The sequence below is a fragment of the Ranitomeya variabilis genome, chromosome 4 (genome assembly GCF_051348905.1).
Source record: "Ranitomeya variabilis isolate aRanVar5 chromosome 4, aRanVar5.hap1, whole genome shotgun sequence".
Taxonomy (NCBI): Eukaryota; Metazoa; Chordata; class Amphibia; order Anura; family Dendrobatidae; genus Ranitomeya; species Ranitomeya variabilis.
In genome coordinates, this window is record NC_135235.1 from 332,826,351 (window position 1) to 332,970,529 (window position 144,179).

Here is a 144,179-nt window from a genome sequence, read left to right on the forward strand (position 1 = left end):
CTGCACTGGCATTAGGATCTGGAATGGATGAAAACACATGTTTATGCACCACATTAAGTCTTTTCTGCAGGGCCTGGACATGGGCTGTCATAGCACTGTGTTGCATTTGTAGCACCTGTGGGAAGTACAGACCAGTCTTTGGCAAACTACTAAACAGGACTTCAAAAGGAGACGAGCCTGTCTTTCTATTTTGATTATGTCTGACTGACAAGAGACAAGCACTCTACCTCGCTCTTTCCTGTGTCTGCCATGGCCTTTGAATTTTCAGTTTAAGTGTCCCATTTAGTCTCTCCACTTTCCCACTACTTTGTTGTCTATATGGTGCATGATATGCTTGCTGTACTCCCAGGGCCTGCATTATTTCTCCCGTGAAGTGTGTCCCTATCCCTCTCTATGGTTTCTGGGACACCATACCTGCAGATCAGTTCTTTCATCAGTTTGTCTGCAGTCGCTTTAGCATTTGCACATTTTACCGGATAGGCTTCCAGCCAACCAGAGAAGAGATCCACACCTACTAGGACATTTTTTTTCTTTTCCACACACTCCTACCTTGGGTAGCTGTATGTAGCCAGTCTGCAATCTCTGAAACAGGTAGAGAGGCCTGGGTGTCGATTTCTTAGGGATTTTTACTGTTTAACCAGGGTTGTGCTATGTACAGATGAGGCATTACTGTACGAGCTTTGCCGCTGCGTAACTGAAACCAGGAGCGATCCAGAAGGCATCTACCATGGACACATGTGACATTTTGAGGTGTGAGTGGGGCCAGGTGTTGCTTGCGCCATAATTAGGAACAGGGACCTTGCTATATACAATTTATCCTTATTCTCCCAAAACTCTTTTTGAGATCAGCTCAGCTCCCATTCTTCCACAGTGTTTCTTCTCTGTTTGCGCAGCTGGAGGGATTTCAGGACATCTAGGCTTTGTATGGCTGGAATACGCCGACTCCTCGCCACTGTCCACTGCTCCCTCGGCCGCCTTGCTGCTACTTTAGCAGCCTCGTCCGCCCTTCTGTTGCCCTCTACCTCCACAGAGTCACTGTTCGTGTGTGTTTTTACCTTGATGATGCCAACCTGGACTGGTAACGTCAATGCCTCCACTAATTGTTTCACCAGCTCTGCATTTTTAATGGGCTTACCGGCTGATGTAAGAAACGTTCTGCTTCTCCAGATAGGGCAATAATCATGGGATATTCCCCATGCACAATTCGAATCTGTGTAAATATTAGCGACTTTACCTGCAGCAGATCTACACGCCTCACTGAGTGCCTTCAACTCTGCCTCCTGCACCGACATGTGAGGAGGGAGTGGTTTAGCTTGGATTACCTCATGTGAGGATACTACTGCATGTCCAGTGTAGAACCGCCCATCCTGGTGGTATCTGGAGTCATCTACAAAAATAAAAACCTCAGAATCTATTATATATATATATAATGCATTTGCCAAATCAGTGATTGTGAAACATTTTGTGACCGTACGGTGTGTGTGTATTAGGGACAATTGAGATCACACTCACTGTAACATCATTAATAGCCTGTAAGTCATGAACTATTCTGTAAGTGTCAGGGGAACCCTTGGGTCCTTTTTCTTCTTAATGTGATACAAAGGGGTGTTGCAGGGGGAAGATCTCTGCACTAGAACCCTTGCCTTAACATACTCTTTAATATCCCTGCTCAGGGCCATTTATTTGACTAGGGTCAAAGGGGTATTGCTTTAACCAAAGAGGAGTGGTTCCTTCTTTTAATTTATCATGACAGGGGGAATGGGCAGCTGACCCACATCAGATTTTCCCCTTACTCAAACGGTGTCTGGTACCTGACTCTTTTCGCTGTCCTCAGACATTCTGGTGTCAGGTGTTACTTTCACTACTCTTGCCATATACACCATTTCTGAAATATTACACAAGTGTTAATATTTGGACATTAGTGTCTGATTTATATAATTTATACCCGTATTTGATTGGGTAGAGTACCTCTTAAGAACTAAATTTGATTCACAAAATATGTTACCAAAAGAAAATTATATATTAAAATATATATTTATGAAAGGTGCTGAGTCATAAAATGGGGGAGCACAATGCCATAGGCCACAGCAAAGCACAAGCTTATTTTAAGAATATAGCAGCCCTATAAAAATCCATAACTAACAGTTCCAAATACAAAAAGATTTGAAAAATACCAAATATCAATACCAGTGCTTGTGATAAGGTATAAAAAGTGGAAGAGACAAATAAACAGTGACTATGGTTTGAGCCAATATAATGAATGTCTAAAAAACTATATATCATATGAAGACAACCTAGAAATACACAGTAACTATACCATTTTGTGTAAGGAAACTACTAAACTGGCAAATGAATGGAATTAAGTGTAACTATAATAGGGCATGATTTACCTATGGTATAATGTGCACGTGGAAGACCCTGGCGTCCCTCTGCCCCAAGTGTTTATATGAAAGGGGACTTGTGACTAATACCCTCAGGAGAGTACTGTATGATGGCCTAGCCAGCACTCAACTCTGCTCCAAGCAAAATCATAGGGGAATTGTCACTAACAATAAGTTTGTAAGCATCTCTTGGCTGTCTCGTGATTCTAGTCTTATTTGTTTAGTCATAGGTAGTGTTGAGCATTCCGATGCTGCAAGTATCGGGTATCGGCCGATACTTGCTGTATCGGAATTCCGATACCGGGATTCCGATACTCTTGTGGTATCGGGTATCGGGTATCGCAACAACATTAATGTTAAAATGTGTAAAAGAGAGAATTAAAATAAAAAATATCGCTATACTCACCTCTCCGACGCAGCCGGGACTTCAGCGAGGGAACCGGCAGCGTTGTTTGTTTAAAATTCGCGCTATTACTTGGTTACGTGAATTCCCGGCTTGTGATTGGTCAGGTCGGCCATGTTGCCGGGACGCGGACCAATCACAGCAAGCCGTGACGAAATTACGTCACGGCTTGCTGTGATTGGTCCGCGTCCCGGCAATATGGCCGCCCTGACCAATCACAAGCCGTGACGTCACGGGAGGCTGGACACGCGCCCATTTTAAAATGAGCGCGTCCAGCCTCCCGGCTTGTGATTGGTTGACCGCGGCGCAACCAATCACAAGCCGTGACGTCACGGGAGGCTGGACACGCGCCCATTTTAAAATGAGCGCGTGTCCAGCCTCCCGTGACGTCACGGCTTGTGATTGGTCAGGGCGGCCATATTGCCAGGACGCGGACCAATCACAGCAAGCCGTGACGTAATTTCGTCACGGCTTGCTGTGATTGGTCCGCGTCCCGGCAACATGGCCGACCTGACCAATCACAAGCCGGGAATTCACGTAACCAAGTAATAGCGCGAATTTTAAACAAACAACGCTGCCGGTTCCCTCGCTGAAGTCCCGGCTGCGTCGGACAGGTGAGTATAGCAATATTTTTTATTTTAATTCTTTCTTTTACACATTTATATGGTTCCCAGGGCCTGAAGGAGAGTTTCCTCTCCTTCAGACCCTGGGAACCATCAGGAATACCGTCCGATACATGAGTCCCATTGACTTGTATTGGTATCGGGTATCGGTATCGGATTGGATCCGATATTTTGCCGGTATCGGCCGATACTTTCCGATACCGATACTTTCAAGTATCGGACGGTATCGCTCAACACTAGTCATAGGGGCTTCAGTCGCTTGTCCCTCTACACTCACGCATTCCAGAGTCTCGTTAGTAATCATGTCTGGCGTTATTAAGTCTTTGTGTACCACAGTTCTGGCTGCCCCAGTGTCAATCAAGAATTCTGTCTCTTTCCCTCCCGGCCTTGGTATGGTGGTCATCAAGGAAGGAGCAGGTCCGGAAGGGACAAGAACAGGGCACACATTTGTTACTGGGTTGTCAGTTTCCTAGTCTGAAGGTGAAGGAGGTGGAAGATTGGTCTGAGTGTCCATTTTTTCCACAATTCCAGCACTTCACCATTTCTAAGTCCTTAGGTCCCGTACTACGTCTCTACTGTTTTCCTTGAACAAACTAGGACAATAAGACGTGTCATGTATGCTGGAGTACAACTCCTTTAGGAACCTTCAGGAGGTCTTTTGAAACTACATTTCTCCATTCAGGTCTGGCTGTCTGTACTGCGTCTCGTAAGCCTTTGGTCATACCATCAATGAATGTATTTACCAATATTTTAACATCAAGTGGGTGTATGGAACTGTACCCCATGTCTGCCCATTTCAGCTGTAACCGTCCAAAGTACATCTCTACACTCTCTCCTTTTGTCACATCTGTAAAAGTCTTAATTTGCATCCTACTACGTCACCTGCTTTTGTGCTCACTAACTCTCTAGGTCTGCTCAGGTGCACTTCACATCCATCATATTGTCTTTGTCTGTAAAATGGAAAAGGTTGGTTCTCAGGGTCAGCCAATTGTTTTAGCGTAGCTAGCTAGTCAGAGGGCCTCCAGGGATAATACTCCTGTATCTGTTTTACCCTACCTGATGTGGTTGGTTCTCTGGTGGTGGGGGTGACTAGATGACCGGTTGGGGGTGACATGACATGCTGGTCTACAGCTCCTTCCCAAAAGGATTACTGTCAGCTTACTCCCAAAAGTTAATGTCCCCACTACCCTGTGTCAGCTTCTTATGTCACTACATGTGATCTTGTCTGGACAGGATTCAGTGCAATTCACTTAGGTCAGGTTGCAGCACAGATCATACAAGCATTTCTCCAGTCTGGGTTTGTCTGACCACAGTCCATCTGTCTTGTCTGGGTCTCTGGTTATACAAAGGTATGACCGTAGCAGTAATGTGTCGGTCATAGTCGGACTTATGAGCATCAAAACATTCATAATACACCTTACTTCCGTCCTGCTGCACTCTCTCAGACGCCATTTATTCTCTTGCTATTTTCCTCCCTTGTCTGTGCCTTTTTGAACATCCAAACATCCACACACTGGCATTTTTGCCTTTTTCAATATTGGTTTCACATCTTTCACTGCTTCCTTTTTCAATCTGTATAGCGGATCCCATTGGGGCACTGACTGCACACACAGAACAAGTTGCCCATGGCTTCAACTTATTTCTCAGACAGCTCACCTTTATTCTGCAAATGCCCTTTTTAGTGTGTCTTACCATCTACGGGTGGCCACACGTAGCAAGTCAGAGCGAGTGTCAAGATTTAGCGGGAAGGCTTTTCTTGCCTCTCACCCGGTAGACCTAAAGGATGTAACGGGAAGGCTACAAACTGCCTCTCACCCGTTAGATCAACTGGCTAGAAAAGGAAGGCCCAGGTGTGTTAGGCCTCTAACCTTTCAGCTCAGCTCCATGGAGCGGGAAGGCTTTTTCTGCCTCTCACCCGCAACAAAAACCAGCTGACTGTAGCAAGAAGGCCCAGATGTGTTAGGCCTCTCACCTACTACATCAGCAGTGCAGTTGGCTACCTCCTCCACTGATCCTCAATTTGCTATATATCAATCACTCAATTTGAAGCATGTGAATCTTTTATCAATCTTTGACTTACAATTTTTTTTCCTTTCTACTTCAATAGATACAGTACTATTGTTTTAACCACAAATCTCTCAGCGTGTACTAAACCAAGGACAGAATATTTGAGCGCAGCTCTATGCCCCCCTTCCTCTGGCACACAGCACAGATAAGGGCTCAGTGTCTTCTACACAGAAACGGAATGCAGCAGTTTTCAGACTTAATCCCTATAAAACATTCATCCTCTCGGAATTAAAAACAGTTTCTCTATAAAGGCAAATCACTGCACAACTTGAATAAGCTGATTCTGACCGCGTCCGGCCAAAACACATATAGACACCTATAGAAACCTATCCAATGTCAAACCATATATAACACGGGTTTCACTGAATCTCAGATGTAATTAAATGTACATTAAAAATATCCACAACTCATTCATCCTGGACCTTCAACAACCGTTAGATAAGTAATGATACTTATGTGATCACTCATTCATACGTGCTCATTCAGGGATTGTTTTTTTTTCTTTTTCCTTTCACTTTTCAGTTGATTTTACAAGTAGAAAATGCCTTATCTCAATCACTCCACCTAATCCAGCTCAAACTGAGTTGAATAATGTCTTCTGTCACATACAGAGGACCACACCTAACAGAACCCCTCATCAATCAGGGATTCATCTATTTATCCCTGATACTCATTTACTCACCTCTTATCTCATTCAGAGGTTCCCATAGACATACATGCATGCATACAAGGTTCATACAGCCTGCCTATTTTGCACTTTGGAATTAACACAACTCTATATAAATAAAACTGCAGCAGTGTCCACTGACACTCTGAAAGCACTTTAAGGCCAAACAACAAAAACCACGGCCTTATACAAAATACAGCTTCACATAATGTACTGCCAATCCAAAATGACCAAAATAACAACACTGCACAGAGCCTATCCCAGCTCTGTATTACACACACACTAAACAAATACACAACCAATTAGGATATTGACAAATAATACAGATAACAATTATCACAGTTATCATCTTATAACTCTATTATTCAACTCTCATACGGACATTAACAGACAAAACACAAAACTCACTGGTGATGTGGATTCTTTGAACCGTGTTGGCAGCCTTTTACCCAGAGGTATGGAGAAATCCGGAAGAGAGATTTGCAAATGCAAAACAGATTGTAAGAATAACATTTTACCTTGCTGCAGCTGTGTTTTGCATGTCCAATCTCTCAGGAAGCCCCCACATACGGATTCCGAGTAGGCTGGTTACACGGCCCCCGTTCGGGCGCCAAAACTGTCCTGTTTTCATTCTGACCAAATGTCAGTACGCCAGATCACCAGTGAGAGCCAAATCAGGTGGTTATGCCCGTCATTTTACAAGCGCGCTTGGAGACAAAAAGACACCTCACACATATCCTGTGAGCAAGTCACTTTTATCTGATATATAAAAAGCCAAAGCAATGTTTTATACCATTTACAACAAATGCATTTCAATGTAACTCATGTAGCCCCCACCATCACCCAGGGTCATACTTTATTTACCATAACCCAGAACATGTTGCTGACTATTAAGAACATACATTGATAAGTATAGTCTCCTTGAAAGGAGACCATCAGACTACTGAGTCAACAGATTCTAGTAATTCTAACACTTAAAGGCAAGAGGCACTTAAAGGCAAACTATTAACCCTTCTATAACAACGTCACCGCTGGTCCCTGACAGTTCTGAGCCTGGACGGTCGCATCTTGGCACAGTCCAGGTTGAAAACGGTTTATCCCTCAGTTCTGGATGACAGCGTGGGACAGAACAACAGACACATGAGGGATATTGTTTTTTAAAATGTTTTATTACAGGAGACGAGGGCTTCAATGGAATGGGCATTAGGTGAGTTTAACTGTTTGTTATTTTTAAATAAAGTAAAAGTGTGTTTAGTTCCATTTCAAATAAAAGACTATTCTTGCTGTGTTTATTTACAATACAACTATAAGATTAGTAATGGATAGGTGTCTTACAGAGAAACAACCACATGAAGGATTTCATCAACCAATGTATCATTTTAATCAGTGTAATGGAACGAACCTGACACTGTAGGTTGCGGTACACAATCCTGCTGACAGGTTCCCTTTAAAAGGAGTCTGTCATTCTTTCAATTAAAAGACTATTCTGGCTGTGTGTTTATTTACAATACAACTATAGGATTAGTAATGGATAGGTGTCTTACAGACGCCTCTCCATTACTAACCCGTGGGCTTGATGTCGATGTCACCTGACAACACAAAGGTGACATTAACCCCACAAATATGAACATCACTTTGCCACCGCTACCGGACAAGTGGGAAGAGCCGGGTAAAGCACCAGAATTGGTGCATCTAATAGATGTGCCGTTTATGGGTTGCTGCGGGCTGCTATTTTTAGGTTGGGGGGGGGGGGGCAATATCCATGGCCCTTTACCAGCCTGAGAATATCAGCCCCCACCTTTGTCTGCTTTAGCTAGGCTGGTTGCCAAAAATCGAAGGGGGAGGGGGGTGGACCCACACCGTTTTTTTTTTCTTTAACCAATAAAAAAAAAAAAAAAAAAAATCGGACTGGGGATCCCTATGTTCTTGATAACCAGCCTTGCTAAAGCTGAGGATTGAAGCCCCCAGCTGAGTTTTGCCTGGCTGGTTATCAAGAATACAGGGGAACCTACGTCTTTTTATTTTTAAATTTATTTAGAGCGCAGTCTGATGAATGCTCCCATCATCCGCTCCTGCTCTCACTGTTATTAAAGCCAGCTGAAGGGAGCAGTAGTCCCATCAGCCAACACTAATGACTGAAGGTAAACTTCATCCCACTGATCATTTGACAGCGTGAAAACCGCAGCTGTCTGGCATTGATGATTTTACCGCTGATCAGAAGTGATGTTTGCCGTGCTGTCATGCACATGATAGGGCAACAAACATCCGGTGTTCAGGGGGCCGAACCTGAGCAGTAAAACGGACTTGCTGGTGAAGTCCGTGTTCGGTGTCTGTGCCCAAACAGTAGATGTTTGATACGGACGCTTAACTTTGCTGTTTGGGTTCTCCCATCTCTACTTACTAGGATGCAGCCCACCTTTCCCCAGCATCGGCAGCAGTATCACATTATCCTTACTAGGATGCAGCTCACCTTTCCCAGTGTCGGCAGCAGTCTCACAGTATCCTTACTAGGATGTAGTCTACTATTCCTAGTGTCGGCAGCAGTCTCTCATTATCCTTACTAGGATGCAGCTCACCTTTCCCCAGCATCAGTATCACATTATCCTTACTAGGATGCAGCTCACCTTTCCCCAGCATCAGCAGCATCATCACATCCTTACTAGGATGCAGCTCACCTTTCCCAGTGTCGGCAGCAGTCTCACATTATCCTTACTAGGATGTAGCCTACTATTCCTAGTGTCGGCAGCAGTCTCACATTATCCTTACTAGGATGCAGCTCACCTTTTCCCAGCATCAGCAGCAGTATCACATCCTTACTAGGATGCAGCTCACCTTTCCCAGTGTCGGCAGCAGTCTCACATTATCCTTACTAGGATGCAGCCTACTATTCCTAGTGTCGGCAGCAGACTCAGAAGTTATCACAGAGCTGTATGCCAACTTTCCCAAAGAGTCAGAATAGTGACAGCTGATAAACTGGGTTACAGCCATGTAGAATGTTATGGGCTGCAGTGATCATGGGGCTCCTATCCATTGTAAAGAGGACATCTTACATTATCCAAATTAATGTAATGTACCTTGGAACAGTGATTTTGCTTCCAAATGCAGGAGCACCCCTAGGTACAGTACAAGGAGTCCGATTAGTAATGTAAGAGCCTCTCAACCTGCGAACACTCGGCCAAGCGATGATGTGTTTTTAATAGGAAAAGAGAACGCTACTCATCCTCACCTGGATAACAAAGATCAGGTGTCTGAATCCAAATTGCCCAAGGCTTATCTGTTCTGAATGTATACCGATATTGGCACCTCACCAAGTTTTGTTTATGTCCTTCCAGCTTCCAAGTGATCATATCACACAGGGTGGAGACTAGATGAGAAGACAAGGCGAGAGGTGACTGCCTGCTAATACTAAAATACATTGAATGTTGAGCTCTATGGATCTATAAACTAACACGATCCCAAAGACAGCAGATCTCAGAAAGCACAAAATTATTCTTAACATGTGGAAGGTCCCAAATGCTCTGCATCTATGTGTTTGAATGAGGATCTGCAGCTTTAATAATGTTCTTCTGAAGCAACATATGACTGTGGCTCTGACCAGGAGCCATTCCTACTCCATTACATGCAGTGATAGAGCTGACAGCCAGGGCACAATGCTGCAGATTGTGGCCAAATACCACAGAAGCTAATGTTAGCACCCTACTCGTGTTTAAAGGGGTTTTCTCGTAATCAAGAGGTAAAAAAAATGCAAACCGCTTGTAAAAAAAAAAAATAATAATAATAATAATTTAAAAAAAAGCAATTTCTTATTTAAACCACCGGTCAATCTCTAGGAATGCACCAAAACTCCAGAAAGCAGTTATCCTACTCTTTAAAAGGAAAAAACAAACAAACAAAAAAAAACACACAAAGCTGTAGAGAATAGAAAGCTGTATAATACAGGTGACATTGTGGCAATATATTATTCAAATTACTGCCAGATTTTGAAAATTCTCCTTTGGTGAAACCAATTGATTTTTTAAAGTAAACTATTGTTTAAATTCTCTAATAAATGCTAACAAACCGTGAAAAACAGGACGACAAAGTACACAAGAAATACCAGACAAAAAAATTTATTTTAAAAATAATTTTTTTCCCCAACTTGTACAGAAAAAAAAAAACTGAAATAAAATAAGAAAAGCTCTTTAGTCAACAGAAGAAAGTCATTAAATAAATAAGTTGTACTTTTTTTTTTTTTTCTTTTAGTATAATCTAAAATCGTTAAAAGAACACAGGCATAAAACACAAACATCAGGATGAGGGAATTCACGGGGGCCCTCAAACGCAAGAATATTTACCTTTGGGTCTTGAATGAATCATCAAGACATATGATAAAAAAACAATTATATTATATATTTATATAAAAGAAAAAAAAAAAAAAGAAAAGAAAACAAAGGCGTATGGTCATGAAACATTCAAGCTTGTAACACTGCGATCACCTGGAGCACGTGTTGGTCATTTCTGAACACTAGCAGCTGCCAAGTTGCCTCTAATTCTTACTGTATCTCGAGGCCATAACGTTGCAACAGCAATTATGCAAAAACCAATCACTCGGTGGGGTTCGGAGAACGTCGTGGAGGAGTGCAGTTACCTTTTTAAGCAGTTTCCACACTGCTTACAGTGCCATTGCTGTGAATAATCATCAGAAGATCCTCAGAGCATAGAAGTGATCATATATACGTTGCCCTAAACAATTAACCGTTACTAAAATGTTAGGAAATTCTGCTTTTGCTGGATTTTCAGAAAGTCAATCTTAGAAGAAAGGTGATGCCCATATTGTAATCACTCCTTATTTAGCCTACCTGCCATTACATGTATAGCCAGCAGATAACGTTACCATCTCCGAAGTGAACGTGTGCAACGTTTGCAAATGCAACAGGACATTGCAAGAAAGGAGAACAGAAAGCCCACGGCATGAGGTAAACACGGATCCAACAAAAAAAAAAACTCTGGAATTAAAAACATTGAGGAAAAATGGAGTTTCACCCCCTAAAATGCTTCTATAACCCTTGGAGACCTTCATTTGCGCTACCAGTTAAAAATTTGGATACTGGGTCAGAAACCCAAAATTTAAAAAAGACCTAAAAGGGTAACACAGACATGGAGGAAGAAGAAAGAGAAAGCACAAAATTATAAAAAAAAACAGGCAACAAAGTTCCATGCGGAAAAGATGTTGTGCAGGGATAAGGAAACTGGCCGCTTCTAGATTACATCTTGATGTCCTCTATGACATCTAAGGGGATGTGCACACAGTGTCTCGCACCCGCTGAGCTTTCAAAGCTGAAGATGCTCCAGGAAAATGCCGGCGGTGTTTTACCTGAGGCGTCTTATTTGGAGTCTTTTTGGTTGTTCTCAGATGATGGAGTCTTTTAATCAGCTTCTGTTTGGAAGCTGTCTGAAGGAAGTGTTCAGGACATTCTTTATGGCAGTTTTGTGGTTTTTGAATCACGTAGGTTAAAAGAATAGCAAAAAGTCTGAATGTACGAACGGCAAATGTTCATTCTTTTTAGGAATTTATTTGCACTCACTTTTTCAGGTGGAATGAGGGGTTGTGTGCATATACCCTAGAGAAAACCAGCCTTCAAAATCTATAGGAACACGATGCTTGTAGTGCCAATTACTTCATGTCCCAAAGTAAGGAGAGATGTGTTGGACGATTTCAAGGGGCAGTCATTTATGTTGGTTCCATTTGGTTTCTCTATATGAATATAACAAAGCGAGCTGTACCTGCTCTCACCCTCCTCCTGCCGTTGTAGCACCAGCTCTCCACTACCGTGCTGCAGTCGTATTAACAAGGACCGACGACAGCAGCTGACCTGGAGCAGGAGGAGAGGGTGGGTTAGTACAGCTGACATTTCCTTTAGACTTGGGGCTACCTCATATTTATCATATTAAACTCATTTTTGCCATTGCTTTTGTTATATACATAGTGGAAAGAGGTGAAAAGATATTTTAGTTTTACCTTCTGCATTTCTCTGGGGACCAACTGGGCCCCATCTTGGGGGAAGGAAAATAAACTGTCTACATGCGATAAAAGCTACATGTGAGAGGACCAGCGAAGTGGTTATGAGAAAGAACGACCATTACTCGGGATCACTGGATATATGTGAAGCTAAGCAGACTGTAGATTTCCATCATTTTCTGATTGCCGCTGGACCACAACAATATGCATCTCAAAATGGAGTTTCTTCAGGTAACTGTACAATTATTTAGATTAAAGCCCAACTGAGTAGTAGAAAATGCATACAATCGATAAATCTGTACGTACCTTGGACATATAGGTGTCTACATATATACACATTTTACATACACATAAATATACTGTATATGTTACATATGTATACAGAGAAATACAGAGCAATGGGCATCATTATACTTCGTAAGGTATTTCCAGCTCACTCGGGAGCGCAGGAGGGCGGAACTCACCCCATCATTTCCTTCCTCCCTGCACAAAATTTCCCCCATTTAACCCATTTCACCCTGAGATAGGCAACATTAATTCACCACTAAAGTTGGGAGCAGAGCCCAATTTCTGGAATAAGCCACGGCCTTTAGTCACAGGATTTAAAAAAAAAAAAAAAAAGAATAAATAAAAAACCATAAAAAAAAAACCAAAATACACAGCAGGTAACAGATCCTCTAGGCCAGGAAATACTGAATATATTCAGGAAATGTTGCCATTTACTGCATGTTAATGAGCCATGTTGATTTTTATCCCAAGGCAACATCATTCAATCAGTGAGGTCCCCCCATTCTGCATCTATACAAGATGCTGGTGAAGTAGATTAAATAACACTGAATTGTTAAAAACAAAACAAAAAAAGTTGGCAATCTATTCGCAAAACACAACATAGGGCCTATAGTGACCGGCAGTCAAATAAAAAAAAAAAGGTTACAGGTGGAGAAAGTGGGTTCAGTGTACACATGATAATCCCCTGAGCCAATCAGAGCTTCCCACGTCTGCCTTGACGGAAAGGATTTCCTTTCAGTCGCCAAAAAGAAAAATTGGGGAAACTGCGCTCGCTAACGCACTGCATTCTGATTGGTTAGGAATCACCTGATTTATAATGCTTATCGGTGGGCAGGCTTGTGCCCGTACCCTGTATGCGTCCAGTTTGGGGCGGAGTATGGACAATTTCCTCTTTATCCATGTACCCCCAGTTGCCCCCCACTGGTCCCATAGCTGCTCCCTTAAGGATCAGAGGTGCACGCATTACTCTTCTCATGACACGGTGTGGGAGTATTTGTGGATCCGACTGCTATGTAGCCACGTGAGGCGCAGATGGTATGGCTACAAACTCGCGGAGGATATTTCGAGCCATTTCAATGTTGTTATGAGCGATGAGCAAGGCTTTATTCACATCCTGCTGAGAATAGCCCTGGCTCAGCAGGCTCTCGATCTCACTGGAGAGTGGCGCGGACCCTCCATCACCAGCCGGGGTGGGGCGGCGCTCAGAGTTCATCCTCCTTGGGTAGGGTTTTGGTGGACGCTCTGGAACAGCTGAAGACTCAAAAGCCCCTGCAAAATGAAAACCCATTAAGGATGTAGAATAAAGCAAGAATATGGACAACCAAACCGGCTGGGGGAGAATGGGGACTTGTGTGTTGGACCCACTGCCATCTAACAAGTATCACACAGTTTTGTAGACTGGAATACTACTTTAAAAAAAAAAAAAGGGCACCCATCAAGTGCCAACAACTGCACAACATGTCTGTGGGTAGGAGAAGCAAGTTGTGTAACCTAGACCCCTACCAAGGGCGATGATTTACCATCATAAGAATATCTCAAAATATAGGGGTTCAGATTGGAAAAAAAAACCCACATCAAAACATATATTTCAATGACCAAACTTAGACAAGGTTGTGTTCATCTATGAAACAAGGATGCATTCTAACGGGACTCCTGGGAATAGAACCTATTTAAACAGTTACCGTCACTCTAATAAATTTTATCATAGCTTATTAGCACTAGTGGTTAACTTTGTAACACAACTTACCAGAGAATTCTGCTCTTTCTCCAACCAAACTGATCAATCAGTCTCAAAATCCTCAATTCACTGGTAAAATCTGGCTTCAATGACTACAGACTTCCCCATTACAGAGCCATGAGGTGACAGTTGGTGCCCATAACATTCTATGGAGAAGTCTCCTCTAACTCCTCCTACTCTGCAGAATTTAAAGGAACCAACTATCCTCTATCTCAGTGATGGGAAAATGATCCAGGCACTGACAGTGAAAGATCAGTCCAGGAGGAGAGAAGCAGATTTGTCAGATGAGATCTAGCATAAAAGTTGCTTATTTTCATGTGCGCTATTGACTTATAAAATAAAATAATGGTTCCCTTTAAGATTTCTTGATAAAAATCTTGATTCCAGGGGATAACTCCTTTCTAAATGAGCACTTAACGGTCTTATCGTGCCTTAGTTTTTTTCCCTTCCTTTCTCCCAAGAGCCATAACTGAGGGCTTTTTTTTTTTTTTTGCAGGACAAATTGTACAGTAAACATGGATTACGTTTTTTGGGTTGTTTTTTTTTTTTATGAAATGAGGGGAAAAAAAAATTCAGCTTGTTAAATTCTTTAGAGACATTTTTTGGTTACTAGAGATGTGAGAAGGCTTTTTTTTGCCCTAAAGCTTTTATTGATACCATTTGGTGTTGATACAAGACTTTAAGTTAAGTTTTCTTATTTTTTGTATTCTTAATGGGTTTGAGTCCACCTATATTTTTTTCAAATTTTTTTTTCTTTATTATAATTTGTAGTCCCCATAGAAAACTGCAGGGTCAATAGTCCCAACTGCTGTGACTATATAATGCAATACAACAGTATTGCTGCGTATGGCAAAAATCACCGTCTCCCATGAAAGCCAGCCACAGCGTTCTTCAGCAGACCCCCAGCCGTCATGGCAAACCATCAGCACTCCAGTGCGTCTCACTGCAGGGGTGCTGAAGGGCTTTTAGAACAGCGTGCCCTTAAGGCCGCACAGTGTAAATGCTGCGGTCACAGATGTATCCAGTTGGATGAAACACGTAAGGTGGGCTGCACTGCTGGAGTAAACCGATGCCTCAACAAAGATTATAGAAGGGTTTTTTATGCACAACACCGAACTAGCATCTTTATCATGTGAAAAAAAATTATGTCACAGTGACAGCGGCATGAGAAGCTCAGCTCTATCCGCAGCTGTAAGAGGCAGATGATGGCTGAATAACTCAGCCATCATCTGCTGGAACAAATGTGGGCTCAGTTCCTGAGCCCACATGGAAGACAGGGGGCCCGACATATGATGAACTGTGCGACATACAACCCTCATGTACCTGCTGCAGGGTCTCTACCAGCAGTGCTGGAACTAAAGGCAGGAACGGCATTAGAGATATCAGAAAGTGTGCGCCGGGCTGGAGCCATTGGCAAGTGGGACTTTGGGATATCATAGCCATCATCTTCATCATCTTCTGACCCATTACTGCATGCAGCACAGCATTCATCTGCATTGGGAAGCAAAGACAACGTCATTAGCACACGGCAGCATCTGTCAAATCACATTGAACAATGCGCAACGTCATATTTCTCCATCTTTCCAGTTTTATAATTGTTGTTAGAGCACATTATTTACTAGATTTCACCATCTGATTAGATCATTAAACAGATCTCAGACCCAGGTACTTTGCAGATACTATGGTGAACTTGAACTGAAAGTTTAAACTCCTCTCCGCCACCTAGTCTGACTGACAGCTCCTCAGTGTTCCTCCTCCCTGCTAAGCTCTCACACTGCTCAGTACAAGCTGCAGCTGTCAGTCAGGCTGAGGGGAACAAACATAACACTCTGATTTGTGAACCTGTTTAATTGGACCCATAAAATTGGCAATTTAAAATCCGGCCATACTGACATTGGTTTTTATAGTTAGCAGACCTCAGTCCTCATGTGCAGGCAAATAATGTATGCAGATTGTACTGTGGAATTTGGAGACAGACCCACTATCAAGTCATTTCAATGTTTTTGTTAAAAAAAAATAAAAATAATAATTCTGCTACAAATAGGAAAGTTGTGGGACGTCCTAAGAAGATTTCTGTACTGCTCCTATGAGCTTTGTCTAATACTGCTGGTATGGCGGCCTCTCCATCCACACCGCTTTCACGTGGATATGGCTGATGAAGAATAGACTTTCCTCTGAGACAATCCTGCACGTAAGAAATAACAAGCTACTAGTGATGAGCGAACGTACTGTGACAGGGTGTTATCCGAGCATTATCGGATCCTAACCGAGTGACTTTGCGGCTCATGTCTCACGGCTGTAAGACAGCCGCAACACATGCATGGATTGCCGAACAAACTGTCGAACAACCGTGAGACATGCAGCCGCGGGGACCCGGACATATTTTTGACACTCAGCACAGGGATAACACCAAGCTCGCACATCACCACAGGCTACTAAAGTACCATGATGACAGTATGAAGCCCCAGAACACAGACACGGCACCATGTCACACTACACATGGGCCGTTTGCCTCCGGTAGTCTTGGAGCGGCATCATTCTGGAGCGGCATGGCTCTGCACAGGAGCAGTCAGTTTGGCGTAATGTCTATGACAAGGCTTACACTATAAGGAGGGGTGGACATCCTTCAGAGCTGTCGACTGGTCATGGCTCGCACTAATACCAGCCCGATACAATGGAGGGGAGATACAGCAGGTGTCTGTGCCATTGTGTGCAGAGATTCTGGAGGCGGGCATGATCCTTCCTCCATTTCACAGAAACAGGGAAGTCAGAGCTAAATGTGACCTCAGGGTTTTCATTTTACAAAGTTCCCTCATTGACCATATAGACATTTTCAGTTCAGGACTAATAACACAAAGAAATGCAAGAGCTTGAAAAAGACGACCAATCGGTTACCAGGAGGACGGAGAACGTCCCCGAATGTTGCTTTTTCAGACTGCACTCTATACGTCCTTCTCACTCACCAGCCATGCATTTCCTTTTGGGAGAAGCGATTTAACTATTCTTCTCAAATTCACTATTGCATCCCAATAACCAGCAAATGAGAGACTCAATTCAGCAAAAAAAAAAAAAAAATGCTCTTAACCCTTCATGCCGTGGCCAATTTCCATTTTTTCCTCCCCTTCTTACCAGAGCCCATAACGCTTATTTTCCTGTCCACATGGCCATGAGGGCTTGTTTCTTGTGGGAGGAATTCCACTTTTGAATGACACCATTCCTTTTACCACAAAATCCAAAGTGCTGTGAAATTGTGACAACCCACACAATCTTGACATTGGTTTTACAAAATAGCTTTTAACCCCTTAGTGACGGAGCCAAATTTTCGAAATCTGACCAGCGTCATTTTATGTGGCAATAACTCTGCAACGCTTCAACAAATCCCAGTGATTTTGAGATTGTTTTTTCGTGACACATTATACGTTATGATAATGGTAAATTTAGGTTAGTATGTTTTGTGTTTATTTATAAAAAATATCAAAAATTTGGGAAAAATGTTAAATTCGCAATTTTCAAAATTTGAATGATTATCACTTTAATCCAGATGGTGATATCACAGCAAACCATTAATAAATAACATTTCCCACATGTCAGCTTTACATCAGCACCATTTGTAAAATGTTATTTGATTTTTTTAGCATTTTAGGACGTTTATAAAAATGTAGCAGCAATTTTTCATTTTTGCAAGGATATTTACAAAATTTATTTTTTAGGGACCTATCCATGTTTGAAGTGACTTTAGGGGTCTCGTATATTGGAAACCCCCAAAGTTATACCATTTTAAAAACGGCACCCCCTGACATATTGAAAACTGCAGACAGGTAGTTTATTAACCCTTCAGCTGCTTTACAGGAATGAATGCAAAGTGGTATGACAGAAATGATTTTTTTTACCACCTAAATGTCGCTAACTTCTGAACAGATTACTACAGCCGGCAGACTCTAAAACCGCTATTTGGTCGTGAATTGCCATGGCAAACATCAGGACCACACAATCATGATCCGAGGGCACCAATTGGGATAAAGAGGGAGCCCCCACACTCTGTTAACCATTTATAATGATGTAGTCACTATTGACAGCAGCATCTAAGGGGTTAAAAAGATATGGATGGTGCAACCACTGATCGTGGCTGATACAGCAAGTTGTCAGCTACAGCAAGTTGTCAGCTATAATGTCCAGCCGACAGCTGCTGGATTGTCACCTGTATGGGGATGCTATTCTCTTATATCTCTGGTCAGTTAAAAGACATATTGTCTGTCATTAAGGGGTTAAAGTGTGCATTTTAATTATAAAAATGACCTTGCAATTTGATTCTCCTCGTGAATACAATTACGGCTATACCCAACATGTCCAGTTTTTCATTATTTATTTTAGTAGTGGGAAAAAAAACAAACAAAAAAAAAACAGAGGTTTGTTACAAAAAAACAAACAAACAACAAAAAAACAAAAAAATTTCTGGGGTTGTGTCACCATTTTTTGAGACCCGTAACATTTTCATTATTTTAGCCGATGGAGCTGTGTGATGGCTTATTTTTTGTGGGGCAAGACAACGTTTTTATTAATATTTTGGAATGGATGTGACTTTTTGATCGCCTCTTGCAGCAGTTTTTGTGGAACTAAGGCGACCAAAAACGAGAAAAAAAAAATCCAAAAACTTCAATTTTGGAGTTCTTGAATTTTTGTTGCTTATGGAGTTTATCATCAAGTTAATTGTTTTTAGATTGGGATAGATTGAAGTTTTCTGAACATGGAGATATGACCTGTACTTTTTTAATCTTTATTTTTAACTAGCTGAAGAGCCCGGCATTGCCCGGGCATAGTAACTAGCTGTAGTTACTGTATATACTCGAGTATGAGCCGAGAATTTCAGCCCATTCATTTTTTTAGACTGAAATTGCCCCTCTCGGCTTATACTCGAGTCATTCCCAGGGGTCGGCAGGGGAGGGGGAGCGGCAGCTGCCTAATCACACTCACCTGCTCCTGCAGCTTATTCCAGCGTTGAGCGGTCACATGGTACCGCTCATTACAGTAATGAATATGGACCCGACTCCACTCCCATAGGGGTGGAGCTGCATACTCATTACTGTAATGAGCGGTATAATGTGACCGCTCAACACAGGAAGAAGCTGCCGGCGCCTGGAGAACCAGGGATGTGCAGGGACCGCGCCAGGAGCAGGTAAGTATGGGGGGTATTGGGGCATTGCGCGATATTCACCTGTCCCTCTTTGCACCGTCGGGTGCCGCTCCGTCTTCCACGTCCTCTGCAGTGACGCTCAGGTCAGAGGGCGCGATGACACGATTAGTGTGCGTGCCACCCTCTGCCTGAACAGTCAGTGCAGAGGACGCGGAAGACATAGCTGCGCCTAGCGGTGGAATGGGGACAGGTGAATATTGCAAGTGGCAGGGGCCTGAGTGACGAGTATGTGATTTTTTTTTTAATCGCAGCAACAGCATATGGGGCAAATGTGTCTATGGAGCATCTTATGGGGCCATAATCACCATTTGTGCAGCATTATATGGGGCAAATATCTCTATGGAGCATCTTATGGGGCCATGTGCAGCATTATATGGGTCAAATATCTCTATGGAGCATCTTATGGGGGCCATAATCAGCATTTGTGGAGCATTATATGGGGCATATTTTAATATGGAGCAGCTCATGGGGCCCATCATAAACTGTATGGAGCATTATATGGGGCGTATTTTGTATGGAGCATCTTATGGGGCCCATCATGAACTGTATGGAACATTATATGGGGCTCCTGATTCAATATGGATATTCAAAAACACTTATCCTACTGATGTCTCAATTTTACTTTTATTGGTATATATTTTTATTTTTGACATTTACCAGTAGCTGCTGCATTTTCCACCCTAGGCTTATACTCGAGTCATTAAGTTTTCCCAGTTTTTTGTGGCAAAATTAGGGGTCTCGGCTTATACTCGAGTATATACGGTAGTTATAGCACCTCACTTCTCTCATTTTCCCATCACGCCTCTCATTTTCCCCCCTCACTCCTCTCATTTTCCCCCTCAACACCTTCAGATCACTCCACTATTTTCACCTCACACCTCCATTTTCACCTCAGTATATCCCTGTATGTCATCTCCCCTGAAGGTCATCTGCTCCTGTATATAGTATATACCTGTGTGCAGGGCCGGTTTTAGGCAAAGTGGGGCCCTAGGCAAAGTTTAAAATGGGGCCCCAAATGCTAACATATTGCACATCATACAGAAGCATTTCGGTTGTATTTACATGCGCTGATCTCAGACCGCTAAACGAGTGTGATCGACAATACTGAAGTCGTTGGACGCTTGTTTCCCGGCCTCCTTCCACCGTCTGAGAAAGAATGAAGGGGACAGAATGATCACTAATAGATCACTAACAGATCACCATACAGTATCATGTTATCAGCAGCACATCTACAGTTTACGCCGGCGATGTGCTGCTGAGAACAATGATTTTTATTCCGGCATAAACAAGCCAATCACCCAATGAATATATAAAAAGGAGAACCAAGAGTTTGCTAAATATAATCATTTATTACTTCAAAAGATTTAATACATAATAAAATTGGATAATATACATCAAATACATATTAGGTGAACTACCCAGGTGAGTACAACTGACCGAAAGTCCACAGAGGGTAACCAAATATACCCAAACAGGCTATTACATAAGTGTGGTAGGTGGTAGCAGCTTAGTGTGATTTTTCTCAAAGTAAACTGTGACACTGCAGCTAAATGCTCATTCTCTAAACCGCCCACCTTGCTCCTATGCCTATATTTGGTATACCAGCCTGTTTACGTGTAAAAAATAACGGTAATAATTACCCATTCGTTGGTATCCAACTCCTGTGAGGACCCCGATCACCCCTTGGCAAACTCTTGGTTCTCCTTTTTATATAGTCTATGCATGAGTGATTCTAAATAGTTGGATATATTAAATCACTGGTATTTTTCTAATCACCCAATGAATATGCAGCATTTTGCTTGTTTAGTATAATACATCCCATAGTCCTCCATATATTATAAATGTGCACCACAGTCCTCCATATTGTAAAATGCACACCCCATAGTCCTCCATATAATATAATGTGCCCCATAGTCCTCCATATAGTATTATACACTTCCCATAGTCCTCCATATAGTATAATACACTCTTCATAGTCCTCCATATATTAAAATATACTCCTCAGTCCTCCATATAGCATAATACACTCCTCACAGTGCTCCATATAGTATAATGCACCACCATAGTCATCCATGTAGTACAATTCACTTCCCATAGTATAATGCACCCCATAGTTCTTCATATAGTATAATGAATTCCCCATAGTCATCGATACAGTATAATTCAGCCCACATAGTATAATGTAGCCACCCCAGAGTATAATTTAACCCCCCCAGAGTATAATGTAACCTCCCCATAGAATATAATGCAGCCCGCCATATAGTATAATGTAGCCCCCTCATAGAGTATGATGCAATCACCCCTCATAGAATATAAATATAATACAGCCCCCCCATAGAATATAATGTAGCCCCATCAAAGGGTATGATGCAATCATCCCTCATAAAATCTAATAAAGCCCCCCACAGAATATAATGCAGCCCCCCATAGTATATAACAGCCTCCTCCATAGAATATAATGTATAATGTACCCCCCAAATATATAACAGCCACATAGTATATAACACAGCCTCCCCCATAGAATATAATATACCCCCATAGTATATAGCACAGCCCACATAGTAGTATATAGCACAGCCCATATAGTAGTATATAGCACAGCCCACACAGTTGGATAAAGCACAGCCCACACAGTTGGATAAAGCACAGCCCACACAGTAGTATACAGCACAGCCCACACAGTAGTATACAGCACAGCCCACATAGTGTATAGCACTGCCCACACAGTAGTATACAGCACTGCCCACATAGTGTATAGCACTGCCCACACAGTAGTATACAGCACTGCCCACACAGTAGTATACAGCACTGCCCACACAGTAGTATACAGCACTGCCCACACAGTAGTATACAGCACTGCCCCACACAGTAGTATACAGCACTGCCCCACACAGTAGTATACAGCACTGCCCCACACAGTAGTATACAGCACTGCCCCACACAGTAGTATACAGCACTGCCCCACACAGTAGTATACAGCACTGCCCCACACAGTAGTATACAGCACTGCCCCCCACAGTAGTATACAGCACTGCCCCCCACAGTAGTATACAGCACTGCCCCCCACAGTAGTATACAGCACTGCCCCCCACAGTAGTATACAGCACTGCCCCCCACAGTAGTATACAGCACTGCCCCCCACAGTAGTATACAGCACTGCCCCCCACAGTAGTATACAGCACTGCCCCCCACAGTAGTATACAGCACTGCCCCCCACAGTAGTATACAGCACTGCCCCCCACAGTAGTATACAGCACTGCCCCCCACAGTAGTATACAGCACTGCCCCCCACAGTAGTATACAGCACTGCCCACACAGTAGTATACAGCACTGCCCACACAGTAGTATACAGCACTGCCCACACAGTAGCATACAGCACAGCCCACATCCCCTTCCCTCTCTCCTCCTGAGAACGGCCGCACAGTCCAGTTTAAAAAAAACAAACAAAAAAAAACACAAGCTCCTCACCTCTCCCCGAGCCCGCGCTGCTCCCTGCTCCTGTGTCGGCGGCTGCCGCCGTACTGCCTGACACACAGCGAGTGCGCGATGATGCGCACCCGCTGTGTCAGAGGCAGAGCGGGGAATGATGGGAGAGGGAGATTCAGGTGACGCTCTCTCCTCCATCATTGCTGTGAACTGTACCGGAAGACGCCGGTATAGTTCAATGCGGCGGGGGAGTCAGCGCTGGCGGCAGGCGGGCCCCCCTGCCTCACAGGGGCCCCATAGCTGACTTGACGCTAGCTGGGGGCCCCTGGAGGAGCGGGGGCCCCAGGCAGCTGCCTGGTCTGCCTGCCCCCAACGCCGGCCCTGCCTGTGTGTCATCTCCTCCTGTATATACCGTACCTGTATGTCATCTCTTCCTGTATACAGTATATACCTGTATGTCATCTACGCTGTATATAATATATAACTGTCATCTCCTCCTGTATTAGACCTCGTTCACACGTTATTTGGTCAGCATTTTTGCCTCAGTATTTGTAAGCTAAAACTTGGAATAAAACAATCAGAGGAAAAGTTTATTAGAAACACGTCACCATTTCTTTATTTTTCTCCCACTTGTGGTTTTGGCTTATAAATACTGAGGTAAAATACTCGCCAAATGCCGAATGTGGCCTTATACACAGCCTCCACCTGCAACGCCTCACTCTTCTCTGTACACAGCCTCATACTGCAGCAGCACCTCACTTCTCTCATTTTCCCGATGACATCTCCCATTTTCCCCCCTCACATCTCTATCCATCATCATAGCTCACAGGAGCAACTCCATTCTAGACACGACAGAGCTAGATGTGGCCTGTGCCTGCTATGCGGAGTGGGCGCGGCTCGATACATACACACTAATATACATACATACACACACACACACACACACACACACACACACACACACATACACACATACATATAGTGGAAAGTGGCAATATAAACTACCGGATTTTATTTTTACTTTTTTTCCCTTTTACTTTTTAACCCCTGGAGCTTTTTTCGATTTTGCGTTTTAGTTTTTCACTCCCCTCCTTCCCAGAGCCATAACTTTTTTTTTTTTCCCCATCGATATGGCCGCGTGAGGGCTTATTGTTTGCGGGATGAGTTGTACATTTGGACAACAAATAAGTGTTTGATTTTATTTTTGTTTTATTTTTAACTTTTGGCATGCTTCAATAGTCTCCATGGGAGACTAGAAGCTGCCATAGTCCGATCGGCTCGGCTACATAGAGGCGATGTTCAGAGTTCAGTGTTTGACAGCAGCATTTAACTTGTTAATAGCCGTGGGTGGATTGCGATTCCACCAGCGGCTATTGCAGGCACATATCAGCTGTTCAAGACAGTAGATATGTGTAAAGAATGTGCCAAAGGGAGGGAGTCTGACATTTGCGTAAATGTACACCCGATGTCGGTAAGGGGTTAATGTTATTGTTAGCCCCTTAGGGGATTTGAAGATGTGATCATCCCATCACTTGTGCTGAACACAGCAATGCCTCTGTATATAGCAGAAACCAGGGTCTCCTAAGCCCAGCCACAGGCAGGGTTTAAAAGGGACTCCTGTAATGACAGGTATGGGGGTCATCAGCTGATTCCCGGCTGTCATGACAACCCACGATCACATCACGGACCCGCTGATGGGCATAGAGAATTAAGCGCATGAACGTCGGTGTTTGCCAAATGCCGATGTCAGAGATTGATTGCGGCATTAAAAAGGTTAACAATCGTGAGTGGAGCACCACTTCACTGGCAATTGTTAGCGGAAGGGCCTGGCTGTAGTACTCAGCCACCGGTGTTGGGTGGGCTCGCTGCAGGAGCCTGCCCCATACACCCACTTCCGACTGGCACAATACATTTATGGCGGATGTCAAGAAGGGGTTAACTACAATAAGGATATAGCAGCTTTTAAAGCGCTAATCATAGTCCTTCACTACGTAGACAAAAGCTTTCCAGGAGAGTCAAGTGTCTTACCCGCTTCTCTCTCCGGCTCCAGGACCACCGGTGCCGATTGGCACTGGATGTTGTACATGGTCTCGTATGAGTCTCTTTCAATCAACAGCTCCCCGGGCCTAAAACAGAAAGAAAGTCTCAGTATTCAGCTCCAACACCACAAATATATAACCCAAGGTAAAAGATCTGCTAACCTCATCCCAGGAGTCATCACTTCCACTGGTCGCTCACATTTAGGTACCATGGTGGGAAGGACCGGTCGGGAGGATGGACACATGTATTCGGAATCATCAGCACTTTCTGAATGATCTCCTAATGGAGGTTTTGGCACTGGGAACGGCCTATAATGGAAGAAGATGGGACAATAATAATAATAACCTGGGAGGTAGAGCCAAGACTGCAGGAGACGCCGTCCGCTCCCCGCATCTCATCTTACCATAAGAGATACTAAGAACACAATCATTTCTAAAACATCTTCTGGTTCTAACTATTTTATAGCATTTTTACTGGGAACTGCATCTGTGATCGCTTGTTTTATATACTGTAATATCTCAGCCTGGACTTAAAACCAGCATTAACAATGAAACCAAGGGGGTTCGCAGCAGTAACCCATTAACACCCCACATTCACATGGCAGGGGAAGAGCAGATACACGGGACAGTGAGCAAAAGCAGAACTGCGCACGTTAAATGGTTAAGTCAGGGACCGATAGTGGCATTTATCTGATTATCAGCAACACGCAATGCCGAACTCCATGACTACTGAGAGGATGACCGCCGTACAGGACATACCACTACATCATGCTTCAGGAAGGGGTTAAGGAGAATGCTTAGTGTGGATACAACCTGTACACATTAGTAAAGAGATCGCAGACCTATTGAGGCTGGTGTACAGACTTTGAAAATTCAAGTCAGGAAGGCTGTACTGCCAAGATATTAAAACGAGCATGTCAGCTGGGCTCAGAAAAAAACTCATCTAAATATCAAGCCAGAAACTTTTGAAAAGGAAAGTAAAGCCATTCTGGATAAGTACATCAGCCTCATCAGATCCAAGGTGTATTTAAAGCCTTTTTATGAAATCCGGAGACCGATCCGCAATATAAAAGTGATTACAAATGCAAAATCTGGCAAGTACCGAAAACCGAGCAATTACAGCAACACCGTAGTCTCGTTATACCTTACAAAATAACATAATATACAGTTTTGTCATCAGCAGATTGTTAAAGCCAGAAATGTTTTATTTCACCAATAGAGTGGTGTGAAGGGTTACTGTTCGCATGGTGAGCTGTAGTGGGCACCATTTTGGGACTCATAACTTTTTACTAGGGAAGGAGAGATTTAAAAAAAAAAAAAAAAAAATTGGATTTGCTTATGTTTTGTTACATACGTGGGGAAACCAAATATGCAGATTTTTCATTTTATCTTTGTTTTTGATAAACTTAAAAAAAAAAACCACATTTCAGTGGCTACCATTAGCTTAATAGAGAAAAAAGAAATCCACCATGGTTAAAAAGAGAAGGGACTTTTTAAATTTTGTGCAAATGTTGATAATCTTTACCAAGAAGGCGTGGATGGTGGGATTCTCTAGAATTATTATAAAATGAGAACTATATAAAAAGACCCTGATCTTTGGAACTGTTCGGCAGAGTTACCAAAAAAATAAAGCAGGGGCAGAGCAGGGGGAACAGAGCAGAAACGGCCCACTTCTAAACATGAAGACCACTTCTCTTTTCCTACTTATGGTTATGAAACAAGAAGTGGTTGATCCGTCTGTGACAGCTCCAGGCTGTTCAACTGCAATTCTAAATCCATTTCCTCCACTGACATTTCCGGCTTCTGAACAGAGTCACGCTGAATGCAGAATTCGTGGTACTGTATTGTGATGTAAGGGCATCATACCAGGAAGGAGAGGGGAACTCAATGACCACAGGATCTTCTAGTAACAAAAAAGGGCACATCACCATTCTCGCAAAATTAGGAGAGATATCCGAGTCTTTAAAAAAAAAAAAAAGCATGTAAGCATCAACAGGCATGTAGTTAGAGGAAACTACCTGCATGTTGTACCTGGCACCAGTCGTTGACTGCTCCTGCCAGAGATTCAGCTGCTTCGTCAGCAGAGCAGTGGTGTCTCTTCCTGTTGACAGGGCAGGACTACTGGTGTCATGCTGATTGACAGTCGGCTTTCCCCAATTAGTAAGTGGACAGCCAGCTATCAATCAGCATGACACCAGTAGCCCCATCCTGTCAACAGGAAAAGAAACAGCCGCTCTTGACAGGCAGCAGCTGAATCTCCAGCAGGAGCGGTCAATGAATGGCACTGGGTACAACAGGCAGGTAGTTGCCTCTGTTAGCAACTACATGCCTGTTGGTGTCTATGTGGAGAATGGCATCAGGCACAACAGGTAGGTAGTAACTACATGCCTGTTAGTGCATTTTTTTTTTTAAGTCCCAGATATCTCCTTTCAGGGGAATGTATCATGTATTTAATCAAAGTTTTATTATATAAATCTAAATTATGTACAAAAGAAATGGTGTGTTGCCATCTTCAATGTAGCCAGTTTTTTAAATAACGCAGAACATTCCACGATTCAGCTACAACGGAGGTATGAATTCCTGCATGGTCTGTGGGAACAGAAGATGGGCTTTACTACCCCAACCTCCGTCAGCTGTGTGTGGTATTGCACCTTACTCCCACACGCCCAGCAGACCTCTCTGAAATCAGAGGTCGGGTATGTGCACAAGACTCCAGACGTCAAAGAATCTGCATCGTGGTGAGGCAGAAGACGCTTGTTTTACCTTGAGAAACATGAAGAGGTTAAAAAGTAAAAAAAAAAAAAAGACGTGACCTTATGCACAGCATCATTTCTACATCGCAGTGCACATAACCTTTCTTTTTACCCCCTTCATCCCCAAACCTTTTTCCGTTTTTTTTTTTTTCGCCCCCTTTCTTCCCAGAGTCATAACTTTTTTAATTTTTTCTGTCAATGTGGCCATGTGAGGGCTTATTTTTTGCAGGACAAGTTGTACTTTTGCACGTCACCATTCATTTTACCATATAATGTACTGTAAGATGGGAAAAAAAAAAATCTAAGTGTGGGGGAATTGCAATAAATGTTTAATTCCACAGTTGTTTTTTTACCATGTTCACTAAATGCTAAAACTGACCTGCCATTATGATTCTCCAGGTCATCATGAGTTCACAGATAATGAACATGTATAAGTTCTTTTTTATTTTTATGTGGTGAAAAAAAATTCCAAAGCTTGATAAAAACAAACAAACAAACAAAAAAAAAAAAACAACGCACGCCATTTACCAAGACCCGTAGCGTCACCATTTTGGGGTAGACATGATATTTTGATCACGTGTTATTGCATTTTTTTGCAATGTTGTGTCGACAAAAAACAACAACGTAGTTTTGATTTATTTTGTTATCACTATGCAGTTTATTGATCAGATTAATTATTTTTATATCTTGATAGATTGGGCGATTCCAAATATGTGATTTATTTTTTTATTTTGAATGGGGAAAAAGGGGGGTGATTTAAACTTTTACATTTTTTTTTTTTCTGGCTTCAATAGTCTTCATAGGAGACTTGAAGCTGCGATCTTCTAAACGCTTGTGCTACACACAGGAGATTCAGCCCTGCTATGGTTAGTAAAAATGCTCATAGCAAATTGGCAATGACAACCACAGGGGTCTCCTGCAGACCCCCCACCTGTTGTCATGCCAATCCATCAACGCCCTGCGATCATGTGACATGGCACAGATGGGAAGGGTTAATGACATGCTTCCGGAGCGAGCATGCTAAATGCCGTTGTCAGAGATTGACAGCAGCATTTAACATGTGAACAGCTGCGGTTGGATTGTAATTCCACCTGCAGCTGTTAGAGGGCACAAGACAGCTGACGAAATCAGCTGTCATGTGCTAGAAAAGATTCAGGCTCAGCAATGGAGCCTGCATCAAAGGGGGATATACTTCATGTGTCGTGAATGTGTTAATGTTTAATGAGCATTTTTTCAGGCAGAATTTGCCGGAGACATTTCGTGTGCACATACCCATAAGGTCAAGCCTTGTAAAAAAAAAAAAAAAGGTGATGGATCTTCTATAGGAGCTTTGTGAAACTCTACATGAATACTAAACTTGGGTTCAGAAAAATCTTTTGGTTTAAAAAAAAAAATAAATAAAAACAATGATTTTACCTGGCGGCCAAAGAGTAGATGGCGTTGGCAGAAGAAGATGGCTTCACTTTGGGTTCATCAATATCAAGCCCTGCCAAAAGCTCCATACATCCACTCTGAAAAATAGATCAAATGATCACATTTGAGTTAAAAAAAAAAAAAAAAATGTTATACTACCTTGTAGATCATACATTGGATTAAAAACTAAGGCAGATACGTTAAGGGCATGAGATAAGTTTACTGCTAGCAGCGCATTACCAGCTCATTACTTGTTTCAGCACTTACTGTAGCAGCGTTGTCCAAGCTCTGTGTGCTTCCATGACGTTCTACCCTTTTATCATCAATATGTGAAGGCAACGTGAAGGGCAGAGAGTGCCTGTTGGTAAGCTCCTTGCCCCCAGTCCACGGGTCACTAGCATTTAAGTTGGGCGTTGGGGCTTTGGGAACAGAACGCCAAGGATCCGGACGATTCGAGGGAAGAGGAAGTGGCTTTTCTGCTGGAGTGGAGGGAAGAGGTCTCCTCTGAGGTCTGTTGTCACCGACCATTGAATGCGGTCTATCTGGGGGTGGAGGTGGTGGGAGGTCTCGAAGTGTTGGAGGGACAGGCAATGGTTTGTCTTTGTGATGTAAACTAGCAGAAGCCTAAAGTGTTACAAACAAAAAAAATGACATTTAAAATGTTACAGACACAATATATAAAAAATAAAATACACTACATATATACACACACTAAAGGGGTTAAAGAAAAAAAACCCTGGGAAACATTTTCTAAATTGCAGCCGTTTTTTTTTCTTCAAAGGCTGATTAATGGTTTGCATCTTGTGGTGAACTCTGTATTTGCTCTCATGAAGATTTCTCTTTACAGTAGACAGATACTGAAATGCCTACTTCCTGGAGCAGGTTCTTCACCGAGGTGGATGTTGTGAAAGGGTTTTCTTCACCATGGAAAGGATTCTGTGATCATCCACCACTGTTGTTTTTTGTGGATGTTCAGGCTTTTTTGAGTTCCTAGCTCACCTGTGTGCTATTTTTGTGCAAAATGTACCAAACTGTTGATTTGGCCACTCTTAAAATTTCTGCTATCTCACGGACGATTTCCTTTTTTCAGCCTAATGATGGTCTCTTCACTTCAATCAAGAGCTCCCTTGACTGCATGTTGTGGGTTCACAGCAACATGGTCCAAATGAAAATGCCATACCTGGAATCAGCTTTAGACCTTCTACATATTAAATTGATGATGGATTAATGAGGGAATACCCCATGTGGCCATTAAATAGCTTTTGAGATAATTGTCCAATTGCATTTGGTCCCTTTAAAAAGAGGAATTGACATATTAAAAAGCTGTAATTCCTAAACCCTTGGGCCATGTTCACAAGTTCAGTATTTCACATCAGCATATGTAAGCCAAAATAAGTAGGAGAATAGTCAGAGGAAAAGAATAATAGAAACACGTCACCACTTCTGTATTTATCACCCACTGCTGGTTTTGGCTTATAAATACGGATGTAAAATACTGACCAAATACTGAACGCGTGAACATGGCCTTACTCCAATTAGGACGTGAACACCCTCAAATTAATGCTGAGACTCTGCACACAATATTGACTATCCAACCATTTTGAATATGTTTTGGAAACAGCTAAAGTGATAAAACCTGTGTCATTGTCCAAATATTTCTAGACCTAACTTGTATACACATATACATGTATGTATGTATGTGTTACACAAACTTATGCAGAAGCAGAGATGTTCGAGATTCACCTTCGAGCTGGTTGAAGGACTACATGCGCCCGGGGGATTTGAAGTTCTTTGCTGGAGCAAGTCTAAACGAGGGGGTACAGGTGGTAGAGCTGTCGGTGTAGCAACTGAAAGCGGAGATGGAGGCCTTTCAATCTAAAAAAGGAAAAAAGACAGGATTTCAATCCATTGCCAGCCACATAACAGAAGATAAGTATCACACAAAGTACCAGTGTGTGTGAACGGTCCTAGAACTTTAAAACCATATTAAATCAAAGAGAAAAAGCCATAAAAAAAGACAAACCTTGGCCCCAGCTAACATGAAGAGGGAATCATTTCCATCGTCATCATCATCTTCATAACAAGGCGATGGAACACCGTCTAGACAGTGGCGTAACATTTCTGCCATACCACCGCCTCTAGGGTCAAAAGGATCCACTACAATAGGTTCTGTTCCTTTTATTTCACAGCGGCAGAAAGGACATCCCTGGCCTTCAGATTCCTAATAGAGGACACAAGGGGTTTTCTCACAAATTCTATTATGGAAGACAACGGCATTCCAAGAAGATGAGATTCTGACCTGCCAGGAAGTGAGGCACAGCGTGCAAATTAAATGGCCACAGGGTTCAATCTTTACATCCTTATCGTTCTCAGCACATATCTTACAGAGCTGGAAGGTGGAGCCCATCTCACAGTACAGCTCATACTGCTCCTGGAGAAGAAAGCAAAGACACAACATATTGGCACAACACTGGTAACAAGGGCATCACGATCCTTGTCTACCATGCCAGCTGACCTGACAGAAGTTACCTGAGTAACTTTGATGTGGTCCTGAGGTGTGGGTTCACATAGGCCTGTTAAATCTGGGTTCTGACTTCGACCATCTGGAAATAGATAGCTGCAAGCACAGAAAAAACAGGGATTTTTGTGTACTCACTGTAAAATCCTTTTCTCTGAGCCACTCATTGGGGGATACAGCATGAACTATGGTCCTGGGTCCCCCGATGAGGCGAAGGAGAAACAGGGATTTTTGTGTACTCACCGTAAAATCCTTTTCTCCGAGGCACTCATTGGGGGACACAGGACCATAGTTCATGCTGTGTCCCCAATGAGGTGAAGGAAAAATAAAAAAATAATACTAATGCTGCTGGGCATCTTAATAACAGCGGGCACACCATCCTGCATACTATCTTCTCTAGAAGGAATTTTCCATCTGAACTTATAAAGGGTACATGGCCATCAAATCCTACCAAGGAAAAGATCTGCAAAGAGTTTGTATGTTCTCCCAGTGTTTGCCATACTGATAGGGAATTTAGATGGTGAGCCTCAATGGGGACAGTAATGATAAGTTCTGTAAAGTGATGCGGAACATGATGGCGCTACAGAAGTGTAACATCTGAAATGTTTTCCGCATTAGCAGAAAAATATTAGAGGGGAAGAAAATCGACTGGCAGAAAATCCAGACATGGCAAAAAACAAAATATGCATAAGCACTGATCAACGATTCATTAAATCTATTCTGGATAGGGAAAAAAAAAAAACACTTGCACTTGCTGAAGAACCTTGGCATTTATGATATCTTCATACATGACAATCTCAGACTAGACTACACCTTGAGGAAGCAGCAAGTACATGACATGAGAACATATGAAGCTAGAAAGAGATTGTGGCCCTTACAATCCTTCCCGGAATCCATCAATCAGAGCCTGGAACAGAGGTTTGTTGTGTGGAATGGTCTGTAAAATGTTGCCATCCGCGGTAACGTATCCAATCGCCCACTGTCCAAGTCTTGTGCAGCTCAGGCGAAAAATGTAACTGCAAGAGAAAATAAGTGTGCAGAGCAATGAATCTATCCAGACCATTTAGGAAGGAGAGACAATGGGGTCCATCTAGCAAAGCTTTATCGCACCCTTCTGTGCGAGGCAGAAGTATTTAGTACAGAAGTTTTAGTGTTCCCAGGTATCCAAAAAAAAAAAAAAAAAGTTATTTGGGGAAATAGGATGACGCCTCCAAGACCTCAAATAAACCAACGTCGCTCTGAAGACAGCCGTTCTAGTCTCACTAGTCCGAAACCTATTCTTGAAGTTTTCGTTGGTCATGTTCTCCCCCACTGTTTAATGTAAGAAGTCCTCACAAAATGCCATGTTCATCACATTGCTACAGATTTGTCACTGGGGGGCATGTACTTGTTCTTCCTGTATGACCAAGTCTAATCATACGCAAACAGTAACATACAGGAGAAAAAGAACACGCCCAGAGCAGCTCAGAACAGGTCACTCCTGTGTGAGATACTATGACACCCTGCTCTGATTTCACTGCAGAGGGATGCATTAACTGAACATAATAGACATAAGTGGGCAACTTTCCTGATAGCATTGTAGAGGGAGTGTCAGCACAGCAGAGCCGACTATGCTGTGAGAGAAGTAAAGTAGATAGAAGGGGTTTGTAATGAGACACAGCTAAACTCACCTGTACAGCACCCTCCCCCCACTCAAACTCAATGTTGTGAAGGGTGTTAATTAACTTGTGCTCTAGTTCCAGCAGTTTCAACCCATGAACAAGATTATACGAGATTAATCAGGGTATTCTGACATTACATTGAGAAACCTGCTATTAGTGGGGAAGCACTCTTCTTTCCTTTGAGTGCTGCTGGCGATTGGTCAACATCACACAGGAGGAAGAAGTACACACCTACAGTGAAAACTATCAGAAAATATTCATTAGGTGCCTAATACTTTGATTATAGCTCTACACTGAAAGAAGGTGAAGAAAAAAACAAAACAAAAAAAAATAATTTTATTGTGCCCTACAGCCACCATTACAAGTGTGTGTCCAGTTCACTGAATCTGTAGTCAAGCCAGGGAGCTGTCAATCAAGAAAAGGACGGTGGCACTACGGGGGATTAAGAGCCAGGAAAGCAGAGGCTTGGAAAATGCTTTTACATACTGGAGCACTTAACCCCTTCGCACCGCGGTCAATTTGTTTTTGTTTTCCTCCACTTCTTCCAAAAGCCATAACTTTTTCTATTTTTTTGACCACATAAACATATGAAGGCTTGTTTTTTGTGACCAGTTGTTCTTTTGAATGGCACCATTCAACATTCAAAATGTTTTTTATTTAACATGCTCAGCACATGGTAAAACTGAATTGGCAATGTGATTCTCAATACCAGTATGATTATGTATACCAAACGTATTGTTTTTTATTATTTAAATTAAAGGAAAAAAATATGGAAATTTGTATAAAAAAAAATATAGATTTTTTTATTTTATTGCTTGTGCAAAATGCTGCTGTCAGAGATCAACAGTGGAATTTAACGGGTTAACAGCCCGAGGGTGGAGCTGATGAAAGCAGACGCCGAAACGCACATCGGGGTGGACGCATCCAAGGGACAACACACAGTGTAGCAGTTAATGTACCATCTATATGAGGATTTAAATGCAATTTTAACAACACCTGTTCCAGCAGGCCACTGCAGCCATGAATTTGCTAGGCAATACTTTGTGTATCACCTTCATTGTCTTTGTGCTCTGATCTATTCCAGACATTATTACTGCTTACCTCCTAGTATATTTTGCCCTACTATTTTATTGCATATGCACTTTATTCCTTCCTCTTCACCTTATCGCTTACCTGCATACAGCTTGTTACATGGTCCTACAGCAAACACTGACCAATGTAGTATACAGAGATTTGCAGGCTTTATGACTGCAACTTTGCACATAGGCACTTTACTATTTATTATATGACATCTGAACTTTGCTGTCACTATTATTTATACAATTTTATTCTGCTTTGTCCATTTTTTCTGGTTATGTGTCCCCTCCCCTCCCGCACAGGTTCACGTTTGTAGCACCAATAAAGCAATTATTTGTGTCACACATTTTGGACTTTTGAAGTTGTTTTTTGACTCTTATTCTTATCATTCATTTGCCGATGTCCTACACTTTGTCCTAAGTACACATGTAGTGGCGACGGTATATATTGTTACATAATATTTATATATAATGTAATATACACACACACAAACACTTGTACAAAACCTACAAGAAACAAAATGAGCAAAAACCCTGCTATAACTAAATAAGTAAAAGCAAAAGTGTGCTTAAATAATAACTTTCATGCTTTTTTTTTTAATCAAAAACAGTATTACTAAGAACCGAGTTATTTAAATGCACTTCTGCTTTTTACTTATTTAGTTACAGCAGGGTTTTTGCTAATTTTGTTTCGTGTACTTTTTGTGCGCTTTATGGCCAATGTGAACATGAGTTTATGTGCTGCGTGTATACCAACTTAATCCAAGCTCAATTTTTGTGTTTTTATGTCTATATATTTGAGATTATACTTACCAATGTCTACACGTGTACATTGCCTTTGAAGCAATTTTCCCAATTCACTTCTTATACCGGAACAAGCGGACATGCTACATTTTTTTCATCCAAGAAAGACATTAAACACATATCCTACTCACAGCCTGACAACAGGTACATTACCCGAATACTAATTTTCGGAGGAAGGAGTAAGTGGCCTGCTGCATTAGAATAAGCACCACTCTCGTCCTTGGAGGTGGATCAGCCCACCTTTTGTCTAATGCATCAGTAAGGTATGGATGACATTATCTTTCAAAGAGCCACATGGCCATACAAACAATTGATTGTGGTGACAGATTCCCCTTTAAGGAAGTTTCCATAAAAACCATAGCCTGACGAGAACCTTCCATAATGGAGTTTCACGTACTCACCTCCCAGGCTTGTGGATAAATTTCTGAAGTCGTGCCTTGACTTCATCGTACGTCAGGAAAGCCATGTAACCCGGATGCGTCACCGCCAGGCTATTCCAGTTCCTGAGAAGGGAAGACCATGGCTGTTGGCGTAAGAAAAAGAAAGAAGGAATGATTTGACAGGATCGGTCATAAGGGTAACGTGCAACAAGAACAAAAAAAAAACAAACACTGTACCTGAAAAAGTCGAGTGAAGATGTCAAACTCAAAAACAGAGATATAGTCATTGCACGTGAGGTCGATGGTGGATTTCAGCGCCATGGCTTCCAGACCAGAAGAAATAGGGTGGACGTCATGCAGGGCATGTCGGAATATTTTCCAAGGAACAACGGTTCTTTAAGAAAAAGGGAAGACATTTTTGTTGAGTTAAGCACATTTCATTGTTTTCCTTATTTTTAGGCATTTCCGCTATAAGTTCTCAGAAAGCGAAGTAATGTTGAACAGGAAGTAGGGCAGGGGTCTATAAGAAGGTTAGGTGTGCACGTTGCGCTCTTCCATCGAAAATCTGAATTTTACTGTCCCATTTCTGAAGTCTCATGCACACACTGCTAATGTTTTCCTTGCAGATTTGAAGCAGTTCTGAATGAACTGAAACTTCAGAACGAAAGTGTGATCTGTCCACGTGACAAGAATTTAGCCCAAAGAACGCAAATTTACGGGGTCAAAAAAACCTTTAACAAAGTTTTCATATGGCAAGACATTCCTGATGTCACGCGATCCAGGAGGTTATGGCTCCAAACAAGTATTGCTGGCACAAAACTGCAATACTCAAGTGTGAAACCAGCCCCGGGCGGCAGAAGGAGAAGTGAGATGTGCAGAAGCGGGCGGAAAGAAGAAGATGGCTTAATGAGACAAGCTGTACTGATATTGGGAAATGAGTGCAGGTCTGTGACTGCAAAGATCCACATCTGTTGCTAATCATCACCCCTCTAAATGTATGGCTAGTGATTGGTGTCATCTGCTACTGGACAATCTCTTTCTAATGGACACAAGGAAGTAGGGGGGGGGGGGGGGGGGAAATAAAATTGATCGCCGCCAATCTGCTAGAATCACTCAGCGGAGGTGTAACATAAAATCTGCAGCCAAACACAAGCCAGTGATCGTCTGCAGCATTTACATTTTACCTGAAATAAGCTGGAAGAAGCTTGTTTGATGGGTTTGGACAACATGTGAATGCTAAAACCTATCAGCGATGTGATTCTGCCGATAGCAGCGGGAAATGCAGCGCCGAGTCCAAATAGAGTAGAAAGGAGCAGTGCATTCTGGGAAGTCAGGACTACAGATCAGCTCTCAATCTTGGTTTGAGGGGGAGGGGTGAGTCAGGACTGCAGATCAACTCTCATTCTCTTGGTTTGGGGTCAGGACTGAAGATCAGCTCTCATTCTCTTGGTTTGGGGGGAGGGGAGGGGGGTCAGGACTATAGATCATCCCTCATTCTCTTGGTTTGGGGGGAGGGGGTGAGTCAGGACTGCAGAGCTCTCATTCTCTTGGTTTGGGGTGGGGTCAGGACTGCATAACAGCTCCTATCCTCTTGGTTTGGGGTGGGGGTCAGGACTGCAGATCAGCTCTCATTCTCTTGGTTTGGGGTGGGGGTCAGGACAGCAGATCAGCTCCCATTCTCCTGGTTTGGGGGGAGGGGTGAGTCAGGACTGCAGATCAGCTCTCATTCTCATTCTCTTGGTCTGGGGTCAGGACTGCAGATCATCTCTCATTTTCTTGGTTTGGGGGGAGGGGTGAGTCAGGACTGCAGAGCTCTCAAACTCTTGGTTTGGGGTGGGGGTCAGGACTGCAGAACAGCTCTCATTCTCCTGGTTTTGGGTGGAGGGTCAGGACTGCAGATCAGCTCTCATTCTATTGGTTTGGGGTGGGGGTCAGGACTGCAGATAAGCACTCATTCTCTTGATTTGGGGTGGGGGTAAGGACTGCAAATCAACTCTCATTCTCTTGGTTTGGGGTGGGGATCAGGACTGCAGATCAGCTCCCATTCTCTTGGTTTGGGGGGGGGGGGTCAGGACTGCAGATCAGCTCCTATCCTCTTGGTTTGGGGTGGGGGTCAGGACTGCAGATCAGCTCCCATTCTCCTGGTTTTGGGTGGAGGGTCAGGACTGCAGATCAGCTCCCATTCTCCTGGTTTTGGGTGGAGGGTCAGGACTGTAGATCAGCTCTCATTCTATTGGTTTGGGGTGGGGGTCAGGACTGCAGATCAGCTCCCATTCTCCTGGTTTTGGGTGGAGGGTCAGGACTGCAGATCAGCTCCCATTCTCCTGGTTTTGGGTGGAGGGTCAGGACTGTAGATCAGCTCTCATTCTCTTGGTTTGGGGTGGGGGTCAGGACTGCAAATCAGCTCCCATTCTCCTGGTTTGGGGTGGGGGTCAGGACTGCAGATCAGCTATTCTATTGGTTTGGGGTGGGGTCAAGACTGCAGAACAGCTCCCATTCTCTTGGTTTGGGGTGGGGGTCAGGACTGCAGATCAGCTCATTCTCTTGGTTTGGGGTGGGGGTCAGGACTGCAAATCAGCTCCCATTCTCCTGGTTTGGGGTGGGGGGTCAGGACTGCAGATCAGCTCTCATTCTATTGGTTTGGGGGTCAGGACTGCAGACCAGCTATTCTATTGGTTTGGGGTGGGGTCAAGACTGCAGAACAGCTCCCATTCTCTTGGTTTGGGGTGGGGGTCAGGACTGCAGATCAGCTCTCATTTTATTGGTTTGGGGTGGGGGGTCAGGATTGCAGATCAGCTCTCATTCCATTTGTTTGGGGTGGGGGTCAGGACTGCAGATCAGCTACTATTCTTTTGGTTTGGGGTGGAGGGGGGTCAGGACTGCAGATCAGCTCCTATCCTCTTGGTTAGGCGTGGGGGTCAGGACTGCAGAACAGCTCCCATTCTCTTGGTTTGGGGTGGGGGTCAGGACTGCAGATCAGCTCTCATTCTATTTGGTTTGGGGTGGGCGTCAGGACTGCAGATCAGCCCTCATTCTATTTGGGTCAGGACTGTAGATCAGCTCTCATTCTATTTGGTCTGTGGTGGGCGGTCAGGACTGCAGATCAGCTCCTATCCTCTTGGTTAGGCGTGGGGGTCAGGACTGCAGAACAGCTCCCATTCTCTTGGTTTGAGGTGGGGGTCAGGACTGCAGATCAGCTCTCATTCTATTTGGTTTGGGGTGGGCGTCAGGACTGCAGATCAGCCCTCATTCTATTTGGGTCAGGACTGCAGATCAGCTCTCATCCTATTTGGTTTGGGGTGGGCGTCAGGACTGCAGATCAGCCCTCATTCTATTGGTTTGGGGTGGTGGTCAGTGCTGCAGATCAGGTCCTATTCTTTTGGTTTGGGGTGGAGGGGGGGGGGTGGTCAGGACTGCAGATCAGCTCCTATCCTCTTGGTTTGGGGTGGGGGTCAGTGAGGTGTTTTGTGAAAAACAGGTTGTTTTCTGGGCAGTGTCAATGTGATATTGATTCATCTGAAGGACAGGTCATCGATATACCCAGCCAAGCCCATTAAACTACAAAAAAAACATGACTTAAATCTGACAAGATCCATTTCTCAGAATTCATACTTTTCTCCAAAAGCTTTTCTCCAGAAGTCGGCAGCATCTGCCTTGGTGATCCGGAAAGTATCTCCTTGGAACAATCCATTGGGGAATATTCCCTTTAACTCTGCAAGCATGTGACTGAAGATCAGGGACAACTTGGTCAAGTTCCGCCTAGTGGGTACAAACAAAAAAAATGAAAACAGAGGGTAAATATTACAAGTTTAAACAGTTATTAAAAAGCACAGAAAAGTTCATCCAGAGTAAATATGAGAAGACTAAGCAATAGTGAGGAGTGAATATACTCGTTACTCGAGATTTCTCGAGCATGCTCGGGTGATCTCCGAGTATTTTTTAGTGCTCGGAGATTTAGTTTTTCTTGCCGCAGCTGAATGATTTACATCTGTTAGCCAGCATAAGCACATATGGGGATTCCCTAGCAACCAGGCAACCCCCACATGTACTTATGCTGGCTAACAGATGTAAATCATTCAGCTGCAAGAAAAACTAAATCTCCGAGAACTAAAAAATACTCGGAGGACCCCCGAGCATGCTCGAGAAATCTCGAATAACGAGAATATTCGCTCATCACTACTAAGCAACTAAAGAGTTAAGTTCATGGCAGCAGGAAGTGTCAGTGACAAAAGGGCCCATAGACAAGTAGTTACCCTGGTTGCAAGTATTTCCTCTTTACAAGCATGCAAATAGTGTCAGTAACCTCGGGGCCTCGGCCATCATTCTTAAAACTGTAGTTTGATTGTCACCATTACAAGCAGCAGCATAATAGAAGCTTTGGCCTGTACACAGCGGACAGGGTCCACAGCGGGCACAGGAGCCCCTGGCGCTGGGCGTTCTCCTATAGATCGGTGCACGCAGCGCTAAGGATGGACAACGTATTAGTTTGGGCCTGGGGACCAGCAGTCTGCCGGGGTGCGGGGGGCCGTGCACGGATGTGTCGAAGCCTTATACTGCTCCGCAGGTCTCCGGCAGCACATAATGCATCCATTCTAGGCGTTTCCAGTGCTGCATATGTACACATGAATGTAAAGCTGCCATACACACAAGACCAACGTCATCCAAACCCACCGATAACGACAGGCTCAGCCGATGGTCTCATGTGTATAGGGGTGCTGCCGACTGCAGACCGCATCTTGGTCCTGGAGATAAGCCGACATCCAATGTGTCAATTGGCGGTTTTCTCAGAATATCGCCCCATTTTGAAAAGTAACAGTTTTACGGTGCGGGTCGTTATTGACACGGCAACAACACATGAGCGCCTTACTGGGGACCCTTGTTTCTCCAATATAAATCTATATATATATTTTTTTTATTGTTAAACAGATGTTTGTATCATGTTTTTTTTTCTCTAAAAAAATCCGTTTTTAAATCCCACAAAAATTACGAATATGTGAACCTTTCATCGCTTAGTCGGTGTTCACATGTGGGATGTAGGACACCACTATTATTGGAGTCTGGACTTTACATAATCCCCTGAAATATACTATTGAAGCCCAAATCTAGGCTATAGGCGAGATTAAACAGTTTGTGATTTGATGGCAATCTGGTTGCAGGGGGTGAGTGTATTCACCTTACAGACTTCTAACCCCCCAACCACAGAGAACCACATTATTAGACTTTACTAATACCTACAATTGGAGCCTCACAATTTCTTCCGGCCTGGGAGCCCTTTCTTGTCCCTCGACCTTGTATATACCACTTATAATTTAGCAAACGGATCTATTTTGGGCATAAGCTCCCCAACAGACGTGATCTTAGGCTACCTGGGATGATACACTTCACAATGTTTGTAGTGCAAGGTGTCATCGAAGGCTAGAAGATTCCACCTCTGGTAGGATCTAACTGGCTTAAAAACATGGCATACACAGAAGCCATTGTTAAGGGCAACCCAACGGTACCCTATAAAGAGGTTTTGCCGGGGACGGGATGATGGGCTGGATGAGGTAGTGCTCTCTGTCAAACGCCTTACATGATGCAGAAGCTAGTAACGACATCTGAGGAGGTCTGCTGTAGGCATCTGTTATTCTGACAAACATCTAAAAACTTTAGAAGGTCCCCCAGCCTACCTTAAACAATGAACATTACTTGAGGTTCTCACAAATATGAATCTCTGTAATAACATTGAGTTATGATTTTGATGCCATGTCAAACCCGTCGATTTTAGCAGGACAGGTCAACTTGACCTAAGGTGCAGTGGCCTACTGACCGTGCCAAAACAATATGTTGGTGAAGAAAAAAATTCAGGCATGATGAATGTCTATGACCAACCCGTAAGGCCTCTTTCACACTTGCGTCATGTGACGTACATCGCAATGCGTCGTTTTGGGGAAAAAAACAGATCCTGCAAATGTGCCCGCAGGATGCGTTGTTTTGCCCACAGACTTGTATTGCTGACGGATCGCAAATTATGGCCATACGTCGCGTCCGTCGTGCACTGGGTGCGTCGTGTTTTGGCGGACCGCCGTCACGAAAAAACGTTCAAGGGAACGTTTTTTCGTACATCGTGTCCGCCATTTCCTACCGCACACGGGCGGCCGGAACTCCGCCCCCTCATCCCCGGGACTTTACAATGGGCAGCGGATGCGTTGAAAAACCTGCATCTGCTGCCCACGTTGTGCCTAAATTTCACAACGTGCGTCGGTACATCGCACCGACGCATAGCGACAGGCCCGTACCGATGCAAGTGTGAAAGAGGCCTTAGACTTACTCTACGCAAAACACATGTACATATGGAGGAACCAAGCATCTATGTGAACGGGGAGGTCAAAAGACTTAACTGTTGGCCCAAATGAGAAGTCGCTTGACAGACATCTATTTTCAGGAGTGTATACTTACTGGAGAAAGACACCCAGACGCAGTGTACTCTGAGCAGCCACCTCCAGTAGGCTTGTACGCCCAAAAATGATGCACATAAGAGCACACCTTCTCTCTCCTGACACCAGTACTATGGTGCCTACACCCGTATCCCGTCTTTTGGCCCTAAAGGGCCAACGAATGGGTGACTGAATGCAATGTGAAAGCACCCTAATGGGTATGGACACACACAATACTTGCACACAGTATCTAGATGTAGGTACAGAAAGTATGCCTTTCTTCAGGGAGCAGAGTATATGGAACACAGCAGTGTCTTTACCATGGGAAACCATTAGTTTGGAAAGAGACAGAAGTGTCTCATTTTTTAATTTCTATGTTTTCACAAAGCCATACAAAGGCTTTCTACAATGTCTACTTCTCATGCCGGTCTGCACGAACAGAAAATCATCTGCAGCGATCTACAGGGATGGAGCAGAAGTCAGCCCGTCACAAGTCACACCGTTTATTTTCTAGTGTTGCTCAGCCTGGAACAGTGTTAAAGGGCCAAATGTAATTTGTTTAAAAGGGAAAGTGTCAAAACAGTGTTTAAATCAGGCTTTAAAAAGGGAATCTGCCAGCAGGATTTTTCACCTCCACACACTATATGTGCATGTAGGTCTTTCAAAGACAAGTCCAGTAATATCTTTACATTGCCAGTACGTTCTACGGTTACCGAGAGATCAGCATTATAACTGACATGCACATGAGGCTGAAGATCTGAAGCCTCTGTCACTCCAGCTCTATTTTCCTTCCAGCGCCACCTTCTCCTGCGTGACTGACCGCCTCTAGGCAGTGTGACTTCAGGCAAAAGCGCTGTCAGTGAAGGAGGTGGCGGCGTACTTCAGATCTACAAGTAGCACTTCAGCCTCATTTGCACATTAATTCAATCACTGATTTCTCAGTAACGGAGGTATTAAAGAACTACATGAACATGTAAACAGCTTGGGGTGTGAAATCTTGCTGACAGCTTCCCATTAATGTTAAATGTATTATCAAAAACATATCATAAATAAAAAAAAAAAAAAATTCACACTGGCCTCGGAGTCTAGATGAAGCCGTCATCAGCAATAGAGACATCACAATTGTGAATAGTGTTATTCACTGTACATAGAAATTTCATTATACAAAAACCAAAAAAAAGGTTTTAACAAATTTAACATAACAGCCAGATTTAAACGACTAGTCCATTTTGTGCAGACACGTGCCCTTTAAACTTTTCTGATAATGCAGTCATTTTATCTACCAAGGAAATGTAGTTATAAAGGCCACAAACAACATGTTCCATCTATAGCCTATAAACAAAAACCGTAATAAAAATGCACTAAATAAATCCTTGTAGGCAACTAACGAGCCGAAAAACAAACAAGAACTTTTTGAGTTGTTTCCTACTAACATCTATGGAAAAAAATCAAAAAACAAAAAACAGACCACGTGAATCCCATGAGTTTATACACAGAGTTCGTGGTCCGAGTGGCCATAATCATACTCGGACCAGTCTAATAGCCAGAGCAGTGACTGCAGCATTTCTCCAGCAAGTTTCACAAGGGCCGCGTCACAGACCGCTCTGACTGCGGTCACACACTTCCTCTTGCTTTTTCCACTGCACAATGCAAAACTTCCTACTTTCAGATCGCAAATCTTGCTGCAAACACCTCAATGCTGCACAATGTAGTTTGCGGGTTCAATATTTTACTGTAAAAACACAAGTCATTATGGACAAGGTGGAAACCCGCTGAACGCAGCATGCCCGAGCAGTGGCGTTTTTACAAGGTAGTTTCTCATAGAAGTCTCTATATAAACTAAAAACTGCAAAGAAAAAAATAACACCAAAATGAAGCCGTAAAATACATCAAATTAATAAGTGAAGAAAAAAAGGCGGCAAGTGAAGGAAGTCTTCTTCATAAGGGCCATTCCTAACTAGGCAAGTTATCACCTATCCAGTAGGAATTCTCTTGTGTTACAATTTTTCAGGGCTGTGGAGTCGGAGTCGTGGAGTCCGAGCCCATTTTGGTGGAGTCGGAGGTTTGGCCTACTGACTCCACAGCCCTGCAAATTTTGATGCCTTTTCCCACCCATGATTGCATGATTGGACTCAAAAACAAGAAACTGAGAAAATGTATAAGTTATCTACTTTTTTGGATCAGATTTGGCCAGCATGAGCCTGAACAGATCTGCAGTGGCTTTATCTATGTGGATGAAGAGATGTCAGGAAGAATACAAAATACAAGCACTTACCCCAAGTCACGTCTACTCTTCATTTAGCACTGGTGCCAAAGAGAGGAGGCGATGTGGTCCCCTGCAGGGTTCAGTACTCTTATCCACTCATCATTCCCACATAAGGTTTAATTGTGAGCTATGCCTGGCTTCCTTTTCCCCATTCACATGAGGCTGGTTTGATACAGAGGTAGGACATATAGTGGCTAGGCAGAATCCATATTAAAAGTTCACCTTGATGTGGTTGTATGGCTTTAGCACGCTCGGGTCAAAAACCGCTAACAAAGTACCTTTATGTATTTAACGTTTACAGTAATATTGGAGTTCATGTACTCAATAGTCGCAATGTGCTGATGCATCGGGTCTGTATGTGTTCATATGTGAGTGTCTCATGTGAAGACTTGGGAAATCTGTGCTGTTATATTGCTGGAGAGAAGTTAAGAAAAAAATGCAAGAATGACCCTGTGTGCTATGGATACTTTATTGTTTCTTTAAATTTTCCATCTATACACTGTGTTCCAAATTATTATGCACAAAGAGTTTAGGAGTGATAAGGTTAGAATTTTTTTGTTTGTCATTTAAACTCATTGATGGTGATGTGTCAGGGCTCTTTATATCACTGAAAGCAATTGCAGATACCTGTGCAAATTAGTTTGGCAGGTGTGTCCAAATAAAAGCAAGACTACTTAAGAAGGCTGTTCCACATTAAGCAGCCTACATTTTTGGCCAAAATGGGAAAGAAAAAGGATGTGTCGGCTGCTGAGAAGCGACAAATTGTGGAGTATTTAGGTCAAGGCATGACTACAATCAACATTGCACAATCAAGAAGTATGTAGCCGATTCCCAGCACACATGTGGAAAAATTGAGGACCCTTTCCAACAGGCAATTGCATAAGGTTAAAAGAGCAGCTGCAGAAATGCCTTGTCATAGCAGCAGACAGTTTTTGAAGCTGCTGGTGCCTCCATCGTCCCCAGAACAACAAGATGCAGGGTCCTTCAGAGGTGTGTAAGCCATCCTGTCGACCACCTCTATCCACTGCACACAAGCAGAAACGGCTCCAGTGGGCCAAACGATACATGAAGACTGACTTCCAAACTGTTTTGTTCACCGATGAGTGCCATGCAACGCTCAATGGTCCAGATGGATGGAGTGGAGGATGGCTGGTTGATGGACACCCCATGAAAACACGGCTAAGGCGCCAACAAGGAGGAGGTGGAGTAATGTTTTGGGCTGGAATCATGGGGAGAGAGATTGTCGGCCCCTTTATGATCCCTGAAGGGGTAAAGATGAACTCCATAATCTATGGAGTTTCTAAAAACACTTCCTGCCATGGTTCAAGAGGAAGAACCGTGCTTTCCGCAGCAAGATCATTTTCATGCATAATAATGCACCATCTCATGCTGCAAAAATCACATCTGCATCTCTGGCTGCTATGGGCATAAAAGAGGACAAACTTATGGTGTGGCCACCATCTTCCCCTGGCCTCAACCCCATTGAGAACCTCTGGAGCATCATCAAAAGGAGTGTCTATGATGGCGGGAGGCAGTTCACATCTAAGTAACAGCTCTGGGAGGGTATTCTGTCCACATGCAAAACAATTGGAGCAGAAACCATCCAAAAACTGACAAATTCAATGGACGAGAGAGTTCAGAAGCTTCTTTCGAACAAAGGGTCCTATGTGCAAATGTAACATCACCTAGAATAAAGTTTTCACTTGAAAACTGATTTCATTTTGTAATAAGCTGATAATGCTTCTAACTTCGCAATTGACCATTTTTTTGTTCAAAATAAAATAAAAAAGGTTGAAAACTGCTGTGCATAATAATTTGGAACATGCATTTTGAGTGTTTATTTTTTTTTTAAAGATACTGTTTTCATAGGCAGTTTGTTCCAAAATATTGCAATTATACTAGAATAGTAGATGACTGGAAAATAACAATGACTGCCATTCAGATAGGTAATTTAGAGAAAATATGAGGAAATATTATTTGCATAATAATTTGGAACACAGTGTAGAGGTTCGTGAGGACTTGTTTCTTGCATGCCAAGTTGTAGCTTGATACCAATTTGGGGTACATTGCATTTTATTGTTTATTTTTAGGGAAATGTGGCTGCAAAGTTTTTTTGGCGGTTAACCGCATGGTTTAAATTATAATTTTTTGATAGAAAGGAAAACAAAACATATTTGATATTTTTGTCCATTTTTACTTTATTTTTTAGGGAGAGAATGCAGTGATTTAAGTTTGTGTATTCTTATTTCTTTTTATATTGTGATCATTTGCTTATAGACATAGATACGGTACTTGTACGAGTCTTACAGGTGGACTAAGATGGCAGCGCAAGATCCCTGGCTGCCATGCGCACTGGCAATTGCGCCATGTAAATGCCAACATCAGCGATTGATAGAGGCATCTGATGGCTTGATTGCACAGATCGAGCACTCAGCGCTCCAGCCACTACAGTCGCAGGGAGACACCGGCTATGGTTTATGCCTAGCAAAATGCGGGTTCAGCTACTGAGCCCGCTCCATAAAGCCCTCAGCGACCACTGAGCAGAATGTACATCACAGGCCATTAAGGGGTTAAAGTGGTACCCCAGAATGTCATTTTTCCCGTTGCCAGAAGTATTTGGCACACAAACCTTGGTTGAGAGTTCTCCTCATACATGCGTTCTTTGCCTTCCTTAAAAAGACTAATTGTTTGCTTGGTCTTCTTCAAAAGGTTCTCCATGAAAACTCTGAAGTACTCATTTTCTCCAAGAATCTCCATCTTTCCCTCATAGCGAGACATAATGGTGCGGAGGTGCTGGTATGTATCCGGCAGTAGGTCCAAGATATAAGGTGGGCTGTTTTTCAGGGCAAGCCTTTGGTTCTGGCACAATCGGACCACCTACAAAAGAGGAAATAATACGTTGATTAGACTCATCACTAATGGTTTTATTTGTCATTCATGATATAGGCCTAACATATTCTGTAGCGCTGTACAGAGATCACCAGTGACATCAGTCCCAGGCTCCAGTGGCGATCATAAGGTACTTTCCCCAGGGCTGACTGCATAGGAAGCCGGAGAGAAGACAGAAGAAACCCAGTGCAGTAATGATCACTGATCACACCAGAAGCTTCACTTTCCATGGAGACATCCTCTGCAAATGATATCAGAGGGGGTCTATGAATGTCTGCATGGTACCGATAGAGAGGGGGGTCTATGAATGCCTGCATGGTACCGATATAGAGGGGGGGTCTATGAATGCCTGCATGGTACCGATAGAGAGGGGGGGTCTATGAATGCCTGCATGGTACCGATAGAGAGGGGGGTCTATGAATGTCTGCATGGTACCGATAGAGAGGGGGGGTCTAGGAATGTCTGCATGGTACCGATAGAGAGGGGGGTCTATGAATGCCTGCATGGTACCGATAGAGAGGGGGGTCTATGAATGCCTGCATGGTACCGATAGAGAGGGGAGGTCTATGAATGCCTGCATGGTACCGATAGAGAGGGGAGGTCTATGAATGCCTGCATGGTACCAATAGAGAGGGGGGTCTATGCATGTCTGCATGGTACCGATAGAGGGGGTCTATGCACGTCTGCATGGTACCGATAGAGGGGGTCTATGCACGTCTGCATGGTACCGATAGAGGGGGTCTATGCACGTCTGCATGGTACCGATAGAGAGGAGGTGTATGCACGTCTGCATGGTACTGATAGAGAGGGGGTCTACGCATGTCTGCATGGTACGGATAGAGAGGGTGTACGCACGTCTGCATGGTACCGATAGACAGGGGGGGTTCTGAGTATAGAGAGTGGAGGCTGGAACTGAACCCCCCACACCGACTGACAGCCAACCCCAATTAAAGTGAGAGCTGCAGAGAAGAACAGGAGTGCTGTTCATAAAAGAGCAGGTGTTCTGCTTTACAGGCAGCAACAGGTTTTTGATAGACTGCAGGGAAAAAAAATGACAATGTAACACTACATAATTTATGGTGGCGAAATACCTAGAAAAAGAACCGTTCCAGGAGCCACAATATGACGGCGCGTCTAACAAATCGTTCATCCATCTATCACACACCGTCATATCGCTCCTCACACTGCCCAGGGGCAATGCAGATAACAGAGGCCTCCTGACTCTCTGGGGTGCTCCTCACTCCAACATAGCGATGAGAAAAAATAAGCATTGGACGTGGCGAGATGCTTTTATTCATAGAGAGATGAGCCGCCGCTAGGATGGAGCCATAGTAACTACACATTGCATTTTTCAGTAGATCCGAACCACCATCTCGATTCTCTGGTGCCTGTCCGATAGAGGGGACAGGCATGGTAGATTTATATATGCCACGGAAATCAGGGAATTCATATGCATCTTGTAAGATTGACCATAGACCTAACCAACGGCTTTCTTCAGTTCAGCCTATGTCCATATTTATAGGACACTAAGCCCCTTCAGATCACAAATCTTATTGAAGCTGCTTCAAATGTTTGGGACCAACCATGGTCATGTACACGACATCGGTGGGAGATCGACACATGGCACCCCGAAGATCAGCAGAAATTACTCCAGCATCACGTGTACATATGCGGTGGGCACCGCACCTGTACATTGTGTAGTGACCGCCGTTGAGTATTGCCATTCATCTACCATTCACGCGAACTGATTGTTACTCTCGGACAAGCCCTTTACAGGGAAGCAATCGTCAAAAAAGTATGTGTTTAAATCATGCTTTTTGTGTTAACCGTCATTTTTTTTTAACAAATCACTTTCACTTGTTTTAAAAATAAAGATATCACACGTCTGTGGCCAGTGTGCAAACTGCGTTTTTTAGACTCATACTTCCTGCCGATTCAGGAAACAACACATATACAGATTCAGGAAACAACACATGTACACAATCAAATCCCGATCATATCTAATGAGTGCGTTTATAGGTCATTGTGAAGGGAGGGGAGGCCTCAGCTGATAAGACAATGCCTGTAAACTCTTCCTGGAAGGACAGGAAGTACAAGTCTAAAAATTATCACCATTTTGTTATATTTTGGATTTTTTATTCGAAAAAGTAAAAAGATACAAACAACAACATAAATTTGATTGAAATAATGGATAATTTTCAGCAGATCATGTCAAGAGCCAATTTTATTTTTAGGAACCTTACCTGTAGACATTCCTGTTGCCTGGATATCGATAGAAAACACAAATAGTTGAAATTCAGCTGACAATTTTTAGTCCTATTTTGCATCCGGGATTTGTCCAGGCCTGACACATTTTTGTTTTTCTTAGTGAAACAAGGTGGAGAGATCTCTGGGTTTCGAAAGCTATATTTTTAAAGTAAGGTAAAGTGATATTGCAAGACATGTTAAAGAGTAGATAGTGACTTGTAAGTAGTATCGCTGCTTCCAAAAACCTGGCGCTAAAGAGATCAAGTTCTGTTCCTCTCTGAAGAGGCAATTTGCATATTAAATTTATCAGAGGAGCATTGCATGGTGAATAAGGCTCCATACCTTGGCATGCCAGAGTCGGTATGTCACTCTCCATAAGGCAAAAACATTACTCCATAGACCTCAGTCCAGAACCAAATCAGATCTCGCACTCTGCACTGACGAGGGGCAACACCCGGAAACACATTGTGTCTGCAAATTGAGATTCTGATTTGGCTTTTATCCCAAGTCATATTGCAAGGCTCGTTGAAGAGTCGATAGTGACTTGTAGGATTGCTTCTTCCAATAGGTGGCACTATGGCGTTCTAGTCCTCTTCCGCTCTGACGAGGTAATTTGCATATTAAGACCTGGGAGAAATTTACCTTGAAAAAAATCAAATCTAATTTTAAGCTGTTCTATCCAGTAATGCCCCCCTCCAATTATCCGGCCCAGCTATTGCCCCACCCCCTCCAATTATCCGGCCCAGCTGTGCCCCCTCCAATTATACGGCCCAGCTATAATCCCCCCTCCAATTATACGGCCCAGCTGTGCCCCCTTCCAATTATCCGGCCCAGCTATTGCCCCACCCCCTCCAATTATCCGGCCCAGCTATGCCCCACCCCCTCCAATTATCCGGCCCAGCTATTGCCCCACCCCCTCCAATTATCCGGCCCAGCTGTGCCCCCCTCCAATTATACGGCCCAGCTGTGCCCCCCTCCAATTATACGGCCCAGCTGTGCCCCCCCTCCAATTATACGGCCCAGCTATAATCCCCCTCCAATTATCTGGCCCAGCTATAATCCCCCCTCCAATTATCTGGCCCAGCTATAATCCCCCCTTCAATTATCTGGCCCAGTTATAGCCCCCCCCCCTCCAATTATCTGGCCCAGCTATAGTCTCCCCCCCTCCAATTATCTGGCCCCAGCTATAGTCCCCCCCTCCAATTATCTGGCCCAGCTATAGTCCCCCCCTACAATTATCTGGCCCAGCTATAGTCCCCCCCCCTACAATTATCTGGCCCAGCTATAGTCCCCCCCTCCAATTATCTGGCCCAGCTATAGTCTCCCCCCCTCCAATTATCTGGCCCCAGCTATAGTCCCCCCCTCCAATTATCTGGCCCAGCTATAGTCCCCCCCTACAATTATCTGGCCCAGCTATAGTCCCCCCCCCTACAATTATCTGGCCCAGCTATAGTCCCCCCCTCCAATTATCTGGCCCAGCTATAGTCCCCCCCTCCAATTATCTGGCCCAGCTATAGTCCCCCCCTCCAATTATCTGGCCCAGCTATAGTCCCCCCCTCCAATTATCTGGCCCAGCTATAATCCCCCCTCCAATTATCTGGCCCAGCTATAGTCCCCCCCTCCAAATATCTGGCCCAGCTATAGTCCCCCCCTCCAAATATCTGGCCCAGCTATGGCCCCCTTCTAATATCTGGCCCAGCTATAGTCCGCCCTCCAATTATCTGGCCCCGCAATGGCCCCCTTCCAATATCTGGCCCAGCTATAGTCCCCCCCCTCCAATATCCGGCCCAGCTATGGCCCCCTTCTAATATCTGGCCCAGCTAAAGTCCCCCCATCTGGCCCAGCTATAGTCCGCCCTCCAATTATCTGGCCCCTCTATGGCCCCCTTCCAATATCTGGCCCAGCTATAGTCCCCCCCTCCAATATCCGGCCCAGCTATGGACCCCTTCCAATATCTGGCTCAGCTAGATAGAACTGCATAATGATCATATGAAATTGAGTGTTTCACAACAGACTTTGAAAAATCTTGGGATTCCGCTGATTGAACAGATCCATAATACAGACAATAGCAGATTTCCTCTTCTGAAACCATTCTGCATAGGTGGGCTATAACGATTCATTCATAAGCGACCAAATAAAACAATTAAATCTGAATCTGTTTGATAAAATCCTTTAAGTTAAAAAATACCCTCATTTTTGTTTGACCTCTTTGTAGCGTTATATCCAACCCCTCTCTCTCCCGCACTCTGGGGGATTCATCCTGTGGTTTTAGCTTCCTATGTAAAGGCAGGTTTAGGCTATGTGCACACGTTACGGATTTTTCGTGTTTTTTCCACGTTTTTTTCGGCGGTTTTCCGCTTAAATAACGCTTACATTAAGCATCCTATCATTTTTAATGCATTCCGCAATTTTTGTGCACATGTTGCGTTTTTTTCCGCAATAAAAAAACACTATATTTGCATTGGGAAGCTCTTGAAAAATCTACGAAAAATCCTCAAAAAAAAAAAAAAAAAAAAAAAAAAGGACAATAAATGCGCAAAAAACGCAAGAAATGCGGAAAAATACGTGTGTGGATTTCCTGCGAAAGTAGTCCGGATTTGCTCAGGAAAACTCGCAAACTTTCCTGAATGTGGGCAAATAGCCTTAGGGTGTGTGCACACGTTGCCGTTTTTACTGCTGATCCGCGGCGTTTTTGACGCTGCGGATTCGCAGCAGTTTTCCATGCGGTGTACAGTACCATGTTAACCTATGGAAAATAAAAACCGCTGTGCACATGCTGCGGAAAAAACTGCGCGGAAACGCTGCGGTTTATTTTCCGCAGCATGTCAATTCTTTTTGCGGAATATTAAAAAAACGCAGGTGTAAAACCACAGTAGAATCCGCACAAAAACCGCGGTAAATCCGCGATAAATCCGCAAGGAAAATGCAGTGTTTTTGCCCTGCGGATTTATCAAAATCAGTGCGGAAAAATCCGCACACCAGTCCGCAGCGTGTGCACATAGCCTTAATGTTCATCTATGCTCAGAAACTTTACATTTTTTGCTGTAGAAAGTAATAGAAATCTTAGAGTGTCTACAGAGCTGCATCCAATGGTGGGTCAGGTCTTTTTCTGCATTACTTGCTAGGACCTTACAGAACTTGTCGGACACCATCTGGACAAACATCTATATCCAGACATGGACGTCCAGAACAGACACATGGCACCTTCAGCGCTTTAAGTCCAAGCAGAAGCGGACATTCTTGAGTTGTGATCTATTCTCCTACATGCGATAGCCTCCAGATCATCGGACCACTTGTCCCCCTGAAAGTTTCTTGCCAGCTCCCAACATCACACTGAGATGCCTGGAGAAGGAGGTGTCACAGGCTCGGGCTGAGTCACTGTCTCCAGTGGAAGCTGTCGGAGGTTTCCGTTACTATAGAGGCTCTCACAGGCCGAAGCCACCTCACAGTGACAGCTGCACATGACTGACAGACAAGCACCTCACAGACCAGAACAGCTGGAGACCTGAGCGTCAGGAGCAGCCACACTGAGGAGGCAGAATAGACCGTGTATCGGCAACGCGCTCTTTCCACATCGGACTTTAAAGAGTTTGTTTTTTAGTAAACGATTGTGTAATGATCACTATGGTCCCGATTCCTTATTTTGTCTGCTGGTCGTCACGAAATGGGCACTGGAGTAAAATGCGCTAAATTTATTAAGAGCCAACTTACAACTAGAGTGGTCTGCGCCAGATACAGCCCTCCAGCCAGGGACTACATTTTTGTTAAAAAACCAGTGGTCCCCACCTTTTACCTCGTACCAAAAGTGCACAAGGACCTTATCTGCCCCCCGGGTAGGCCCACTGTATCGGGCATTGGGGACTTAAGGTACCGTCACACTCAGCGACGCTGCAGCGATATAGACAACGAGCCGATTGCTGCAGCGTCGCTGTTTAGGTCGCTGGGGAGCTGTCACACAGACAGCTCTCTCCAGCGACCAACGATCAGGGGAACGACTTCGGCATCGTTGAAGACAGTTTCAACGATGCCGAAGTCCCCCTGCAGCACCCGGGTAACCAGGGTAAACATCGGGTTACTAAGTGCAGGGCTGCGCTTAGTAACCCGATATTTACCCTGGTTACCATTGTAAAAGTAAAAAAAAACAAAAAACTACATACTCACCTTCTGATGTCTGTCACGTCCCCCGGCATCCACAGGGTTACGCGCTGCTGCTCAGAGCTTCCTGCACTGAATGTGTCAGCGCCGGCAGTAGCAGAGCACAGCGGTGACGTCACCGCTGTGCTCTGCTTTACTGCCGGCGCTGACACATTCAGTGCAGGAAGCTCTGAGCAGCAGCGCGTAACCCTGTGGATGCCGGGGGACGTGACAGACATCAGAAGGCGAGTATGTACTGGTTTTTTTTACTTTTACAATGGTAACCAGGGTAAATATCGGGTTACTAAGCGCGGCCCTGCACTTAGTAACCCGATGTTTACCCTGGTTACAAGTGAACACATCGCTGTATCGGTGTCACACACGCCGATACAGCGATGACAGCGGGTGATCAAGCGAAGAAATAAAGTTCTGGACTTCTAGCTCCGACCAGCGATATCACAGCGGGATCCAGATCGCTGCTGCGTGTCAAACACAACGAGATCGCTATCCAGGACGCTGCAACGTCACGGATCGTCGTCGTTCTCGCTGCAAAGTCGCTTAGTGTGAAGGTACCTTTAGGCGAGAGAGCCTGTGTCTATATAGACTATCTACAACCAATGGTACAGGACTTGTCATCCTATATAAGGGACTCCACACAACTGATTGAAAAATTGGGGGGCATCCAGTTACCCGAACAGGCTTTACTGGTGACAGTTGATGTCACATCATTGTATACCAGCATAGCACATGACGACGGTTTAAGAGCGGTAGAATTTTTCCTGAGACAAAAACAGTCGGGGGATCTTCCTCACTGTTCCTCCTTTTGAGCCTTCTAAAATTTGTACTAACACAATTATTTTGTTTTTGATTTTTCTTTCTACTGGCAGATATCTGGTACCGCGATGGGTGCCCGCTGTGCTCCTTTATTTGCCAACATATTCATGGGTTGGTGGGAGGACACCAGCGTGTACCCATCGCGGGCCTTTAGAGAGCATGTTTTGTATTGGTTTCGTTTTATAGACGATGTTTTCTTTATTTGGACAGGCTCAAAGGAGGGATGCGAGGAATTCCTACAATGTTGAATAATAACTCATTGAATATCCATTTAACCTACCAAATGTCCTTGTACACATTGGAATTCTTGGACCTCAGACTCACTCGCCAAGATGATACCATATACACAGACCTTTTCCGCAAAAGAACGGCTGCCAATGGACTACTAGATTTCAAGAGCTTCCATCCATACCATTTGAAGAGAAATTTACCGGTCGGACAATTTTACAGAATCCGACGAAATTGCACCCGGTCAAGTGATTTTTGCTCCCAGGCTAAATCTCTCTCAAAACGTTTACATGCAAGAGGATACCCTAGATCTATAGTCTCAAATGCCCTCCAACACACCAACTCGATCCCGAGGGAGAATCTGCTACAACCTACAAACAAGCATCCAGATGGTAGCTTAAGATTCATCACGACATATCACAATCATTGGAACCTAGTCTCAGATTTATTCAAACAGCATTGGGACATTCTTAAGACTGATCCAAAAGTATCAGATCTCTTACCTGTGAACCCTTTACTGACAAGACGAGCGCCAAATTTACGGGACTCCCTATCCAGGAGCCATTTTGTCAGGCCAACTACAAGAGTGGGTAGAGGTCTCACCCTAACGGGCATGTACCCTTGTGGTGACTGCAACATTTGCCCGTATGTGAGCAAGGTTTCCTCTTTCACCAACCCAGGGGATGCAGCGTTCCACACACTCTCGGACTATATGAATTGTAGGACAATGAATTTAGTTTATGCCATTGTATGTTCTTGTCCTAAGGTATATGTGGGGCAGACCTCGCAGGAGTTACGCAGACGAGGTCAGCAACATCTCAAACATTAAGTGGGCCAAGCAGGATTTGTCTAAGGGCAAAAACATTTCAACTGTTGCTATGCATTTTTTTTTACAGGTACATTCCAGTAGCACCCATGGTTTACGGGTGCTGGGCTTGCAAAAGGTTCCGAACAATCTCTGAAAAACAGACCGACAGGGAGAATTGCTTAGATTAGAGGCCCGTTGGATATATTTGTTAGGATCTGTTTCACTGGGAGGCCTCAATGAGGATCTACTATATACGGGCTTTCTTTTGCCTTAAAAATATATCAGACATGTGAATTTCAAATCAGGGTCACTATGTCTTTTGTGGTGACTGGGTGGTGTGTATGAACAACACAGACCCAACGTCCATAGTGGAGATTAGGTAAGTAACTCTGGCTACCGCTGGGCCAATGTGAAGCATTGTGGGCGTTTGTTGTGATCCTCGTCGCATATTTGATTTCCCAGCGTTGGAAATACTTACCATTGTACACATACTGCCCTACTGCAGCAGTTGTTCAACATAATATGCAACTGGGATGGCAAAAATGGAACCCACTTATTATGTATAGTGCTGATATATTCTGTAGAGGTATTTGAGTGGTATCGATATGTGAAATTGGTAGTTATTGAGTGTCCACTCTTGACCCCCTGGGGTGGCTGTGCCACTTGGATGCTGCTGGGTCGCAGCCGCCACCGGGCGCCGCAGCTCCGCCCTAGCGGCGGACGTATTAGTTTCGTAGCGCTAGTAGATGTTCTATTGCCCTGTGCATGCGTTGCCTGTTCTTTCCCAGCACGGTTTGTACCGTATCCAGGGTAGTGGGTATTCCGGTATTGAGCATGCGCTTCTATTGTGAGAAGGGCGTGCACTAAGTGGTGACGTGGGGAATTAGTTCCAGCGCAGGCGAAGACCGGTGCCTGTCACACCCAGCAAGGCTCAACATTAGGGCCTGAATGATTGGTGAATCCAGGTAACTAGGGAGGGTCCTCTGCATGTGAGTGATGTGGAGGCCAGGCCAGCGCATGGGCAATAGTCTCTCCCGGTAGGAAATACAGACACCTCTGGAACATATCTTGATATATTACAAACTCTGGCACTGGAGTGGAGCTGCCGCCCATTTGATCTTCCTGACTCACCCTGACGGACTGTTCCATGGCTCAATGATTGCCGGACACAGGTGCCGGCGATCATGGGCTTCATAGTAAGTGCACTTACGCTATATATACCCGACGTGACCAACTGATTCTCACTTCCCCTGAGTACCCCTGAGTACCAAGAGTAGCGACACGCGTTGGGAGCCAGCGGGCTCAACCACTCCCAGTGAGTATCATTGTTCTTACATTTAACCATGTGGGAAACTCACTGGGAAAGTCCTTTGGATTATTTTCCTTTGGTGAGCCTGCTAACTCATATCTTCACATAAAGGGGATATTGACCATGCATGTTTGGGTATGTTTTACATGCTTTTTAAATGTTTTTATGCCCATCAGCACTTTCTTCGTCTCAATAAAGCATTGATTACACTAAATACAAAGGCTGTGTGTGCACTTAAATTGCGCTGCTTTTTTCTCTTTTTCTTTGTACATGTATGGTTTTGGCGCATTAGTAGCACCCGTCTTATTATAAGCTACACTTTAGTGGTGCCCGATCGATTTCTTTTTTTCAGATACGACCGTCCAGCCAGGAGCGGGCATCCAAGTCTGGAATACTGCCACAAATTATAACTGGTGGCGCCATCTCTGGTTGGACTGGTGCAAAAACACCGCAAGGGGCAAAAATTTTGTACAACCTCAAATTTTGCCACAAGTCAGAGTTTTCTGCCAGAAAAGTAATTGATGAATCTGGGCCCGAATGTCGCTTCTCCCCCCACATCTTGCTAATGTGAAGCAATCGCTGTATCTGTGTACAAATACTATTAGAAAGGAGTTTGCCAGGAATATGGAAGTTTCTGCGCTTACTGGGAGAATGACATCCACATTTGGATATAGTCTGACGGTTTATTGTCACTGCTTTCAGTCCCATCGGCTCCTTCCTACAGCATGGTGGATGGAATTTCTAGAAACAACATGTCTACTCACCCACCGAGACTGACATGTGGCGCATCTCTCCAGACCGCAGCATGTCAATTTATCTTGTGGTGACGCTATTGTCCGCAATTTGGATGTGGTGAACCCGCACGGTTCAGTGATCACAGAGGATTCACCTGCGTTCAATAGACGGCAGTGCTTTGGGCGCAGCGGACATACTGTGCGTCCATAGCATTGCTAGTTCCAGATCGCGGGTACCCGGCCTTAACCGTTGTTTTAATTCCTCTCATTAGTCAACAGTACAAATGAAAATTAGGAACTGTGTAGTATATGTGTTCAGAACAATCTGCTTCTTTCTCCACTAGGAAGGATTTTTTGCTTTCAATTCATGGGTAAAATATGTATTCAGTGATGACAGATTTATCCTGAGATTGGAGAGGACAGTTGGTGCTCATAATGTTTTATGGAGAACAAACTGTGCTTTGGAGAGCTGGCAGCAGAAATGTTCACATGTTGCGTTTTTTATTTTGTCCAGGCAAATCCTGCTCCAAGCTGCTACAAAATGAAACCCCAAAAACACCAAACCGGTTTTGCTGCTTTATTTTACGGCGTTTTTGTTATCTCTTGCGCATGCAGATAAAGTATTGTACTCCAAAAAAATATTAAAATCAGGATGCAGTTCCTTAAGGTTTTTGCACCAAAAACGCAGCAAAAAAATGATGGCTGTTTTTTTTTGCTGTTTTTGAACATACCCATTGTTTCCCATGAGTGAAAAAAATGCTGCAAATAAGCAGAAAAAACGCTGAATGATTTGGAAAACTGCAGCGTGTCACTTTTGTCAGGAAAATAAAACCAATGTGTGTTCATCAGATTTCTGAAATCTCATAGCCTTTTAGGTGGTACTGTAAACCGCAGCTTAAAGTTTGCATAAAAAAAACAACAGCAAAAACGCAACGTGTGAACACAGCCATAGTGTGTTTCCCTCTAGCTCCTCTTCCCCATAGAATCTTATAAGCACCAACTGCCATCTCCCATCTCAGTAATGGGTAAATATCCATCTTCACTGGATACAGATTTTACCCATGAATTGAAAGCAAACGCTCTGTCCTGGTGGAGAAAGAAGCACATTTCTGTGATCAGAGATATTACAAAGTTGCATATTTTCATGTGCATTATTGATTTATGAAACGGTTATTCTCTAACAATGCTTTCATTGTTGTCCAGGACATTATGTGGTGAGACCTTGTCCAGACGGCTCTACTGACGTACACTGGGCCTCGGTTACATTCCCGGGGTCTATGACCTGCGCAGACCGAGGGAAGTCTGTGTTTTTCAATGAAAGTGGTCGAGCAAGTGGCCCAACACTGGCACACACAATCTATAGGAGATAATGTCACCCATTTACTGCAGAAAATTATTATGAATTAACAGATCAGAAAGATACATCTGGGATTCACCTTCATTGCCCCATGACTGCGCCTCTTTATTTATTCTCTATGTATCTGCAAGTTCCATGCATCCATAGCCATAAGATTAATACCAGCCGGCGTGTGGACAACCAAGCACACGTTGGATCAGAACATCTGGATGAACCACACGACGCAGCAGCTCCATAAAAAGTGTCTGCACCTCGGCTGCTACTATCTATCACTTCTCACACAGGCTAAAGGAATTTATTTTTTTAACACAAAAGTGTGAATGCAGCAAAAAGCCCATTACCTGCACCCCGGGGCAAAGAGATCAGTCACAATGCAAACACCATATGTGCTCATGGTTACACATGCAGTAAGAGAAGGTCTCCTCTGACTACACTAAGTCTTTGTAAGAAACCCGCTATCGCAGGGAAGGAGAAGATCGCCACTAAACGTTATCTTCCGTCTTCAGTTTCAGCCAAAGAACTAAAAATAAGCAGTTTATTTCCTGCAGGTTTCCCTGGTGTGAGAGTACACGAGGCTCCACTCAGCGAGACCTGAACAGCTCTGCACTCCTACATTACACGGCAGCGCATCACTACCAGACACCTGTGTAACCATTGCCAGGCTGAGCGCAGCAGATCACTAGGGTTATCCAACTCCCAACAAATGACTTCCAGGACTCAGACCATCCTGAATCCCTGACACTGCCCTGGGCCACCACATATCTCCCCTCATAGCATCAATCACTAGTGGCCACTGACTGCTCCGACACTGCCCTGGGCCACCACACATCTCCCCTCATAGCATCAATCACTAGTGGCCGCTGACTGCTCCGACACTGCCCTGGGCCACCACATATCTCCCCTCATAGCATCGATCACTAGTGGCCGCTGACTGCTCCGACACTGCCCTGGGCCACCACATATCTCCCCTCATAGCATCGATCACTAGTGGCCGCTGACTGCTCCGACACTGCCTTGGGCCACCACATATCTCCCCTCATAGCATCAATCACTAGTGGCCGCTGACTGCTCCGACACTGCCCTGGGCCACCACATATCTCCCATCATAGCATCGATCACTAGTGGCCGCTGACTGCTCCGACACTGCCCTGGACCACCACACATCTCCCCTCATAGCATCAATCACTAGTGGCCGCTGACTGCTCCGACACTGCCCTGGGCCACCACATATCTCCCATCATAGCATCGATCACTAGTGGCCGCTGACTGCTCCGACACTGCCCTGGGCCACCACATATCTCCCCTCATAGCATCAATCACTAGTGGCCGCTGACTGCTCCGACACTGCCCTGGGCCACCACATATCTCCCCTCATACCCTCGATCATTAGTGGCTGCTGACTGCTCCGGCACTGCCCTGGATCATCACATAGCTCCCCTCATACCCTCGATCACTAGTGGCTGCTGACTGCTCCGGCACTGCCCTGGGCCACCACATATCTCCCCTCATAGCATCGATCACTAGTGGCCACTGACTGCTCTGACACTGCCCTGGGCCACCACATATCTCCCCTCATACCATAGATCACTAGTGGCTGCTGACTGCTCCGACACTGCCCTGGGCCACCACATATCTCCCCTCATAGCATCGATCACTAGTGGCCACTGACTGCTCCGACACTGCCCTGGACCACCACATATCTCCCCTCATACCATAGATCACTAGTGGCTGCTGACTGCTCCGGCACTGCCCTGGGCCACCACATATCTCCCCTCATACCATAGATCACTAGTGGCTGCTGACTGCTTTGGCACTGCCCTGGGCCACCACATATCTCCCCTCATACCATAGATCACTAGTGGCTGCTGACTGCTCCGACACTGCCCTGGACCACCACATATCTCCCCTCATACCATCGATCACTAGTGGCTGCTGACTGCTCACATGAACCAGGGAGGAAACAAATGCATTTTATTTGAGCAATAAGGTGCATTAAAAGGGTTATCCAATAAATACCGTAAGCATTAGTCAACAGTAAAACACCTGTCACTGAAATGCTGCCTGCCTGCAGTTCTCAGCCACTGGGCCCAGTGATTGGCAGCAGTGGTCATGTAGACAGGACATCGCTGCTGTAGTCGCAGAGAGGTTGGGCTAGAACAGCAGGAGAATCAGCAGGTAAGCAACACCCATTGTGTTACTGTAGAGCTTTTATCAGCAGCTGGCGGGTGCAGTAGTGCAGACATACAGTCTCCCTACGCTGACAGCACATCGTGTACTGCCTCTCCTGCTGCTGCTTCCATGTATGAGCGAGCAGTTTGCATGGATCAGTGTGACACATCAGGACGAATATCGCAGGTGGCATAGAGGAAATTCTACCCTGAGAGTAAGGGGAGGCAATGGCCACCAGGAGCAATATCTGTTATGTTCCCACAATGATAGAAGCATATAATAATAATTTTATTTCTATAGTGCTGACATATTCCGCAGCGCTTTACAACTTATAGAGGGGACTTGTACAGACAATAGACATTACAGCATAACAGAAATCACAGTTCAAAATAGATACCAGGAGGAATGAGGGCCCTGCTCGCAAGCTTACAAACTATGAGGAAAAGGGGAGACACGAGAGGTGGATGGTAACAATTGCTTTTGTTGTTCGGACCAGCCATAGTGTAAGAATCGGGTGTTCATGTAAAGCTGCATGAACCAGTTAACTGCCTAAGTATGTAACAGTACAGACACAGAAGGCTATTAGGCTACTTTCACACTAGCGTCGGTACGGGCCCGTTGCAACGCGTCGGGCCAACGTACCGACGCAACCTGTGAAATTTCTGCAAGGCGTGGGCAGCGGATGCAGTTTTACAACGCATCCGCTGCCCATTCTGCAGTCCGGGGAGGAGGGGGCGGAGTTTCGGCAGCGCATGCGCGGTCAAACATGGCAGACGCAACGCACAAAAAAAGTTACATGGAACGTTTTTTTTTGTGCCGACGGTCCGCCAAAACACGACGCATCCAGTGCAATCCGTTGCAATGCATTGCTAATGCAAGTCTATGGAGAAAAAAAAAAGCATCCTGCGGGCAACTTTGCAGGATGCGTTTTATCTCCAAAACGACGCATTGTGACGGACGTTACCCGACGCTAGTGTGAAAGTAGCCTAAAATACATAAAGCTTATGAGAAACATGATGCGAAGAACCTAATTATGGTTTGTCATTTTGAATGGGCCACACAGGGATAGTTAAGTTAATGCGTTGAGGCGGTAGGCCAGTCTGAACAAATGCGTTTGTAGGGCACGCTTAAAACTGTGGGCATTGGGGATTAATCGTATTAACCTGGGAATTGGCACAGCACGTGAAAAGTCTTGGAGACAGGAGTGGGAGGTTCTGATTATTGAGGATGTTAACCTCAGGTCATTAGCAGAATGGAGAGCATGGGTAGGGTGGTAGGCTGAGGCCATGGAGGAGATGTAGGGTGGTGCTGAACCATGGAGTGCTTTGTGAGTGAGGGCAGTAGTTTTGTACTGGATTCTGGAGTGGATGGGTAACCAGTGTAATAACTGGCACAAGGTAGAGGCATCGGTGTAACGGTTGGTGAGGAATATGATCCTGGCTGCAGCATTCACGACAGATTGGAGAGGGGAGAGTTTGGTAAGAGGGAGGCCGATTAGTAGAGAGTTACAATAGTCCAGACGAGAGTGAATAAGAGAAACAGTAAGTTTTTGCAGAGTCGAAAGTAAGAAAAGGGCAAGTTCTAGAGATGTTTTTGAGGTGCAGATAACAAGAGCGAGCCAGTGATTGGATGTGGGGAGGTGATAATAATAATAAAACTTCTTGCTGACCTCCAAGCACACGGCACATAACATAATAGACGTGGATCTGCACATAATCAGCGAGTCAATGACAGAGCAGAGAAGACGGCGCACACAGCAGTGTCATGGCTTCTGTACGTGCGGGGGCAACTATCACTGGGGCCACCATTTCTATACAGGACGTCCGTCTTGCTATTTGCCCATGTGCCACTTACACTGTGATAAATAGCGCGGTGGATTTTATATGATGAGATCTTAAATCTGATTTCTGTCACTGAACTCTGCAGGTTTTATAAGTGAATGAGATGTGAAACCAAACATTGCCGCCACTAGAATATGCAGATATTTGTCACAAGGCCGCAGTCTGAATTTCACTGTGTATTCGCTCCGTGGGAATGTACCATTAGAATAATTGACAACTTTTTTTTTGTCTTAAAGGGATTCTGTCAGCAGATTTTTGCTACATCATCGGAGAACAGCGTTATCAATGGACAGAGACCCTGATTCCTGTGAGGTATCACTTACAGAGTACAGGGGGCCGCAGTTATGATAAAATCACAGTTTTATCTGAAGCAGATCTAGCAGCGCTCTTAAAGGGCCACTGTCACCCCCTCCAGCCGTTATAAACTAAAAGAGCCACCTTGTGCAGCAGTAATGCTGCAGTCTAACAAGGTGGCTCTTTTAGTTTTTGATTCAGTTATACCCTCAATAAAGCGTTTTAAAATTTGTACAAAATAACCTGTCTGCAGACCTGGAGGCGGTCCGAAGCCTCCTCTGTGAATCTCCCAACGGCCGTCACTCTTCTCTTCTGGGGATGTGGTCGCCGCCCCCTTCGCGCTGTTTCTTCTTAAATCCGGCGCCTGCGCTGTGCGTGCCTGCCTGGGGCAGGCGCAGTCTTCATTGTCCTTCATTGCTCAGATCCAGGGTGCCTGACTGCGCCTGTGCGGGCAGTGCGGCCACCCTGTTGCTGAATCCCCGCCCCGCACTGTGTTATTCATTATGCACAGTGCGGGGCTGGTATTCCTGGGCATGCGCACTGCGCTGTTCAGACGCTCCCCCAGCTCAGACGCTCCCCCGGTCCCCCGCCTTCCAGTGTTGTAATTTACGGCTGCTTCATTCCAAACGCTGGCAAGGAAACCTGTATATTACGGCAACGCTGGAAGGCGGGGGACCGGGGGAGCGTCTGAACAGCGCAGTGCGCATGCCCAGGAACCCCAGCCCCGCACTGTGCATAATGAATAACAGTGCGGGGCGGGGATTCAGCAACAGGGTGGCCGCACTGCCCGCACAGGCGCAGTCAGGCACCCTGCATCTGAGCAATGAAGGACAATGAAGACTGCGCCTGTCACAGGCAGGCACGCACAGCGCAGGCGCCGGATTTAAGAAGAAACAGCGCGAAGGGGGCGGCGACCACATCCCCAGAAGAGAAGAGTGACGGCCGTTGGGAGATTCACAGAGGAGGCTTCGGACCGCCTCCAGGTCTGCAGACAGGTTATTTTGTACAAATTTTAAAACTCTTTATTGATGGAATAACTGAATCAAAAACTAAAAGAGCCACCTTGTTAGACTGCAGCATTACTGCTGCACAAGGTGGCTCTTTTAGTTTATAATGGCTGGAGGGGGTGACAGTGGCCCTTTAATGCCGAGCTCTGCATAACCCCGCCCACATCACTGATTGGAAGATTTCTGACAGTGTACACAGAAGTCTGCCAATCAAAGGAGGGGGTGGAGTTAACACCGTGATAATCTGATGATAAAACACTGATTTTATTAAAATAAGCAGCCTAGTAAGTGACATTGTTAGAACCAGGGTCTCTGTCTCTACATCATGCTACTATTGGATAACAGGCAAAAACCTGTTCACAGATTCCCTTTAAATGTGTGTATTTGAGCCGAAAAATTATTTTTGCAATTGGACTTCATTAAAAAAGTTGCAGTTTGGCTTTTATATGCTTTTTATTTCTTGTGCAATCAAGGTCTACATTGTCTGGTCATAAATCAGCACAAAGGAACTTAGAAAAAGACGTCATTCAGACTGTCCTAGCGGGCTGACAGACACCCAGTTCACTCATTCAGCAGCCACCAATAGAGGCTAGGGAAGCCAAAAGAAGCACATTTATTTTTATTTTAAATCACAAATATAGTAAGTACATGTAACCGGGAGAAAGAAAAAAATTGTCCCCAACATGACACCGCAAGAAATCATTCCATCCTACGTCGCAGTGTGTCAGGAGACAAGTCATCGTCTAGTCCTCTCCTGACCATCACCTCACTTTACAAACAGGGAATAGCAGCTGCGGGCTGGGACAGAATCCATGGACACCTGGAAAAGCGCCATAAGTCCATATGGCAGAAACGGAGAACCCCCAAAATCTACTCTCACAACACCATCCATTTGTAAGACCCATGGAGAACATAAAGCAGACCTGTCACCGGGTGTCACAATATACACTGCATTAATTAATGAACAGCCTGTGAGACCTCTTGAGGCCGGCATACTTACTATGAAAATCTAACAGAATGGTTGTATAATGCTTTTTGAAAAAATTTTATGTCCTGTAGGTGGACTAATTTTGAGCCATTCTGACGTGGATTTTCAAGGTAAATACACCAGGCTCATCAGGTCAAATACCTATTAAAAAGGTGTATGCAGTTTGTATTGTGAAATATGCTAACAGATCGGCTTTTAAAGGTGTTTTCTCCTAGTTATTGCAGACAAAAAGGTAGTCGGGAACGTCACGGTTGTCATGGGTCTTATTGTTTTCCACATTTTCCCCTCTTGGCCAGCTCTCTTGGAAAACCCGAAATAAGTATCTAATTTATTGGTATGGGCCTGTATGAATCACGAAAACCCCAATGCAGTGCTCAGCACAGAGCAAAGGATAACTGTGGCCAAGCCCAACGTGGTAATTGTGTTGTTGGAGGCTTCAATCTGACGTGAACCCACAACCAGTCTGCATTTGTCACAATCGCCGTGTGTGAGGGATCCAGAGTAAAAAGCTCATGTCTGGCATAACCTCTGGGGTCTCAGCTTTGCCCCTGATGGTTCTGCTGCAATCAGATAGAACGGAGCATCAGGTAGTAAAGAAGCAGATTGTAGAGTGTGCGACCAGGACACACCGGCACCTCACCGATCACGGGCAGAACTACACACCTACTATGGTCACATAGGATCAGGTACCAAAACCAAGCCAGATAGAAGAACATGGTGTACACGACAAGTGACGAATAAGAGGGAAGTGACAACGTTTATTACCAGGAAGAAGAGAATTGTTCACAAAAAAAAGGAACCATCACTTCATGCGTCACGATGGTGTGTCCAGGCTGTAAGGCGAGAAGTGGCAGAAGAGGAGGCTTTCTCCAGACAGTCACATACAGTGTACCGGAAAGCATCTACAGAACCACAGGTCTGCAGAGGACACCAGACCCGCCAATAACTAATGGAGTGGGCATCACTGCGCCCACCGATGCGCCAACAAAATTCTCCATCCGAGGGCAGGAAGGGCCCATGTAGCCCAGATGGCACAATTTATTTTCTTACAACTGAATTACGGTATGTCGGACAAGTTCTACACCCGCGGTACTTCAGAAACAATGAAGATAATGCCACTGCCGAAGCCGTGCTATGACGGAAACAGACATCTCCCTACAGGATCAAACATGGCGTTTGCCATTTGACAACACAACCTAAAATCAGAGGCGCAGGTTAGGCATCAGGTCTGTGTCCATGTGAATGAGGCCTGAGCAGAACACTACAGAATTGGATACATATGGCAAACGATCGGGGCCAATGCCACAAGACCCATCAGCAAACTGTCTCAACCTTTACGTGAAAAAAAAAAAGACATACATACATACATACATACATACACGGTGACCCACGTTACAGCCAGGGGGCGCTGTGTGTGCTTCAAGATGCGCTTGGAGGCATAAATATGATGAGACTAAGTCCAGCAGGAGTGTTAATGGCCGGTGTGTGTTGCAGAGGAAGACACTCTGTGGTGTCAATCTGAAGTTTGGTTGGTGTGCTGGGACCTGTAGTCCCACAATTAGTTGTGTAATGCTAATGGGAGATTGGCAGGGCTAGTTATGATAGATGGGAGGGTCAGACTAGCCACACACACCCACACTCCCACCCAGGGGAGTGGTTACACCTAGATAATGTGACCAGGGTGTGGGACACATGGTTCCTGTGTATGGATCCGTTTGGTCCATGTGCAAGGTCCTGGACAGTCGGTGTTTTAGACTCCTGGTATTGGAGAAGTCCTGCAAGCACCTGAGACTGTGGACCTGATGTATGGTCAGTGTTGGATTGTCCTGGTATGGGCTGGAGTCCTGGAGGCACTGAGACCGTGAGTCCTGCAATAGCCTGTGTGTTGGATTGTCCTGAAGTGGGCTGGAGTCCTGGAAGCACTGCTGAGGCTATGGACTGAATGCTCGAGGTGTTGGATTGTCCTGCTATGGACTGGAGTCCTGCAAGCACCTGGGAAGAGTGAGTCCTGCAATAGCCCGTGTGTTGGATTGTCCTGGGATGGACTGGAGTCCTGCAAGCACGTCATAAGAGTGTGAGTCCTGGAATGGTCAGTGTTGGATTGTCCTGGGATGGACTGGAGTCCTGTAAGCACTTGGGTAGATCATGGACTGATGGCCTGTGTGTTGGAAGTGCCTGTGATTGGTCTTCCTGGAAGCGCATGGAAAGGCTGCATCTACAGAGACTGAGACGGTTTCTGTGTTGGGGAAGCTACAGTTCCTACTGCGGGTCTGGACTATCCGAGGTGCCCTGGTCATAAGGACGGTGATCCCAGTGAGGCAGTTTCCCTGTGAACCAGCACTGGCAGGAGTCAGTGTGTGGAGCCGAAGTTCCTGTGAGGTAACCCCTGGTATGGGAAAAACCTGTGATATACGGCAGAGACGTATCTGCCATCGGAACAGACTGTCGGGATTTAATATGTTCCGTTGATGCATGTAATGAACTGTAATGGTGAGAAAAGACGTGACTACCGAATGTTTTGTAAAGCCACAAGTGTTAAATTAACAGACTGTGTGTAACCTGGTTTACGGTGCGGTTTATGATGCTTTAATAAACCGGAACGGACTTAATTTGTGTGAGAAATCGTGCCTGAGTGCTTAAATCCCATGCCAAGCGAGTGTCCCCCAACACAATCAGGTAGCGTTTCGCCACAATAATATATATATATATATATATATATATATATATATATATATATATATATATATATATATATATATATATATATTTTACACACACACACACACACACACACACTACATAAAGTACAGACCAAAAGTTTGGACACACCTTTTTCTGTATTTTCATGACTATGAGAATTGTACATTCTGAAGACCCACCTCTTCCGACAAGCCTACAACCTGCAGTAACCACCGATCGACCAAACCGCTGCATGACCAGCTCTACCCTCACCTACTGTATCCTCACCCATCCCTTGTAGATTGTGAGCCTTCGCGGGCAGGGTCCTCTCTCCTACTGTACCAGTTATGACTTGTATTGTTCAAGATTATTGTACTTGTTTTTATTATGTATACCCCTCCTCACTTGTAAAGCGCCATGGAATAAATGGCGCTATAACAATAAATATTTATAATAATAATAATAATTCACACTGAAGGCATCAAAACTATGAGTTAACACATGTGGAATTATATAATTAACAAAAAAGGGTGAAACAACTGAAAATATGTAAATATGTTTTCTATTCTAGGTTCTTCAAAGTAGCCACCTTTTGCTTTGATGACTGCTTTGCACACTCTTGGCATTCTCTTGATGAGCTTCAAGAGGTAGTCACTGGAAATGGTCTTCCAACAATCTTGAAGGAGTTCCCAGAGATGCTTAGCACTTGTTGGTTCTGCGTCGCACAAAGACACGGTGGTTGGAACCAAAGATCTCAAATTTGGACTCATCAGACCAAAGCACAGATTTCCACTGGTCTAATGTCCATTCCTTGTGTTCTTTAGCCCAAACAAGTCTCTTCTGCTTGTTGCCGGTCCTTAGCAGTGGTTTCCTAGCAGCTATTTTACCATGAAGGCCTGCTGCACAAAGTCTCCTCTTAGCAGTTGTTGTAGAGATGTGTCTGCTGCTAGATCTCTGTGTGGCATTGACCTGGTCTCTAATCTGAGCTGCTGTTAACCTGCGATTTCTGAGGCTGGTGACTCAGATAAACTTATCCTCAGAAGCAGAGGTGACTCTTGGTCTTCCTTTCGTGGGGCGGTCCTCATGTGAGCAAGTTTCTTTGTAGCGCTTGATGGTTTTTGCAACTGCACTTGGGGACACTTTCAAAGTTTTCCAAATTTTTCGGACTGACTGACCTTCGTTTCTTAAAGTAATGATGGCCACTCGTTTTTCTTTACTTAGAATTTGTATTATGGCAAGAAAAAAGCAGCTAACAGTCTATTCAGTAGGACTATCAGCTGTGTATCCACCAGACGTCTGCACAACACAACTGATGGTCCCAACACCATTTATAAGGCAAGAAATCCCACTTATTAAACCTGACAGGGCACACCTGTGAAGTGAAAACCATTCCCAGTGACTACCTCTTGAAGCTCATCAAGAGAATGCCAAGAGTGTGCAAAGCAGTCATCAAAGCAAACGGTGGCTACTTTGAAGAACCTAGAATATAAGGGTACTTGTCCACGATCAGGATGGCCGGTGGTATCGTCGGAGCGGCAAACCCGCTCGGCTGTAAGCCCCGCCCCCTTCTGGGACGCGATGATGCCGGATGTGTTCATTGCACACATCCGGGATCATCGCACCCCTCGCATGGGGCCCTGTGTTTTTCCTTGCGGCGGCGCAGCGTCGCCGCAAGTAACACGGACATGCTGCGATCTTAAGATGCGCAGCATGTCCGGAGTCGCAGGGCCGACAGATGCGTGTTTCCACGCATAGTGGACACGGGATTTCAAAAAAAAATCACGGGATTTCAAAAAAAATCCCCTCCACTATGCTGGAACATCTGGACGCTGCGTGTTTGACGCTGCAGCTCTGCGCAGCGTCAAACACGCAGCGTTTCCTGAACGTGGACACATACCCTAAGACATATTTTCAGTTGTTTCACACTTTTTTGTTAAGCAAATAATTCCACATGTGTTAATTCATAGTTTTGATGCCTTCAGTGTGAATGTACAATTTTCATAAATATGTAAATACAGAAAAATCTTTAAATGAGAAGGTGTGTCCAAACTTATATATATATATATATATATATATATAGAGAGAGAGAGAGAGATAGATAGATAGATAGATAGATAGATAGATATAATTTTACAGTCATGGCCAAAAGTATTGACACCCCTGCAATTCTGTCAGATAATACTCAGTTTCTTCCTGAAAATGATTGCAAACACAAATTCTTTGGTATTATCATCTTCATTTAATTTGTCTTAAATGAAAAAACACAAAAGAGAATGAAGCAAAAAGCAAAACATTGATCATTTCACACAAAACTCCAAAAATGGGCCAGACAAAAGTATTGGCACCCTCAGCCTAATACTTGGTTGCACAACCTTTAGCCAAAATAACTGCGACCAACCACTTCCGGTAACCATCAATGAGTTTCTTACAATGCTCTGCTGGAATTTTAGACCATTCTTCTTTGGCAAACTGCTCCAGGTCCCTGATACTTCTCCAGACTGCCATTTTTAGATCTCTCCACAGGTGTTCTATGGGATTCAGGTCTGGACTCATTGCTGGGCACGATAGAAGTCTCCCGTGCTTTCTCTCAAACCATTTTCTAGTGCTTTTTGAAGTGTGTTTTGGGTCATTGTCCTGCTGGAAGACCCATGACCTCTGAGGGAGACCCAGCTTTCTCACACTGGGCCCTACATTATGCTGCAAAATTTGTTGGTAGTCTTCAGACTTCATAATGCCATGCACACGGTCAAGCAGTCCAGTGCCAGAGGCAGCAAAGCAACCTCAAAACATCAGGGAACCTCCGCCATGTTTGACTGTAGGGACCGTGTTCTTTTCTTTGAATGCCTCTTTTTTTCTCCTGTAAACTCTATGTTGATGCCTTTGCCCAAAAAGCTCTACTTTTGTCTCATCTGACCAGAGAACATTCTTCCAAAACATTTTAGGCTTTTTCAGGTAAGTTTTGGCAAACTCCAGCCTGGCTTTTTTATGTCTTGGGGTAAGAAGTGGGGTCTTCCTGGGTCTCCTACCATACAGTCCCTTTTCATTCAGATGCCGACGGATAGTACGGGTTGACACTGTTGTACCCTCGGACTGCAGGGCAGCTTGAACTTGTTTGGATGTTAGTCGAGGTTCTTTATCCAACATCCGCACAATCTTGCCTTGAAATCTCTTGTCAATTTTTCTTTTTTGTCCACATCTAGGGAGGTTAGCCACAGTGCCATGGGCTTTAAACTTCTTGATGACACTGCGCACGGTAGACACAGGAACATTCAGGTCTTTGGAGATGGACTTGTAGCCTTGAGATTGCTCATGCTTCCTCACAATTTGGTTTCTCAAGTCCTCAGACAGTTCTTTGGTCTTCTTTCTTTTCTCCATGCTCAATGTGGTACACACAAGGACAGAGGTTGAGTCAACTTTAATCCATGTCAACTGGCTGCAAGTGTGATTTAGTTATTGCCAACACCTGTTAGGTGCCACAGGTAAGGTACAGGTGCTGTTAATTACACAAATTAGAGAAGCATCACATGATTTTTCGAACAGTGCCAATACTTTTGTCTACCCCCTTTTTTATGTTTGGTGTGGAATTATATCCAATTTGGCTTTAGGACAATTCTTTTTGTGTTTTTTCATTTATGACAAATTAAATGAAGATAATAATACCAAAGAATTTGTGTTTGCAATCATTTTCAGGAAGAAACTGAGTATTACCTGACAGAATTGCAGGGGTGTCAATACTTTTGGCCATGACAGACATATACATACATACATACATACATACATACATACATCTCTTGCTGATCACTAAGTGTCCAACCACTGGAACCCCCAGCAATGCAGAGAAGGAAGCAAAGCTGCGCCTGCTCTGCTCACTCCACTCACTGTCTATGGGACTGGCAGAAGAACTGTACAGCGCGTGGCCACTTTGAGGAGTCCCCCTGAGAATGAAAGGAGCCGAGGTCGAGTATAAGCACAGCTCCTTCAGACAAGATGGGCTGTACAGTCTGTTCCAAGCATTGCTGGGGGTCCTGCGCTCTGCAAGTTATCCCCATCCTATAGATTGTGGCTAGCTTACCATCATGGGAAAACCCCTTTATTAATCATAGGTCCCAAGTCAACAAATGATGGCCAAGAGTGTCTTTTCCTTGTAGCCTCCACAGCATTACTATGCCAAGGGACAGTGCAAAAAGCCCAAGTCTCCAGGGTCCACGCAGACTGTGGCCTCAGCAGGTTGTACGGCTTACGAGTACATCAGCAGCCACAAACACTGTATGCACCGAGACTAAATAAATGAATGGGGCCCTCCGTTAGACACAGCCAGGCGCAGCCCACAGCCATCTCAGCCGAATCTCCCATACACAGGAGCCGCTGCCTGACATCTCTAGCCTGGGAATCTATAAGAGAACAAAAAGATCAGCTGTCCAAAATCAGACAGGTCTGATCCTTAAAAGGGGTTTCCCACAAACAAAAGTTAATTTTAATCAATAGATCCGGGAATAATAATAATTTCCATAATTGGAGGTGTGTAAATAAAATGTTCCTGTGCCGAGATAATCTTATAACTGTGCCCCTACTGTGTAGTGTGTAATGTCTGTGTCTGACTGCACAGGGACATGGTCTGATCATACCACAGCTCCTGGGCAGGGGGGAAAGTCTACAGACAGGACAGCAGGGGATCACGGCTGATTCTTTTTGAGGTAAAACATTTTATTTACACACATCCAATTGTGGAAATTATTACGAGTCTAAGATCTGTTAATTAAAATCAACTTAAAAATTAAACTTTGTGGGAAAACCCCTTTAACTCCCCAACAATCATCCGTCCAAGACCCCCATACACGGCAAACCCACCAATAGCCGAGGGTTCAGCTGACATAAGTCTAATGTGTATGAGGGGCTTATGTCACACAATGACCTAAAGTAACAGAAAATAAAGAAAAAAGACAAAGGAGTCAACAGGAGAATGGTGCCAGCTCGTGTGTGTGGCAAACTGCACAAGAGAATGTGAGACGAGTTCCGGGCGATCGGCCCCATACAATCAGCCCGGTTCCGGGCGATCGGCCCCATACAATCAGCCCAGTTCCGGGCGATCGGCCCCATACAATCAGCCCAGTTCCGGGCGATCGGCCCCATACAATCAGCCCAGTTCCGGGCGATCGGACCCATACAATCAGCCCAGTTCCGGGCGATCGGACCCATACAATCAGCCCAGTTCCGGGCGATCGGACCCATACAATCAGCCCAGTTCCGGGCGATCGGACCCATACAATCAGCCCAGTTCCGGGCGATCGGACCCATACAATCAGCCCAGTTCCGGGCGATCGGACCCATACAATCAGCCCAGTTCCGGGCGATCGGACCCATACAATCAGCCCAGTTCCGGGCGATCGGACCCATACAATCAGCCCAGTTCCGGGCGATCGGACCCATACAATCAGCCCAGTTCCGGGCGATCGGACCCATACAATCAGCCCAGTTCCGGGCGATCGGACCCATACAATCAGCCCAGTTCCGGGCGATCGGACCCATACAATCAGCCCAGTTCCGGGCGATCGGACCCATACAATCAGCCCAGTTCCGGGCGATCGGACCCATACAATCAGCCCAGTTCCGGGCGATCGGACCCATACAATCAGCCCAGTTCCGGGCGATCGGACCCATACAATCAGCCCAGTTCCGGGCGATCGGACCCATACAATCAGCCCAGTTCCGGGCGATCGGACCCATACAATCAGCCCAGTTCCGGGCGATCGGACCCATACAATCAGCCCAGTTCCGGGCGATCGGACCCATACAATCAGCCCAGTTCCGGGCGATCGGACCCATACAATCAGCCCAGTTCCGGGCGATCGGACCCATACAATCAGCCCAGTTCCGGGCGATCGGACCCATACAATCAGCCCAGTTCCGGGCGATCGGACCCATACAATCAGCCCAGTTCCGGGCGATCGGACCCATACAATCAGCCCAGTTCCGGGCGATCGGACCCATACAATCAGCCCAGTTCCGGGCGATCGGACCCATACAATCAGCCCAGTTCCGGGCGATCGGACCCATACAATCAGCCCAGTTCCGGGCGATCGGACCCATACAATCAGCCCAGTTCCGGGCGATCGGACCCATACAATCAGCCCAGTTCCGGGCGATCGGACCCATACAATCAGCCCAGTTCCGGGCGATCGGACCCATACAATCAGCCCAGTTCCGGGCGATCGGACCCATACAATCAGCCCAGTTCCGGGCGATCGGACCCATACAATCAGCCCAGTTCCGGGCGATCGGACCCATACAATCAGCCCAGTTCCGGGCGATCGGACCCATACAATCAGCCCAGTTCCGGGCGATCAGACCCATACAATCAGCCCAGTTCCGGGCGATCGGACCCATACAATCAGCCCAGTTCCGGGCGATCAGACCCATACAATCGACCCAGTTCCGGGCGATCAGACCCATACAATCAGCCCAGTTCCGGGCGATCAGACCCATACAATCGACCCAGTTCCGGGCGATCAGACCCATACAATCAGCCCAGTTCCGGGCGATCAGACCCATACAATCAGCCCAGTTCCAGGCGATCAGACCCATACAATCAGCCCAGTTCCAGGCGATCAGCCCCATACAATCAGCCCAGTTCTGTACACTACGTACAAGCCCAGTGCGATCAGCCCTGTACGATCCCCGGTGACCTGTGAGCGTGGCCCCTTAGACCAATGAGGGCCCCAGAGCTGCCGGTACACGGGAAGTCTCACCTTATCCATCAGCTTCCAGCATTTCTCCACCGTCTTCCGGTCCACTGCCCCAGGCTGAGCAGCAGGGTGGTGGTGATGCGGCTGGAAGGCGTCTTTCACCAGGCCGATAAGCCCTCCACCTTTCCGCATATTAGTCGCCATGGCGGGGGAGAAGAGGGGACGTTATTGCTACCGGAGAGCACCGCAGCCCCCGGACAGGGCCCTCCCAGTGTTCGCCGGGAAGGGAGGGGAGATGAGTCTCCCAGGGCCGAGCACAGCAGCGCCGTCACTTCCGCCTCTCATGTGAAGGGAGCGAGTGATGATACTAGCCAAAGAATGAGTTTACATAGATAACCCCGCCCACATCACTGCTGTGGGAACACACACAGCTGATTGGATGACATAGCCACAACCGCCGCATGCGCAGTTGAATCCATTCTAACTTCCTGCCATGGTGAATGTGGGCAGCTGGTGTCACTCCGGGTCTCAGCCCACGCTGCCCTCATGACTGCTGCCCTTATGACGGGGTCGTGCACTACTCGTGTTCTCAACTTCTCAGCTCGTTTCCTGGAGAGAATAACTCCAAGTTTTGCTGGCAGTGTTACCTGATACTCGATTAGGCATTACCTGATACTCGTGCAGGGTTAATAGGCTGCCGCTCGCCCCAATAACGAGCAGCACGCTTCTTCATCAGGTGGAGGGAGCATTTGTGCTACAGAAGCGAGCATCGATCTCGGCAGCACATTATCCTGTGTAACCAGGTCCTGTGCACACTGAGCGACCTGTTACTGACCGCACAACTGACCTGTATTACATGGCCGCTGGCAAATTTCGGTGAGCGAGTGTTTAATCCCCTGAATTCTGCACAAATGGCCTTATTATTGGATCCCTGATGAGATAACCCCGCGACAGGCGCATCGCTGGCACCCCCAAGTCATGATATCCATTATCCCAATTTCTGGCCTCTAAAAGTAATCAGTGAGCTTCATAGGGATGTATTAAAAGAGAGTACACAAAATCAGATGACAAAAAACATCCAGAAACTTAATAAAACAAAAAGTCCCCAAGTCTCACAACTACCGCCAAATAGCCCCAGGACATGACTGTTACTAAACAGTAAAATTAGGGAACAGAACTGTGAGGTGTGTAGATGCCACTGGAGTCAGGCCGGCGTCACACTCAGCGTAAGACAATACGGTCCGTTTTTTACAGCCGTAATACGCAGAAATGTTCCCAAAATAGTGATCCGTATGTCATCCATAGGCAGGGTGTGTCAGCGTATTTTGCGCATGTCATCCTCTATGTAATCCGTATGGCATCCGTACTGCGAGATTTTCTTGCAGGCTTGCAAAACCGACATCTAATGGATTTATGTGCTCAAATGTTCGTTAAAACATATATACAGTATATATATATATATATATATATATATATATATATATATATATATGTCATTGAGACACGCACACACACATATATATATATATCTATATTTAATTCAGCGCGATATAGCAGAAAAGCCGGTAATTCAATTGCCGGCTTTTCATTTCTCCTTCCCAAACCCGACAGGATATGAGACATGGTTTACACACAGTAAACCATCTCATATCCCTTTTTTTTTGCATATTTCACACTACTAATGTTAGTAGTGTGTATGTGCAAAACTTGGGCGCTGTAGCTTGTAAAATAAAGGGTTAAATCGCGGAAAGAATTGGTGTGGGCTCCCGCGCAATTTTCTCCGCCAGCGTGGTAAAGCCAGTGACTGAGGGCAGATATTAATAGCCTAGAGAGGGTCCATGGTTATTGCCCCCCCCTGGCTAAAAACATCTGCCCCCAGCCACCCCAGAAAAGGCACATCTGGAAGATGCGCCTATTCTGGCACTTGGCCACTCTCTTCCCACTCCCGTCTAGCGGTGGGATCTGGGGTAATGAAGGGTTAATGTCACCTTGCTATTGTAAGGTGACATTAAGCCTGGTTAATAATGGAGAGGAGTCAATTATGACACCTATCCATTATTAACCCCTTTACCCCCAAGGATGGTTTGCACGTTATGGACCGGGCCAATTTTTACAATTCTGACCACTGTCCCTTTATGAGTTTATAACTCTGGAATGCTTCAACGGATCTTGTCAATTCTGACACTGTTTTCTCGTGACATATTGTACTTCATGATAGTGGTAAAATTTCTTCGATATAACTTGCGTTTATTTGTGAAAAAAAAACGGAAATTTGGCGAAAATTTTGAAAATTTCGCAATTTTCCAACTTTGAATTTTTATGCCCTTAAATCACAGAGATATGTCAAACAAAATACTTAATAGGTAACATTTCCCACATGTCTACTTTACATCAGCACAATTTAGGAACCAACATTTTTTTTGTTAGGGAGTTATAAGGGTTAAAAGTTGACCAGCAATTTCTCATTTTTACAACACCATTTTTTTTTTAGGGACCACATCTCATTTGAAGTCATTTTGAGGGGTCTATATGATAGAAAATACCCAAGTATGACACCATTCTACAAACTGCACCCCTCAAGGTGCTCAAAACCACATTCAAGAAATTTATTAACCCTTCAGGTGTTTCACAGGAATTTTTGGAATGTTTGAATAAAAATTAACATTTAAATTTTTTTTACACAAAATTTATTTCAGCTCCAATTTGTTTTATTTTACCAAGGGTAACAGGAGAAAATGGACCCCAAAAGTTGTTGTACAATTTGTCCTGAGTACGCCGATACACCATATGTGGGGGTAAACCACTGTTTGGGCGCACCGCAGAGCTCGGAAGGGAAGGAGCACCATTTGACTTTTCAATGCAAAATTGACTGGAATTGAGATGGAACGCCATGTTGCGTTTGGAGAGCCCCTGATGTGCCTAAACATTGAAACCCCCCACAAGTGACACCATTTTGGAAAGTAGACCCCCTAAGGAACTTATCTAGATGTGTTTTGAGAGCTTTGAACCCTCAAGTGTTTCACTACAGGTTATAACGCAGAGCCGTGAAAATAAAAATTATTATTTTTTTTCACAAAAATGATTTTTCAGCCCCCAGTTTTGTATTTTCCCAAGGGTAACAGGAGAAATTGGACCCCAAAAGTTGTTGTCCAATTTGTCCTGAGTATGCTGATACCCCATATGTGGGGGGGAACCACTGTTTGGGCGCATGGCAGAGCTCGGAAGGGAAGGAGCGCCATTTGGAATGCAGACTTAGATGGATTGGTCTGCAGGCGTCATGTTGCATTTGCAGAGCCCCTGATGTGCCCAAACAGTAGAAACCCCCAAAAGTGACCCCATGTTGGAAACTAGACCTCCCAAGGAACTTATCTAGATGTGTTGTGAGAACTTTGAACCCCCAGGTGTTTCACTACAGTTTACAACGCAGAGCCGTGAAAATAAAAAAATCTTTTTTTTTTCCCACAAAAATGATTTTTAGCCCCCCAAATTTATATTTTCCCCAGGGTAACAAGAAAACTTGGACCCCAAAAGTTGTTGTTTAATTTGTCCCGAGTACGCTGATGCCCCATATGTTGGGGTAAACCCCTGTTTGGGCACACGGTAAAGCTCGGAAGGGAAGGAGCGCTGTTTTACTTTTTCAATGCAGAATTGGCTGGAATTGAGATCGGACGCCATGTCGCGTTTGGAGAGCCCCTGATGTGCCTAAACAGTGGAAACTCCCCAATTCTAACTGAAACCCTAATCCAAACACACCCCTAACCCTAATCCCAACGGTAACCCTAACCACACCCATAACCCTGACACACCCCTAACTCTAATCCCAACCCTAATCCCAACCATAAATGTAATCCAAACTCTAACCCTAACTTTAGCCCCAACCCTAATCCTAACTTTAGCCCCAAACCTAATCCTAACTTTAGCTCCAACCCTAGCCCCAACCCTAACCCCAGCCCTAACCCTAGCCCTAACCCTAGCCCTAACCCTAGCCCTAACCCTAGCCGTAACCCTAGCCCTAACCCTAGCCCTTACCCTGACCCTAACCCTAACCCTAATGGGAAAATGGAAATAAATACATTTTTTTAATTTTATTATTTTTCCCTAACTAAGGGGGTGATGAAGGGGGGTTTGATTTACTTTTATAGCATTTTTTATAGCGGATTTTTATGATTGGCAGCCGTCACACACTGAAAGAAGCTTTTTATTGCAAAAAATATTTTTTGCGTCTCCACATTTTGAGACCTATAATTTTTCCATATTTTGGTCCACAGAGTCATGTGAGGTCTTGTTTTTTGCGGGACGAGTTGACATTTTTATTGGTAACATTTTCGGACACGTGACAGTTTTTGATTGCTTTTTATTCCGATTTTTGTGAGGCAGAATGACAAAAAAACAGCTATTCATGAATTTCTTTTGGGGGAGGCGTTTATACCGTTCCACGTTTGGTAAAATTGATAAAGCAGTTTTATTCTGCGGGTCAGTACGATTACAGCGATACCTCATTTATATCATTTTTTATGTTTTGGCGCTTTTATACTATAAAAACTATTTTATAGAATAAATAATTATTTTGGCATCGCTTTATTCTGAGGACTATAACTTTTTTATTTCTTCTTTGATGACGCTGTATGGTGGCTTGTTTTTTGCGGGACAAGACGACGTTTTCAGCGGTACCATGGATATTTATATCCGTCTTTTTGATCGCGTGTTATTCCACTTTTTGTTCGGCGGTATGATAATAAAGCGTTTTTTTTGCCTCGTTTTTTTTAATTTTTTCCTACGGTGTTCACTGAATGGGTTAACTAGTGATATCGTTTTATAGGTTGGGTCGTTACGGACGCGGCGATACTAAATATGTGTACTTTTATTGTTTTAATTTTTTTATTTAGATAAAGAAATGTATTTATGGGAATAATATTTTTTTTTTCTTTATTTAGATTTTTTTTTTTTTTTTTTTTTTTACACGTATGGAAATTGTTTTTTTTTACTTTTTTACTTTGTCCCAGGGGGGACATCACAGATCGGTGATCTGACCGTTTGCACAGCACTCTGTCAGATCACCGATCTGACTTACAGCACTGCAGGCTTACCAAGCGCCTGCTCTGAGCAGGCACTCGGTAAGCCACCTCCCTCCCTGCAGGACCCTGATGCCGCGGCCATCTTGGATCCGGACACCTGCAGCGAGGAGGAGGTAAGAGACCCTCGCAGCAACGCGATCACATCGCGTTGCTCCGGGGGTCTCAGGAAAGCCCGCAGGGAGTCCCCTCCCTGCGCGATGCTTCCTTGTACCGCCGGCACACCGCGATCATGTTTGATCGCTGTGTGCCGGGGGTTAATGTGCCGGGGGCGGATAGTGCCGGATGTCAGCTGTGATAATCAGCTGACACCCGGCCGCGATCGGCGGCGCTACCCCCGTGAGCGCCGCCGATCGCGCTGGACGTACTATCCCGTTGGTGGTCATACGGGCCCACCCCACCTCGACGGGATAGTATGTCCAATGTCAGAAAGGGGTTAATACAATAGTACGAAATCGTTAAGAAAACACACACATTATTACAAAGTCCTTTAATGAAATAAAGACACAGGTTGTTGTAATATTTTATTAGACTCATAATCCACCTGAAGACCCTTGTCACCTGAAACAAAGTTAAAAAAAAAACAACAATATTCCATACCTTCCGTCGTTCTGTCCCACGTTGTAAATCCATCTGAAAGGGGTAACTAATTTTACATGCATAAGCCTGTTAATGCAGCCCTGCCTGTAAAAACCCGGGGAATGAATGGAAAGCAGGGTGACCTGTAGTTACCTTGAGTTGCGGTGATGCGCCCTCTGCTGGATGTCCTCATGAACTGGAGCCTGGGAAAAGTTCCCACGCTCGAGTTCATATGAGGACATCCAGCAGAGGGCGCCTCACCGCAACTCAAGGTAACTACAGGGCATTCCCCTGCATTTCATTCATTCCCCGGGGTTTTACACACAGGAGCACAATTGCATTAGCAAAGCTCCTGGGTGTAAAATGATTTAACCCCTTCAGATGGATTTACTTTGTGGGACTTCACCTGAGCGACGGAAGGTATGAGATATTGTTGATTTTTTATTTTTCCTTTGTTACAGAATGAGGGTCTTCAGGTGGATTAAGAGTCTAATAAAATAATACAACACCTTGTGTCTTTATTTCATTAACGCCTTCACCCCCAAGGGTGGTTTGCACGTTATGGACCGGGCCAATTTTTGCAATTCTGACCACTGTCCCTTTATGAGGTTATAACTCTGGAACGTTTCAACAGATCCCGGTGATTCTGACATTGTTTTCTCGTGACATATTGTACTTCATGATAGTGGTAAAATTTCTTTGATATTACCTGCGTTTATTTGTGAAAAAAATGGAAATTTAGCGAAAATTTTGAAAATTTCGCAATTTTCCAACTTTGAATTTTTATGCAATTAAATCACAGTGATATGTCACACAAAATACTTAATAAGTAACATTTCCCACATGTCTACTTTACATCAGCACAATTTTGGAACCAAAATTTTTTTTTGTTAGGGAGTTATAAGGGTTAAAATTTGACCAGCAATTTCTCATTTTTACAACACCATTTTTTTTTAGGGACCACATCTCTTTTGAAGTCATTTTGAGGAGTCTATATGATAGAAAATGTGACACCATTCTAAAAACTGCACCCCTCAAGGTGCTCAAAACCACATTCAAGAAGTTTATTAACCCTTCAGGTGTTTCACAGGAATTTTTGGAATGTTTAAATAAAAATGAACATTTAACTTTTTTTCACACAAAATTTACTTCAGCTCCAATTTGTTTTATTTTACCAAGGGTAACAGGAGAAAATGGACCCCAAAAGATGTTGTACAATTTGTCCTGAGTACGCCGATACCCCATATGTGGGGGTAAACCACTGTTTGGGCGCATGACAGAGCTCGGAAGCGAAGGAGCGCCATTTGACTTTTCAATGCAAAATTGACTGGAATTGAGATGGGACGCCATGTTGCGTTTGGAGAGCCCCTGATATGCCTAAAAATTGAAACCCCCCACAAGTGACACCATTTTGGAAAGTAGACCCCCTAAGGAGCTTATCTAGAGGTCTGGTGAGCACTTTGACTCACCAAGTGCTTCACAGAAGTTTATAATGCAGAACTGTAAAAATAAAAAATCATATTTTTTCACAAAAATGATCTTTTCACCCCCAATTTTTTATTTTCCCAAGGGTAAGAGAAGAAATTGGACCCCAAAAGTTGCTGTACAATTTGTCCTGAGTACGCTGATACCCCATATGTGGGGGTAAACCACTGTTTGGGGGCATGGGAGAGCTCGGAAGGGAAGGAGTGCCGTTTGACTTTTCAATGCAAAATTGACAGGAATTGAGGTGGGACGCCATGTTGCCTTTGGAGAGCCACTAATGTGCCTAAACATTGAAACCCCCCACAAGTGACAACATTTTGGAAATTAGACCCCCTAAGGAACTTATCTAGAGGTGTGGTGAGCACTTTGACCCACCAAGTGCTTCACAGAAGTTTATAATGCAGAACCGTAAAAATAGAAAAACATATTTTTTCACAAAAATGATCTTTTCACCCCCAATTTTTTATTTTCCCAAGGGTAAGAGAAGAAATTGGGCCCCAAAAGTTGTTGTACAATTTGTCCTGAGTACGCTGATACCCCATATGTGGGGGTAAACCACTGTTTGGGGGCACGGGAGAGCTCGGAAGGGAAGGAGTGCCGTTTGACTTTTCAATGCAAAATTGACAGGAATTGAGATGGGACGCCATGTTGCGTTTGGAGAGCCACTGATGTGCCTAAACATTGAAACCCCCGACAAGTGACACCATTTTGGAAAGTAGACCCCCTAAGGAACTCATCTGGAGGTGTAGTGAGCACTTTGACCCACCAAGTGCTTCACAGAAGTTTATAATGCAGAGCCGTAAAAATAAAACAAAAATTTTTTCCCACAAAATTATTTTTTAGCCCCCAGTTTTGTATTTTCCCGAGGGTAACAGGAGAAATACGACCCCAAAAGTTGTTGTCCAATTTGTCTTGAGTACGCTCATACCCCATATGTGGGGGGGAACCACTGTTTGGGTGCATGGGAGGGCTCGGAAGGGATGGAGCGCCATTTTGAATGCAGACTTAGATGGAATGGTCTGCAGGCGTCACATTGCATTTGCAGAGCCCCTAATGTACCTAAACAGTAAAAAAACCCACAAGTGACACCATTTTGGAAAGTAGACCCCCTAAGCAACTCATCTAGATGTATTGTGAGAGTTTTGAACCCTCAAGTGTTTCACTACAGTTTATAACGCATAGTCGTGAAAATAAAAAAAATAAAAAATTTCCCCAAAAAATTATTTTTTAGCCCCCAGTTTTGTATTTTCCCAAGGGTAACAGGAGAAATTGGACCCCAAAAGTTGTTGTCCAATTTGTCTTGAGTACGCTGATACCCAATATGTGGGGGGGAACCACCGTTTGGGCGCATGGGAGGCCTCGGAAGGGAAGGAGCGCCATTTGGATTGCAGACTTAGATGGAATGGTCTGCAGGCGTCACATTGCGTTTGCAGAGGCCCTAATATACCTAAACAGTAGAAACCCCCCACAAGTGACACCATTTTGGAAAGTAGACCCCCTAAGCAACTCATCTAGATGTATTGTGAGAGTTTTGAACCCTCAAGTGTTTCACTACAGTTTATAACGCATAGCTGTGAAAATAAAAAAATAAAAAATTTCCCCCCAAAATTATATTTAGCCCCCAGTTTTGTATTTTCCCAAGGGTAACAGGAGAAATTGGACCCCAAAAGTTGTTGTCCAATTTGTCTTGAGTACGCTGATACCCAATATGTGGGGGGGAACCACCGTTTGGGCGCATGGGAGGCCTCGGAAGGGAAGGAGCGCCATTTGGAATGCAGACTTAGATGGAATGGTCTGCAGGCGTCACATTGCGTTTGCAGAGGCCCTAATGTACCTAAACAGTAGAAACCCCCCACAAGTGACACCATTTTGGAAAGTAGACCCTCTAAGGAACTCATCTAGATGTGTTGTGAGAGCTTTGAACCCCCAATTGTTTCACTACAGTTTATAACGCAGAGCCGTGCAAATACAGAATATTTTTTTTTCCACAAAAATTATTTTTTAGCCCCCAGTTTTGTATTTTCCCAAGGGTAACAGGAGAAATTGTTGTTCTCCAATGTGTTCCGAGTATGCTGATACCTTATATGTGGGGGTAAACCACTGTTTGGGCGCACGGGAGAGCTCGGAAGGGAAGGAGCACTGTTTTACTTTTTCAATGCAGAATTGGCTGAAATTGAGATCGGACGCCATGTCGCGTTTGGAGAGCCCCTGATGTGCCTAAACAGTGGAAACCCCCCAATTATAACTGAAACCCTAATCCAAACACACCCCTAACCCTAATCCCAACTGTAACCCTAACCACACCTCTAACCCAGACACACCCCTAACCCTAATCCCAACCCTATTCCCAACCGTAAATGTAATCCAAACCCTAACCCTAACTTTAGCCCCAACCCTAACCCTAAACTTTAGCCCCAACCCTAACTGTAGCCTTAGCCCTAACCCTAGCACCAACCCTAACCCTAGCCCCAACCCTAACCCTAGCCCCAACCCTAACCCTAGCCTTAACCCTAACCCTAGCCCCAACCCTAACCCTAATGATAAAATGGAAATAAATACATTTTTTAATTTTTTTTATTTTTCCCTAACTAAGGGGGTGATGAAGGGGGGTTTGATTTACTTTTATAGCGGGTTTTTTAGCGGATTTTTATGATTGGCAGCCGTCACACACTGAAAGAAGCTTTTTATTGCAAAAAATATTTTTTGCGTTACCACATTTTGAGAGCTATAATTTTTCCATATTTGAGTCCACAGAGTCATGTGAGGTCTTGTTTTTTGCGGGACGAGTTGACGTTTTTATTGGTAACATGCTCGGGCACGGGAGATTTTTTGATCGCTTTTTATTCCGATTTTTGTGAGGCAGAATGACCAAAAACCAGCTATTCATGAATTTCTTTTGGGGGAGGCGTTTATACCGTTCCGCGTTTGGTAAAATTGATAAAGCAGTTTTATTCTTCGGGTCAGTATGATTACAGCGATACCTCATTTCTATCATTTTTTTATGTTTTGGCGCTTTTATACGATAAAAACTATTTTATAGAAAAAATAATTATTTTGGCATCGCTTTATTCTGAGGACTATAACTTTTTTATTTTTTCGCTGATGATGCTATATGGCGGCTCGTTTTTTGCGGGACAAGATGTCGTTTTCAGCGGTACCATGGTTATTTATATCCGTCTTTTTGATCGCGTGTTATTCTACTTTTTGTTTGTCGGTATGAGAATAAAGCGTTGTTCTTTGCCTCGGTTTTTTTTTTTTTTTTTTTACGGTGTTCACTGAAGGGGTTAACTAGTGATATAGTTGTATAGGTGGGGTTGTTACGGACGTGGCGATACTAAATATGTGTACTTTTATTGTTTGATTTTTTTTATTTAGATATAGAAATGTATTTATGGGAATAATATATATATTTTTTTTCTTTATTTAGGATTTTTTTTTTTCTTTTTTTGTTTTACACATGTGGGAATTATTTTTTTTTACTTTGTCCCAGGGGGGGACATCACAGATCGGTGATCTGACAGTGTGCACAGCACTCTGTCAGATCACCGATCTCACTTACAGCCGTGCAGGCTTACCAGCACCTGCACGGCACCCGGAAGTAATCCCTGCAGGACCCGGATGCAGCCCTGCGGCCATTTTGGATCCGGGGCCTGCAGGGATAGGAGGTAAGAGACCCTCGCAGCAACGCTATCACATCGCGTTGCTCCGGGGGTCTCAGGGAAGCACGCAGGGAGTCCCCTCCCTGCGCGATGCTTCCTTGTACCGCCGGCACACCGCGATCATGTTTGATCGTGGTGTGTCGGGGGTTAATGTGCCGGGGGCGGTCCGTGACCGATCCTGGCACATAGTGCCGGATGTCAGCTGCGGTAGGCAGTTGACACCCGGCCGCGATCGGCCGCGCTCCCCCCGTGAGCACGGCCGATCCTGCTGGACGTACTATTCCGTCCTTGGGAATTAGGGCCCACCCCACATGGACGGAATAGTACGTCCAATGGCAGAAAGGGGTTAAAGGACTTTGTAATAATGTGTGTGTTTTATTAAACATTTCGTACTATTGGATTACTAATGGATAGGTGTCATAATTGACGCCTCTCCATTATTAATCTGGCTTAATGTCACCTTACAATAGCAAGGTGACATTAACCCTTCATTACCCCATATCCCACCACTACATGGGAGTGGGAAGAGAGTGGCCAAGTGCCAGAATAGGCGCATCTTCCAGTTGTGCCTTTTCTGGGGTGGCTGGGGGCAGATGTTTTTAGCCAGGGGGGGCCAATAACCATGGACCCTCCCTAGGCTATTTATATCTGCCCTCAGTCACTGGCTTTACCACTCTGGCGGAGAAAATTGCGCGGGAGCCCACGCCAATTTTTTCCGCCATTTAACCCTTTATTTTAGCAGCTACAGTGCCCAAATTTTGCACATACACACTACTAACATTATTAGTGCGGAATATGCAAAAAAAAAAGGGATATGAGATGGTTTACTGTATGTAAACCATGTCTCATATCCTGTCGGGTTTGTGAAGGAGAAAGAAAAAGCAGGCAATTGAATTACCGGCTTTTCTATAGAACACGCTGCGTATTTCTCGCAAGTCACACTGCTGGTCCGTGTGTAATCCGTATTTTTCTCGCCCCCATAGACTTTCATTGGAGTATTTTTTGCGCAATACGCTGACAAACGCAGCATGCTGCGATTTTCTACGGCCATACAATACCGTATATTACAGATGCGTAATATACGGCTGATAGGAGCTGGGCCATAGAGAATCATTGGGCTGTGTGTAATGCATATTTTACAGATGTATTTTCTGCGCTCATACGTCCGTAAAACTCGCTAGTGTGAGGCCGGCCTCATAGTCACTCAGAGTCAGACGTTAAGGGGCAATGAGCCGTTAGGCCCCGGAGGTCCCACCTGCTCTCCGCTAGGACAGAGGTAAAACTGAGGGGGGTTACAAGCATCACCTCAAGATAGGGAGGTCCTGGGAAGAGTGTGATCCCCTACAAGACTGTGTGAGCTGTGCCCGTCAGGACTATTGCGCCTCACGCAGGGTTAATCCTCAGCACCACTTTTTTGCAGCACTGAGAATTACAGGGGTTGTCCAGGCTTGGGTTACTGCTGGAACGGCGCCAGCATGGGAGGTGAGCATAGCCTTTTTTACTTTATTGGGGTCCAAACAAATCTGACTTTTTCTTCACCACAGTCCACGAGTACGAGGAAACGCTGCTGCATCCAATGTACATGGATAATCTGCTTCTGGGTTTACTGCTTGCAATACATGTCAGGATTACCAAAATCTCCCATGTGTTTCATTATGAGCTGTGGCTGATCCATAGAGCTGCTGTCTGTGGACATGGAGATGTGAGTTTTTGTCTCGGGAGACCAAGCACATCGGAAGTAGATAAATATAATTTATGCAGAGAGCAGCCCTGCCCCCGTGGAGGAGGAGGAACAACAGAGTGATGAAGACATCAGAGAGCGGTGAGTAGAGAAACCGGGACTGAATTTCTGACGTGACGGGACAATCCCACTGAATCCGGGACAATCCCGCTGAATCCGGGACAATCCCGCTGAATCCGGGACGGTTTGGCGCTCTGTTTTATGTATAAGCTAAGGTAAACAAACAAAGTGCACATTTGTTATGACCATAACGACCCAAGCTATGAAACTGTACCATAGCCTGTAGATTTATGCTCTTTAAAGCAACTAAATAACATGCCAAAAACATGTAAAAGGTGTATAGAAAAATATATGGTACCATTAAACATGTGCAAAGAGTATTTCCCTTCAAATTCAATGTTTTTTCTATGTACAGCCCAGCCGAGCTTCAGACCCCTGCCTTGATGCTGCTGTCAATCACGACAGTGGAATATATACGATTAACAAACAGGGCTCAGTGGTTAGCACTGCAGCATTGGGGTCCTGGGTTCAAATCCCACCAAGGGCAACATCAGGAAGGAGTCTGTATGTTCTCCCCGTGTTTGCATCCTCCATTTTTCTCCCACACTCCAAAGACATACTGATAGGTAATCTAGATTGTGAGCCCCAATGGGGACAAAGATGTCTGTAAAGCGCTGTGGAATATGATGGTGCTATACAGGTCCTTCTCAAAAAATTAGCATATAGTGTTAAATTTCATTATTTACTATAATGTAATGATTACAATTAAACTTTCATATATTATAGATTCATTATCCACCAACTGAAATTTGTCAGGTCTTTTATTGTTTTAATACTGATGATTTTGGCATACAACTCCTGATAACCCAAAAAACCTGTCTCAATAAATTAGCATATTTCACCCGTCCAATCAAATAAAAGTGTTTTTTAATAACAAACAAAAAAACCATCAAATAATAATGTTCAGTTATGCACTCAATACTTGGTCGGGAATCCTTTGGCAGAAATGACTGCTTCAATGCGGCGTGGCATGGAGGCAATCAGCCTGTGACACTGCTGAGATGTTATGGAGGCCCAGGATGCTTCAATAGCGGCCTTAAGCTCATCCAGAGTGTTGGGTCTTGCGTCTCTCAACTTTCTCTTCACAATATCCCACAGATTCTCTATGGGGTTCAGGTCAGGAGAGTTGGCAGGCCAATTGAGCACAGTAATACCATGGTCAGTAAACCATTTACCAGTGGTTTTGGCACTGTGAGCAGGTGCCAGGTCGTGCTGAAAAATGAAATCTTCATCTCCATAAAGCATTTCAGCCGATGGAAGCATGAAGTGCTCCAAAATCTCCTGATAGCTAGCTGCATTGACCCTGCCCTTGATGAAACACAGTGGACCAACACCAGCAGCTGACATGGCACCCCACACCATCACTGACTGTGGGTACTTGACACTGGACTTCAGGCATTTTGGCATTTCCTTCTCCCCAGTCTTCCTCCAGACTCTGGCACCTTGATTTCCGAATGACATGCAAAATTTGCTTTCATCAGAAAAAAGTACTTGGGACCACTTAGCAACAGTCCAGTGCTGCTTTTAAGTGGCTTTACCTGGGGAATGCGGCACCTGTAGCCCATTTCCTGCCCACGCCTGTGCACGGTGGCTCTGGATGTTTCCACACCAGACTCAGTCCACTGCTTCCTCAGGTTCCCCAAGGTCTGGAATCGGTCCTTCTCCACAATCTTCCTCAGGGTCCGGTCACCTCTTCTCATTGTATAGCGTTTTCTGCCACATTGTTTCCTTCCAACAGACTTACCATTGAGGTGCCTTGATACAGCACTCTGGGAACAGCCTATTTGTTGAGAAATTTCTTTCTGGGTCTTACCCTCTTGCTTGAGGGTGTCAATGATGGCCTTCTTGACATCTGTCAGGTCGCTAGTCTTACCCATGATGGGGGTTTTGAGTAATGAACCAGGCAGGGAGTTTTTAAAAGCCTCAGGTATCTTTTGCATGTGTTTAGAGTTAATTAGTTGATTCAGAAGATTAGGGTAATAGGTCGTTTAGAGAACCTTTTCTTGATATGCTAATTTATTGAGACAGGTTTTTTGGGTTATCAGGAGTTGTATGCCAAAATCATCAGTATTAAAACAATAAAAGACCTGACAAATTTCAGTTGGTGGATAATGAATCTATAATATATGAAAGTTTAATTGTAATCATTACATTATGGTAAATAATGAAATTTAACACTATATGCTAATTTTTTGAGAAGGACCTGTATAAGAAAAGCAAAATGAATGAAGAGGGCTCACTCTTTAACCCTATCGGGATCCTGTGACTGTAGGTCCTGTTCATTGCTATAGTAACTCAACACCAAGTAATGTCTTCCAGAAACTATCTGAGGTGACCCGCCGGGACCCACCATAAGCAGGGTCTACAGGCTGAGTAAGTGGGTCACTGCTAGGTCTCATGCAGAACATAAGTATTCCAGTGTATGAGATCAAGTGAAAAATACCCATGACCCAAGTTAAAAAGGCTAAATGATATTTGTAAAATAAAAATATATGTATATACTGTATACACACACACGCACGCAAGCACGCACACACTCTTTCTTTCATTGCAGCCATTTGGTAAATTCAAAAAAGTTCATTTTTTTCTCATTAACCACATTCTACCATTGGACGTACTATTCCGTCCATGTGGGGTGGGCCCTACTTCCCATTTACGGAATAGTACGTCCAGAGCGATCAGCCGCGCTCACGGGGGGAGCACGGCCGGGTGTCAACTGACTATCACAGCTGACATCCGGCACTATGTGCCAGGAGCGGTCACCGACCGCCCCCGAAACATTACCCCCGGCACACTGTGATCAAACATGATCGCAGTGTTCCGGCGGTATAGGGAAGCATCATGCAGGGAGGGGGCTACCTGCGTGCTTCCCTGAGACCCTTGCAGCAACGTGATCTCTTACCTCCTCCTCCCTGCAGGCCCAGATCCAAGATGGCCGCGGGGCTGCATCCGGGTCCTGCAAGGAGGTGGCTTACCAGCGCCTGCTCAGAGCAGGCGCCGGGAAGCCTCCCTGCTGTGCATGTCAGATCGCTGATCTGACCCAGTGCACAGCAAAGTGTTAGATCAGCGATCTGTCACTTTACTGTGACAGAAAAAAAAAATTACATGTGTGAAAAAAAAAAAAATCCTAAATAAATAATAATAATAATAAAAAAATATTGTTCCAATAAATACATTCCTTTATCTAAATAAAAAAAACACAATAAAAGTACACATATTTAGTATCGCCGCGTCCGTAACGACCCGACCTATAAAACTGTCCCACTGGTTAACCCCTTCAGTGAACACCGTAAAAAAAAAAAAAAAGAAACAAGGCAAAAAACAACACTATTATCATACCGCCGAACAAAAAGTGGAATAACACGCGATCAAAAAGACGGATATAAATAACAATGGTACCGCTGAAAACGTCATCTTGTCCTGCAAAAAATGAGCCACCATACAGCATCATCAGCGAAAAAATAAAAAAGTTATAGTCCTCAGAATAAAGCAATGCAAAAATAATTATTTTTTCTATAAAATAGTTTTTATCATATAAAAGCGCCAAAACATAAAAAAAGATATACATGAGGTATCGCTGTAATCATACTGACCCGAAGAATAAAATTGCTTTATCCAATTTACCAAACGCGTAACGGTATAAACGCCCCCCCCCAAAAAAAAGAAATTCATGAATCGGAATAAAAAGCGATCAAAAAATGTCACGTGCCCAAAAATATTACCAATAAAAACGGCAACTTGTCCCACAAAAAACAAGACCTTACATGACTCTGTGGTCCAAAATATGGAAAAATTATAGCTCTCAAAATGTGATAACGCAAAAAATATTTTTTGCAATAAAAAGCATCTTTTAGTGTGTGACGGCTGCCAATCATAAAAATCCGCTAAAAAACCCGATATAAATAGTAAATCAAACCCCCCTTCATCACCCCCTTAGTTAGGGAAAAATTAAAAAAAATGTATTTATTTCCATTTTCCCATTAGGGTTAGGGTTAGGGCTAGGGTTAGGGTTGGGGCTAGAGTTAGGGCTACAGTTAGGGTTGGGGCTAAAGTTAGGGTTGGGGCTAAAGTTAGGGTTAGGATTGGGGCTAAAGTTAGGGTTGGGGTTGGGGCTAAAGTTAGGGTTAGGGTTTGGATTACATTTACGGTTGGGAATAGGGTTGGGATTAGGGTTAGGGGTGTGTCAGGGTTAGGGGTGTGGTTAGAGTTACCGTTGAGATTAGGGTTAGGGGTGTGTTTGGATTAGGGTTTCAGTTATAATTGGGGGGTTTCCACTGTTTAGGCACATCAGGGGCTCTCCAAATGCGACATGGCGTCCGATCTCAATTCCAGCCAATTCTGCGTTGAAAAACTAAAACAGTGCTCCTTCCCTTCCGAGCTCTCCCGTGCGCCCAAACAGGGGTTTACCCCAACATATGGGGTATCAGTGTACTCAAGACACATTGGACAACAACTTTTGGGGTCCAATTTCTCCTGTTACCCTTGGGAAAATACAAAACTGGGGGCTAAAAAATAATTTTTGTGGAAAAAAAAAGATTTTTATTTTCACGGCTCTGCGTTATAAACTGTAGTGAAACACTTGGGGTTCAAAGTTCTCACAAAACATCTAGATAAGTTCCTTGGGGGGTCTAGTTTCCAATATGGGGTCACTTGTGGGGGGTTTCTACTGTTTAGGTACATTAAGGGCTCTGCAAACGCAATGTGACGCCTGCAGACCATTCCATCTAAGTCTGCATTTCAAATGGCACTCCTTCCCTTCCGAGCTCTCCCATGCGCCCAAACAGTGGTTCCCCCCACATATGGGGTATCAGCGTACTCAGGACAAATTGGACAACAACTTTTGGGGTCCAATTTCTCCTGTTACCCTTGGGAAAATACAAAACTGGGGGCTAAAAAATAATTTTTGTGAAAAAATATGATTTTTTATTTTTACGGCTCTGCATTATAAACTTCTGTGAAGCACTTGGTGGGTCAAAGTGCTCACCACACATCTAGATAAGTTCCTTAGGGGGTCTACTTTCCAAAATGGTGTCAATTGTGGGGGGTTTCAATGTTAAGGCACATCAGTGGCTCTCCAAACGCAACATGGCGTCCCATCTCAATTCCTGTCAATTTTGCATTGAAAAGTCAAACGGCGCTCCTTCCCTTCCGAGCTCTTCCTTGCGCCCAAACAGTGGTTTACCTCCACATATGGGGTATCAGAGTACTCAGAACAAATTGTAGAACAACTTTTGGGGTCCATTTTCTCCTGTTACCCTTGGTAAAATAAAACAAATTGGAGCTGAAGTACATTTTTTGTGAAAAAAGTTAAATGTTCATTTTTATTTAAACATTCCAAAAATTCCTGTAAAACACCTGAAGGGTTAATAAACCTCTTCAATGTGGTTTTGAGCACCTTGAGGGGTGCAGTTTTTAGAATGGTGTCACACTTGGTTATTTTCTATCATATAGACCCCTAAAAATGACTTCAAATGAGATGTGGTCCTTAAAGAAAAAATGTTGTTGTAAAAATGAGAAATTGCTGGTCAACTTTTAACCCTTATAACTCCCTAACAAAAAAAAATTTGGTTCCAAAATTGTGCTGATGTAAAGTAGACATGTGGGAAATGTTACTTAGGGCTGTCCCACACGTCCAGATAATTCCGGTATCAGAATAAATCGGTACCGGAGTTATCCGTGTCCGAGTGCCTGTGATCTCACGTAGGCCATACGGGCGGCACACGTGTGCCGCCCGTATGGCGAGTGGGTACCACACGGAGCGTGTGGTACCCACGCGTGTGGTACCCTGCATCGTGCTGAAGCCGCGATTCATATGTTCCCTGCAGCAGCGTTTTCTGCAGAGAAAATATGAATAATAGTGTTTAAAATAAAGATCTATGTGTCCCCCGCCCTCCCACCCCCTGTGCGCCCCCCCCCCGCTGTTCAGAAAATACTCACCCGCTCCCTCGTTGGCTGTCGCGGCTTCCTGGTCTGGCCCCATCTTCTCCTGTATGCGGTCACGTGGGGCCGATCATTTACAGTCATGAATAAGCGGCTCCACCTCCCATAGGGGCGGAGCCGACTATTCATGATTGTAAATGAGCGGCCCAACGTGACCGCATACAGTAGAAGGCGCGGGGCAGAGAGGAAGGAGTGACAGCCAATGTGGGAGCGGGTGAGTATTTTCTGAACAGCGGGGGGGGGCGCACAGGGGGTGGGAGGGCAGGGGACAGGTAGATCTTTATTTTAAACACTATTATTCATATTTTCTCTGCAGCAAACGCTGCTGCAGGGAACATATGAATCGCTGATTCAGCACCAGTGGGGGGGACAGCGCTTACTGTAGCGCTGTCTCCGGCACGCCACACGGAGACCGTCCGTGTGAGGTGCGTGTTTTACACGGACCCATTGACTTTAATGGGTCCGTGTAATACGTGCGCTCCCACGAACACTGACATGTCTCCGTGTTTGGCACACAGAGACACGGTCCGCAAAAAATCAATGACATCTGAACAGATGCATTGATTTTTATGGGTCTACGTGTGTCAGTGTCTCCGGTACGTGAGGAAACTGTCACCTCACGTACCGGAGCCACTGACGTGTGAAACCGGCCTTATTAAGTATTTTTTGTGACATATCTCTGTGATTTAATTGCATAAAAATTCAAAGTTGGAAAATTGCGAAATTTTCAAAATGTTTGCCAAATTTCCATTTTTGTCACAAATAAATGCAGGTAATATCAAAGAAATTTTACCACTATCATGAAGTACAATATGTCACGAGAAAACAGTGTCAGAATCACCGGGATCCATTGAAGCGTTCCAGAGTTATAACCTCATAAAGGGACAGTGGTCAGAATTGTAAAAATTGGCGCGGTCATTAACGTGCAAACCACCCTTAAAAGGCGTTAATGTACACTCTGCACCCCATCTTGGCTGAAGAAAACAGAAATGTAGAATTTTTTGCAGATTTATTAAAAAAAAAACTGAAATATCACATGGTCATAAGTATGACCGCTCTGTGACCTGTCTCACGTGTCCCTGACCTGTCTGACTGCTCTGCAAGAATCCTCACACTAGTTGAGGGTTCCTGCAGAGCAGTCATGCTGACAGATCCCCTCCTTTGCTGGGACTTGTGGTGCCACAGTAGCCTGTGACACCACAATTCTTGCCAAAGAAAGAAGACAGAAGAAAGGAGACAGACTACAACCGTAAGTGTTGATCCCTGATCCCGGCCCAATCTCTCTTCATCCCCCCATCCCCCTTTCCCCCTCCACCCCCACTTTGCGCCGCCTCCGTACCCAAATTTAGCAGCCACTGAGCATTGATTGGTGACAGTTCACCGATCAACACTCGTGTTCGCTTTTCTTTTTCACCCCCGTTAGAGCCAACCGAGCGTTGATTGGTGACGCAGTTCACCGATCAACACTCGTGCTCACTTTTCTTTTTCACACCCCCGTGCGCACACCCAGCAGCCGCGTCTAACCCGCTCCTTCCGTTTTTTTTTCCACATCCCCGTGCGCTCACCCAGCAGCCACGTCTAACCCGTGCCTTCCGTTTCTTTTTTTTTTCACATCCCCGTGCGCGCACCCAGCCGCCTTGTCTAACCCGTGCCTTCCGTTTCCTTTTTTTTCCACATCCCTGTGCGCACACCCAGCCGCCGCATCTAATCCGTGCCTTCCGTTTCTTTTTTTTCCACATCCCCGTGCGCGCACCCAGCAGCCGCATCTAACCCGTGCCTTCCGTTTCTTTTTTTCACATCCCCGTGTGCGCACCCAGCTGCCGCGTCTAACCCGTGCTTTCAGTTTCTTTTTTTTTCACATCCCCGTGTGCGCACCCAGCCGCCGCGTCTAACCCGTGCCTTCCATTTTTTTTCCACATCCCCGTGCGTGCACCCAGCAGCTGTGTCTAACCCGTGCCTTCCATTTCTTTTTTTTTTCCACATCCCCGTGCGCGCACCCAGCAGCTGTGTCTAACCTGTGCCTTCCGTTTCTTTTTTTTTCCACATCCCCTTGCGCGCACCCAGCCTCCGCGTCTAACCCGGTCCTTCCGTTTTTATTTTTCACATCCCCGTGCGAGCACCCAGCTGCCGCGTCTAACCCGTGCCTTGCATTTTCTTTTTTTTTCCACATACCTGTGCGCACACCCAGCCACCGCGTCTAACCCATGCCTTCCATTTCTTTTTTTTTTTCACATCCCTGTGCGCGCACCCAGCTGCCGCGTCTAACCCGTGACTTTTTCCCACATCTCTGTGCGCACACCCAGCAGCCGCCGAACTTTGATAAGTGACGCGGTTCACTTATCAGAGCTAGGGCCTGCTGTTTTAGACTTCTTTTCACAGGCATATTTTTCACCCTGTCTGCTTTTTTTCTTTCAGCTTTTTCTTTTTTAGACAAGTTTGCACCAATCACTATCCCCCTACACACACATACAGTTATAAATAAAGTACACCCAAGCACCATATTCACACAAAAATGTCGCGCTCATCCCGTTCGTCCCAACAGCCCTATTCATTAGAGGAGGCATATTCTTTCATTGCCTCCGACACTGATAGCGAGGAAGAGGATCCCACATTCCTTTACTCTTCGGATTCTTCATCCTCTTCCTCCTCATCTTCCTCAGATCCCGCAGAACCGCAGACGTTGCAGGACAGAAGCAGCGCCCACCATTCATGAAGATGAAGCAGCGCCCACTCCTGAAGATGAACCAGCGCGCCCCTCTTCGGACCCCGTATGGACCTCGCCCCCCAAACATTACGAGCCACTGATTCCTAATTTTGTGGCAGAATCAGGAATCAAGTTTGACACCACCGGCCTCACAGAAATAGACTTTTTCAAAGTCTTTTTCTCTGAGGATTCTGTTAACCTCATGGTGGAGCAAACTAATTTTTATGCTCGGCAATTTTTGGAGCAAAACCCCGGTTCATCATTTTCTAACTGGTTTCCTGTAGACACAGTTGAAATGATGCAGTTTTGGGGCCTGGTCCTTCACATGGGGATCCTGCAGAAGCCAGAAATTTGGCAATATTGGATTGTAGATATTTTATATAACACTCCAGTGTTCCGAATGGTCATGGTCCTGACGCGTTTTGAGGCCATCCATAAGTTCCTGCATTATTCCGATAATGCACAATGTCTCGCACGAAATGACCCAACTTTGACCGTCTGTTCAAAGTTCGGCCGGTCATCGAACACTTCAGCAAAAAGTTTGCTGAAGTGTACGTGCCCCAAAGGGACATCTGCGTGGATGAGTCCTTAATTCATTTTAAGGGGCGGCTCAGATGCCATCAATACCTACCCAACAAAAGGGCCAGGTACGGAATCAAACTCTACAAGCTGTGCTAGAGTACCTCAGGGTACACCTACAGCTTTAGAGTCTACGAAGGCAAGGACACCAGGATTGAACCCCCTGAGTGTCCCCCTGTCCTGGGAGTGAGTGGGAAAATTGTGTGGGATTTCGTGCACCCACTGCTGGATAAAGGTTATCACCTCTACACCGATAACTTTTATTCCAGCATCCCACTCTACAAATCCCTCTCTGCGCGAGGTACCGCAGCCTGCTGTACTGTCCGCAAAAATCAGAGAGGCCTCCCAAAGACGCTACTTGGGTAGATGCTCAGAAAAGGTGACAGCAGAGCCCAATGTAGCGACCACCTGCTGGTGGTCTAGTACAAGGACAAGAGGGATGTCCTTCTTTTGACCACCATACACGGTGATGGCAGCGCCCTCAGCACTGTACGGGGTACCTCTACACAGGTCAGCAAACCGGACTGTGTACTGGGGTACAACAAAAACATGGGGGGCGTTGATCTCTCCGATCAACTCCTCCAACCGTACAGTGCTTTGAGACAGGCTAAGTTGTGGTACAAAAAGCTGTCCGTGTAAATCGTACAAATGGCAATACTCAATGCTTTCCTGCTGTCACGATGTGCACACCACACCAATACGTCGTACCTTCAGTTTCAGGAGGTAGTGGTTAAAGCCCTGATATTTGGCACGAGGGAAGGAGCGGGCCCCAGTACTTGCGTAACTGAAGCTGCTCGTATCGTACCAGGTCAGCATTTTCCGGGGGTGGTTCCGCCAGCTGGAAGAAAAGGTAAGCCACAAAAAAGGTGCCGAGTGTGCTACAAAAGAGGAATACGCAAGGACACCATCTATCAATGCGACACCTGACCCGACAAACCTGGCCTGTGTATGAAGGATTGCTTCAAATTGTACCACACCTCCATGCACTACCAATTTACTTTACAGGAACCAGTAGATTAGTTCCAAAGAGGGCGCACATCTAGGTAAGTTCCTTGGGGGTCTAGGTTCCAAAATGATGTCACTTGTGTTTTTTTTTTTACTGTTTAGGCACATCAGAGGTTCTGCAAACGGAACATGACGCCCGCAGACCCGTGCCTTCCGTTTTTTTTTTTTCACATCCCCATGTGCGCACCCAGCTGCCGCGTCTAACCCGTGCCTTCAGTTTCTTTTTTTTTCACATCCCCATGTGCGCACCCAGCCGCCGCGTCTAACCCGTGCCTTCCATTTTTTTTCCCACATCCCCGTGCACGCACCCAGCAGCTGTGTCTAACCCGTGCCTTCCATTTCTTTTCTTTTTTTCCACATCCCCGTGCGTTCACCCAGCAGCTGTGTCTAACCCGTGCCTTCCGTTTCTTTTTTTTTTTTCACATCCCCGTGCGCGCACCCAGCTGCCGTGTCTAACCCGTGCCTTCCGTTTCTTTTTTATGCAACTTTTGGGGTCCAATTTCTCCTGTTACCCTTGGGAAAATAAAAATTTGGGGACTAAAAGATCATTTTTGTTGGAAATAAAATCATATTTTTTCCACAAACATGATCGTTTAGTCCCCAATTTTTAATTTTCTCAAGGGTAACAGGAAAAATTGGACCCCAAAAGTTATTGTCCAATTTGTCCTGAGTACGCTGATACCCCATATGTTTGAGAAAACTACTGTTTGGGCACACTTCGGGGCTCGGAAGGGAAGTAGTGAGGTTTTGGAATGCAGACTGATGGAATGGTCTGCGGGCATCATGTTCCGTTTGATGAGCCCCTGATGTGCCTAAACAGTAGAAACCCCCCATAAGTGACCCCATTTTGGAAACTTGACCCCCTAAGGAACTTATCTAGTTGTGTGGTGAGAATTTTGAACCCACAAGTGCTCACAGAAGTTTATAACGCCCGGGCGTGAAAATAAAAAATCCTATTTTTATTTTCACGCCCGGGCGTTATAAACTTCTGTGAAGCACTTGGGGGTTCAAAGTGCTCAGCACACATCTAGACAAATTCAGTAGGGGGTCTAGTTTACAAAATGGGGTCACTTGTGGGGGGTTTCCACTGTTTAGGCACATCAGAGGCTTGCCAAACACGACATGGCGTCCGATCTCAATTCCAGCCAATTTTAGCTTGAAAATGTCAAACGGCGCTCCTTTCCTTCTGAGCCCTGCCGTGTGCCCAAACAGTGGTCCCCCACATATGGGGTATCAGCGTACTCAGGACAAATTGGACAACAACTTTTGGGGTTCAATTTCTCCTGTTACCCTTGGGAAAATTAAAAATTGGGGACTAAACGATCATGTTTGTGGAAAAAATAGGATTTCTTATTTTCACGCTCGGGCGTTATAAACTTCTGTGAAGCACTTGGGGGTTCAAAGTGCTCAACACACATCTAAACAATTTCCGTAGGGGGTCTAGTTTCCAAAATGGGGTCACTTGTGGGGAGTTTCCACTATTTTGGCACATCAGGGGCTGGCCAAAAGCGACATGGTGTCCGATCTCAGTTCCAGCCAATTTTAGCTTGTAAATGTCAAACGGCGATCCTGAGCCCTGCCTTGTGCCCAAACAGTGGTTCTCCCCCCACATATGGGGTATCAGCGTACTCAGGACAAATTGGACAACAACTTTTGGGTCCAATTTCTCCTGTTACCCTTGGGAAAATTAAAAATTGGGGACTAAACGATTATGTTTGTGGAAAAAATAGGATTTTTTATTTTCACGACCGGGCGTTATAAACTTCTGTGAAGCACTTGGGGTTCAAAGTGCTCAACATACATCTAGACAAGTTCTTTAGGGGGTCTAGTTTCCAAAATGGGGTCACTTGTGGGGGGTTTCCACTGTTTAGGCACCTCAGGGGCTCGCCAAACAAGACATGGCGTCCGATCTAAATTCCAGCCAATTTTAGCATGAAAATGTCAAACGGCGCTCCTTTCCTTCTGAGCCCTGCCGTGCGCCCAAACAGTGGTTTCCCCCACATATGAGGTATCAGCGTACTCAGGACAAATTATACAGCAACTGTAGGGGTCCAATTTCTCCTGTTACCCTTGGGAAAATAAAAAATTGGGGACTAAACGATCATGTTTGTTGAAAAAATAGGATTTTTTATTTTCACGCCCGGGCTTTATAAACTTCTGTGAAGTACTTGGGGGTTCAAAGTGCTCAACACACATCTGGACTCGCCAGATGCGACATGGCGTCCGATCTAAATTCCAGCCAATTTTAGCATGAAAATGTCAAACGGCGCTCCTTTCCTTCTGAGCCCTGCCGTGCGCCCAAAAAGTGGTTCCCCCCACATGTGGGGTATTCGCGTACTCAGGACAAATTGGACAACAACTTTTGAGGTCCATTTTCTCTTTTTACCCTTGGGAAAATAAATACAATTATTGCTGAAAGATCATTTTTGTGACTAAAAAGTAAAATGTTCATTTTTTCCTTCCACGTTCCTTCTGCTCCTGTGAAACACCTGAAGGGTTAATAAACTTCTTGAGTGTGGTTTTGAGTACCTTAAGGGGTGCAGTTTTCAGAATGGTGTCACTTTTGGGTATTTTCTGCCATTTAGACCCCTCAAAGTGACTTCAAATGTGAGGTGGTCCCTAAAAAAAAGGTTTTGTAAATTTTGCTGTAAAAATGAGAAATCTCTGGTCAAATTTTAACCCTTATAACTTCCTAGCAAAAAAAATGTTGTTTCCAAAATTGTCCTGATCTAAAGTAGACATGTGGGAAATGTTATTTACTAACTATTTTTTTGTCACATAAATCTCTGGTTTAACAGAATAAAAATTCAAAATTTGAAAATGGCGAAATTTTCAAAATTTTTGCCAAATTTCAATTTTTTTATATACAAATAAACGCAAGTTATATGAAAGAAAATGTACCACTAACATGAAGTACAATATGTCTCGAGAAAACCAATGTCAGAATCACCGGGATCCGTAGAAGCGTTCCAGAGTTATAACCTCATAAAGGGACAGTGGTCATAATTGCAAAAATTGGCCCGGTCATTAACGTGCAAACCACCCTTTGGGGTAAAGGGGTTAACGTGCTTTGTGTAAAATTACGGAAGGTCAAAACTGTTACAAACCAGTTAAAATATTTTTGTTCAAAATATTAGCTATTGTCACATATACTCTACAACTTGGTCTGTGTGAATTCTCTTTGGTTTTAAATAAAATCCAAAATTGGCCTGGTACAGGTGTAGAAATGTGGTTGTTTAAATAATGTCTATTGTCACATATACTCTAAAACTTGATTGATGTGAAATTTTATTGGTTTTAGAAAACTCCAAAAAATTTGGCTGGTATAAGTGCAGATATTTGGTTGTTCAAAAATTGACTACTATCACATATAGACTAGAACTTGGTTTGTATGAAATTTCATTGATTGGAAATAAAAAAACAAAAAATGTCCTGCTAAAGGTGTACAAATGTGGTTTCACGGTACTTGGTCCCCAGCCACCGCTATTTCTCCCGTTTTAGCGGCCCTGCTTGTACCAGCATGTGTCTAGGAATGTCACTCATGCCCTTACCAATGCGGTTACTGGGATTATTCACTTAACGACACGTGAACAAGTGCTTGTCGCCAGGGACACTACATTTCCCTGATGGCACACTGGGTTAACATGGTGGAGGCCAGGGCCAAGTCCCTCCCTACGCCGTGGATACTTCTATCACGGTATCCTCCACCTCCCACACCAGGTCTTGCATCTCCTCCTGCTCCTCCTCATCCTCCTTCTCCAATTTGCTATCTCAGAGCTTGTCGTTCACACAGTTGGAAGATGGAAACTCTGCAGCACTGCCTCAGTGAAGCGGCAAGAGAGGCTCTGATGGAGCTAATTTGTCTAGAAGACAAACCGCACACCGCAGCAGAATTAATGAAAGGAATAACAAAGCAGACAGATCTGTGACTCTCGTCGCTGAACCTCCAACCAGGCATGGTTGTGTATGATAATGGGCGTAACCTGGTGGCACTTGTGATGCTTGGCAAGCTCACACATGGACCATGCTTGACCCACATGCTCAACTTGGTAGTGCAGCAATTTCTGAAAACATACTCATATTTAACAGAGCTGCTGTTCAAAGTATACCACGTGTGTACCTATTTTTGCAAGTCAGCTACAGCTATCGCAGCTCTGGCATTATTTTAAAACTTAATTTTGTGTTTACTTGTGTAATTTTTGGGTAATATTTACATTTGTTTGGTGATCTGACATATTTAAGTGTTACAAACATGCAAAAGTATAGAAAATCAGTTGGGAGGCAAAAACTTTTTTCACACAGCTGTAATACCCTATGAATGAGCAATATAATACCGCAAAATGTATGAACAATTTTCTTGAGGGTTATATACTGCCAAAAATGTATTGAAGAATAAGAATTTGTTATACTCTATGGATGACTAATTTAATCCAGATACATTTTTCAATGCTTTTTTGGAGCGATACAGTGGGTACGGAAAGTATTCAGACCCCTTTACATTTTTCACTGTATCCTTGCAGCCATTTGGTAAATTCAAAAAAGCTCATTTTTTTTCTCATTAATGTACACAATGCACCCCATCTTGACTGACAAAAACAGAAATGTAAAATTTGCACATTTATTAAAAAAGAAAAACTGAAATATCACTCGGTCATAATTATTCAGACCCTTTGCTCAGACACTCATTTAAGTCACATGCTGTCCATTTCATTGTGATCCTTGAAATGGTTCTACTCCTTCATTGGAGTCCAGCTGTGTTTAATTAAACTAATATGAGTTGACTTGGAAAGGCACACACCTGTCTATATAAGACCTCACAGTGTATGTCAGACCAAATGAGAATCATGAGGTCAAAGGAACTGGCCAAGGAGCTCAGAGACATTGTGGCAAGTCACAGATCTGGCCAAGGTTGCAACAGAATTTCTGCAGTACTCAAAGTTCCTAAGAGCACAGTGGCCTCCATAATCCTTATATGGAAGAAGTTTGGGACCACCAGAAGTCTTCCTAGACCTGGCGGTCCAGCAAAACTGAGCAATTGTGGGAGAAGAGCCTTGGTGAGAGAGGTAAAGAAGAACCCCAAGATCACTGTGGCTGAGCTTCAGAGATGAAGATGGGAGAAAGTTCCACAAAGTCAACTATCACTGCCATAAAGGCCCGATTGGTGGAGGGCTGCAGAGTGGCTCTACAGAAGCCTCTCCTCAGTGCAAGACATATGAAAACCCACATAGAGTTTGCTAAAAAAACACATGAAGGACTCCCAGACTATGAAAAATAAGATTCTCTGGTCTGATGAGATGGAGATAGACCTTTTTGGTGATATTTCTAAGTGGTATGTGTGGAGAAAACAAGGCACTGCTCATCACCTGTCCAATGCAATCCCAACAGTGAAACATGGTGGTGGCAGCATCATGCTATGGGGGTGTTTTTCAGCTGCTTGGACAGAACGAAGGTTCACCTTCCAGCAAGACAGTGACCCAAAACACACTGCTAAAATAACAGGAGTGGCTTCAGAACAACTCTGTGACCATTCTTGACTGGCCCAGCCAGAACCCTGACCTTAACCCAATTGAGCATCTCTGGAGAAACCAGAAAATGGCTGTCCACCAACGTTCACCATTCAACCTGACGAAACTGAAGAGGATCCCAAAATCTAGGTGTGAAAAATTTGTTGCATCATTCCCAGGAAGATGTCACGGGGGTAATGGGTAGACTACAGCTGATTACCCGGGCCCCTGCGATATCCCTCAGACTAGGGAAAACCCTGTCTGTCTGTCCCTCTCCCAGAATTTACACTGATGGTGTGCTTGTCTGGGCCGCCAGGCCTGACCCTGACTCCTGTTTCAGCCCTATGCTGAAACCTCCACCCGCCACCCAGTGATTAGACCACACACCAATCTCCACAGAAAGCACAGACAGGGAAAACTAAAAAACGCACCACGCCGCAGACACACAGGAAAACACTATAATGTGCACAGGGCAAAACAAACACAAATATAGGAAGGAGAAATATGACAAAGGATAATACACCACCAGATACAATATTTCTTCTCCTAGACCACCACTCCAGACCGAGATCACCAGGCACAAGACACAAGCTATAATCGGCGACGCCCAAAGTCCAGAATGACTATTTAAAGGCCACGGGCGTGACCCAGCCTCCAACCAGATTACCAGCTAGATTAACCCCGGACAACCTGGATAAAATCTAGCCGGCACCACTGAGCGTATAGTGGACGAATGTGGAATTACCGCTGTCTGTCGGACGCCCTAGTGTGAATAGCGTCCGACATGACAGAAGACTCATGGCTGTACTGGCTCAAAAGGTGCTTCTACTCAATACTGAGAAAAGGGTCTGAATAATTAAGACCATGTGATATTTCAGTTTTTCTGTTTTAATAAATTTGCAAAATTCACTACATTTCTGTACATTAATGTTTTGGGTTGTCATTATGATTTAAAAAGAGAAAACACAGTAGTTTAACAATAAATGGCTTCACCCAACCACGAACCATGAGTGGAGAAACAGTTTTGGTGTTATCATTCATATTCTCAGAAAAAAGCAAAAATTCAGCTGGGGTATGTAAACCTTTGAGCACAACTTTATACTGTGTAGTGATTTGTACTCACTCATGTGCGCTGGAGGAAAAACAGGAGGTGTGCTTCTTTAAAAAAAAAAAAGTCTGCAGGTTTATTTACTCCATAAACCCAGCAATAACAACAAATGGTAAACGGCCTTCAGAGCAGGCAAAACAACACAAAACTGTCCTTAGCCTGGCTCTCTGCTCCCTCAGGCCTGTGGGCACACAGGCTGGGCAATGTCCATCACGCAGGCTCTGTGTGGAGCCACACACACAACACCAAGCCTAATCCCCCTTCCACCATGACCTCACTTTTTCCAGTTATGTTGCTTAGATAGTGTGTTGTGAGCAACAAAAAAATGAATTTTAAACTTTGCACCAGCTCTGCAAATAGCTGATTTTCAGTGGCAGTAAATGACAAGGTGAAATATGTCATGCTGAATTGTGTTTGTGACAGAAGAAATAATTGTTTTGAGTGTGGATGAGGCCTATATGAAAAAGATATGCTCCAAACAATTTTAAAATTAGATCACCCATACTGTATGATGCTAGGAAGACAATAATTTTTTGTGGGACTGTGGATGAGGCCTCTGTAAGATAGACTAGATGCTACAAACAATTTGAAAGTGAGATGACCCCTACTGTATGACTTTAGTAATACAATAAATATTGTTGACCCTGTAGTTGAGGCCTCTATAACATAGACTAGATGCTACAAAAAATTTTAAAGTGAGATGTCCCCTACTGTATGATGTTAGCAACAGAAGAATTTGAGGGGGGCCTTTGGATGAAGCCTCTATAACATAGACTAGACGCTACAAACAATTTAAAAGTAAAATGTCCCCTACTGTATGACGTTAGTAACAGAAGAATTTGTTTTGGGCCTATGGATGAGAGGCCTCTATAACATAGACTAGATGCTAAAAACAATTTGAAAGAGAGATGTCCCCTACTTTATGAAGTTAGTAACAAGAATTTTTGGGGGCCTGTGGATGAGGCCTCTGTAACATAGACTAGATGCTACAAAAAATTTCAAAGTGAGATGTCCCCAGTGTATGACATTAGTAACAGAAGTATTTTGGGGGGGTCTTCTGGATGAGGCCTCTATAACATAGACCAGAAGCTAAAAACAGGTTCAAAATGACATGTCCCCTACTGTACAACATTGGTAGCTGACCAATTTTTTTTTTTATTGTGAGTGACGCCTAGAAGATATGCTCCAAACAATTTCAAAATCAGATTTAGCGCCTTCTGTATCACGTTTGTAAATGGAAAAAAAGTGTTTTTTTATGTGCAACAGCTCTGCACACACAACAATTTCACTGACACAAAATTACAATGTGGGATATGGCAGGCTGTATCACGTTTAGCAACAGAATTTTTTTTTTTTAATGTGCATGAGGTCTGCAGACAGCTTCATATCACCACCACAAAATTACAACATGGGATATGGCGGTCTGTATCCCATTTACCAACAGAAAAAAATATTTTTTTTTTATGTGCATGAGCTTTGCAGACTGTGTAATTTCAAAGCCACTAAATAACAAGGTGAGATATGGCATGGTGAATCATGATAACAACTTCCCCAAAAAATAATTTTTCAGGCACAACAGTTCAAATCACAGAACAATGTCTCCACACTACTAAATAACAAGGTGGGATATGGTGTGCTGTTTCACATTTAGCTAGTGAAAAAATAAGATTTAGAATGGTCTACTTGTGCATGGAGCACAACAGAAGCAGTGCACAACATACTTATATGAAATGTGCCCTGCTGGCTTTGTCTGTGGACCTCAGTAATGGCACACAAAAAAATATTGCTGGAAGGTCGATTTCACAGCAACACAGGAAACTAGCTAAACTATCTGACTAAGAAACTACCGCCTAGCTAACTACCTAAAATCTAGTTGCTAACACTGCCAGCGTCAGGAACAGCCTCTCTGTGCTGTTGTATTGTCAAAATGGTGCTAAAGAAGATGTCTGCTCTTACTTTAGTGACTTTAGTGACAACACAAATATTGTCCTGAGCTTTTTACCGAATATTACCAATTTTTCCCGATTTTATAAAATTTTGCTCGTGTTTCCAATCACGAATCCGAATGTGCCATATTCGTGCTGAATTTATGTTTGTCAATCGTTTTTCAAACAAATTAGCTCATCACTAATCCATAGACATCTGAAAGGCAACAACTGGCAAGCCTCATTCTAATATTTTTAAAATGTAGTTGCTGTACTCCTACACTCATAAAGACTCTGCACAAAGTACAAAGCCAGGAAAAAATTATAAGGAGGGTAATTCATAAATACTCTTCAGGAGTCCGCTTCTTCTACGCCTTTCTTCGGAACCCCAACATATAGTAATGGGCAACAGCCTCCTGTGTCCTGTGCTCCATCGACTGTTGCGGCATAGGAGGTGAGGAACTCCATGGACATTACGCTCTCTCTGGGGTGGTAGTAGCCATATCTCGAGCCACCTCAAGGCCTAAGCCGGTTCATTCCTCAAGAAGGGTTCATCCTGCTCCGTTCGTTCTGGGATCAGACCCATCGCATACCAGTGATGTTGCCCCTTCATTTTGAGGAACGTGACCTTGTTTCCAGCGATAACCTCTTGCAGCCTTCGAGGCAAGTATTCCGTCTTTACTGCCCGATGGTTGAACGAGATGTGATGACGTGTCCCAAACTCTTCAAAGGACCGCAAACTTTTCTAATGGTCATAAGTAATGACCAGCTCCCAGGATGCCAACTTTCAGTACCTTGCAGCTAGGAGGCCCAATAACATTTCTCCAGACCTGGTCCTGGCTTGCCTCCTTGTCTCTTCTGACAAGCCTAAGCCCCGCAGTCCACTTACCAGTTCCTGGCTCTCCCAACCACAGTTTGCAGGAACCCCAGCAGTAAAGGATGCGGCCTAAGTTCGGGCCTTAGTGGTTCCAGGAAATCATCCAGGCTTCTGCCACCTCTACTGTTGCACCAGCTTCCTCTGCCTCCAATATACCTCTGGTCATTCCCTTGCATAGTTCTGCCATGTTTCTCACCCACAAGGAACGTTACACTATATGGATGACTAACTGAATACAGGAAAAATTGTAACACTTCTTTGAAGTGTTATATATCACAGAAATGTACCCCAGTAAAAAAAAGTAATACCAAACACATAATACTCAATGGATCAAAAGATATTCAATTCACCCCTCCCTAAAAGAAAGCTGCAGCTATATAATTGGCAATAGACAGCACAGGCCTAATCCCTCTCTACAGACTGGATTCTGTCACTCTCCCTTAACCTACGACTCTCTGTCCCTTCTTACACTAAATGCAGAATGTATGTCATACAAACAGCAAAGCAAATGATTAGTCTCTAGAAGGGTTCTTAGTATGATGGTTCAGCTTCAGCACCAGCATCAACACTACAGGACTCTGAATCGTTATACTCTGCACACACAGGCGTAGACAAGTAGACAAGCACTCTTTTCCTCCAATACAAAGTGCTACAGAGTTGTGCAACTGCGTCGTTGTGTCGAGTCAGGCAGCGCCTGTTCTTTTATAACCCCTGATGATGTCAGAAAACCAACCAATCACAGTAATGCCACAACCAAGATGGGTATCGCATTACAGTGATGCACAGGCAATTTCTGCATACTTATTGGCTGTGTAACAGGGGCCAAACATGTGGGGAGGGGATTCAAGTTTTACATTGAGCACCACAGGCACCATTGAGTAGACATATGCAAAACACAATTTTTTTTTAAAATTGAATTGTAATCATTTATGCAGTTATGTCCTCAGCTCATATTCATTTACAGTATTCTAAACAGCAGTATATTATTCCAAACAGTAAGTGCATAGTGAGATTCCAGTTGATGTCTCGTTGCCAGCAGTTTCATATAGGAGGTGTTAAAGTGCAAAATAAAGGAGGCTATGACTCAGGTAAAGTGTGCAGACAACCAGGTCCGGTTGAAAGTCCATGTTGCCCAGCGACAGGCCCATAACATCAATGCTCTAGAGGAGATCTGCATAGAGAAATGGGCCAACATACCACCAACAGCGTGTGCCAACCCTGTGAAGACTTACAGAAAACGATTGACCACTGTCATTGCCAACAAAGGATATATACCAAAATATTGAGATGAACTTTTGTTAATGACCAAATGCTTATTTTCCACCATATTTTGCAAAATAAATCTTGCCAAATCAGGCAAGGTGATTTTCTGTATTTGTTTTCTCATTTTGACTCTCATATTTGTGGTCTACCTATGATGTCAATTACAGGCACAATTGATGGCTGACTTGCACAATTGGTGGCTGACTAAACACTTTTTTACCCACTGTACTTAAAAAAAATTGGCGTGGGTTCCCTCCATTTGTGCCAACCAGTTTTGTTAAAGCTGACAGCTGGGGACTAGTATTCTCAGGCTGGTAAGGGGCCATTGATGTAGGCCCCCCAGCCTAAAAATAGCAGCCCACATCCTCCCAGAAAAAGCGCAAAGCGCTATTAGATGCGCCAATTTTGGCGCCTTGCCCTGTAGTGGTGGCAAGTTAGGTTCATATTTGTGGGGGTGATGTCACCTTTGTATTGTCAGGTGACATCAAGCAAAGGGCTTAGTAATGGAGAGGTGTCTATAAGACACCCATCCATTCTAATCCTATGGTTACATGGTAAATAAAGACACAGCCAGAATAAAGTCCTTTATAAGAAATAAGTCTAAACACACTTTTTCTTTTTTATTTAAAAATAACAAATGCAGTTATACTCACCTAATGCCTAATTCCACTGAATCCCTTGTCTTCTGTAATAAAACAAAAATAAAAACAACATTATCCTTCACCTGTCGGTTGTTCTGTCCCATGCCGTAATCCTTCTCTGGGGATTAATAGTTTTTAACCTGGATGGTGCCAGGATGCGACCATCCAGGCGGAGAGAAACTGGTGACTGGAATGCTTCAAGCGCAAAGTCAGTGACTGGCGGTGACATCATAGAGGTTACCCCCGGTCACTGAGGCTGCGTTCCCAGCTGGGCTGAACTGTGGTGAGCTCAGCACTGTGGGAAAAAGTCAGTGATGAGGTCACCACAGTTTAAGCTCAGTGACTTCACTGCAGATCACTGTGAGAAATTCTCACGGTGATCTGTGGTGAAGTCACTGAGCTTGAACTGTGGTGAACTCAGTGACTTTTCCTACGGTGTTGAGGTCACAGAAGTTCAGCCCGGCTGGTAATGAGCCTTAGTGACCAGAGATAATCTTGATGACATCACCGCCGGTCAGTGACACTGCACTCGCAGCACCTCATTCACCAGTGGTTCTCAGACTGGACGGTCGCATCTTGGCATCGTCCTGGTTGAAAACTATTAATCCCCAGACATGGATTATGGCATGGGACAGAGTTACCAACTGGTGAGGGATATTGTTGTTATATTATTTGTAACTCTTTTGCAAATGACAATGGGGTCGGTGGAATGGGTGAGGTTGCAAGTATAGTTTAATTAAGATTTATTAAAGGAGTCTGTAATTGTTTCAATTAAAGGACTCTATTGTGGGTGTCTGTTTTCATACAATGCGACTATAGGGTTAGTAATGGGTGCATCTTATTGATGCCTCTCCATCCCTTAACCTGGCGGCTTGATATCACCTGACAATACAAAGGTGAAATTAAGCCCCTCAACTATCACCTCACTATATATATGTAACTGATATCCCAGGTACCGTTTTTCTGGTACCAGAAATAGCAGGAGTCAGGACATGTGAAACCGGCTTTAGGTTGTAAATCAGATGCTAGGCATTAAAAATCAGATTGTACTCACATGAAAAATGCATGACACTTGCATTACACTTGTCAGACTTTGCAGGAACAAAATCGGACCGATTTTAAAATTGCTGTGACTCCAGCCTTAGGGTATGTGCGCATGTTTAGTATTTGCTTGCAGAAATTTCTGCAAGATTTCTGCATCTCTTGGCAGAAGAACGTGCGTTTTGCCGCTGTTTTACGCTTTTTTTGCGCAGTTTTGTATGTGTTTTTGTACAGCCATGAAGGCTTTGTTGAGATAAATAAAGATATTTAAAAAAAAGTTTTATGATGTAATTTCTTGGTTCAACACCTTCTTTTTCATTCTGATGCAGTAGCATCAGGGTAATGGGATTAGGGCTTGGTGTCAGCAGCTGTCATTGACACCAAGCCCTATGTTTAGTAAAGAAAAGGTGTCAGCCAGACACCCTCATTACTAAATTGGTAAGTAAACACACACACACATGCGCACTCACACATGCACACACTTTAACTAGCCTATGTTGGAGTGTTAACAGCATGAATCTACATAGGCTGTAACCAAACAGCAACCGTTAATTAAAAAAAAAAATTGCGTGGGCTCCCGCGTAATTTTCATAACCAGCAGAGGGAATAGCCATAAAGGTTCAGAGGCTATTAATATCAGCTCACAGCTGTTTGCTTAGCCTTTACTGGCTAGTTTACAGGGGGACCCCAGAAAAAAATTGACACAGTGTTACCCTATAAAATCTAACTAGCAAAGACTAGGCAGACAGCCACGGGCTGATATTAATAACCTAGGAAGGGGTCATGGATATTGGCCCCTTCTCAGACTAAAACCATCAGCTCTCAGCAACCCCCGAAAAGGCGCGTCTGTAAGTTGCGCCCAAATGTGGTGCTTAGCCTTGCTTTTCCCACTTGCCCTGTAGCTGTGGCAAGTGGGGTAATGGTTACGGAGGTTGATATCACCTTTGTATTGTCAGGTGACATCAAGCACACAGGTTAGTAATGCAGAGGCATCTATAAGATGCCCCCATTACTAACCCCATAGAGATATTATAAAAAACACACACCCATAAGAAAATCCTTTATTTGAAATAATGACACCGACTCCTTTATTGAATCTAAATTAAACCATACTCACCGAATGCCTAATCCACTGATGCCAATGTCTCCTACAACAAAAATAAAATAATAAACCACAATATTCCTCACCTGTCCACAGAGAAGAATATCCATAATGTCCCATGATGATCTTGATGACTTTGAGAGCAGTCACTAATTATACTGCTTTCAAAGACAGCCGACGATACACTGACAGGAGGTAGTTGCTCCTGCAGTGTATCACTGAGCAAGAGAGTGAGTGAGTGAGAGGGATCACTCAAGTTCATCAGCTGACTAGCTCCGGTGATCTCACTTAAGGTACCACTGCTGCATGAGAAAGTTTACCAGAGCTCATCATGAACTCGTGTGACCTCTCTCAAGGCAGCTCAGTGATACACTCCCAAGAGGTAATCTCTACCATAGTGTATCGCCAGCAGCCGGGTGGAGCAGTCACATGTCCTGATATGACTGTACTTCAAGGGAGATCACCGTGGGACACTCGTGATTATGTGGACTATGGTGGACAGGTTAGTATATGGTAGTTTATTATTTTTTATTTTTTTCAAGGAGACATGGGGATCGGGGATTAGATGTTAAGGTGAGTATATGTTGTTTTTTTATTTTACATTTTTTATAGGAGGGCATCGGGGATTTGGCTTTAGGTGTGTATATTGTGGTTTTTTTGTTTTTTTAGGTTTGATAAGTGGCTCCTGCTATCACTGCTATCAGTGACAGGAGACATAGCTTGATGGGAGGAGTAGTCTCTCATCAGCTGGTGCCTGCTGTCCTGCGGTAAGTTCTTTATCGCAAGTGACTGCTGTAGGTTACAGTATCTCTGTGGGGTCACGCTGACATCTGACAGTTTGACCCCGCAGTGATCTGATGGAGGTAAGGTTTTTTCTTTTAAGTTTTGACTACAGGCGCTGGCTGACGAGAGACTACTTATCCCATCAGCGGAACATGCTGTCAGTGTTATCAATGACAGCCAATGCAGGCTGATAGGAGAAGTAGTAGCTCATCAGCTGAAGCCTGCTGACTTGCAGAAAACTTTTTAACGTGGGTCACTGCATCTCTGCAGGGTCACGATGTCAGATGTTGGTGTGACCCTGCAGAGATGCAGGGCTCTGACAGCGGTAACAATCGACTAGCGATAACGTTACCGCCAGCAGAAGCGCTACGCTGGAATTTCCCACGCTGTCACACAGTGTGGGAAACACCGGCTTTTGTGCTGTGTATGGTTGGATATATTCGGTGATTAAATCGGCAAATTTTCCAAATTCTGCGATCGTGATCTGAACCGAATATTGAAATATTCGCTCATCTCTACTAAAGGACCCTTTTCTATTTAGTTGTCTGAATCGCCATTCTTCTACCAGTAATGAGTGCCCCCTTTGCAGTGCGCATGTGCGTCCTATGTATGGTCCTTTGTGGGACTTTAGCCAATGAGCTGTATGTACATTATGCTAATGCCAGCACATACTGTATGTAGAGATAAGCTGAGCCAATAATATTGCTACAATGTATGTCTAGAAAATGCCTATATAAACACTGACCTATCATGTAATAAATAGAGATCTGCCTTGATGCTCAATGTATCAGCGTGGTTGTTCCGTGCACGTATTTGGATTTTACAATCTAATTTTGAGCAGGCACAACGTCTCAGAGTGTCCAACATTACATGGCAATGACAACTCCAACAGTGTAACATTTTCTCTAAAAGCTAGTATCCTGTTTACCTGTTCATCCCTACTACATCTGGTTAACCATTTGTTTGCTGATTGGCCATAAGTCTGCTTAATTCAATATAAGTCTGATATTATTAACCATTCGATTGCTGCATGTTCTGATCTGGCTCAGTGTCTTCGGCTGTTCCTATTCTGTTTGTCTGCCTTCCATCCTGTGCACCCTACTGTTCTAGTCCTCATTGATCTACATGCTGTGCAGCAAGTCCTGGCTACTTGGTAATTGCCTTCGGTCTGTGTTATTTAGGCTTCTTTCACTCTTCAGTTGTTTGGCGTCAGTCTGCTCCGACATAGTGACGGATCGACGGATCCGTCACAATTGTTGAGAAAACGGTTCTAACGGATCCGTTTTTTTGACGGATCAGTTACTTGGGGGTTGTCTGGGAAAAGTATCTACTTTTTGGAGCATGCACAATTGAAAAAGTGGATTGGGGTGACAGATCCGCCGAAATGACGGTCACGACGGATCCGTCGCCCATAGGCGCCCATTCTATGGAATGGCGGACGCGACGGATCCGTCGCAAACCGCCATTTCGGCGCAAACAAAAAACTTTATAATGTCCATCAATGTCTAGATAACGTCCGCCAATTTTCGACAGATCCGTCGCATGGCGGATGGAACGGACGACCATCCGCCACAATCCGTCGCTAATGCATGTCTATGGGAAAATAGCGGATCCGTAAAAAAAAAAATGGCGGATCCGCTATTTGAGGAAAATGGCGGTTTCAGACTGACGCCAAAAGACTGAAGTGTGAAAGAGGCCTGATCAACAGCTTAGTAAATCCACGTCAGCAGATGAGTCTATACCAGTACCAGTTCCCCTTTGTGAGTGCTGATGTCAAGGTCAATATGTATATTGACAACTGTCAGTACAAACAATGCATGTGTTTTAGAAGTACAATAGAAGGTGCTTGGTAGAAATGTGGAATATTTCCATCACCATGGAAACCCCATATTGAAACAAAATATAACGGTTAGGCTACTATAACACTAGCATTTTTCTGTAGACGTCCAAATGCGTCGTTTTGTGTAAAAAACGGATGCGTCAAAACTAGTGAAAAACGGATGCAACGCATACAGCATTTCGACGGATCCGTCGCAAATCCGCTAAACGGTTCCGTCGAAATACTGTATGCGTTGCATCCGTTGCATCCGTTTTTACGACAGATCCATTTTTAGAATGGGAGGCTCCCAAATTTGATTGGCTACTGTAAATAGGGAAAACTATATACTGACTGTTTTTACAGCCCATCTTTGAGGGTTTTAGTTTGTGGCAGAGATGGAAGGAGTACTTGGTAGGATTGCGAGTGTGGTAACTGACGTGATATTTGAGACGAATCGCCTGGATATCATAGTGCGGGAGAAGGAGGCGGCAGCAGAAAGACGGAGGATGCTTCTGCAGCAACGTCGACGGAGACGACTCTGGATACATCCGATAAATGAACTGCGGATGACCAGGGGTGTCCAGTCCACTCTCTACCTGGAGTTGCGGCACAACCCAGACAAATTTTTTAATTATGTGCGGATGAGGAAGGAACATTTCGATTATTTGCTGGGAAAACTAGAGGATGTCATCCAAAGGCAGGACACACGGATGAGGCTTGCCATCACACCGGCGGAGCGGCTGATGGTGACCCTGCGGTAAGCCTCCTTTTATTATGCCATTGCACATATGTAATGTGATATAACATACTGCAGAAAATACTAAGCTGAAACATTGCGTAGCATTTTCTTCAGTATTTAATTCTTTTATTGTTTGTGGACTTTCCACTGCCTTTTTTTATGTCATTGGTCATATGTAATTGTGATATTACATACTGCAGAAAATACTGCGCTGAAACATTGCGTTGCATTTTCTGCAGCATGTTATTTTGTATTTTTTGGGCCATTCCACTGCCTATTTTTTATTATATCATTGCTCATATTTAATGTCATGTAACATGCTGCAGAAAATACTGCACTGAAACATTGCGTTGCATTTTCTGCAGCATGTTATTTTTTATTTTTTTGGGCCGTTCCACTGCCTATTTTTTATGTCATTGCTCATATTTAATGTCATGTTACATGCTGCAGAAAATACTGCGCTGAAACATTGCGTCGCATTTTCTGCAGCATGTTATTTTTTTTTGTTTGTGGTCATTACACTGTTTTACACCTGTTTCATGCAGGTTGTATTGTGCGTCCTGACAGAACCAAAATGTCCACAGTGCCATTTATTGAAACTGTACAATGAAACCAAAAATTTTAAATGTTGGTCTGTGCAATTTTTTCTAACATTTTTTTTTTTTTTTCAACAGCTTCCTTGCTACGGGTGAATCTCTGACTTCGCTCCACTATCAATTCCGGCTTGGCATTTCCACTATTTCCGGAATAGTGAAAGAGACCTGTCGGGCTATCTGGGATACTTTACAGCCGGAGTATATCCCCAAACCATCTATGGACATCTGGCTGACAAGTGCAGAACAGTTTGAGCAAATGTGCCATTTCCCAAATTGTGTTGGTGCCGTCGACGGGAAACACATACGGATTGCTAAACCAGCAGGAACAGGCTCTGAGTACTACAACTACAAGAAATACTTCTCCATTGTACTCATGGCTATAGCAGACGCCAACTGTAAATTCCTGGCTGTGGACATAGGAGCCTATGGACGGTCCAACGACTCTCAAGTTTTTAAAAACTCTCCAATTGGCCGTTGTTTGTATGGAGAGACATACGATTTCCCTCCAGCCAGACCACTCCCGGGAACCAGTGGACCACCCATGCAATATGGATGCGTCGGTGATGAAGCTTTTCAGCTATCGCCGCACCTACTCAAACCTTATGGTAGCCATGATTTAAACCGTACAAAACGGTTATTTAATTACCGCCTTTCTAGAGCCAGAAGAGTCGTCGAGTGTGCTTTTGGCATATTGATGGCAAAGTGGAGAGTTCTGCTGACTGCAATAAAACTGCAAACCAAAACAATAGACGAAGTTGTTAAGGTCTGTGTGGTGCTCCATAACTTTATACTGTCCAAGGAGCCTGTTTCCGTCGATGACGAAGAATTGGAGAAAACCTTGTGGGATTACCGCAGCAGCTCTGTTCGCTCCACAGGTTCTGTTACCAGGATGAGGGACCAGTTTGCAGATTATTTTGTGTCACCTGTTGGGAGGGTTCCGTGGCAAGACACCATTGTGTGACATGTTTTTATGTTTCATGTTTTTCTGTATATTTAAAAATTGTGTTTACACCCCCCCCAAAAAAAAAGAGTGAAAAAGTGTGGCTTTCTTGGGAATAAACCCAATTTGTTATACCTTTCAAACGTGTGGTGTTTATTTTTATTGTACCTTTTTTAAAGTTACCATATTACCTCAATGAATGCACAGACACAAAGAGTAGATTTTAAATCAAACTGGATTTTATTGTTGTTTATTTTTTTTTAACCTTTTTTTTTTTGTTGGTAAAAAACTGTTACATTGTTTTTTATTTTCAACTTATTTTCTTTAACTTTTCATAAATAAAAAGTAACATTACACTTATAAATTTTCAAAGTGTGGGGTGGAGATACTAGCAGAGGAGGGGCTGGAAGGTTGGACCACGTCGATAGGTGGGGAAAGCCTACTTGGTTGGGGTGCAGTGGAAGGGGGGGTAAAAACAGGAGGCTGACCAGAGGGGGGGTGGTGTTGGGGTAGGGGGAATACTTAATGGGGAAGGAAAGCTGGGCAAGGAAGAAAAGAGTGGGGAAGGAATTTGGTTTGTGGGCCGGGATGGGAATTGGGACTGGGTTGGGTATTGAGACTGGGTTGGGTATTGGGACTGAGTTGGGTATGGGATTGCCGTGGGTATTGGGAATGGATTTGGTAATGGGGGGCCTGGTGTGGAAATGGGGCCTGGTGTTGAAATGGGGCCTGGGGTGGGGCATAATGTGTAGATGGGGCCTGGGGTGGGGCATGGTGTGAAAATGGGGACTGTGGTGGGGCATAATGTGTAGATGGGGCCTGGGGTGGAAATTAAGTGGCTGTGTGGGGAGGTGTGGGGGTAGTTTGGGGTTCGTGGAGGACCTTTAGTAGAGCATCATGGCAGCTATTCATTACCCGCATCTGTTGCTCAAAAGAAAGCTTTTCCATGCTCCTGAGCATGGATTGAAAAAAAAGGTTGGATGGAGATTGACTTACATCTGAATGCAGCCTATCCAAGCTGGTTTCATGGCTTGTTTCACTGATGCGTGATTGCACCATGTTGAAACCAGCAGTCACTTGCTCTCCCAAAATTTTGAAAGAGCTTTGGAAGGCTGCATTCAAATGTAAGAATTCAGGAGCATAGCTCCTTTCCTGACCCCTCTGTCGCTGCCGCCACGAACCAAATGGTGGTCTAGAGGTGGCAGGATCAGAGGGGTGGGGTAAAGGGAACGCTAACTGTTGAGCATCAGATTCGAGTAAGGAAGGCTGCAATGATGCTCCAGTGCTTGGGGCGGATGAAGTGGAGGGGACAGAGGGGTCAGAGGAGGGGTCAGAGGTGTGGGGCCTACCGACGTGGCCCTCGGTGACGGACGCTTGAGAGATCGCTCCAGAGGTCTCCAAGGAAGATGCAGGCGCCCGATGGCTGGAGAAGGTGCTGTGAAAGAAAAAACAAAAACAATTAATATATTGATAGGAAAAAGCCCTGACTGAAAAAAAATAAGTTAGACAGGTTAACATGGTTATTAGTGGGCTGTTGAATACTTACACTCTACTCAGCATGGTTTGCCTGAGGAAGGAGAGGGCAGGGCCGTGTATATACCGACTCCTCCTTCCTGCTGAGCCACTCGGGGCTTGCATCTCCAGGTTAAACTCCCTCTTGAAGCGATCCCTCAGTGACTGCCACCGCTTCCTAACCTTTCCACCTGTGAAGACAAGAATGAAAATGAAAAAAAATTGTTAAATTCAATACATTACATTAAGCTCAAAACATCTCTGAAAAGTGAATACTTACATTCTCTGCTCTGCTGCTGTGGATGAAGGTCCCCACACCTTGGCAACACATTCTGGCATACTTCCTCCCTGAGCCGATGGGTGACATTGGTATCAGCATGCCTGCGGTCAGCCATGTTCCACAGCGGCTCCCGCTCACGAACCTCCTCAATGAGGCGGTCCACATCGATCATGTCATCCAGTTCTTCTGCGGGAGCACGCTGTGAAGACTGCGAAAACAAAGAAGAATAAAAACAAAAAAAAAATTAGTACACTGAAACACTAAAGTACCAATAGAATCCCAAAATAATAACAACTTACTGATGGCCGACCGCGGCGACGATTACGCCGACTCTGGGAGCGGCTGGGAGAACCTTCACGGTGTTGTGGATGTGCAGCAGCAGCAGCAGCAGGAGACTGCAAAAAAGGGAAATAATTATCTTTAATGTAGGCATATGTTTTATGTGTTTAGTTACGTATGAAAATCTGTTTTGTGTTTGGTGCAGTGTGATGTGTGAAGCAACTGTTTGGCCACTACTTACACTTGGTTCCTCCACAACTTGCATCTCTCCACCCATCTCGTCCCCTTCTGATAGCCCCTCATCTGATTCAGCTTCCTGTTGAAACATAATTTATGCATGTAGTGATTAAAAAAATTAATACATTTTAAAAATAAAAAATACATTTACAATTTTTTGGTAAACTTACCGATACACGCTGTTGCTGTGGAGGAGGGCTGTCAGAAGAGGTCATTGTGGCTGTGGGATGGCCGGTGGCTGTGGTCCTGGTGGGATGGCCGGTGACTGTGGTCCTGGTGGGATGGCCGGTGGCTGTGGTCCTGGTGGCTCTGTAAGTTAAAAGACACTTGCAATCTGCTCTACACATTGAAGTGGCAGATTTGGGGTCTTCAAAACTTACTTTTAAAGATTAACAGATGTGGTCCTGGTGGGATGGCCGGTGGCTGTGGTCCTGGTGGGATGGCCGGTGGCTGTGGTCCTGGTGGGATGGCCGGTGGCTGTGGTCCTGGTGGGATGGCCGGTGGCTGTGGTCCTGGTGGCTCTGTAAGTAAAAAAGACACTTGCAATCTGCTCTACACATTGAAGTCGCAGATTTAGGGTCTTCAAAACTTACTTACAAAAAATTACACAGGTGGTCCCTGTGGGATGGCCAGTGCCTGTGCTCCTGTGGGATGGCCGGTGGCTGTGGTCCCTGGTGTATCTGTAAGTATAATGGATTTATAGTTAGACCACCCCCCGAACTACGTAATGTTTAACGATAACCACCCTGCTAAAATGATGTGATAAATGTTCATGAAGGTGAACACCCAAACCCAAAAACAGGTGCACCTAAACAATTCAATGTACAAAAAAAAAAATGTAAATTGAAATGTGAACCCACCATGTAAAAATATATTTACCACATTTTATTTTCAAAAATCACCTCCCCCAAAAAAACGTTAAAGTATTACCTTTATTAAAAATAAGCCCTCAACCAACTCTGTATTGCATGTGTGGTCATTTGTACATACACCAGTTTCAAATTTACCTTTATGAAATGATACTATGGAAAATTTTTCAAAAAAGATTTTATTAATTTTTTTTTCTTTTCTTTTTTTTTAAACATCACAATTAGGAGCTAAAATGCTCTTTATTTTAAATACAAGTACATCAACTGGGAATGGTTTCAACAGTAATAAAAAAATCTAAAATTTTAAATTGAAAAAAAAACAAAAAACACGCGCTCACACATTTAAACCACAAGCTGCATACCACTAGACTGGGCAAAAATACATCCGATTAAAAAAAAAAAAAATTTTTAAGAGAAACAAAAAAAAGCAAAACACACGCTCACACATTAAAACCACATGCTGCACAGAACACAATACTTGATAAAAATACATCCGATTTTTTTTAAAAAAATAGAATTTTAAATAGAAAAAAAACACAAAAGTCACACGCTCACACATTGAAGCCACATGCTGCACAGACCACTATACTTGGTAAATACTTCAGAAAAAGGGAATTAACCAAAAGGCATGGACGCATGCACATGCAATCACCAAGACGCACACAAACATGCCTAAGCACACAGGTGCATGCACACGCACAATAGCACACAGGCGCAGGCATACCAAGCATAACACATGAACAGGCATAAGATTGGCGAAGGCATAAGGTGCAGGCAGGTGAAGACAGATACATACAAAAGCACACAGCCGTATGAAAATACACACACACACACACACAAACACACAAGAGCACATAGGCTTTATGCAAACACACACAGATGCACAAAGACACACAGGCGGACCCAAACACAAGACGCATACACACACGCACACGTAAAAAAGGCAGGCAGTCCTCTGGATGTCTTCACAGTGGCAGGCCTCAGGGTGGATCTGGACTCTAGCAGGGCACTGGCTGTTGCAGGACGATGGCAGGCCTCAGGTTATATTCAGGTTTTAAGCTCTTGCTGTTGTCAGTACCTCATACAGACACAAATGCACACGCACACAGACGCACACAAAAATGGCAATACTCACACTGGCTCTATGGTGGCTGGAGTCTTGTGGCAGGTTGGCTGGAGTCTTGTGGCAGGCTGGCTGGAGTCTTGTGGCAGGCTGGCTGGAGTCTTGTGGCAGGCTTCTTTGCTTCTCTGTGTCTTGCTGGCATATGTAGGGTTCAAGGCCCAGGCCAGGTTTATATAGATTTGGGGGTGTCTGGCCAATTGGCTACAAAATCCTGCTTCTGAGCATGCTCAGTGAAAAAAAACGTATTGCAGCGCTGCATTGCGTCGTACGACGTGTCCCGACGCATCCTGCGCCCATAGGCTTCAATTGTAGCCAACGACGCATGCCGCAGGATGCGCCGTGACACTTTTTTTAGGCGGAGACAAAAAACGTTACAATCAACTTTTTTTTCCGTCGACGTGTCGCCAATTTTTGACGCATACGTCGTACGACGTACACGACGTATGACAATCCGTCGAAATGCGTCACCAATACAAGTCTATGGGAAAAAAACGCATCCCGCGGGACATTTTGCAGGATGCGTTTTTTTCACAAAACAACGCTTTTCGACGTCTACAGAAAAACACTAGTGTGAAAGTAGCCTTAGCTGCATGCAGTTGTAAGAGTGGTGGACTGTATTGTCACATTTCTGCACCTGAGGCAGTGTCAGACTGGGGTGCCAAGGGTCCACCAGTAACCAACTCCAGGGCCACAATTTTTTGCTACATGCACAGGTCACATTATCCTCAATCACAAACTGGTATAACAAAGAGCTGGGTAGATTGCTAAATGAATAAGATGCTGCCTTTGTCTGTACATGTTGATTAAAGCATATAGTTCCAAGTACTGCTCATATAAGAGGGTAGAGGCCCACTCTTGCACAGGGGCCCACCGGTGGATTCTCCTGTTCTGTGGGCCAGGCCAAGCCTGCCCTGAAGTCACCAATTGCGTTGTAGCATAGTGTGAATAATGTTATGCTTTTTTTTATATATTATGATATGGTAATGTATACAGTATAGAGTAGGACGTAGGTTAGGTTTTAGGGCATAAGGGCATTATGCATTTAGGGCATAAGGTAGTGACTATAGGGTAAGATAGACTTTGGTATGCATTATAAGTGTAATCTGTATTTATGTATGTAAATGTAATACAAAGTATTTGTGAAGGAGGTCTGCCCAGCTACATACTGTAGGAACAGATTATTCTATACAACACCAGAAACAATCACTGACCAATGTAGGTATAGTAACTCATATAACTGTATCATTAACCAGGAGAACAATGAGTAGAATAACATACCAAAACTTCAAATTTTAATTAAATAGCTATTTTTATTTTATGCCATAAAACTAAACATAAATACAAATAAATACAAAGGTCATATATAAATTCATGTGAATCACACTAAAGTGCAAGTTTATGACACGAGGTAGAATAGGTCAATAGGCGTCCTTTTTCCAGCCTGTGTCAAAGTCCCCAACGCTGCGTTTCGCGTGCAACGTGTGCCGCTTCCTCAGGGGGCGCCCCCTGAGGAAGCGGCACACGTTGCACGCGAAACGCAGCGTTGGGGACTTTGACACAGGCTGGAAAAAGGACGCCTCATCTCACTATGGGTAAATGATATTACTATTTTTTTTGAGTATATGAATGAGGGATTAAGCTGTCTGCAGTATACAATGTGGATAATGGGTTTTATATAATAGCAATTGGCATTTTACTTCTCTAATTATCCACTGCGGATGGTGTTAATGCGGCAATATAAGGGGGAAGGAATCAGCTTTGGTATCAACATATGAATGTTGGGGACTAAATTAGCACACAACATACATGAAATATGATGATCCCCCATTGCGAGTCTTAGCATTTGCAGCTTGACCTATTCTACCTCGTGTCATAAACTTGCACTTTAGTGTGATTCACATGAATTTATATATGACCTTTGTATTTATTTGTATTTATGTTTAGTTTTATGGCATAAAATAAAAATAGCTATTTAATTAAAATTTGAAGTTTTGGTATGTTATTCTACTCATTGTTCTCCTGGTTAATGATACTGTAGGAACAGACATAGTTAATGTTCGGGACTAGCCCATAGTGGGAAGGTAAAGCCCTAGTAAAAAGGGTCTGATTCCTGATAGGAGTCAGATAGGGAAGTTTGTTAACCAAGTCAAGTTCAAGGTTCAGTGGGCTAACAGTAAAAAGCAAGACTCTATCGTTCGGGACTGTGGGAGGCCTTACAGAAATTCCCTGCAGACATACCTGCAACATCTGGAACTCAAGGCTCAGTACAGGTGCTTCAGAGAGTGCTTTGTCCTCTGGAAGATTGACTTGGAACCACATGTAGGGAGGGTAATGGATCTCGGGTGTAGTGCGAAACTGAATGGAAACTCCCTGGGGCTAATGGCATAAGTAAACAAAGGGATAGTCCAGGAGGAACAGACAGTAATGCGGAAAATTTACTGTACTAAAGAGGCAAGAATTAAGAAGTGTTGTGTCCAATACTGTGTGTTACAATCTGATGACCGTGAACTGTGCTGTAAACTTTGTGTTGAAACGAACTGGGTGTCCAGTTATGTACGGTGACTCCGGAAGATGGAAGCCCTGAGACAGGAGTATCTGCAGCCTACAAGTGAGTGTGATACACCACACACATTACAGCATACTGAAACACAATTTTCCTGTAAAGTACCAAGGCATCATGGAGAAGCAGCTCGTCCATCGCTACCGCGCACTGGAACCTTACACAATCATAACATTTTATACAGCAGATAGGTTGTAAAGTCCCTCCACTAAGGGTCTGCATCGAGTTGCCATTTGGTTAGAAATATACATATTATTATATATCATCATATTATGTAGTTTTTACACATATAAAACGTGAGCACTGCGTGCATAATTTTTAAATTTTTCCTGCCAACTCTCTGGTTTTGATGCCGAACAACCTGCAGCAAAAACCGTGTGTGTGTGAACATAGCCTGCAGGGGTTTTCTTAGATTGTAAACAAAATTAGCAGAAAAATTAGAAAACCCCTGTGGCTCCAGCACCGATACTCAATTGGTCTAAGGCAGTCTTGGCACTTGCCTGCAATGATCTTGTGACTGTACCTTCTGTCATAACTGCAAAGTGAATAATGACCAGCAGATACACCGAAGCATCGGCGTTGAAGTCAGAGGGGATTCAGCAGGGCAGTTTTGGGACATGTAGGACTTTTTTTTATCACGTTTTATTCTGCTGGTTTTGAAGTAGGATCTGCAAAAAGATGGAAATTCAGTAAATGCTTTTTATTCTTTGACTGTTCGGGTTGTTGGTGGAATATTTCAGGATTGGGGCCCCACTTTGAATTTTGCCAAGGGCCCCAATTTGTCTATAAACGGCCCTAACAGAGATACATCTGTATAGCAGTGTATAACAGTGCAGAAGAGGGAAATAAAGAGGGAAAATAAAAGAAAAGTTTTTTTCTTCATACAAAATTACTAAAAAATAAAGAAAAACAAATACATAATTGTTATTTGGAATGCACTTTTTATTAAAGAAAATAATAAGCATCACAAATCAGTAAATAACATGGACAGATTTGGATTTCTTGTGGTACCTTGACTGACTCAGCTGCTTTCAAAGGTAGACACAGTAACACTTCATGGGTCAACCACCTGCTGGTTTATTAAGCACAACCCAAACCATGGCAGGACTTAAAGGGAACCTGTCAGCAGATTTTGCAGCTATAAGATGCGGCCACTGCCTTTCAGGGCTTATCTACAGCATTATATAATGCTGTAGATAAGCCCCCGGTCCGACCTGCAAGTGAAGAAAAATAAGTTATAATATACTCACCCGGGGAAGTGGACAAGTCCGATGGGTGTCTCAGGGCTGGGTCCGGCGCCTCCCATCTTCTTGCGCCGCTGCCCTCCTACTTCTTCATTGCCCCCTGGTATCGCGCTCCTGCGCAGGGAGACTTCCCTGCCCTGTTGAGGGCAGAGTAAAGTACTGCAATGTGCAGGCGCTGGGCCTCTCTGACCTTCCCCAGCACCTGCGCACTGCAGTACTTTACTCTGCCCTCGACAGGGCAGAGAAGTACGCCTGTGCAGGAGCGTGATACCAGGGAGCGATGAAGAAGCAGGAGGGCGGCGTCGCAAGAAGATGGGAGGCACTGGACCAGGACCTGCGTCACCCATCGGCCCGGACCGCACAGGACCGCCCCCGGGTGAGTATAATATAACTTATTTTTCTTCACTTGCAGGTCGGAAAAAACAAAAGATAAATTGCAGCACAGTCCAAATGTCTACTGAGTTCACCGTTTAGGATATAGTACACTTCATCTCCCATTGGAGTTACCACCTGGAGACTTTCCTGTCTCCAAGCACACAGCAGACAAAAAAATAGCTGGACATTTAAACTTCCTTAACCAAACCCTTGAGGTGGAGATATGGTGAATCCCACAACCCCAAACAGTTGTCCAACACTTTTAACTTCCTCCTCCGCTCACCACTACCCCCTCCGACTTCCCTAGTCTCTGTCGAGGACTTTGCCACGCACTTCAAAAATAAGATAGACCAAACAAGGCAAGTCTTTTTTGTCTGACCACCACAACCCCTTTGTATACCAGACCAATGCCCTAACCTCATAACTTCCCTCTCCAAAATTACTGAAGGAGAGCTTGCTCATCTTCACTCCAAATCACACCTCATCACTTGGGCAGTTGACCCCATTCCATCCCACCTTCTCCCCAACCTCACCATTAGACTTATCCCATCCCTAACCCATCTCTTCAATTTATCACAAACTTCCCCTCTGCTTTCAAACATGCCACAATCACACCCATCCACAAAAAGTCATCCCTTGACCCGAGCGCTACGTCCAGCTATCTCCCCATATCTTTGCTCCCATTTGCTTTTAAACCCCTTGAGCACATCCACGTTGAACTTTCCTCTTACTTTGCATCTAAATCGCTCTTCGACAACCTACAATCTGGCTTCCGTCCCCACCATTCCACTGAGACTGCCCTGACCAAACTTACTAACGACTTACTTACGGCCAAAGCTAACAGACAATTCTCTATACTCCTCCATCTTGACATGTCCTCTGCCTTTGACACAGTTGACCACTGCCTCCTATTACAGATCCTCTCTTCCTTTGGTGTCAAAGACCTTGCCCTATCCTGAATCTCCTCATACCTTACCAACCGCACATTTAGCGTTTCCTACTCCCAGACTACCTTCTCATCTCAACCTCTCTCTGTTGGTGCCCCTCAAGTCTCTGTCCTAGGACCCCTTTTCTTCTCAATCTATACCCTTGACCTGGGACAACTCATAATGTCCTATGGCTTCCAGTACCATCTATATGCTGATGACACTCAGATCTACCTCTCTGGCCCAGATGTCACCTCTCTGCTGTCCAGAATCCCAGAGTGTCTATCAGCCATATCCTCCTTCTTCTCCTCTCGCTTCCTCAAGCTCAATGTGCACAAATCTGAACTAATTATCTTTTCTCCGTCTCGCATATCTTCCCTACCTGATCTATCTATCACAATAAATTAAATCACACTTTCCCCTGTCCCAGAAATCTGCCGCCTCGGAGTAACCCTTGACTCTGCTCTGTCCTTCAAACCGCACATCCAAGCTCTCGCCACCTCCTGTCACTTTCAGCTCAAAAATATTTCCAGGATCTGTTCTTTCCTCATCCATCACTCTACCAAAATGCTTGTACATGCCCTAATCATCTCCCGCCTTGACTACTGCAACATCCTCCTCTGTGGCCTACCTTCTAACACTCTCGCACCTCTCCAGTCCATCCTTAACTCTGCTGCCTGACTAATTAATCTCTCTCCTTGCTACACTCCTGCTTTCATCTTTGCAAATCCCTTTATTGGCTCCCAATTTCCCAGTAAATCCAGTTTAAACTACTAACACTGACCTACAAAGCCATCGATAACCTTTCTCCTCCGTATATTTCTGAACCAATCTCCCAATATCTTCCCTCACGTAATCTCCGGTCCTCCCAAGACCTCCTTCTCTCCTCCACGCTTATTAGCTCCTCATCCAAACACCTCCAAGACTTCTCCAAAATATCCCTCATCCTCTGGAATATTGTGCCCCAACAAGTCTGGTTATCCACCACATTTGGATCCTTAAGACAGAACCTGAAAACCCATCTCTTCAAAAAAGCTTACAACCTGCAATGACGGCGCAGCCAACTCAACACCATTGGAGCTGCTGCAACCCCTGACATACTGTCTTCTTCCCCATAATCCTGTAGAATGTAAGCCTGCAAGGGCACGTTCCTCTTACCTCTGTACCAGTCTGTCATTGTTAGGTTTTTTTACTGAAAGTGATATTTGTATTTTGATGTAACCCCTTCTCATATACAGCACCATGGAATCAATGGTGCTATATAAATAAATAATAATAAGAATAATAGGTGTCCAGCCCATCTCTTACACCTTACAAAGATGGGGATTATGGCACCTTCAGACTGAAAACAGGGAATTCGGGAGAGAGCATCTGACTTACTGTATAACATCCCGGGTCTGTGTTCTATGTGGAAACTGAAGTCCTGGATGCCTAATAACCACCTAGTCACCCAGGCATTCTTACTATTCTTTTCCCTTAACCATCTCAGAGGGGCATGGACTGACACTAGTTAAATCTATGACCTAGTAGGTAATATTTCAGCGTCTCCATGGCCCATTTTATGGCTAAACACTCTTTCTCTACAATGGCATAGTTCTTCTCGCAGGAAGAGAGCTTCCAGCTTAGATACAGGATGGGATGTTCTTCCTCATTTATTTCTTGAGAGAGCACAGCTCCTAACCCAACTTCTGAAGCATCTGTCTTGACCATTCATCCTTTGCTGAAGTCCGGTGTGACTGGGACCGGATGTTTAAACAGAACCCGCTTCAGCTCCTGGAATGCCATCTCTGTCTCTGCAGTTCCTTTGACCATTATCGATTTGGTGCCTTTAAGGAGATCCATCAAAGGTGCGGCAATTATGGCGAAATTTGGCATAAACAGCCGGTACTATCCTATAAATCCAAGAAACGCCCTCACTTGCTTCTTTGAAAGCTACTTCTGAATTGCCTCTACCTTATTTATCTGTGGCTTGATTTTGCCTCTCCTGACAATATAGCCTAAGCACTTAGCCTCTTCCTTCCTTATGTCACTTTTTTTGGATCTATGGTAAACCCTGCTTTTCTCAGAGCACCCAGAATCACCTGTACCTTTGGTAGATGACTACCCAAGTCAGGGCTGAAGACCACCATGTCATCAAAGTAGGCTGAGGCACACTTCTTTTGCGGAGCTATAATCCAATCCATAGCCCTCTGGAAGGTAGCTGGGGCCCCCTGCAGTCTTAAGCGCATTCTGGGGTATTGAAAACAACCATCAGGTGTCAAGAAGGCCATCTTCTCCTTGCCACTCTGGGACATGGAAATCTTCCAGTAGCCTTTTGTCAGATTGAGGGTTGTTAATCTACCTTGTGGGTCCAAGTCTCTCAACGACTTAATCAATGCGGGGCATCAGATACGTGTCAAAACTGGACACCTCATTCAATCTGTGGTAGTCCTTACAAAATGACCACTCACTGTCAGGCTTCAGCTCGAGGACAACAGGACGTTGTCATGGGGTCCTTCTCCGGTATCACACAACCAACAGAGCACGGGAAGAATGAACAATCCCAAGACATTTATTTAGTCAGAAATACGAAAGGTCCATATATCATCCACCACACAAAGGATAAGATAGTCCAGAACCCGAATGCAGTTCAGTAACAGGATAAAAGCCCTGGGAAATGAAAGTCCAACAATCCAGCAGACAGAGGATAACATAGTCTATATACTCTTGTCTCTCTCACCTCCCAAACCTCCATGGTTCGGGGGCATATATCACATCGGGCGGCTACATGTCCAGGATTATAACATCAACAGCAGTCCACATACTTAACAACAGCCTTTGGGGGACCCTCAGCAGATTTGGATGCCCCCCATTTGTGGCACTAGACGCCTTCTGTGGTGAGAAAACACCGTTTTGGTTATTACAGTATGCGGAAGTGGCGATGTCCCATTTCCTGAGGAGTTTCTCAACAATCTGGTACCTCTCTACCAGGCTTACCAGGTCTGCTGTTATAAGCTGGTGGTTTAGGAGCAACATGGGAGGTGGCACCTGTACTGACCGCAGTTCCTGAGCTTAACACAAAACTAGAAGTAGCCGTGGGATGTTCCTGTCACTCCCTAGACACCTCGTCACAGCCGGAGGACTAACTACCCCTAAAGATAGAAACAGGAAAGCTATCTTGCCTCAGAAAATCCCCAAAGGATAGGACAGCCCCCCACAAATATTGACTGTGAGTGGAGAGGGAAATGACATATGCAGAATGAAACCAGGATGTAGCAAAGGAGGCCAGTCTAACTAGATAAATAGAACAGGAAAGAATACTGTGCGGTCAGTATTAAAAACTAGAAAAATCCACCACAGAGTTTACAAAAATCTCCACACCTGACTAAAGGTGTGGAGGGTAAATCTGCTTCCCAGAGCTTCCAGCTTAACTGAATAAATCCATACTGACAAGCTGGACTAGAAAAAACATAGAAAGTGCAGAAAAATTAAGTCCACAACAAGTGGACTGCAAAAGAACAAAGCAAACTTATCTTTGCTGAACTGGTCAGAATATCAGGGAAATCCAAGCAGAGATGTGAATCCAACCAGGAACCATTGACAACTGGCACAGGCTGAAGGATAGAACCAGGCTAAATAGTCGAGCCAGAAAGACAATCAGTGGAAGCAGCTGCTGACTACTAAATCCAAGGAGCAGCAGTACCACTTAAAACCACCGGAGGGAGCCCAAGAGCAGAACTCGCAAAAATGCCACTTACAACCACCGGAGGAAGCCCAAGAGCGGAATTCACAACAGTCTGCATTCCGAGGATCGCTCTGGGCAACCCCTGTCTGTATTGGCCGGGGAAGGGAGTGGATGAACCTGTCCATTACCACACACTCGACCATCTGGGCAGGTGTGGAAGACTCTGGCTGCAAACACTTTTGGACTAGATGTAATAAGTCAAACATCTGCGAGCAATGGGATTTGTCACCAGCATATGTCCAGTGGTGGATTCATTGGGATCTAACTGACATATTTACTCCCAGGCATGCTAATATCTCTGTCTTTAACTTGGTGTATTCCTTGGCAACCTGTAGTGCTTTTTGGGGTGCGCCCATCAAATATGGCACCAGTACCTCCGCCCACAGCTTCTATCATTCAGCCACCCTCTCAAAATAAGTAAGGAAAGCTTCCACATCATTCCAGGGTCATCTTTTGCATGGCCCGTCTTACCACCTTCCAGACGGGGGAGTCATCAGCTGAACTTGCAGGTGGGGTGGTCGATCTGCCCTGGATGGCGCTCACCAGAAGCTGCATCTGTTGCCACTGCTCCTGCTGCCACTGTTCCATCTGCTGTAGGAGTGGCTTGTTATTCTCCTGCTGCTACTGCGACTGGACTAAGTGTCTGATTATGTTCTCAATGCTGCTGGACATCTCAGGCTGGGTGGGGGCTTTTACCAGGACATGCAAAGTTCTTTGTAGCATCTAAACGTGTTCCTGGAACGTTGCCAGTGTAAAGGTCAGCCAGGACAATAGTCGCGGCTGTGTTTTTCGTGTGTCTGATACCCTGGCCTACCTTCATAGGGAAAAGGTGTTCCTTATGTTGCATCTTGTGCTCAGTACTCAATGTGCTGTCAGTGTCCCCTTTGCATTGCTGGCAAATTGCTGCTTCTGGATCCCAATGAATAGAGACCCAGTCCAGGGCAACTCTCAACTGAACAAATTTATTTACTTCAGGACACAGCACATCCAAGTAGTCTCCAGTATTTCCATCACAGATGATACAGCATATCACTTCATCTTTCTCTTTTCTGTTTCCTGCGTCACTAAGTGTTTCCACGAGTTGGGATGTCTCAGACGATTCCTCAGTGTCCTCCCTGTAAAGCGTCGCTGCAATGGAGCATCTGTCTGCCTGTTTTGCCTCAGACATTCAGAGATCAGAGATTAAGCCTACGAAGCTATCCACCACTTTCTGGAGCGACCTGCCCGTACACTTTTACGGTGACCTCTTTGTCTTCCTGTGCTTCCTTCCTTTCTTTACTGTAGGATCTGCTGTACTATGCTCTTCTCTATGTACCCTGGATGGCTGGGCATATGCTTGAATGTTACAGGGTTATCTGGCAGCTCGGGCATGTAGCCCACCCGAGCACTAAGGGGTCTAACCCCTACAGTGCTATATACAGAGTACTGACCTCTATGTCCCCATCTAGTGGTCATAACCCAAACTGTACTATCCCTATTAAATACATGGTGCAACATGGAATATACATTGGTAATACAGTATAAATATGCATATATACACATGTACAGTAGCAGCATAGGGATTTAAAGGGGTAAGGCTCTCAACCCCTTACACCCACATTCCAAACATCAATTGTGGTAGGTTTTACTCACTCAGCTGCTTTCAAAGGAAGACACAGGAACACTTCTTGGGTCAATCATATGCTGGTTTATTAAACATGACATAAACCATGGCAGGATTTAACAAAATAAACATGGCCTTTCCGGCATAACATCAAAACAGAACATAACTTGCAGCACAGTCCAAATATTTATGGGCTTTACCCGGTCAGGATAATGCAGACGGGTTGTTCCGGCAGAGCGAGCCTGCCGAGGTGCGCATGGAGGAGTACCGAGAGGTCCTGCCTTCGTAGCACAGTCCAAAAGGGGGAGGAGTAAGGAAATATGAAGAATTTCTTATTATTTCAATTACACATACAAAGCTCTCAGCTGCAGTTTCCTCTGCCTGCATGTGCCTGTGTGTGATTTCACTCCCCCTCCCTCTCCCCTGCTATACAGCTGTAATGTGAGACCAGTGAGCCAGCAGCCCTCACTGAGGAGTTTTATGGGCTTAAACTGAAAGTACAAGTAGAAGCACATGGAAAAACCAAGGTTTCTTTGTCCTTGCAAACGTAAATATCATAGCACCGATTAATGATAGAAGTGGGACAAATACATTTTTGTCACGTGCCTCGGTAGAACTACCAGCCAGTGAGTTTTCTAGGTTCGAGAACCAGCACAATTGGGACATGGATTACTACTTAACCGGCTCACCAAGCTACCCCAAGCTGCAAGTTCTAAACCGGAACTGGGAAGTGGGAAATAGATAAATCCCTGTCATGATTCCCAATGGCAGGGAAACATCAAAACACAAAGATAACGGACGAGCTCTGGGTGATGGAATCTCGAGCTGACCGTGAGCTAAATCTACCACACAACTAATAGTAGCCAGGGAGCATACCTGATTGACCCTAGATGCCACGCGCCAGCCGGAGGACTAACTACCCCTGGTAGAGGAAGGAACAGACCTGGCTTACCTCTAGGGAAATACCCCAAAAGATGATAGCAGCCCCCCACATGTAATGACGGTGAGTTTAGAGGAAAAGACATACACAGTATGAAGGTAGATTTAGCAAAGAGAGGTCCACTTACTAGATAGCAGAAGGATACAAAAGAGGACTTCACAGTCAACTGAAAACCCTATCAAAAAACCATCCTGAAATTACTTTAAGACTCCTGTGTCAACTCATGACACAGGAGTGGCAATTTCAGCCCACAAGAGCTTCCAGCTACAGAGAATAACAAAACTGCAAACTGGACAAAGATACAAAACAAAAGGACAAAGTCCACTTAGCTGATCAGCAGACTAGTAGCAGGAACATGCAACCAAAGGCTCTGGTTACAATGATGACCGGCAAGGAAATGACTGGAGAGCAAGGCTAAATAGGAAACTCCCAAACACTGATGGGAGCAGGTGAACTGAGACAGCAAAGACACACAAGTCACCAGTACCACCAGCAACCACCAGGGGAGCCCTAAAGCGGATTCACAACAGTACCCCCCCCTTAAGGAGGGGGCACCGAACCCTCACGAGAACCACCAGGACGATCTGGATGAGCCCTATGAAAGGCACGAACCAAATCCGAGGCATGAACATCAGAGGCAGTTACCCAAGAATTATCTTCCTGACCATAGCCCTTCCATTTAACCAGATACTGAAGTCTCCGTCTGGAAATACGGGAGTCCAGGATCTTCTCCACAACGTACTCCAATTCACCCCCTACCAGCACAGGAGCAGGAGGTTCAGTAGAAGGAACCACCGGTACCTCATACTTCCGCAACAATGACCGATGGAATACATTATGGATAGCGAAAGATGCCGGGAGGTCCAAACGAAAGGACACAGGGCTAAGAATCTCCAAAATCCTATAAGGACCGATGAACCGGGGCTTAAACTTAGGAGAAGAAACCCTCATAGGGACAAAACGGGAAGACAACCACACCAAGTCCCCAACACGAAGGCGAGGACCAACACGACGCCGGCGGTTAGCAAACTGCTGAGTCCTCTCCTGGGACAACTTCAAATTGTCCACCACTTGTCCCCAAATCCGATGCAACCGATCCACCACAGCATCAACTCCCGGACAATCCGAAGATTCCACCTGACCAGATGAAAAACGAGGGTGAAACCCTGAATTGCAAAAGAAAGGGGAAACCAAAGTGGCAGAACTAGCCCGATTATTAAGAGCAAACTCTGCCAACGGCAAAAAGGCAACCCAGTCATCCTGATCCGCAGACACAAAACACCTCAAATAAGTCTCCAAAGTTTGATTAGCTCGCTCCGTCTGGCCATTAGTCTGAGGATGGAATGCAGACGAAAAAGACAAATCAATTCCCAACCTGGAACAGAATGTCCGCCAAAATCTAGACACGAACTGGGTTCCCCTGTCAGAAACGATGTTTTCCGGAATCCCATGCAGGCGAACCACATTTTGAAAAAACAGAGGGACCAATGCAGATGAGGAAGGCAACTTAGGCAATGGCACCAAATGGACCATTTTAGAAAAACGGTCACACACCACCCAGATGACAGACATCTTCTGAGAAACAGGGAGATCAGAAATAAAGTCCATAGAGATGTGCGTCCAAGGCCTCTTCGGAATAGGCAAGGGCAACAATAACCCACTAGCCCTAGAACAACAAGGCTTGGCCCGAGCACAAACATCACAAGACTGCACAAAAACACGCACATCTCGAGACAGGGAAGGCCACCAGAAGGACCTAGCCACCAAATCTCTAGTACCAAAAATTCCAGGATGACCTGCCAGAGTAGAAGAATGAACTTCCGAGATGACTCTACTGGTCCAATCATCAGGAACAAACAGTCTACCAGATGGACAACGATCAGGTCTATCTGCCTGAAATTCTTGCAAAGCACGTCGCAAGTCTGGGGAGACAGCAGACAAAACCACCCCATCCCTAAGGATACCAGCAGGTTCAGAATCCCCAGGAGAGTCAGGCTCAAAACTCCTAGAAAGAGCATCTGCCTTCACACCTCTAGAACCCGGTAAGTATGAGACCACAAAATCAAACCGAGAAAAAAACAACGACCAGCGTGCCTGTCTAGGATTCAGGCGCCTGGCAGACTCCAGATAAATCAGATTCTTGTGATCAGTCAAAACCACCACCTGATGTCTGGCACCCTCAAGCCAATGACGCCACTCCTCAAACGCCCACTTCATGGCCAAAAGCTCCCGATTACCAACATCATAGTTTCGCTCGGCGGCCGAAAATTTACGAGAAAAGAACGCACAAGGTCTCATCACTGAGCAATCGGAACTTTTCTGCGACAAAACCGCCCCTGCTCCGATCTCGGAAGCATCGACCTCAACCTGAAAGGGAAGAGAAACATCAGGCTGGCGCAACACAGGAGCAGACGAAAAGCGGCGCTTAAGCTCCCGAAAGGCCTCCACAGCAGCAGGGGACCAATCGGCAACATCAGCACCCTTTCTAGTCAAATAAGTCAAAGGTTTAGCAACGCCAGAAAACCCAGTTATAAATCGACGATAGAAATTAGCAAAGCCCAAGAATTTCTGAAGACTCTTAAGAGAAGTAGGCTGCGTCCAGTCACAAATAGCCCGAACCTTAACAGGGTCCATCTCAACAGAAGAAGGGGAAAAAATGTACCCCAAAAACACACTTTGAACCCTTTACACACAAAGAACTAGTCCGCAAAACCTGAAAAACCCTCCTGACCTGTTGAACATGAGACTCCCAGTCATCAGAAAAAATCAAAATATCGTCCAAATACACAATCATAAATTTATCCAAATATTCATGGAAAATATCATGCATAAAGGACTGAAAGACCGAAGGTGCATTTGAAAGTCCGAAAGGCATTACTAAATACTCAAAATGGCCCTCAGGCGTATTAAATGCGGTTTTCCACTCATCCCCCTGCTTAATTCGCACCAAATTATACGCCCCACGAAGATCAATCTTAGAGAACCACTTAGCCCCTCTTATGCGAGCAAACAAATCAGTCAACAAAGGCAACGGATACTGATATTTGACTGTAATTTTATTCAGGAGTCGATAATCAATACAAGGCCTCAGAGAGCCATCCTTCTTAGACACAAAGAAAAAACCAGCTCCTAAAGGAGATGAAGAAGGACGAATATGTCCCTTTTCCAGGGACTCCTTAATATACTCTCGCATAGCAGCATGTTCAGGCACAGATAAATTAAACAAACGACCCTTTGGAAATTTACTGCCAGGAATCAGATCTATGGCGCAATCACAATCTCTGTGGGGAGGGAGAGAACCAATCTTAGGCTCTTCAAAAACATCACGATAATCAGACAAAAATGCTGGAATCTCAGAGGGAGTAGATGACGAAATGGAAACCAAAGGTACATCCCCATGAGCCCCCCGACATCCCCAGCTTATCACAGACATTGTTTTCCAGTCAAGGACTGGGTTATGAGATTGTAACCATGGTAATCCAAGCACTAAAACATCATGTAAATTGTACAACACAAGGAAGCGAATCACCTCCTGATGGTCTGGAGTCATACGCATAGTCACTTGCGTCCAGAATTGTGGTTTATTACTAGCCAAAGGGGTAGAATCAATACCCTTCAGAGGTATAGGGACTTCCAGTGGCTCTAAATCAAACCCACAGCGCCTGGCAAAGGACCAATCCATAAGACTCAGGGCGGCGCCAGAGTCCACATAGGCATCCACAGTAATAACTGATAATGAACAAATCAAGGTTACAGACAGAATAAATTTAGACTGTAAAGTGCAAATAGACTTGTCAGCCTTCTTTGTGCGTTTAGAGCATGCTGATATAACATGAGCAGAATCACCACAATAGAAACATAACCCATTTTTACGCCTGTAATTCTGCCGCTCGCTTCTGGACAGAGTTCTGTCACATTGCATATTCTCTGGCGACTTTTCAGAAGATACCGCCAAATGGTGCACAGGCTTGCGCTCCCGCAAACGCCGATCAATCTGAATAGCCATTGTCATGGACTCATTCAGACCTGTAGGCGCAGGGAACCTGACCATAACATCCTTAACGGCATCAGAGAGGCCCTCTCTGAAATTTGCCGCTAGGGCGCACTCATTCCACTGAGTAAGCACAGACCATTTACGAAATTTTTGGCAGTATATCTCAGCTTCATCTTGCCCTTGAGATAGGGCTATCAAAGCTTTTTCAGCTTGAATCTCCAAATTAGGTTCCTCATAAAGCAAGCCTAAAGCCAGAAAAAAGGCATCCACATTGAGCAACGCAGGATCCCCTGGTGTCAATGAAAATGCCCAGTTTTGAGGGTCACCTCGCAGCAAAGAAATCACAATCTTAACCTGCTGGACAGGATCTCCAGAGGAGTGAGGTCTGAGAGAAAGGAATAATTTACAATTATATTTGAAATTCAGAAACCGAGATCTATCTCCGGAAAACACCTCTGGTGTAGGAATCTTAGGTTCAGACATCGGAGTATGTATAACAAATTCTTGTAAATTTTGAACCTTAGTAGCAAGATTATTTAAACCTGCAGCCAAGATCTGAGGATCCATCTTTAAACAGGTGAGATCAGAGCCATTCAAGGATTAGAAGGAGAGAAAGGCAAAGGCTGTAATTAGAGCTGAAATACAACTGATCCAACTATGGAGCAAACATAGGAAAAAAAAAAAAAAAACTCTACAGACTTCTTTTTCTCTCCTTTCTTCTGCCAGTAACTTTAACACGGGCCGGTCATACTGTCATGATTCCCAATGGCAGGGAAACATCAAAACACAAAGATAACGGACGAGCTCTGGGTGATGGAATCTCGAGCTGACCGTGAGCTAAATCTACCACACAACTAATAGTAGCCAGGGAGCATACCTGATTGACCCTATATGCCACGCGCCAGCCGGAGGACTAACTACCCCTGGTAGAGGAAGGAACAGACCTGGCTTACCTCTAGGGAAATACCCCAAAAGATGATAGCAGCCCCCCACATGTAATGACGGTGAGTTTAGAGGAAAAGACATACACAGTATGAAGGTAGATTTAGCAAAGAGAGGTCCACTTACTAGATAGCAGAAGGATACAAAAGAGGACTTCACGGTCAACTGAAAACCCTATCAAAAGACCATCCTGAAATTACTTTAAGACTCCTGTGTCAACTCATGACACAGGAGTGGCAATTTCAGCCCACAAGAGCTTCCAGCTACAGAGAATAACAAAACTGCAAACTGGACAAAGATACAAAACAAAAGGACAAAGTCCACTTAGCTGATCAGCAGACTAGTAGCAGGAACATGCAACCAAAGGCTCTGGTTACAATGATGACCAGCAAGGAAATGACTGGAGAGCAAGGCTAAATAGGAAACTCCCAAACACTGATGGGAGCAGGTGAACTGAGACAGCAAAGACACACAAGTCACCAGTACCACCAGCAACCACCAGGGGAGCCCAAAAGCGGATTCACAACAAATCCCCTTCAGAAAAGAACCGGGGCCAACCAAACACCCCCCGGTTCATGACATATTGGTGTCAGCGGTGGGGATGATAAAGTTATCCCTCTGCGGTCATGGACCGCTAACTCAGTCCTTCCAGGTTGGTTGGAGAACACGGCCCGGAAAGGTTCCAGCCTGGTTCGCAGCTGCGACCGCTGGGGTTCAGTTAACAAAGTGCTTACCTCCACATCCTCGATGGACCCACCGGCCTTGGCTTAGGCTAGCATGTCCAAGAGAGGGACTTCCTCCCCATCTTCGGGCTGGTTACCGTGAAAGGTCTTCCGCCTACTCCGAGCGTGGTCAAGCGTGAACACGTAGGTGACTGGGTTGAGCTGTTGGTGGACGACGTACAGGTCTTCCCAGGCTGCTTGAAGCTTCACAGCCATCACCAAGTTGCGCCCATTATTACACATGACCATGCCTGGTTGAAGGTTCAGCAGCATAAAACACAGATCTGTCTGGTGTGTTATTCCATTAAAGGGAACCTGTCAGCAGGATTGTGCTCAGTAACCTACACACAGTGTCAGGTCTGTAATACTGATTCATGATACCTGGTGATGAAATCCGTCTTTCGGTTGTTTAATCCTTTAATATGTACTGTATTTATAAGTAATGAGCTTGAGGTTATACTGATATTAGCTGCTATTACACAGGCACAGGCGGCGCCACCTTGGAGGAGGAAATTTTTTTTCTCTCTAGCAAGATGGCATCACCGGCGCCTGCGCAATAGCAGCTATCGGATCACTTCTATATACAATGATAAATCGAATCAAACTTCCCATGTATCAAATATTATAGGAAGAAGAGGCAATGGCAAAAATTTAACAAATGTAATAAAATAAATTTTAATGAAAATATTAAAAGACAATGTTAATGTACAACAGGAAATATTCTAAAATAAAAAATACGCTGGGAACAACATCCAAGCAGGACACAAAAAATCCAAAAATTATCATGTGATGTAACAGTCCACAAATAAAGAATGAATGCACTGAAGTAAATACGCCTTAACTGCAATGTACTAGCTATATAATGTGAAGACAGAGCAAAAAAAGGGACATAGAAACTAATTTCTTATGGCCATATACGGTACTGTGCTGAAAGTAGTACGTCATGTAGTGAAGCAGAAAGTTCAAGTGAAATGTCTGTGCGTACTAGAACATCTAATAGAGAAAATAGAAGATATCCTGACATTTTTACAATAAAAAGACAAATAAACGGGGCAATGACAGATTAAAGGTAATAAACCTTTCACAACATACACTTACAGAGTCCCAAGTACGACTCTTGGAGAAGGGTCTAACGTTTTCACCTTCCTCAGATAAGTTCGAAGTAGTGAAGGACCTGCATTTATTTGCACGCAAGATTATCTTGCAGAAAATACATCATAGAACAGACTTAGATGATATATTCACGACTGATGTGGAAAAAGAAGCTCTGAGATGTTTGGAGGAACTTATTGAAGAAAATAATCAAAAAACTGATGGTAAGTTCCCAATGCATTTATTAGGGAAATCTAATAAGTTCCCCAGCCTCAGTAGATGTTCAGCGCTGGATATTTTCATTAAAATGGTGGTTGAAGAAGTTGAGAGCTTACCCCCCGTGCCTAGTTGGATGTCTAATCTAAATGCAGATGAAAATATGGCACTTAAGGAATTGCAGTCATGGGATGATGTAGTCATTAAACAGGCAGACAAAGGGGGCAACACAGTGTTGTGGCCTTGTAAAATGTACGAAAAACAGGCTTACAAAATTTACATAACACTAGTTGTTATAAAAAACTTTATTATAACCCTTTGACTAAGTTCCAGCAAGAACTGGTTAATATACTGGAGTCTGCCTTTGATGACGGCATCATCCCCAAAAGATTGGTTGAAACCGTCTCCAAATTACAACCTAAAATGGCGACGCTCTATTTATTGCCAAAATTACACAGGAATCCATCTGGCCCGCCAGGAAGACCTATTGTGGCGGGGAATGGTAGCCTGTGTGAGGTTGTCTGCACTGTCATAGATTATTATCGGCAGCCGTTGGTATTAACACTGCCCTCATACATCAAAGACACCACCATGATGTTGAAAAGACTTGACTCTTTGCAGTTAGAGGAAGGGGCAGTTCTGGTTACGGCTGATGTGGAGGCGCTATATTCTTCCATTAGGCATAATGATGGTTTGGAGGCAGTTGCCCATTATTTGTACGAAAGCAATTTGGAATCGTCTCTGGTTGAGCTCCTCCTTATTCTTTTGAAATTTGTATTGGAGCACAATGTATTTTTATTTAATAATGAGATTTTTATTCAACAACAAGGGACGGCCATGGGGGCCACCTGTGCCCTGGCTTATGCCAACCTACTGATGGGGTACTGGGAGCATCTTGTTTTTCAGGATGATGACTAGGACAGTCATGCCATACAGGGATGGAGTCGTTATATCGACGACATCCTGTTTATATGGGAAGATTCTGTTGACAAATTGCCTTTGGTCATGACTAAATTGAATCAGAATAGGTTTAACATCAAGCTAACTTACAATTGTGGCAGAAAAGTGGAATTTTTGGATCTGAATATTATGGCTTTGGATGATGGTAAAATAGTGACAAATGTATTTAGAAAACCAACAGCAACTAATACTTTGTTGCACGCTTCCTCTGCCCACCATAGGTCCACTATTAATGGCATACCTACTGGTCAGCTTCTTAGGATCAAAAGAATTTGTACAACTACAGATGACTATGAAAATCAAGCATCGGATTTGGCTAGAAGATTCATTGATAGAGGATATAGTAATCGGCAAATTAAGAGGGGCCTTAAAAAAGCTGCGAATGTTTCTAGAGATGAATTGTTATATGGTAACAATAAGAGAAATGAAGTAAAAAATGACAAGAACGAAATATGATTCATCACAAGGTTTAATAAACAATGGCCTGAACTATCTCATATCATGCAAAAGCATTGGAAGATTTTACAATCTGATCCCATTTTGAAAACACTGTTGCCGAATCGTCTTTTAATGGTACCAAGGAGATCTAGGAACTTAAAAGATCTTCTTGTACACAGCCACTATTCAGGAACCAGTCCTAAGTCTGGTGCATCTGAAGGTAATGGTTTCTTTCCTTGTAACATGTGTAAAGGATGTCGTAACATGTTTAGAAGTAAATCTTTTAGCAATTACGATGGTTCCAGAGTTTTTGAAATACGTAAAAAGCTTACTTGTACGTCTAAGGGCGTAATTTATCATGCTCATTGTCCTTGTGACAAAGTATACATTGGTCTCACTACACGTGAATTACGAGTTAGGACAAGAGAGCATGTGAGAGATATTGAGAAATCTATAACTATTACTGACCCTAGCATTTTAAAAACTCTGCCCAGACATTTCAAATTGCACCATCAATCAGATCCAAGGGGGCTTACAATTCAAGCTATTGATCAGATTCAACTGGGTATTAGAGGAGGTAATCTGGCGAAAATCCTGGCTCAGAAAGAAAGCAAATGGATATATTTATTAGGTACTTTAGCTCCATATGGTCTTAATGAGACTTTAGGTCTGAATTCATTTCTTTAATAGGGTTGTTTTGAGAGTTAGAGTCCCTAATTTTGCTTGTATAGTTTCCAAGGTCTTAGATTTTCATGAGACCTCTGTAGTGTGCACTAACTGATCCTGTAGTCCTTTTTAAATTTCATTTGTATGTGTCTATGTTTGTTATTAATCAAAAAAAAAAATTTAATTAGTTATCTAGCTCTGGTATTGGGTCACTACTTACCTTGTGGCGGTTGCTTGGTGATCGGTGGCGTTCTTCTCTTGGGATAAGGTTGAAACCTAAAGGAGAAAGGAAGAAGAAAGAAAAGAAAGATGAATATAAAATGAGATAAAGAAATGGAGTGAAAAAGGGAAAGGAAAAGGAATAATTCACTATGAGATTAATTTATTGTGGCGTTTGGATTACGCCCATGTGTTTTAATAATATTTGTGGCTTTTTTAGTCTCCACTATTAATCTTTTACTATTTCACTTATGGTGAATACTATTTTGCATATATTTATATGTAACTATGTATAATTTTGAGTTATTTATAGTAATGTTCTGGTATTGCACTTTATAAGGAATTTTTGTATTTTTATACATTCTTTAGTATAAATGTGAAGTAATATTTATTTTTATCACTTATTATTATATATATTCCTTTGGGAATTATTTATAGATTGTCTATGTCATTTTTACTTAGGGTGGCATTATTTGTATTAAGTTTTGTTTTCTTTTCCTTCTCTTTTATGTATATCATAATTGTTGCATTTATGTACAATTTCTGCATCCCCGGTATTTCCGCATGCATTAGTGTTTATACATTTATCTAAGTCACAGTAGTCCTATTCGGATCCTATATTTGTTAATTTTTTTACCTTCGGTACGCTCCGACATAGATTCAGCCTCTGTGTGTGGTTTGCGCATGCGCCGGTCCGTGACGTCGCAGTGACTTCCGGCTCTGTACACAGCGGAAGGCGAAGCGTTCCACGCTCGCGTTCCAAGTGCGGAGTTCCAGAAGTCACTTTCATATGGTGACGTCTAGAGATCAGCGCATGTGCTATTGAATACTTATCACACAGACGCTTGTTGCAGCTGTCACAGGTCTATATAAGAGTAGATTAGCGAGTTTACAGACACTTACGCCCCCCAATTGAGGAAGCCAGTCAGGCGAAACGGCGCTGTCGGGGTTGCTGTGGAACACTCTGAGTTTTGGAACACTTATCCATGTAAGTTTTTATACCATTATGCACGGTCCACTTCCATTGCATTATGCACTTTAGTTCTATCTATAAAATTGTTGTTGAAAGGTTATTAGCACTTATATGTGCATAGCCGGTGCCCTATGGAAGTTTAGTCTCAATAGCATTTAACTTCTCGGGTTAGGCTACTGTATATAGTGGTTTCTTTGTTAACATTAGAGATATAGAGCAAGTATATTACATTGTATGCGGCACAGTACCGTATATGGCCATAAGAAATTAGTTTCTATGTCCCTTTTTTTGCTCTGTCTTCACATTATATAGCTAGTACATTGCAGTTAGGGCGTATTTACTTCAGTGCATTCATTCTTTATTTGTGGACTGTTACATCACATGATAATTTTTGAATTTTTTGTGTCCTGCTTGGATGTTGTTCCCAGCGTATTTTTTATTTTAGAATATTTCCTGTTGTACATTAACATTGTCTTTTAATATTTTCATTAAAATTTATTTTATTACATTTGTTAAATTTTTGCCATTGCCTCTTCTTCCTATAATATTTGATACATGGGAAGTTTGATTCGATATGTACTTTTTGAGGTGTGCACAACACTGTTTATGGACGTATGATAAAATTATATACAATGATAGTTGCTACTGGTCAGGCGCGGTGGGCGCCATTTTCAAATGGATTTTTTTTTAAATATCATGATAACCTCAAGTACATTACTTATAAACAGAGTACACATGCGATAATGCTGCAGCGCAGATGCCAGGGCTGACACCAGACTGAAGGATTTGTTTTTTCAATATATACATATAATATTCATTACAGTGAACTGTCAGCTGTCTGCATTATGAATAGCTAATCAGAGTACCACATGAAGACCCCCACAAAGGCCGCCCCCGATGCACGAGCATATCATTAACACAAAACTGAAAATAAAAATTACACAACAACCACAAGACGTATTTCATCAACCAAGGTATCATTTTAATGAGTATAACAGCCACAGTCTGACACTGCCTGTAGGTTACTGTGCACAATCCTGCTGACAGGTTCTCTTTAAATAACTCTGCTGTGGTGTGTGGTTTGTCTCCTAGACAAAGTAGCTTAAGCAGAGCCTGTTGCAACTTTGCTGAGGCAGTGCTGCAGAGCTTCCACTTTCTGACTGTGTGGACGACGTGCTCTGAGATAGCACATCAGAGATGGAGGATGATGAACAGTACAGGAACTACTGTAGGAGGTGGAGGAAACCCTGATAGAAGTAAGATCAGCAATACTTGACTTCGGGAGCTCAAGCACCGTGTCAGGGTCGGACTCGGCCCCAGCCTGCACAATGTTCACCCATTGTCACGCTCACGCCCAGACTGGATGGCGCAGGCTTGCGGGGGAGTGGCCCCACTGGACCACACACCCGACTACCCTGGAAGGGATGTAACTAAGTAGCTTCCTTGGTGTTCGCTGGAGCCTCTGATGGTGAGGTCAGACTTGTGCGGCAGGAAGCTACCAGGTACCACTCCAGGGTGGTGTCTGGATGTGGCTGCTGATCCCAGTGGAGGGAACGGAACATAGACAGGCAAGCGGGCATGGCTGGCACTCTGGCAGACAGGCGGGCACAACAGAGATGCTGGCAAGCAGGTATGGCTGGCGCTCTAGCAGGACAGGCGGACAAGGCTGGTACACTGGAAGAACCGGTAGGGACAGGTCTGCAGGCAGGTGTGTAAAACAGGTAAGAACCTGTTCAGACAGGAGGGTATATGAGAACAGGCAGAGAAAGACCGCGGAGCGGAGCAAAGCAGAAGCACAGGAGATGGAGCTGAGAGCAGGAGGCGGAGTCAAGTACAGAAATGCAGGAGGCAGAGTCAATAACAGGATGCGGAGCCAAGTACAACTGCAAGGAGCGGAGCAGGGAATATCCACAAGGAGCGGAGCAGGGAAGAACCACAAAGAGCGGAGCCGCAGAGCGAGAGCTGAGCAGAGCCGCAGAACAAGACCACAGAGCGCAGAGTCGAGAGCAGAACAAAGCAAGACACTGAGTGCAGAGCCGAGAGCAGAGCAAAGCAAGACACCAAGTGCAGAGCCAAGAGCAAAGCAAAGCAAGACACAGAGTGCAGAGCAAAGCTAGATACAGAGTACCCACAGCAAGGAAAGGAGACCAAGGCAGGGATAAAAACAGACACAGGAACAGGACTAGGCTAAGACAGAGTCAGGAACAGGACAAGGCACAGAGACATGGACACAGGCCAGGTACGATTCCCCACTGGGTGGTGGGCACAAGAGTCACAGAGACAGGGTCTGGCACCTCAGCAGCTAAGAACTGACTGAGGGAGTAAGTTGCACAGGCCCCCACCAGTGGGTGGGGAAGTCTTAAATACAGGAAGCCTCATGGCAATTGGCTGGGGACACCTTAGCAAGGTGCAGACAATAAGACACAGGAACTGCCGGTGCCACCCCCTATGCACACAGACAGCATGCACAGAGCAAGCAGCAGACATGAGGCACACAGCATGGAGCTGGCAGCAGAGAGAACTCAGAGCATGGACCTGAGTGAATGAGTTTGTGTGAAAAGCAGGTGGGGGATGGGAGGCCATGCAGTGATGCCAGCAGGGTTGTTACAGTACCCCCCTTTACGGCCCCTCTTCTTCAAGCTGGATAATCTGCAGAAGAATAGGTCCACACACAGACCAGGCCATCATGACATCTTCAGGGTAGAATAAGGCAGGCGGGTTACCAGGAATCTCAGAAAACAAAGTCTCTTGGTGCTCAACTGGGTTAGCTTCCACAATGAGCTGGACCACCTCCTCCAGGTAGATAGGTAATAG

General features: G+C 44.3%; 1 protein-coding gene across 1 annotated transcript; it reads right to left on the minus strand.

The window, feature by feature from the left end:
- Positions 1–10,234: 10,234 nt before the first annotated feature.
- On the minus strand, positions 10,235–74,706 carry CBL (Cbl proto-oncogene). The gene is made up of 16 exons (XM_077250561.1): positions 74,373–74,706; positions 46,738–46,985; positions 39,039–39,185; positions 35,664–35,820; positions 35,448–35,569; positions 32,384–32,521; positions 31,517–31,604; positions 31,287–31,418; positions 31,011–31,208; positions 30,731–30,862; positions 29,255–29,611; positions 28,991–29,085; positions 24,984–25,130; positions 24,811–24,908; positions 15,489–15,656; positions 10,235–13,696 (listed from the first exon to the last, which is right to left on the minus strand). The coding sequence occupies exons 1-16, from the start codon at positions 74,511–74,513 to the stop codon at positions 13,437–13,439; spliced, it is 2,628 nt and encodes an 875-aa protein (XP_077106676.1). The 5' UTR covers positions 74,514–74,706; the 3' UTR covers positions 10,235–13,436.
- Between the last annotated feature and the right edge of the window lie 69,473 nt (positions 74,707–144,179).

Coding starts and splice junctions, on each gene's coding strand:
- CBL (XM_077250561.1), bottom strand. CDS start 74,513: ATGGCGACTAATATGCGGAAAGGTGGAGGGCTTATCGGCCTGGTGAAA. Junction 25,131..28,990: donor ATCTACTCTTTGGCCGCCAG/GTAAAATCATTG, acceptor CTTCCATTATAG/GCCGTTCCCAGTGCCAAAAC. Junction 15,657..24,810: donor GGAGCCGGAGAGAGAAGCGG/GTAAGACACTTG, acceptor TTCCCAATGCAG/ATGAATGCTGTGCTGCATGC.